The 144,179-nt window shown below is 36.2% G+C and overlaps 2 pseudogenes; both read right to left on the reverse strand.

Moving 5' to 3' along the window:
• Window positions 1-6,994: 6,994 nt before the first annotated feature.
• LOC109674873 (melanoma-associated antigen 11-like) lies at window positions 6,995-64,171 on the reverse strand (annotated as a pseudogene).
• A 10,959-nt stretch (window positions 64,172-75,130) lies between these two features.
• On the reverse strand, window positions 75,131-76,648 carry LOC141419497 (ferritin heavy chain pseudogene; annotated as a pseudogene).
• Between the last annotated feature and the right edge of the window lie 67,531 nt (window positions 76,649-144,179).

Here is a 144,179-nt window from a genome sequence, read left to right on the forward strand (position 1 = left end):
TAAAAATATCCCTGTTTAAAACAGCATAATTTTAAAAATTTTAACTGCTACGTTTTTACCTATTCATCACTATACTGTGTGAAATTTTGATATGTGTATACATTGTATAATGTTCAAATCAAAACTATCTTCTCAAATATTTATCATTTTTATGGTGAAAACATTAAAAATTCTTTCTTCAAGCTTTTAAAAAAATGTTATCTATATTCATTCTACTGTGCAGCAGAACACCAGAACTTATTTCTCCTAACTCTAATTTAGAACCCATAGATCAACATTTCCACAGCCTCTGGTATCCACCATTCCACTCTAATTTGAGATCCACTTCTTTTCGATACTTCCTATGAGTGAGATAATGGAGGAATTGTCTTTTGAGTCTGGCTTATTTCATTTAACATAACGATCTCCAGCTCTATCCATGTTGCTACAAGTGACAAGATTTCATTCTTTTTATGACTAAGTAATATTCCACTGTATACATGTATTTTCATTATCTATTCATCAGTTAAGAGACACTTAAGTTGTTTCCATTTATTAACTGCTGTGAAAAATGTTGCAATGAATGTGGGAGTGCAGATATCTTCAACATACAATTTTCATTTTCTTGGAATATATACTCAATAGTGGGATTGCTGGAGTACATGGTAGTTCTACTTTTAATTTTTTCAGGAACTTCCATGTTATTTTCCTCAATGGTTGTACTAATTTGCATTCCACCAACAGTATGCAGGGATTCTCTTTTCTCTACACAAATTTATTACCTTGCAATTCTAGAGGCTAGAGGTCCAAATGAATCCTATTATGTTAAAATCAGCAGGGTTGGGGCTGGGGGTTTGACTCAGTGGTAAGGGGCTTGCTTAGCATATGTGAGGCCCTGGGTTCCAATACAGAACCACACACACACACACACACACACACACACACACACACTCAGTAGGTTGGTTCCTTCCTGCTTTCCAAGCTGGCAATGTTCCTGGGCTTGTGACTTCATTATTCTACTCTTTGTTCTTAATGGTCATGATTCCAGATTCTCATGTTTTAAATTTCTCACCATTTCCCCCTTAAAAGAACTTTTTGATTAAAGGTAGAGATCACTCATACAATACAGAAAATTTAACATATCTGACTGTCCTTAATCACTTTTCCAGTGATTTAGGATATGGGTATGTTTGGGAGGTCACCAGAGAGTTTCATTCACTGATTAAAAATGTAGAGCCTGGGGCTGGTGGAATGGCTCAAGGAGTAGAGTGTTCTTACCTAGCAAATGTGAAGCTTTGAGTTCAAGCCCTGGCACCACCAAAACAAACAAACAAACAAACAAAATTCTCTAACCTTCAGTGCATTGATGAGGTTATGCTAGTTGGTTGAATTATTAAGCTTCAGGAACTAATAGGAGAGAGTCAAGAATTACTTTCACCTTTTAAAAACATAGATTTAAATGCATAGAAAAGTTTCCCCCATAGTGACTTGTAAACACTTACTCATTACGTTTTAATATAAAGAATAAAAACATAGTAATAAGGAGGAGAGGTACCAAGTATGATCTTGTTATGTATGAGGGATTTGATGGTCCTAATTACTACCGAAAAAATGACAAATTCATTAATAAATAAGTTGTTAGAAAAGAACATTGATTCAGATTACAAACTCATGTTTATTTGTACTACAACTCTGGTTTATGCTAGCTCTATCCTTTTAGGCACAGTTATAAAAACTGATTATTGATGTCTGCAAAAGTACCTCAAAAAGTATATACAAAATAAATGGTATCTTTTTCTCTCAAAAAATGTGGAGCCTGCCCCTGTCTGGGTCTTCTGCCTCCATGAAGGAACCCATAGTTCACTTATTAACTGTACACATTTACCTTCAGAATTCCCCTGGTAAACGATCACTCTGAGTGTCATTGTGAACCTCTCCCCTTAGGGCCCAAACACCATCTTAGAATTAAGGATGTTCTCAATAGAGTGGTGCACAATGTTTCCTATATTTCATTCTATTCATCCCAACCAGATTAATAAACAAGTGTGTGTCATCTCCACTGGATTTCCATGTACCATGTAAATGTACTTTGGGACAACTCTCTATCCCAGATAGGATCTGCAGGAAATGTATGCCAGCACTCAGAACCACAGGACACCTTCCACCTGTGAGGCCAAGAACTCAGATGTCGTAGGAGGCAGTCTAAGGCAGGGACACTATCTGGATCATTTTGCAAATTATGTCTACACCCATCCCAAACCATGAAGGGGTTGAAGTAAATAGTCCTGGACATCCTACCTCCAGTGTCCTAATCCATGCAGCTGATCCACTACCTTTCACTACTCATTGGTATTCTTGGTTTGTCTCAGCTGTTAGTCATCAGTCACTATCCCACCCCATCACATAGTGGGATTCAGAGAGGCTCCACTGAAACCAGGCAATAAAACATCAGCTCCCAGTAGGCATTAGGGGATATTCTATCTCTGGGACATTGGCCAAGGGGCTCTGCACCACTAAAATGGTCAATAGATGCAGCTCACCCAGAATGATACATGGGACAAGCTATGCTCTTCCTAACATAGATAGGGGAATCCTAAGGGAGGACTGGGGGTCTGGTGTGCTTCTGGTCCAATAATCCAATAAATCTTCCCATTTAGGCCTCATTGCAAATTCTAGCTGATGGTGATGATTTCCATAATTCTTATCTCTATTCATGTACTTCCTTCTTCCCCTCTGCTCCCTTTCCCATTGTGTTGAGCTCTGGATCCACAGCTCTGAGTGTCAGACACCTGAGGCTTTTTGAGTTGGTTTTGTATATGTTTCCTCTCATTGATGCTGGCCATTGCTAGACTCTGAATCCTCCCAATACCCTTTGCTAGGGTGTCCTCTTTGTTTTCCTTTCCTGACTCCTGGACATTTTACAGTGTCTTTGAGCCTCAAAGCAAAAGGGGGAGATATCTTGTTGACGTTTCAGAATTTAAAATCATCTGTGATTTTTATGATAAAACAAATTAGTACAGAATTTTTGAAATAAAATTTTGGCATCTATTTTATTAAGTGTTAAGGCCAATATAAGATCAATAGATACACCATTATCCATGTATGTTAAGTGATCAATATATTTTATAGAACATGTATTTATGAAAATGCCTAAAATGATACACACCAGATTCATCATCTGGTGTGGTGATCTCAGAGGGGACTGAATTATAGAAGAATTTTGAAAAGGATCACTTTATGATATATTTATATTTTTAGAATCTTTGCAACAAGGATAAATGCAGTATTTATGCAGCCAAAACATTTAAATAACCTAACAGAAAACAGTAGCTGTGTATAAGTTATAGTAACTGCTAGCTGATAAAACGATGAACTTTGGTATTTGAATGACTGAAGACAATAAAAGATTGTTCTGGTTGTTCTGGTGGGCATGTAAATTTAAGTGTCATTTGGTAGTACGTCTCCAATCTCAGGTGCCCCAAACATCTAGGCTGCTTTCATCTTGTAGTTCCATGATGCGAATGAGGGGCTGCTGTGTTTGCTATTGAAAGGCAGGAGAAGAATGGAAAGGCATACTGGCTGTCAAATGCCTGGATGTGACAAATAGCACCTCTACTCATACTTCAGTGGTAAGGAATAGTCACATGCCCCTTTCCTAATTACAGTGGTCAGTAGTGTTTCCCTGAGATCAGGTAGGAGAGAAGTTGTGGATGGATACTTCTACTTTCAGAAACTGTTACCTAGTAGTGCTTGGCAAAAAGCAACTACTATGGTTTGTTAAGCAACAATGCTTTTTATCTCTAGGAGAAGTTTCTGAGAAGGCCAGGTTTGCCTTGAAATTCTCTGAATTGTTAAGTGCCTACAGATGTGACAGATGTCTTTAAATTGTACACTATATTCCATGTCATTTGAAGAAGATCATGTAAATATGAGCAGAGAGGGTTCACCTTTTTCACTCAGTAGCAGTTTTCTGTACTTCCCTTTGAAATACTCTCCATCCTCTTGGTAGGATGAGAATTTTCTCCCTTCATTTCATTCAGGGGTAAATTATTTACCTCTGGGTCTCTGCTATGTTCATCATGACCACTCATTCCTGAACACTTGAACATTAGTGACACTGAAAGCCAATATTTTCCTGTGGAGCAGGTGCCAGACAGGAAGCAGTGGAAGGACCGTGAATAAAGAATTTTCTTCAAATTTGTTAGAGCACTTGCCCAGCAAGCATGAAGCCCTGAGTTCAAACCCCAGTACCGTCCCCCCAAACCCCAAAACAACAACAGTAACAAAAACAAATTTGTACTAGCATGGCCACCAAGGAACTATTTCTCACTTCCAAGAGGATTCCAGTGTCACACTTAAGAGGGGGATCCAAGTTCTGATCATCCAAAGAAGATCTGTTTATGCATCCAGTTCCCAGTTTCAAATAAGAAGCTCATTAAAAATCCTAGAGCAAGGCTGAAAGAGTGGCTCAAATGGTACGAGTGCCTGCCTAACAGAATGAAGCCCTGAGTTCAAACCCCGGTGTCGTTAAAAAAAAACCAAAAAAACCCAACCAACCAACCAAAAAACAAACAAAAAACAAATCCTAGAGCATAGCCAGGCACCAGTGGCTCATGTTTGTGATACTAACTACTTGGTAGGCTCAGATCAGGAGGATCGTGGTTGGAGGCAGGCCAGTGCAACTAGTTTCTGAGACTCCACCTCTAAAAGAAACAGAGAAAAATGAACTGGAGGTTTGGCTCAAGTGGTAGAGCACCTACTTTGCAAGCATGAAGCCCTGAGTTCAAGTTCTGGTCTCACCCTCCCCACACACAAAAAAGTCCTAGAGCAAATATTCAAATGCCCTCAAAACTACTCCATCTGCCCAAGAGGTGGTAAATTAACGGCCAAGTCAAAGTCTCCTCACATCCCACTGGGAAAGCAAAGAATGTGTTAACTCCCAGGTAGGGATGGCCAGGTGTCTAAACTTACAGTATGGAGTGAACTTTTCTGGCCAATGGGCCAGAGTTATCAGATCAGACTGAGGGTGAGATGTGGGAGAACCAGGGAGTAGCAGCACTCTGTGTCAGGGGGAGGACAGGTGATCCTTTACAGCCTCCAGAGGTGGCAGCAAGGAAGGGCCTGGTGACATAGTGGAAGGCACATGGTAGATGACCATGCAAGAAAGTGCTGAGACTAGACAGAAATGCCTGCACTGGGGCAGAGTCAGGTCTCAAGGAACCAACCACACATAATCCCTAAATTGTGTTTGATTTGCACTGTCACCATTTTTTAGGGCTGCTTTAAGCATGTTGGCCTCCTCCAGGATCTGTTTGTCACCAGAGAGACATTACATAGTGCTAAGAAATGGATTATGGGTTAGAAGGTCACCCTTAGGCTGGGAGAAGTAGGAAAAGCATAGGCTCCTGATGAATTAAGACCCGAGATCTCCTTCCAGCCCTGTCACTTACTAGCCAGTGATCTGGGGAAATTTCCCCAATGCTGTGATTCTCTTGCAATTCATCTGTGAAGTGAGTTCGATAAAACCTGTCCAGTATGACTGATGAAATGCATGTTTTGTATGTAAAATCCCTGCTGCAGTGTCTTATGTATGCCAGAACTTAGTGAATGGCAGTGGCTGTTATTTCTAATGGTATTTGATCCCAATCCTGTCCACCTTGGAATGTTGATCATGAGTTTACTATTCTCTAGGAAATATCAGAGAAAATTCAGCTTCATAGGACATGGAATAGTTTGTCATCTGAAATGAAATTTCATGAATAAAATTCAGGAAATATTCCCTCTTAAAGGTCACATTGCAAAATTGGGGTGTGAAGGACTCTTCTTTGTTGGGAAGCTCTTTCCTTTACTCCCAGCTACTTTTTCATCCAAACACATATTTTCTTATTTTTAATGGGTTTTATTATTCTGTTTTCATGTATACATCCTTTATCCCTATTCACCTCCCTTCCACCTTGATCACCCTCTTCTTTCGTCTGCCTCCTCCTCCTAATTCCCCTCCTCCAAATAGTCCCCATTTAACAATTATGTCATTTTTGGGAGAGTCTAGATTCTGCATATGAGAGAAATCATGGTATTTGTCTTTCTGAGTCTGGTTTATTCCACTTAATATGATGATCTCCAGTTCCATCCATTTTTTTGAAAATGATGTAATTTCATTCCTTTTAAAGGTGAGTAATAATATTCCATTTCCAAATAACTATTTTCATTCATTCCTTCACCACCCCAAATCTAGTGTTTTCTTACAATTGGCTAAATTTTGTTCAAAATAAACCAAATTAAAATGTCATTTTATAGTTAGCTCTGGCTCTTCCAACCAGGCAGATGAGCACTTGGCAAGGAGCCACTAAGGTCTCACTTCACCAGATATTCACCCTTAACTCTTGGGAAATCCTTGCACATGATGGGGATAAATAACCTACCTCTTATGCTGGGTTCAGGTGCACCTCTCATACCTGCCCCAGGAGGAGATTCCTCTCTGCCTTATCTGGCATCCAAAGGGAATTGCTCAGAGCATTTTTCTATTCTCCCAGCCCTAAGTCACACCATACAAGGATCTGGCCTTGGACCACCACATAGCTTTATTACAATTTACTCCCATGAAAAGAATTGCAGTTTCCCCAAGCCCTAAACTGTCTTGGCTCACGGCACTGATACTCAGAAGCTCTCCCCTGGAGTCCTATTTCTTCATCTCTCTTTTACTTGTTCTTGATGTTTTAGAAGAAAGCTATCTTCCCAATATTGCTGCTAGTTCTACTAGACCCTACCATTCCATGGGTAAGGGTTGGACTGGCTGATCCTAGTTTGCTAGTATCTCCACCACTAATCAAAGACCTTCCAAAGAGCAGATGCTCAATAAAGGTCTGAAGAATAAGACAGTCAGGGATTTATATTTGCTAAGATATAATTTCACCTGGATACTAAAATAGCCAAGGAAATCTAGGTCAACTTAGGTTTTTAAAATGTAACAGGGAAGACAAAATAATAAGGCAAGAATTAACTTTTAATTCTTTTATTTCCTTACACCATCTCTTTTACAGCTAAGTCCTTTCCCATTTCCAAGGAAATATTTAATCCAATGCCATGTCATCCTATTCCAGATCACAAAATGCGAGTGGTTTCTCAATTGGTTGTACAATTAAGCAAGACTCACACCTAACTTATATTAACAGCAGTAAATGCATGGCTACTGTCATTCATAACCTTTTATTACGAAGCTAAACCTTCAACTAAAAGGGACATCTGAAAAAATCCAAAGGAAATGAAGGTCAACTCTGAAATCACCCAAATAGAACAGGAGGACAAAAATGGTAGACAGTTTGTTCCCTTCAACCTGCTGTAGTGCTCCACTAAGCAGAAGGCTTATATTTCACTCTAAATATAAAGTGAAAAAGGGGCGTCATTTCATGTGGGGCAGGAGAGGCTACTGAATGTGACCCTGGAGTGTTTGCCCTAGAAGGTCATCTAAGCCCCATTCACCTTTAGTAGCCTCACTTTACCTCATGCTTAAACACCCTCTTTTTCCTCTCTCAAAGCCTCTTCATACAGGAGTGGGAAGGATCTGGGATCACTCCCACTGAACTGGGCCCAGTGTTTCAGGACTTCCATCTTGCTGGTTTCAGCATGGGCTCTTGGGCCCCACAGGAACTCATAGCGAGCAGGATCGCTGTTGGGCACCTGCCGATACTCCAGGTACTGTTCCTGCACAAAATTTTCAGTGACAAGCTTTCTTGAATTCCCATATATGTAGTGCCCCCATCACACTCAGTGTTTCCCAAATGACCTCTTCAGTGGCATGGTTGCCCTCCAAGAAAATGATCCACAGGATGATTATCAGGAGGCCTGTTTTGGGCATGCCCTGTGCATCACTAAGCATCCCATCATATGTGATTCCTGCAGCAGGGACAAGGACATAGGAGTGGTCAGTGGATCCACTTCCTTCACCTCAATGCCAAAGACCAGCTGCATGCACTGACAGGCTCTGCTGAAGACTTCAGGGAAGTAATCCTGGTGACATTCAATGACAAGATTAACCATTTCTTCCTTGGTGGTCAGCTCCTTCATTTGATACTTGAGGAGTAGAAAGGGCACCAAAGCTAGTGCATCATGCAGCAAGGACACAATATCTACCAGGTTGTGTCGTGGGAACAGACCTTCCCTTTCTTGACTTCTGGAGCCCTGACTGAATTGGCTCTCCTGAGTGGAGACCATGGCAGTAGGGGGAGAGGAGGCTCTCTGAGGACTCTGGAGACAATGTGGTGTCCCAGCAGCAGGCACCTCCATTAGGGTGGCTGGGATCAGATTCACTGCTACCTCCTCCCCCTCCTCAGCCATGGGGACCAGCATACCCATCAGGTCTGAAGCCTCTCTTTGGGCTTGAGGGCTTCCCTCAACCTTGGAGTGCTGGCTCTTTTGACCATGAGGCATCATGACTTTCGTTGGGTACAGCAGGCAGGAATAAGGGCAAGAACTCAGTGATGTTCACTCACAGGCCTAAGGGAAAGAAGGAACATGTGAGTGGCCTCAGCTGAGAACTGCACCCTTGGCAGCTCTCACAAGGCCTATTACAGATCTTCTCTTTGGGTGGTGCTCTAGGGCCATCTAAGCTCCTGTTTTCCTGGTAGGCTTGTTCCCTGAGAACCTGAGAGAAGTGAGTCAGCTTCTCAGGGGCAGGCAACTCAGAGCCTGAGGTTGTGAGGCTACCAATAAGGCATGGGAGGTCAGGTAATGAGGGAGTCCTTGTGTTCTAGGAGGGTGGAGCCCTTGGTACACTTTTAGGGTGTGCATCTCACCTTGACTGCTGACCCTTCCTGGTCCTTGTCTGCTCTGTAACCTGAGGGCACTGCCTCAGATCAAGACCTTCACCTTCTGGTCCCCATAGCAGGTATAAGAGGCACTGAGACATCCCTCCCTCCTCTCAGGCTGCAGACTGCCCCCAACCCAGTGGGCTAAACTCTGCAAGATCCTTACTGTTCTGGGGTGTATGGACTCCTCTGTCCTAGCTCTGGGCCTTCAATATTTCCCTGGCAGGGCCTGAACCCCAGTCCTCTGCTGGCCTGAGGACTCCCCAGAGGAGAGTCTGACTTAAGGAAGGTCAAAACACTATTTCTGTGAGACACCAGAAAAGGATATGAGAGGAGGCCTATCTACCCATATGCCCTAGGTTTTCCTGTAGCTAACAGAGGGAAAGGTTGGGGCTGGAGTCCCATGTGTTTGGGTAAGGGGGTTCCCTCTGTCCTTACTCTGATTCTCGGATACCTCCTTCTGCTGGCCAGATGTGGCTCCTCTTCTGTCCTGATGACTCTTCTCACTTCAAGTCTTTACCTCCCTGAGACCTGTGAGACAGAATGAGGTTATAGCTCATCTGAACATCCCTGCAGAGGTTTCCCAAGGCTGACAGAAGAAGCACATTTCAAGGGTCTTCTTTTGTCTAGAATGTCTTCAAGGTATTCATATTTACTTCTCAGTAGGCCCAGGATCTTTCACTCTGTTGACCTATAGATCCTGCTTGTAGGTCAAGGCCACCAACTCCTCACCCCCAATTCTTACTCTACGTAGGAAGCTGGAGGTGGCATCTCTTCTCCACAGAACCTTCCTGGAACCACCCTAGGCTGATAGGTGGAGCAGGTTCTCATGTCCTAGATCAAAGATCTTCTTGGTCCTCCCTCAGGACTCTGCTGAGCAGAGATCACACTCCTCAGACCAAGGCCCACTCCTCTCTGACAACCCAGAAGCAAAAGTAAAGGTGTCTTGCATCTGGTTACTCTGCCAAGAACCTCCCATGGCTGATGGAAGAGTGAAGGGTACATTTGCTTTGGAATGCTGTGTCTCTTCAATAGGGGCAGGGTTGGACCCTGTTTGGGACCTGGGTCCCTCAGTCCTGCATCATAGGTCCTGACCGGACCTGGGCCCTTCCTCTTACTGAGGTGATGTTCTTTCTGCCAAACCTCTATACCCTCTCTCTATATATCCTCTCTCAAAGAAGGATGAAGACGTAGGGATCACATGCCTGGCCACCCTCCTAGGGCTCACAGCAAGGGTGGAGCTGGATCCATCCAAAGTCCTTGCTAGGTCCTCATCTTGAAGTCCAGCAGTATCTGGCTCCTCACTCTGCTCAACTGAGGCCCTGCTCCATCTACCCAACCACTAACCCCTCTCAGACTCAGATATGAAAGTAGGGTATCACCTATCTGGTCATTTTGCATGGAGCCTCCTAGGATTGACAGCAGTGGCAGGCTTCCATTGGGTCACCCTTGTTCTGGAGTCGAAGTTCCTCTGCTTCACAATCTAGACCCTGTCCCCTTCACCAAAGAATGAATCCTGAATTCTTTCTAACCCTGAATTAGGGTACCTGAAATATGGTCACCTGACTGGGCTAAACAGTGCTAATAATAGGATTTGGGGGCCCCTCTGTTCTCTCTCAGGAACCTCTCATTGAGTCATAGCAGAGCTGAAATGCTGCCCTCTACCAGCCTCAGTCTGCATACCTCAGACCAAGGCTTTGACTCCCAGGGTGTTGATGAAAAGGAATGCTGCTGAATTTTTTAAGGATTCTCTACCTATGAGAGCAGGCTTCCTCTGTTCACCCTCAGCTCTTTCTTCTTCCCATCACAGAGCCTATGCCTCTTCCCTCCAAGGATCTCAGACCAAGACTTGATTCCCAGTGTACCATTAGGCAAAAGGAGAAGGTGGGGGAGGGGCTTGCCTGACTGGACTCCACCATGTGCATGGATGACAACAGCAGCAGGGCTGGATTATTTGGGGATCATGTATTTGAGAGGTCACCTGAGGTAGAAGGAGGATAGATTGTTTGGGGACCCTCTGTGGTGGGGTGCTTCCTCTGTCTACCCTCAAGTCTCATCTACCCAACTCAGAGCCCGGGACTCTCCACTTCTCACACCTGCATAACTCAGAAAAAGGCTCTGACTCCCAGGGTACCCTGAGGCAGAAAAAGGAGAGGGGTAGGATGGACTGCACTTGCTGAACTAGATGCACCCCCCCCTCCATGCAGGGAAGACAACTGAGGTGCAGCTGGATTATTTGGGGACCCTCTATCTGTGGGATGGCGTCCTCTGTCCACTGTCAAAGTCTGACCTCCACCACTCACAGTGCCCAGGCAATTCCACTCCACTCCACTCCACAGACCTACGGATTTCAGAATAAGACACAGACTACCACCATCCCAAGAGAAAGAAGACTGTGCTCTCCAGACTAGATGCCCACCTGTGCAAGGATGACAAAAGGGGTACTGTGGGACTATTGTAGATCATTTTATAGGGTCATTCCTCTGCCTACCCTTTGCTGTTGCCTCTGCTTCTCACGGATACCAGATATCTCACCTCCAAGGACCTCAGACCAAGGCTTGACTCCTATGGTTCTCTGGAGCATGAGGAGAGGATAGGGTTACTTGTCTGACTAGATTACCCTGGGTGCAAGTCTGGCAACAGGGTGTAATGGAGTTATAGTGGGTCCCTTTATGGAGGGGGTCCTCCTCTGTCCACCCTCTACTCTCACCTCCATCACTTTTGGAGCCTGGCTTCTACTCTCCAAACACATCAGACCAAGGCTTGACTTCCAGGGTCCCCTGGGGCATATGGAAGAGTATGGACTAATGGTGGGGTTGCTCACTTGACTACTGCCACCCTATGTGAACAGCAGGACAACCAGGGTACATCTGGATTGTTTGGAGACCCTTTATTGGGGGAGGTTTCCTATATTCAACCTGAGGGTCTCACCTGCACTGCTCACAGTGCCCAGGCCGTCCACTGCACAGATCTGAAGACTTCAGAGCAAGATTTTGACTCACAATGTCCTCCAAAGCAGAAGAGGGCGCTCTCCTGAATAGATGCCTATGTACGCAAGGCTGACAAAGGGAAATAGCGAAATTATTGTAGGTCCCCATAAGTTCCTATGTTCCCACTCTGTTCTTATTACCTCTCATGGAGCCTGGGCAAATCCCGTCCAGGCTTGACTGCCAGGGTTCTCTGCGGTATAAGGTGGGGGTGGGGTGACAGGTGTGGCCACTTGCTGACTAGACACCGCAGGGTGGAGGACTTATAAACCCGGGTGAAATTGGATTTCAGGGGGACCCTGCATCGCATTAACTTTATCTGTCCACCCACACAATCTCATCCCCCTCACAGACCCTGGATCTCACCGCTCCGAGGAACTCCAAGGCTTGACTCCCAGGGTCCTCTGGGGCATAGGAGCGGGTGGGGGTTGGGGGCAGAAGGACTGGCAATCTCGTGAGACTGACAACAGCCAGTGATCACCATTATGATAGGGCTCTTTGTGGGAGGTTTTCTTCTATCCACTCTTGGCTCTCACCACAACCTGCAATATGGGGTCTGGCACTTGGGGTGTATTAGGGTAATTTGGGGACTCTCATCACCACCAGGGACTCCTCAAACCCCCTTATAGACTCCAAATCTCCCTCCTCTTAGTACCTCAGGTAAAGGCTCGGCTCCCATGTTCCTCTGGGGCATTAGGAGTGGGGCGCCACGGATGGATGAGTGGGGAGTTTTGCAAGACTAGGCTGTCCAGGGTGTATAGTTAATAACTGGGTTGCAGATGGATTATTTTCAGACTCATTCTGGGGTGGGGGGACTTTGTAAATTCACGGTCTCACCTCCACTCCTCACAGATTCCGGATCCCACCCCTCTGAGGAAAACAGAAATGGGATTGACCAATACAGCCCTCTGGGGCATTAGGAAGAAGTGAGGGCAGAAGGGTACGCTCTGGAGACAAGAAGCTTGCAAGTGCCCCTCTGATAACAGGGTGCACCTGGGTTATTTGGAGCCCTCTTTTGGGGGTGGCTTCAACTATTCTTCAGCGTCTCACGTCCACCCTCACAGACTCCAAATCTCAACTTTAAAGGACTTCAGACCAGAGGTACTTGACTCCCTGCACCCTCTGGGACACAATTAGGGGGGTGGGGATGGAAGTGTAGGGGTGCTTTCCAGACTGGATGCCCTCTGATGTATAGCTGACAGTGGGGGTTAGGTGGATTATTTGCAACCCTCTATTGGCGGTGGGTTCATCTCTCCAACCCCTCTGGCCTCACTTCCACCCTCACAGACTCAGGATAGGAGTCCTTCAAGCACCTCAGGCCAAGTTTTGACCCCCAGGGTCCTCTGGGGCATAATTTGAAGTGACTTTGGATGCATGGCTTATAACAGATGCATGGAAGAGGCAGAGAGAAGGCACAAACACCAGTACAGGGTTTATTGTTTAGGCAGGAGCCCTGTGGGAGGGGGACCCCAGCAAGAAAGCTAGAGCCCATTGCCATACACAGGCTTGGGCTAGATATAGGGGGCTAGTGGAAAAGTACCAGGAAGGCCACTAAGGGATACCATTGCTGGGCAACCAAGAAAGATAAGGTGTGGTTAGGTCATTGTCTACTCAACTGTTTTTGGCACCCATCAGGGGAGATAAAGGTTACAATTGTCCCTTTGTCCGTCTTTGGGGTTGGGTGGGGAGTTTCTAGTAAGCCATCTGCAAGGGAGGAGGGGGTCTGGTCCTTTCATGGCTGTCCTCATTGTTAACCCCAACATAAATCAGCTCTTAAATGAACATGACTTAGTTACCTTAGTAGTTAAAACTCTGACAAAAATCACAGAGAACACAGGTAAATATTTATGGGGACTAAGTGTGGAGGTAGGAAACCTAATGGCCAAGAATCATGGCTCAGATGTTGATAAGGGATCATATCCCAGACTGTTGACATTAACAGATGGCTCTTGACATACAGCAGGAACCCATCAACCTGTAGTCAATGGAGCACCCCCACCCCACTAAAATTACAGGCCAAATCTAACCATTCCAGGCCAAAAATTCCCTCCGCCTGCCATGTGGAAGGAGTAGGACTAATATCTCCACTCTGTTGACTCCAATAAAAACTAGAGGTCTTTACCTCCAGTGTAATGCTCCTTTGTTGGGTTTTTTCCTTTGCTTTACATAAGTAAATCTGTCTCAACCTTCATACCAGTGCAGCAGTACTCCCTGTGCTCAGCTGTCTCCTGCTTCTCTGTGTTTCAGTAAACTCTTGTTGTCTTTACAAATTTGTGGATTAACCTATAACACTAAAAATTTCTGACAGTTATCTTGACAAAACAAAAACCATTTTAAGACAGTTTTTTGTAAATGTTATTAAGAACAATATTTTTAAGATAGTCTTTTTGTTATGAGCTTAGAGAATTAAGTTTTAGTTTAATATTAGTAAATTTTGACCTTACAAAACCTTTAATGTAACTGGATTTTAGTCAACTCAATCATTTACATAAGCATTTATAAGTTCCATCTTTTTATGACAACTTATTCTGTACCTTTATGACAACTTATTTTGCATCCCCTCGGGGAGCTTGTCTTCATCCTTTTTTTTTTTACTTAAAAGTATTTTTTAACCTTTTATTTTTAAAAACCATATTTTTAATACCATATATATAATATCTATATGTTACTTGTTAAAGATAACTCATAAAACCTTTTAACTTAGAACCTTATATTTGTATGAAAAAATCAGAAAGAAATCAACCTTAAAATTATTTTTTGTATAAAAACAATTTATAAAAAGCCCATTTGTTAATAGACCCATGTATTATAAGAAAGAATAAATCCCAGATTTCATTTGTGACAGAATAAAACAGGCTAAGGTCATTTTTAACTACCCAAAGTTTAAGATTCCTGTTGCAGGCCGTGCCCCCCCCTTTTTTTCTTTCTTTTTTTTTCCTCCTTGGGTCTAAGCCAGAGTGTTAACCTCTGAATGCCTGCATCCAAGTGAGACCTTATTGAAATAAATTTGAAAAGCTGTTTTCTTAAAAGTGGCAGTAGAACAAAGCAATAATTTTTTACATTTACTTTATAATAAGAACCATCCTCAAGATGATTACATATTCATGTGTAAAAAGCTTAAGCAGTTTATAACAGAGGTCTTTAAAACAAATACCCTGGTTTTTTGTTACTTTGAATATCACATTAACCTATAATAGCAGTTTAAGAGCCATTTTGAAGATGCTTAGACATACACACATAAACACACACACATAAAAGTTTTATAAATTAAGTATGCCAGAAAAAAATTTCAACTTAAGTGTGCATAAGATAAACTGGAATTCCCAGAGCAAATTAAATTTTGCCAAGTTCTTTAAACAAATTGACATACATATACTCATAAAACTAGAGTGCACTCTCGAAAAAAAAAGAAAAAACTTTTAAATTATACCCAGAGGGCTATCCAGTGGAATGGTAGATGATGCATCTGTTCTCTGTGAGTCTCCCTCTATGGAACTGAATTTTTGTTACCCATCCCTTAACCTGGTTGTGGCTATTTCCAAGGAAAAGCTCAACCCTCCTAACTCTTAGGGGTGTCTCACACATTTTCATATGGCACAGTTCTTCCACCCTGCTCCCTGAACCTGACAGACACAGTTTCACCCCAAAAGGCAGTTACTAGTGGTCTCTGGGAAGTGATCAGTCTCCCCTTCTGCCTTCTGAGGCAGGGCTGAATTCGAACCTGGGTTCTTACCAGTCTGACGAGTGGTGCTCCCCTCCCCTTGCTGGTTCCTACACCTCACCAGGTTCCATTGTGCATCTGAGGCCTTCATCCCAACTTCCCAGGAGGACGAATCCCTCCTCCAGATCAAGCTGTCCTTTGGTGCTTAGTGGGATCTTCTCCTGGCAGTCTGGGGGATGCACTCTGGTGACAAGGGAGGTGACAAATCACCATTTCCACAGTCCCAGCAACGAGCCCCTAAGAAATGTTGCAGGAATCTCAAGCTGAGATAGGGTGCACTGAGGCAGTTTAGAAGGAAGCAACATTTTATTGTGCCAACACAGACTCAGTGGACTAGTGTCCAAAGGCTGAGCCCCAAGAACAAAGAGGTCTCACCTTATGTACCCTTGCATGCAGGTTACAGAAGCAAAAAGCAAAGCTCAACCCACATATGGCTGCATGTGACTTTATTGGCTATTCTATTCCCCCAGTGCAATGTGACCTTCTTCATCTTTCACTCCTTTAAGTTTTACCTCTTTGTTTTGCCATCTCTTCTCCCGCTTAACTATCAGAACACAGCTTGTCTGTTTCTTTTTTGGCCCTCCTCCCTGCTACAATAATACTTCTATTTTATATGTTGAGTCATGACAGAAATAGTGTTTATATCTGGTGGTTATTAATCCTTCATCTTCTTCCATCTGTTTTGGAGGGGGGGAATGAAAGAGGGAGAAAGGATTGCATAAAATCAGATGTTGGATGTGCCTAATATTCTACAGTCTCACCTTTGCTTAGTAAGAGCATTTTTATTAATTACTAGTGCAGATTAAAGATTCTTTTTAGGAAACTCTTTGGTAGAAATTTCCCACAAAACTACAGGCACACTAGTATGTAAATATGCATGTAATATACATAGATATATTAAGCACTGTACTTAGGTGTTTGTTGGCCTAACATAATAATTAGCATTGGCTGTATGAGTATAAAAAATTCAGCTTTCTACAGTATTTTTTAAATGTAAGAGAAATCAGTTTTATTATATTTAGTTCGATTTCTTTGTGCTTACCTCACTTTTTCAAAAATAATTTTGTCTCCATGACTTTAGGGAAATCACTATATTTTAGACTGAAAATGATTTTTGAAATCTTTCCCATGTAGACTTACTAGTCACAATACAGTCATTGCAAAACATCTTGATTTTCAAAAGAATTATTTTAGCCAGAGGATCGTGGTTCAAAGCCAGCCTGGCAAACAGTTCAGGGAACTCTATCTCAAAAAAATCCTATCACTAAAAAAGGGCTGGTGGAATGGTTCAAGGTGTAGGCCCTGAATTATTTTTGAAAACCTTTTTAAAAAGAGTAATTATTTTATTAATATTATAAAATTGACACATGCTCAAAAGTAATTCAAGAACTGGATGAAGATGAAAGGAATTCAAGGGATTAAAAAATCTCATTCCATGTTCCATTTTTCAGCAATAAACATCACCATCATTAGATGAATACAATTTATTACATCTGTATATGAGTGTTTGTAAAAATTTAGGTAGACACACAAAATATTGGGTCATGAAGAAATGGTGTTTTTAATTTCTAGCAGACACTGTTACCTAACACCTATTCAACCTTTATTTCTTTCTGGTGAAAACATTGCCCTTTTTGTGCCCAGACCCAAAGAATGCTAGATCCTAATTTCTCATTCTTTGTAGCTAAAAGTGGTCACATGTTGAAATGTTGGATAATGAAATCCAAGATTATACTGCTCTGAGACTTCTAAAAGTGATTTTTGTCTTCTTGGAAACAAAGATTCAGAGAAGGCCTTTTACCCATAACCCTTATTTTATGCTTGAGGTACTGTTATGTGAACCTGATACTTGGGATTGCAGCACCCCTATGTGACTGCAAAGTGACAAACCTGAGGATTAAAAGTGAATATGATGAGGGTAATAGACAACAAGGATTTAAAAATCACAGTACTTAGTGGTATTGTTGCACTGATCAACAGCTACTGTAACTAACCATGTCCAGACTTCTGGACACTGAATCTGTTGGCATCTTAATCATAGACTCCCCAGCTTCTAGAGCTGTGAATAATAAATTTCTGCTGTTTATAAATTACCCGGTCTAAGGTATTTTGTTATACCATTTGAAAGGACTGAGATACTTCCCTTATTGCCTTTTTGAATTTGCTAGAACTACTCAGACTATTGTATCTTGTTGGTTAATTTCCAGAGTGCTAAAAGTGTTTTCATTTTTGTTTTAAATTTATAGTTGCCTTTTGAAGACAGGATTTGTTGTCTTTCATACTTAGAGATAGACCGAAATTCTGCCTCTAGCCATCTTTTTCTGAATATGTGTCTATAGTCTCTTTATATTCCTCTTTTCCTTCAAATAAATAATTTCATCTGTAATATCTTTTAGGTTATGCAAAATAATTTGCACCAAATATTTCTGTATTCCTTTAGGCAGTAATTGTACATAAATGCTATGTTGATTTTATTATCCGTATTTGACTGGGGCAGACTATGGTGAAGAATAATGGGAGGAAAATGAAGTGAGCTGGCCAGTCTGTTCTCCTATTTAGGCTTTCCTTTCACATCCTTTTTCAAAAAGGGCTTCCCACCTCCTGAAACAAAGTTAGGTGTTGGGCACAAAGTTATTTAGAACAGATGGCTCTCTATAGTAGCATTTTGCATTCCAGACCTTCCTCCATCTTTTGTCCACTTCACACCCTCCCCATTCTCCCTTTCTTAGCAAAAGGCAAGCTTATAAATAAGAGAAAGACTTCTGCCTTGCCAGCATTTATGTTTTCCTTTAGCTCCCCTTCCCTGTGTTTTTGTATTACTGTTATGAGGCTTCTTCAGTGATCTCCTCAACTTTTCCTGTGACCCTAGATCTCAAAGTGCTCTAATCAAAGGGACATTGATTATACCTTTGATTATATTGATCCTTAACTTGGACAAGATCTGAGGTGGCACTGGGACTGTCTGCATTGTTTTAGTCCTGACCTCTTACTATCATGTGGCACTGAGGAAATTTTTGACTGTGTTGTTTACTTTCCAGTTTGTTTTTTACATATTCTTTTGGGGAGATTTGAGGCAGGATATGTAGCAAAAATTCTATTTTATTGTATTCAACCAGAAGTCTTTAAGCACACTCAATTTTGACAGTTGCTTCTTGAACTAGGCACACTGGCATGTTGGGAACATAAAGAACAGAGATGAGGCATAGTTTATCGAAAGAAATATAGTTAGCCATGCAAAAGAAAAAAAATCCATCTAGCTTAAGGGTCATTTGTGGCCATCCTACTAATTATTATCTTGGTCACATAATCCTTATAGAAATGATTTCTCCAATCTAACAAGGAATGCAGAACAGAAAAACAGAGAGCTTTAGTATCAAAAAATATTTTTACAACAACCTAGAGAAGTGGAGAGCATGTGAAACAAAAAAGAAATAGTTAATATAAATTTATATCAATGTTTAAACTAGTTCATTAAATAAACCTAATTTAAAAACCTTAGATTAAGTTTTCCAACCTTTTTTCAGAAGTGCATATACTACTTATATTGCTGGATGCTTAGCCTAAATGTGTAGCTAGGGTTACCACTACTTTCTCAGATGTGGCTTCACAATCATAAGAATTAACCCAGAAGGGATAAAGTATAATAGCTCCAAAGAAATCAGTAGGTTTTAACTCTTTGAATTGCTTCTTTCACTTTAAATTTTTCTACAATGCTTTTAAAAAATAGTTGCCACAGTAACCTCAGTAATCCTCCGTCTGAGAATCATGTTTTCTTTTCCTTCTTTCTTTTTTTTTTTGTACTGTTCCTCTGGCGAATTTATTGTTCCTATAGCACTGAGAGTGAAGGGACGTTGGGGCTAAATGCTGTGATTTTATGTTCTTACTTGGTGATTCCAAGTGAGACTAATGGAAATTATCTTCTAACATGTAGGTTTTTTTTGTTTGTTTTCAGTTTTTTGAGAAAGGACGAGGTGGCCCTTAAGTCACACAGCTGCAGGCTACTAAAACCAAACAGAATACAATCAAAATAAATTCTGACATCAGAGCACAACACTTTTAAGTTCTACTTTGGTCATGCCTATTTATACCCAATTACTTGAAAATCACGCACAAATTGCTAAAACCAATGTTAGTTTCAAAATGTATTTGTAAATAGTTGACTCTGTTCTATTAATTTAAACTGACTTGTATGCATTGGTCTAGACTTTGTTAATAGTAACAATAATAATACATAGACTCCAGAGAGGATTCCCTAACATTCATAGTGGGGCATTTTAAATGAATTTTTAAAAACCTGCGGAATTTCTCATAAGAAGTTTTATCCAGATGCTACTTCATAAATGAATCTCACTCTCATTCTCCTCTTTCTCTCTGTTTCTCTCCTTAAAATGATTATACAGCTGCATATTTGCTCCTCAAAATTTTTATGTTTAAATTTCAGTTAGTTATCTCCAAGGAGTTTAAAACTAAAGCTTTTCTTTATGTAAAGCCTAAGCATGAAGCCCCTGCAATATTTCCTTGCTGGAAATGTGGCTCAAGTGGTAGATCACCTGCTTAGCAAGTACAAGGCCCTGGATTCAAACTTTCCAGTATATCCAGGAAATAAAAAAAAAGAAAATTATAATTATCATTAGATTAGAATGCTTTCAACATTTCATCTAATATTTCCAGAAAGATCCTCCCAGGAATACATACCAACAACTTATTTGTCAAAAAAAAAATTTGCTGGGAACTTGGCTCTACTGGTAGAGTGCTTACCTTACATGTTCAAGGAAGGGCCTGGATTTAGTCCCCAATACCTGAAAAAAAAAAGTTGGACTGGCAGAATGGCTCAAGTTAGAGCACCAGCCTAGAATGTGCAAGGCTCTAAATTCAATCACCAGTACCACAGAAAAGAAAAAGATGCAGTAGACAAAGTATTACAGTGGAATGTACCTGTGTACATTTCTAAAATGGAAAATGTCAGTAAATTGTAAACCATTCAAATAATTGGTTGTTTTGGTGACATGTGGCACACTGTATTTTCCCTTAAAATAGGATTTTTCCCCTCCACTCTTTCTGCACATATACAATTTTGGTGGGAAGAGAAAAATCTACTTCACTTTCCAGTTAAAATAATGCATATTTCTATTCTGACATGATGTCTTTTGAAGAGATAGTGTAGGGATCTTCCCAATTTAACCACAAATAAAATGTAGATTCCAAGCAAACATCTGAACTTAGAAAATTAAAATCATATGTTTCATTCACAAACTTTGTTTTGCAGTGCTATGGATCAAACCCAGGGCCTCAAGCATGCTAGACAACTGTTCTACCACTGAGTGATATACCAAAGCCTTAACTTAAATTTTTTCTATGGATCTTTAATTACATATTTGTAAGTTGATTCACATTTTAGATTGCAGTTTATTATCAATGCGTGGCAAATATCAAATTTGGAAGATATGCTCATTTACACTTAAAATTTAGTTTCAAAGTTCATAGACAGGAGGAAGGGAGGGAAGAGGTGCAGACTATCAAAATAAACATGTTCCATACCAAAATCAATTTAAAAATATTGCAGGGTGGCCCTTGGTAGACACAGGCTTGGCTAATAGGCACCAACTGATCCCCATGACTGCTATGCTTAAGCCTGGTAAACCTGGGAAAGACGTGGTTTTTTAAAATTTTATCCTTGCCCTTTAAGCTCCTAGGAGTTTTAGATGTTGAAAACATTCTCTGTGCACAAGATTTAGTATTATATGGCTCATTAGGATTTATTGTTGCTGGACTTGAACATTTTTTCTTAACAATTTGAATTAGAAGATCATGTGATGTTAGATTTATCTTGATGACTTTAGGGCACTAGAAGGCCTCAACTGTTTACCTTCTCCCAGTGGGTTATTCCCTGCTTACACATCACATCTGAGATTGGAACTTTGAGTATGTTGACAGGTACTGATGAATTAATATAAAACAACATGGATGAATTCCACATATATATTCTTGAGCAAAGTAAGCCAAACCCAAGAGTTCCTACTATATGATGTGGATGAACTTTCATTTTAAACGATATCAGACTTTTCTGATATTCACAAAATTATTTACAAAAATATTATTTGTTCTCCTTAATTTACTATTACTGATGTTGAGAAATATAGATAGGATTTTAAGGATTTTTGTGGTGCTATAGATTGAACCCAGAGCCTTGCACATGCTAGACAAGCACTCTATCATGAAGTTACCCCGTCAGGCCTTTTTAATTTTATTGAGAGACAGGCTCTCACTATGTTAGGTCTCAAATAGGGCCTCAAATTCGTGATTCTCCTGTCTCAGCCTTCTGAGCAGCTAGAATTACATGTGTGAACCACCACACACTGCAGATTTTAAAAATATTTTAATAACATCTCTTACTCTATAATTTTTCTCTTTCACACTTTCCTTCTTTTGGGTAGCACTATAAAATTTCCTATTTCAAGCTTTGCATATTCAAAATTTTAATTAACATAATTATAAAATTTTTATTAATGTAAGTTTTGTATGTACAATTTAGTTTTAATTCATTATTTTTTAGGTTTTACTCAGTTTTAAACATTTATACACAGGAATCAACTAAATACATTGCTAAAATAGGATTATGTAATCAATTATCATTCACTATTTCCTCAAAAAATGACATTTCCTTTATGGTTTTGGTGGAAACAAAGGTAAAATTACCTACTAAGAGATAGCAGCACTCACTAAACAAGTAGTGCTCTATAAAGCTCTGAGCTAATTCACATATTGGAAATTAAAGATAAATATTCCTACTTAAATGGCACTTTCTATTATATTTAGTGTTTACTGTATTTTGCAAGCAACATGAGACATGAGCTTAGATTCTCTGAGTAGGTAAATTGACATTTTTGTATTTTGTTTTTACTTATTTTTTGTGGTGAATGAAATTAGGGTCTTCTGCATCAGTGCTCTACCACTTGAAACACATTCCCAGCCTCTTTTGCTTTGGATTGCTGGGACCACAGGCTTGTGCCACTACATCTGTCTTGTTTTGTTTTGTGGTACTGAAGTTTGAACTCAGGGTCTCCATGCTTGCTAAGCAGGCATTTTATGTGAGCCATGTCCCTAGCCATATTTTTGTTTGTTTTTAGTTTATTTTTGGCAGTACTGGGGTTTGAACTCAAGGCCTTATGGTTGCTAGGCTGGTCCTCTACAACTTGATCCACAACCCTAGCCCTCTGGCTGGTTTTTGACATAGAATCTTGCTAACTTTTTGCCTTGGCTGGGTTCAAACCATGATCATTCTGTCTCTACCTCCCAACTAGCTGGGATTATAGACATCCTATCATGTCTGGACAACTGATGTTTTAATAAAGTGTGTTGCAGCAATATTTTTCTGTGTTGAAAAAATGCTTAGAAGAGAGATTTTAAAATGCTTCAGTAAACAAAGAACATGGGGGTGTGTTATATTCTCAGAAGTACCTTGCTTATCTATTATTTAGCTACTTTTTGCTGGTGTTAATATTTGCTAATTCAATTAGCTATAGATAAGATTTTATAAATTCTTTCTTCTTATTTTAGAATTTAAAAGTTCTATCACGTAGACTGTTTAACACTAGTTTATCTATACAGCAAAAAAAGAGAGAAAATTTATATTGAATGTTTTATTTTGGCAGTACCAGGTTTAAACTCAGGACTTCGCACTTGCTAGACATGTACTCTACCACTTGAGTCATTCTATCAGCACAATATATATGTTTTTTTTTAAAGTTGGTTTACTGCTTTGTTCTTTTCCTCCTACTCCAGTATCTATCTGTCTGTCTGTTTATCTATCTATATATGTATGTATGTGTCTCTCTATCTTTCTGTCACTCTAGATTTTACTGAATTAACTTAATCCATGCATTTAATAAATCCAATGAATCCCAAAATAGATAAATGAAACAATTCATAGACACATTACAAAAAACAAACATAATATATGGAAATAAGCTAGACACATTACAAAAACAAACATAATACATGGAAATAAGCTAGAATAAAATATTGTACTGAAATGAACAGCAGTTGCACTCACAACTGAATTTTTAGCAGTCACTAAAGTTAGAAAAGAGCAGGTTATCACCAAAGTGCTGCAAAAAAAATACTACATATCAAAACCTTTGGAAATGCTTAGATGAAAATTCAGGGCCTTAAATGCATGAGTTTAACAATTAATGAACTACATAGCCAAGTGAATATGATATATGATAGGAGAAATTTCAGTAAAATAACCCTAAATAATTTAGGAGAAAGCCAATAGTAATATTATAATATATTTATAAATATAAAACAAACTTCTAATAGACAGCATGGATAAGCCAAAAATGACTCTCAAATGATTCAAACAAATAAAAAAAATTAAGGAGACTAACAAAATCAAAATGTGAGAAACACAAAATACAAATTGTGGAAATGAAAAAAAGGGTATCTCTACAAAGACTGAAAGTTCTTAGAAAAAGATATTTGAAGAGGTATATGCCATTCAAATCCAAAAACCTAGATTAAATTTGCAAATTGTCAAGAGCAAAGTTATCAAACTATCTCAAGCAGAATTGTAATATATCTTAAATTACGTCAGGGTTCTTTTTTGGGCTTTTTAATCTGTTCCTATTGTTCATTGTTTTAACATAATTATTAAAATATTTTAATTGGATCAGCAATCAGAAGTTTTTCTACACAGAAAACTCCAGAACTAAATACTATCCTTTATAAAATATAAAATATTTAGAATTGAAATAAGGCACATATCTAGTCTCTCTTCCACTTCTTCCTCTTCTTCTTCCTTCTTCCTTTTTCTTTTTTACGTTTTTTGTGATCCTGGCCTCTCAGTTGCTAAGCAGGGCTTCACACTTGCTAAGGCAGGTGCTCTAGTACTCAAGCCAGTATGCCAGCCCTTCAGTCTTCTAATTTTTTTATTACTTTGCTACCAAAGCACAACAAAAATATGGAGAACTAATGTGAGAGCTGGATTTTGGTCATGAGCATACATGTACAATCTTAAGCATGTTTCCTTCAGGAATTCATGAATAAAAATTTATCACAATCATCTTAAAAGAATAACAAATGCATGTCTGGTAAAATTTAATATTCATCAATGAATAAAAGAAAAAGTCCACTAAAGTAGAAACAGAATGGTACTTTCTTAATCTGATAGAGTATAATTATCCAAAAATATAAACCTCATCCTTAATTCTAAAACACTGAAAGCTTTTTCTTTGAGAGCAGGAATTACATAATGATTTCCACTGTTATCACTTATACACAATGTTGTTCTGGGTATTCTAGCCAGTCCAGGAAGAACAGAAGAAGGAAAACCTGGTAAGGAATTGAAAATTAAACAGCTGTTTTCTATAAATGATATGATTGTCTAGGAGCAAAATTCAGTAATCAATTATTATCAATAAAATACCACTTAGAACCCTGTTTGACTTTTATGAAATTTGATATTCTATTTCTCCATTGTACTTGGAATAAAAAGGGACATATGTAGATAAGTGATACTGGAAATATAGTTATTAAGTCTTTTGGACACAAAGATAGTGTAATAAGCAAAGGGAAGAGTGACCAAAAATTACTCTTTTATGTGTGACTGTATGATTCACGACAGACATATTTCCTAAAAGTAGGAAAAAATGGTCATCTCTATAAATGGTGCTGTGAAAATTGGTTTGATGAAATAAAAACAGATGGGAAGCCTACTCCATTTAATAGACAAAATCAATTCCACAGAGATTAGTGCTTTAAATGTAAAATATAAATTAATTAACCTTTTAGCTGGGCACTGGGGACTCACAGCTGTCATCCTAGCTACTCAGAATGCAGGGAGCAGGAGGAGTGCAGTTAGAAGCCAGCCCAGGTAAGATCTTATCTCATAAATACCTAACACATAAAAAAAGAGTGGCGGAGTGACTTAAATGACAGAGCTCCTTCTTAGCAAATGTGAAGCTTTAAGTTCAAACCCTAGTACAGTCAAAAACAAAAACAAAACCCTAAGCTCTTAAACAGTAACATGCAATAACTTTTAGAATTTTTGAAAACTAATTACATCTTAAATAAGACACAGTCACACCAGACATTAGAAAAATGTTTGATATATTTGACAATATTAAAATTCAGACCTTTTGATGATTCATAGATGTAGAAATAGTGAAAAGATAGTCCGCAGAATAGAAATAGTTTCGCTATACATACAACCAGAATTGACTTGTACAAAATACTTCTACAAATTAATTAGAAAAGGGCAGATAACTCGAGAAAAAATGGAGAACACTTAATAAAAGCTAAAAAATCAAATAGCCAATGAAAAAATAAAGACTGGTTACCTTATGGTATGCCAGTAAAATAATAAACCTATAATGCAATATTTATCTCATAAGTAGTCAAAGCAATTAGAATATGGCAAATCGAAGAGATGAAGAGATGGGAATAATGTAGAACAATGGAAACTTGTTTTTTTTTTTTTTCTGTAGTGGGGCTGGGGTTTGAACTCAGGGTTTTGCACTTGCAAAGCAGGCAGAGCAATGGAAATTCTTGTCCTGTGAAATTTGAATTGTAAAAGCATTTTAGAAAATAGTTTGCCTTTATTTAGCAATTTTAAAGTTATGTGTACTGGGTGGCACTGCATTCCTATGCCTAAACATAGGCATTAGAAAAACACACATGTAAGCACCAGGATGTATGTGTAGGCTCACACCTGTAATCCTAGCTACTCAGGAAGCAGAGACTAGGAGGATCACAATTTCAGGTCAGCCTGGACAAAAATTTTTTGAGATCTCATATAAGCCAATAAAAGCTGAGCATTGGAAGAATAAATACAGTTATGGTCCAGGGTGTGAGACTCCCTATTTGAAACATAACTAAAACAAAAACAGCTGGGAGTGTGGTTCAAGTGGAAGAGCACCTGCCTAACAAGTGCAGGGCCCTGAGTTCAAATTCCAGTACTGCCCCAAAAGAATATTCATTATTTTTTATAATAACCCCAAAATGAACTAATGTAAATTTAAAAGAATGAACAAATAATTATAGCATATTCATCTGATAGAACATCATCAGCAATGAAATCAAGCAAATTTGCATTCAGCAAATTTATGTTGAGGGAAACCAAACAAAAGGATATCAATTGTGTGATTTTCTTTATACAACTTTCAAAAATAAATTTAAAAAAAGTATATTTTTAGAAATATCTGATCACAATTTAAAAAGAAACAATAACCCAAGTGCCAGTGGCTCATGCCTGTAATCTTAGCTACTTACCAGGCAGAGATCAGGAGGATCTGATTCAAAACCAGCAAAGGCAAAGAGTGAGAACCTATCTCAAAAATACCCAACACAAAATGGGCTGGTGGAGTGACGCAAGTAGTAGAGAGTCTATCTAGTAAGAATGAGACCCTGAGTTCAAACCCCAGTACCACTAAATAAATAAGTAAATAAATAAAAGTAACAGTGAAGTATGAGATTTGTAAGGGAGCTTTTGGGGAACGGGTCAAATTACATTTGATTCTTCAAGCATTCATGTCTTCTACTTTCTTTATGATTGCCTTATTAATCTATTAAAATACATAAAAACATTAACTAGACCACATAGTGTTTTTTGTGCAGATTTTCAAAGCCTCTGATGACATTCATTTGAATAATACTTGCTATAACAGAAGTAGATTTGTTAGAAATAATGGAGAAATTAGAAAAGGTATTGTTTTTGTTCTAGACAACCTCAGATTTCTTTTTTAGTATTGAACTTGGTTGCAATCAATCAACAATTTCTCTGCCTCCTTACAAAGTTACATTCCGATGATGAAAATATGATTATTGGTATCATCTTCTTTCCTTGGGAAAATATACAAAAAAATGAAAAGAAATGTTTTTCTTTTTTTTTTTGAAAAACATCCGATAGAAGAAGAAACAAGAGGAACTGTTCAAAAAAAGTGGGCAAAATGGGGAAAGGAAGAGGAAATTTGATCATGACATTATTTTGAAATTGCAGAGAGAAGTCAAATGGAAGGGAAAAATTGTGGAGACTTCTAGTTAATTTAAGCAGTGCAACAATGTCATATGTACTTGCATCTTGCAAATAATATGCATCAATGAACAAATTATACATTGAATAGCCCAGATTTCACTAAAAAGCAAATCTTTGGGAAAATGATCACCCAATAAAACAAAGTAGATTTACTGCTTTATATGCTAATAAATCAAGTGTGTGTGTGTGCGTGCGTGTGTATGTGTGTGTGTGCGTGTGTTCTAAGAAAGGAGGTAGGAAACTAAAGACCTTGTGAAGTGAGATAAGCAGCCAAAATTCTGTAGCAATGATATGGAGAACGTAATTTTATGAACAAAGCTGATTAATGTTTAATGTATAGTGTGCTGCACTAATGAAATGCATTTTCATCAGTCTCTTCATCCACAAATCTGTCTCACTCATGGATGGTTTACAAGTCTTTGTGTTCCCTAGTTAAAGTCACTATGACACAGGCCAACCTGTGAAATATAGGTTCATAGTCATTACTTGAACTAAAATTAAATTAAATGTAATATATAATATTAATACAACTACATCATAGTGTGGGTCTTCTTCATAGTATACCTCAGAGAAGTAAATCTACTTTCTCTCCAAGATCTACCCCTTACCATGATGTATATTAGGGCCAGTGCTCCCTGACTACAAAGCATCAAATATTGGGTACTGCACCACATATGAAGATCCTATGAACCATAGGACCCAAAGCCCAAATATTCAATGCAATTCTTCTCAAAGTGAGGTTACTGTACCAGCCAAATTAGCAACCTTTGAGAACTTTAGAAATGGTAATTATGGGACTCCATTCCAGACCTATTAAATTAGAAACTCTGGAAGGATGAAGTAAATCAATCTATGTGGTAATAAATGTCTTCAGGTGATTCTGATGCTCCCTCAAGTTTAATAACAAGTGACCTAAGCTGCCTGCTGGCTAGGAACAGTTATGTTCCTTTGTGATGGCCACACACCTTTGAAAACAGCCAAGCATGAGTAAATGCCCATTCATACTTGTCACATTGTCTTACATATGAAATCATGTCTAGTTAGGCTAAGGTGATTGTGTAACTTAACAATAATAAAGAATTTATATCCTAGAAGGTGACATTTTATTAAAGAAGACTATGGAACTGGTCTGCCAGGGTTTGTGTCCGAGCTCTGGCTATATAGTTATGTTGCCTTGAGCAATTTACTTAACCTCATTGTGTCTTAAGTGTTTTTCATCTACAAATGGGAACAATAATAGAATCTATCATGTAGAATTGTTGTAAGATTAAATAGGTCAGCATACATAATGCTCTTAGAGGAGTACCGTTAATACTAAGGGAATGTATTAGAAAGAGCAGAAAACTGGCATGCAAACACAGATCATATTAGAAATTTGTTGAGAGAACTTAGTACAGTTAACCAGGAAAAAGAAGACTAAGAAAATGCATTGTCTTTACAAAGCTGTGTCATTTCAGAAAAAATATAGGAATATGTAGGAATATTAGGAATTCAGAGTAGACTCACAAGAATGCAATCTTTGTTTCAACATAAGAATACAGTATATAATAAGTAAAAGTATATGTAATATGTCAAAATATCTAAGTGGAATAAAACTCAATAATAAGCTTCGCTGGATGTTATTGTGATTACTGCACTCAACCTCTTTCTTACTGCATTTGTGATGCTACAAACAGAATACAAAGAACAAAATTTTATTTTCTGGGCTGGATTTGTAGCTCATGTAGTGAGAGCCTTCTTTGCAAGTGTGAAGTTCCAAGTTCATACCCAAGTCTCACCAAAATAAATAAATAAATAAATAAACTCTCCTTTATAAGTTATTTTCTTACAGTTCTAGGGACTTAGAATCTAAGATTAAGGCATTAGCATTTGTTGTCTGATGAGAGCCTTTTTGCTCTGTAAGATGGCAAGAGACAGGCAGGCAAGAGAACAAGCTAGCCTTCAAAAAAACAGCAAGATAGACCCTCAGAAGGAGGCTGTGTATAGCTTCACTTTTAAGTTTTAATTGCCTTAATGAAGAAATAGCCCTTAGTCCTAATCACCTCTTAAAGGCTTCACCTCTTAATACTAACATATTGACAACACTTGAATTTTGAATGAGACACTTTCAAACCATAGCATCCTGTTCATCAACCTGTTCTTAAATGCAACTGGGAAAGGCTTTTATATTGGGAATGTGGGGAAGAGCAGCATCAGAAAGTATTGGTCACCTGACTCTTTGGGAATTTCTAAATTCAGTACATTGTTAAGTAAAATACAAGCTTCACTTCATTTACATTTGTGCTTTTGAAAATGTAGGCTGTTTAAAAATAATTCTTTTTATTAAACTCAAAATACCGTGACACCACATTTTCTATACTTAAGTTTTTGGATGCCACGTAGTATGCTCTGGTGGGGTTTTACTGAATTCTCATGAGAGTTAGTAAAGAGCCTTTTTTCTAGCTCCTGAATGGACCTCTGCTGCCAAGACCCCTCAACTTCACTCTTGAGGCCCTAAAACCTCCTCATGATCAGGAGATTGCCCAGAGGGTACCTCCAAAATGCTGCTCCAAAGTTAAGTCTGCTTTTCATTTGTCTAATATGGTTTATCAATCAGCAGAACAGCATCTAGATTCCCACAACCTACTTGGTTTTTCTTTATGGTATATGTTGAGAAACAATAAATGCACATACATTTGGTTATTTATTTGTTCAATGCCAAAAGGGTACCATCCTATTCTGTCATTCATCACTGTAAACCTAGCACCAAGAAGAGATGCCAATACAATGAAGTATATTTAATTAATGGATGAATGAATCACTATATTTTTATTCTAAGTAGAGATTATCACATTTTGAAGAATGTGCTCCATCTAAAATCTGTCAGGAAATTATCAACTAAATTGAATACACAATAGTTTTAGTTTAGGGGGCATTTAAGATCTGTCAAACATGTCTTAATGTCATCATAAAGGATGTAACCATTCAGCTCTGCAAACTACTAACTTTTACATTACTAATGGATTTCGGTAAACATTTATCAGATTATCAATAACTTTAAGTATATGTAATAAATGATTGGGAGCTTTGTAGAATATGGTCTATAAATACTAAGAATCTGAATAACAAAAATAATCTAGGAGTCTAAGATTTGGGGGATATGTTAAAAATAAGTTCAAATTTTGAGGCTATGGAACTGATGTAAAACAATTTTGGACTACTTATATATCATCTAACACTGGTCTTCAATGGGGGTGTCTCTTGGAATTCAACAACAAAGATTTCTGCACCTTTGATTGACAAGACATTATATATTGAAAATATTCTGACAAAAATCATGGTTATCTTCTTTGTATGTGAGGAGGGTTTTAGTTTGTCAAATTAATAGTCTTCATTTTGTTATCCTAAATTTGTGGTTAATCTACCATCATTTCTGCTCAATTATCATCATCATTTTCAAAATGTAAATCCTGTACTTCTTTATCAATTTTAAGATTCTGTCTACTGCTAGTGAACCTCTAGGTATTTTCCTACAAGCAGAAGAGTGCCAGAAAGAGGAGCAGGATGAACACAAGAAAACAGTGTTAAGTCAAGGTAGAAGTAACTGATGTATACATTGAAGATTCTCAGTGAACATTATTAGAGAATACTTATAAAGCTCTTGCTAACGGTGAACATTAAAGTACTCTTCTCTGCTATTATCGTAGTAGTACATAACTCAATAAATGATAGATTTTTCACTTTTCCCTAAATCCTCTTAATATCACTTCTAGACACTTATCTATCAATATACTATTTTTCTATGCCTAATCTAGGAAATGGTTTCCCCACTTTTTGACATGAATAAAATACATTAGATTTGGAAACAGAGTAACCTTGCTTCAGAAATGACTCCACCTAAAGGTAGCCCTGTGATGATTTAAGGTAGGTTATTTAAATTCTCTGAACCTGTTTTTCTCATTTGGAAAATATTGTAATTTTATAGTTTTCAGTAGTTTAGAGTAGTAATGAAATGTACAGAGATCATGAGTAATGAATGCAATTTGCAAAATATAACACACTTTTTAAGTTGTCATTTAATTAAATGAACATTTAACTCTAGAAATTCTCTAGAACAAAAATTTTTTTAAGAAACTTCCCCTGTTACTCTAATCCTTTCTCACATCCTTAGCCAGATATTTTCTCTTTTTTCTGGAAATGAGGGTGATAAAAATTGTTGTGGTCTTAAGGGGTATCAATGCATTAAGGCTACTATCACAACAGCTTGAACAACATTTAGTTCTTCTTTTCAAGAAGTTATTTAGTCCACTTGTAATTAATTAGAATAAACCACAGGAAAAATTTCAAGCCTAAAATTGATGTCTGGTTATCCATTTTAGTGCTGGCTAAATTGGCATTGTCATAGTGGAGAAGGGTGTCTTTTCTATTATAACTGCAATCATTTCAACTCTGTTTTACATTTTTCCTAGGAGGCTAGATTATTTCAAGAATGACAATGAAAATTCATGGACTCAGAGAAACTTGAAATATGAATTTACCCTGGGGAGATTTGACTAGTTAACTGAAATTTAATAGTAATGATATTGAATTATCTCTTATGGACCAATGGAGTATGCTCCATTATATGGCCTAGAGCTACCCCCTACCCCAATTTAGCCCATTATTTCAGTATTGCTTACTAGACTGAACTGGATGAATCAGCAGAATTATATCTCCATAACTTCAAAAATGCCTAAAATTATATGCCCCAGTGTTATTATTTGAATCTTAATTGTCTCACAAAAGCTAATATATTAAAGGCCTGATCCCAAGCAGGTGGTACTATTGGAAGGAGTTGGAAACTTTAGGAGTTGTGGCTTAGTTGGAAGAAACAGGTAACTAGTGATATGTCCATGCCAGTCTCTCTCTCTCTCTCTCTCTCTCTCAACCTTCCTCCCTCCCCTCTCCTTCCCCCTCCCTCTCTCCCTTCCCCATCCCTCCTTCACTTCCTCCTTCCTTCTCTCCCTCTTTCTATCCCTCCCTCTCCCTTTTCCCCTCTCTGTGTTTCTTCTTCCTGGCTGCAATGAGACAAACATCTTTCTTACATCATGATACACTGCCTCACCATAGGCCCAGAAGCCACCAGGCCAAGCAACCATTACAGAAACCTCTGAAACCATGAGAAAAAATAAACATTTTCTCCTTTATGTTGATTTATCGCAGGTATTTTGTCACAGTGGTAGAAAGCTGACTTACATACGTACTCTTTTGAAGTAGAAACATTATGTTCTGATTAGGAGAAAAGCAAGTGGATAGTTAATATAAACCTTTAAAATGAGTCAAACTCCCCAAGTTCTTCTTAACTTTGATAATAACATTTGTGTTTACATTATATCTCTAGTCAAATCCCAGTACTGCCAAAAATTACTTCTCTAATTGTCAGGTCCAGCATGAGAAAGAAAAGTGCATAAAATATTTGGTTAATAAGTTCCCCATTCTGGAAATAATTGATTCTAGGATGCACCTCTTGTTAGTCTGAAAGATCATATATATTATTAGGTCCCTCAAATCACACTGGAGTTCTTGACATATACCAAATACATGACACACATTTATTCAGTGACTGACAATATATCAGAAGACTTTGGTTGAACATTCTGTTAAGAATTAACTTCTAACAGACTACCAAAAATTCCTGTTGATCAAGTAAATTTAACTTTCTTAGACTTACTGCAGTAGAGAGCACCTTGTCAGAAGATTAGCAGTATCTCCAAGTGGGAAATTAGGGAAGGTTATTTATAGTTCTTTGGGGCCTTGGATGAATGATTATTTTTTTGTGTGGAGGTTGATGTTTGAACTCAGGGATTTTCACTTATAAAACAAGCACACTCCTGTTTGAGCCATACTTCCAGTCCATTTTGCTATGGTTATTTTGGAGATTGGGGTCTTGCAAACTATTTGCCCAGGCTGACCTTCAACTGCAATTCTCCTGATCTCAGCCTTCCAAGTAGCTAGACAGATGAATGATATTAAGGTAAGTCTTGCAATGTGGGAAACTGATTGGATGTGGGTAAAATTTATGATATCACAGCTTTCTTTTTGTTGGCATAATGAGGCAAGGGCTTGAAATGAGTATTGATGAGCATGCTCTTAGTCTTCATAAGAGAGCCCTTCATTGGCATTTCTTTGTTCAAGAATTAAGATACTTTTCTTTGGTGTCAGTACAATTTTAAATAGAAAATGAAAGTATTTCTGGGAGTCTTTACTCCCATTTCCTGCATGGGAAACAGAAGTCTCTCTCTCTTTTCTTCCTTCCCCTTGTCTATATTTTATCCTATTATATTAAAATAAATACTTGCTAAAACTTCCACTTGTGAAACTCCTTATTGTGAGACATCTTGAAATGCTTTTCATGGTTGGGGATCTCAAGGACCTGAGATTTTGCATGGAAACTGTAGAAACTGAGAAGCTGTGGGATCCCCCTTGTCTGTATGCTGGTGACATAAGTAGGCAAGCCTGAGCCAGGAGTTGAATCTCACAAATAAAAGAATAACTTGATGTCTCCTGGTACTGATCTTCACAGCTTGTCAACTAAATTCTCTGCCTTCCAAATTTCCCTTATCACCTCCTAAATTTAAGATAGGGAAATGACTTTTTGATTCCCTTTCTAGGTAGGGCCAGTACCCAAACCTAGCAGGAAGTAGCCATAGAAGATTGGACATTCATCCCTCTGCCACCCCTTTTAAGATTAAAAGGGACCAAGTCATTTAGGGGAAAATGAGGCAGAAGAGATAGAGGAGGAGACAGGGAAATTATATCATTTTAATAAATATTTAAAAGGCCATTCCCTGACATTAAAACAAGGAAATAAAAGCTGGAGAGCCAGAGCACCTAGCCCCCTCCCATGTCTGTTAGATGCTAAATTACAGGAACAGGGAGACATAGAGGAGCTACCTGCTTTTGCTTTCCTCTCTGAGATGTTAACAAGCTTGCAAGGATCCTTAGATGGGTGGAGAATAATAGTGTTTTACAAAGGGAAGTATCAAAGCACACTTATTGTCACTGTATTTGGTGTGGGCTAGGATGAATCCCTCCCTGTTTTACTAGCAATCTCAGTCACCCAGACCAATTATTTTTAACCACGTGTATGTGTATTTCCCCAGCCTCCAATATAAGACGAGGAGATGGGGGCCACCATTTTGAGTCTGTACTCTCATTTCCTGCATGGGGAACAGGAAATGTTTCTCTTTCTTTTCCTCTACCCCCATCCTGGTCTATTCTTTATCCTCTTAACAAAATTAAATCCTTGCTAAAACGTCAAAAAAAAAAAAAGAAAAATATTTCTGGTCCAAGTATTATTTAATGTAAGAGTATGAAATAATGTTGATTTTAGTCACCAATTAAAAATTAAACAATTGCTTGCAAACAACTGGAAGCTGAACAGCACATTGTTCAATGATCAGTGGGTCATTGATGAAATAAAAGAGGAAATTAAAAGGTTCCTGGAAATTAATGAAAATGAAAACACTACCTATCAGAACCTATGGGACACAGCAAAGGCAGTCCTAAGAGGAAAGTTTATAGCCATGAGTGCATACATTAAAAGGACAGAAAGATCTCAAATCAATGACCTAATGCTACATCTCAAACTCCTAGAAAAACAAGAACAAGCAAAACCCAAAACAAGCAAAAGGAGAAAAATAATAAAAATGAGGGCCGAAATTAATGAAATAGAAACAAACAAACAAAAAAACCATAAAAAGAATGAACAAAATATGAAGACTTTATATCTAGGGCAAATGCAATAACGTTGTTGGACTTGGGTCATATGCTAAGGGTAGAGCACATACAGGAGGAATGAGGATTGGTAGGAAACCCAAAATTTGAAAGTGTCTGATGTCCCCACTGCAGAGGAGCTAATACAGTAACCTTAAAATGACAGAGGTCAATATGGGAAGGTGACCGGGAAGTAGTGACGAGGTCACCTAGACGTGAGTCAATTCGGGTTCTAATACACTTGTGCATGGAAGCAAAGCCAGGAATCTCTCTATATAGCTATCCTTATCTTAACTAGCAAAAGCACTATGTCTTTCTTATTATTGCTTATGTCTTCTCTTCAACAAAATTGGACAAAAGGGCACAACAAGTTCTGCCTGGAAGCGAGGGTGTGGGGGAGAAAGGGAGGGGGTGGGGGCAGGGGGGAGAAATGGCCCAAACAATGTACGCATAAATGAAGAAATGAATAAACATTAAAAAAGAAGCTGGTTCTTTGAAAAAATAAACAAGATTGACAGACCCCTGGCAAATCTGACTAAAATGAGGAGAGAAAAAGCCCAAATCAGTAAAATCAGAAATGCAAAAGGGGAGATAACAACAAACACTGCAGAAATCCAGGGAATCATCAGAAACTACTTTCAGAACCTATATTCTAATAAATTTGAAAATCTCAAAGAAATGGACAGATTTCTAGATATTTATGACCATCCAAAACTGAACAAAGAGGATATTAACCACCTGAGTAGATCTATAACACAAAATGAAATTGAAGCAGCAATAGAGTCTCCCAAGAAAGAAAAGTCCAGGACCTGATAGATTCTCTGCTGAATTCTATCAGACCTTTAAAGAAGAACTAATACAAACTCTCCTTAAACATTTCCAGGAAATAGAAAGGGAAGGAATATTGCCTAACACATTTTATGAAGCCACTATTACACTCATCTCAAAACCAGACAAAAACACCTCCAAAAAGGAGAACTTTAGGACAATCCTTTTAAGGAACAGCAATGCAAAAATCCTCAACAAAATAATGGCAAAATGAATCCAACAACATATCAGAAAGATCATTCACCATGACAATGTCGGCTTCATCCAAGGGATGCAGGGGTGGTTCAACATACACAAATCTATAAATGCAATAGAGCACATTAATAGAAGCAAAGACAAAATCCACCTGATCATCTCAATAGATGCATAAAAAGCCTTTGATAAGATCCAACACCACTTCATGACAAAAGCTCTAAGAAAACTAAGAATAGAAGGAATGTACCTCAACATTGTAAAGGCTATATGTAACAAACATATAGCCAACATCGTACTGAATGGAGAAAAACTGAAAGCATTTCCCTAAAATCAGGAAGGAGACAAGGGTGCCCACTATCCCCACTCCTATTCAACATAGTCCTGGAATTCCTAGTCAGAGCAATTAGGCAAGAAGAAAATATAAAAGAAATATAAATAGGTAAATAAACTATGAAAATATCCCTATTTGCAGATGATATGATCCTATACTTTAAAGATCCAAAACAATGTAGACACCATAAACTGCTTCAGCAAGGTGGCAGGATACAAAATCAACTTACAAAAATCTTTAGCTTTACTATACACCAATAACGAACAAACTGAGAAAGAATTTATGGAAACAATTCCATTTACAATAGCCTCAAAAAAATCAAATATCTAGGAGTAAACTTAACAAAGGATGTGAATGAACTTTACAAGGAGAACTACAAACCTCTGAAGAGATCGAGGAAGACTACAGAAGATGGAAAGATCTCCCATGGTCATGGATCGGTAGAATCAACATAGTAAAAATATCTACACTACCAAAAGCAAGCTACATGTTTAATGCAATTCCCATCAAAATCCCAATGACATGCATCACAGAGATTGAAAAATCTACTCTGATGTTCATTTGAAAACACAAGAGACCATGAATAGCCAAGGCAATAATCAGCAAAATGAGCAATGCTAGAAGTATCACAATACCCAACTTCAAACTATATTACAAAGCCATAGCAATAAAAACAGCATGGTACTGGCACAAAAACAGATATGAAGACCAGTGGAACAGAATGGAAGACCCAGATATGAAGCCACACAGCTATGCCCACCTTATTTTTGACAAAGGCAGCAAAAAGATATGATGAAGAAAAGACAACAGGAATCAAGAATCTTAACTCTGAAGTTAGTAGAGGAAAGAGCAGGGAATACTCTGTAAGTAAGAGGTATAGCAAGGACTTCCTCAATAGAACCCCAGCAGCTCAGCAACTAAGAGAAAGTATGGACAAGTGTGACTACATAAAATTAAAAAGTTTCCACAAAACAAAAGAAATGGTCTCTAAACTGAAGAGACTACCCATAGAGTGGGAAAAAATATTTGCTAGCTATACATCAGACAAAGGACTGATAACCAGAATATACAGGGAAATTAAAAAACTAAACTATCCCCAAATCAATAAACCAATAAAGAAATGGGCAACTGAATCAAACAGAACTTTTTCAAAAGAAGAAACTCAAATGGCCCAAAAACACATGAAAAAATGCTCACCATCTCTGGCCATAAAGGAAATGCAAATCAAAACTACACTAAGATTCCACCTCACCCCTGTTAGAATAGCTATCATCAAAAACACCACCACCAACAAATGTTGGTGAGGATGTGGGGGAAATGGAACCCTCATGCACTGCTGGTGAGAACACAAGATAGTACAACCACTCTGGAAAACAATATGGATGCTTCTCAAAAATCTAAACATAGATCTACCATATGATCCAGCAATCCCCTTCCTAGGCATATACCCAAAGGAATGCAACTCAGGTTACTCCAGAGGCACCTGCACTTATACCCATGTTTATTGCAGCTCTATTCACAATAGCCAAGTTATGGAAACAGCCAAGATGCCCCACTACTGATGAATGGATTAAGAAAATGTGGTATTTATACACAATGGAATTTTACTCAGCCATGAAGACGAATGAAATCTTAACCATTTGCAAGTAAATGGATGGAACTGGAGAACATGATCTTAAGCAAAGTTAGCCAGGATCGGAAAACCAAAAAGCGTTATGTTCTTCCTCGTATGCGGACTTTAGATCTAAAACAAATGCAGTAATATTATTAGACTTGGGTCACATGCTAAGGGGAGAACACATACAGGAGGACTAGGGAAAGGTAGGAAACCCGAAACTTGAAAGTGTTTGATGTGCCCACTGCAGAGGAGCTAATACAGTAACCTTAAAACAACAGAGGTCAATATGTGGTGGTGACCAGGAAGTAGTGAAGAGGTCAGGTAGAGATGAATCACTTCAGGATATAATACACTTGTGCATGAAAGCAATGCTAGGAATCTCTCTGTATAGCTATCCTTATCTCAACTAGCAAAAATGCTATGTCTTTCTTATTATTGCTTATTTCTACTCTTCAACAAAATTGGAGAAAGTTCTGCCTGGAAGCACGGGGGTTGGGTGGAGAAAGGGAGGGAGTAGGGAGCAGGGGGGAGAAATGGCCCAAGCAATGTATGCACAGATGAATAAATGAATAAATAAAAAAATTAAACAGGGTGAATAAACCTTCATAGAATTACCTAATGACAAAATTATCTTAATGAGAATGGTGACATTATATACTTCTTCAAATAAATTACTGTCTCAATGAAAAGGATTCACTTGCATTATTTTTAGTTTTTTCTCTCTCAAGGTTAATTCTAATGTCTTCCTGAAAGTAATTGAATAGACTGAGAGAACAATCACATCTTTTCTGAGATAGTCAATACTTTGTATCGCTTTTAATTAGGTAATTTTGGCACTAATATCTGTGTATCAGCCTAATTTATTTTTCCACACTTCATGGCACTAGCCAGGAAGAGAAGATTTTGAATTTTTATCTTTCTACTAATTAATATTTCTGGCATGTTAAATGTTGGTAACTTATCATGTGTAGAAAAAACTTTTGCTTTTTGAGTTAATTATTTCAGAGTTTGATTGGGAAATAAAATTTCTCTTTGGCTACATTAGTCCCATGCATATTCTAATTCTCAGTTTTGGTACCTTTTTGTTGCTTCATTAGCTCATGGAATTATGTCTGTAGGAAATTCACAGACTTTTCTTCCCATTCTCCATTATTAGGGGGTTGTATTTTTTTCATTCCTTCACATTTACTCAATGGGGTCTTAGGAGAGATAAAAGGAAAGAGTAAATATTTGGTGTGTCACTTTTAATTAAATACATTTAAAAAATTTTAGACATTAATTTGGATATGACATTTCTTTAAAGTAGCTATTAAGTAATTAAACCTATACTATAAGGTATATTATACATACTAATTGAAAGGAACATAAAATGTTGAAAATAACTCTATCTTGGGAGTTAATCAATTTTTAGTTCCATTTTTGAAGATTCTAGCTATATGAATTCAAAACATCACTAATATATTTGATTTCAATATCTACATCTGTGAAATAGTTTATTCGATATATCCTTCTAATACCTTTCCAATGTTAATATTCTGACGCTTCCATTTAAGACAGGGAATCAAAAGTAACAACATTTGAGTTCACATCGATTTGATTATTTCGTTTATCACCTTTCCAACTCACACCTACAATTAGTGTCCTACAATAAGTGTCTTACAATTCATTTTAATTCAATTCTGCACCAACTACTCAGAGTTAGTGTCAAACTTCACAAGTTAAGGACTTAGTTTCACAAGATTGCCTTCACTTTGGAGGGTAGTCATAATTGTCAAATTTCTAGGTTACCCTTCTTTTATCAAACTTGGGCATAAAATCAGTGGTTCCAACAACCCCCATCCTCAAGCTTCATAATTTGCTAAACAAAGCCACAGAGCTCAGGAAAATGCAATACTTACTACTGTAAAGTATTATAAAGTATACAAATAAACAGGCTACATTAAGAGGTCCTGAAAGATTCCAGCATAGAAAGCACTATCTGCATGTAGTTGGGGTGTGACACCCTCCTGCCATGTGAATATGTTTACCAACTTGGGAGCTCTCCAAACCCTGTCATTTAGGTATTTTTTTCTTAGTAGGACTGGTGTTTGAACTCAGGGCTTTGCACTTGCAAAGCAGGCACTCTACTACTTGAGCCACACCTTCAGTTCATTTTTCTCTGGTTATTTTGGAGGTGGGGGAGGGTCTCAAGAACTATTTGTCCAGGCTGGCTGCAAACCATGATCCTCCCGGTCTTTTAGCCTCCCAAGTAGCTAGGATTAAAGGTATGAGTCACTGGTGCCAATCTCATTTAGGGATTTTAATGTAGGTTTCATTACATAGGCGCGATTGTGGCCAATGGTGATTAACTTAATCTCTAACCCATTTCCCCTCTTTGAGGGGGTGGTAGTTGGGGCTGAAAATTCAAGCTTCTAATGAAAGTATGGTCTTCATGACAAACAGCTTTTATCTTGCAGACATCCAGGGATCCACCAACAGAGCTGCTTCATTAGAAGAAAAGATACTCCCATTGCCTTTATCAGAAAATTTCACAGGTTTTAGGAACTGCATGCCAGAAACTAGAGACAAAGATCAAAAAGTTTTCAAATCTCACACACACACACACACAAACACACACACACTTACTTGAATACATAAATATATGTACAAACATAAGAGTATATGTTGTTGAAATTTAACAAATATTTCTTTCCCTTTAAAAGTTGGTGGAAATGTCTCTTCTTACTTGATTGTCTTGGATTTTTGTTTCTTTATTAAATGAACTTTTTACAAGAAACTGATTAGAACTACTTAAGCAAACAATATTTGTAATACTAAATTGGTTTCATCAGGGGGCAAAACTACTCTCCTGTGGTATATTAGCTACATAGAGAACCTATGTTGACTTTGTAAGTCACCAGGGTACCACTTAGGAAAATTGCGACTTTAATGGATTATTAACTTTTTACATTATATATAAATATATATATGTATATAATAAAAAAAGTGAAACTGAATCCCAATAGAATAAAATAGTTGATGCTGAGCTTAGTTTATAAGCAGGAGATAAGTAATGGCAAAGTTGCTTATGGACACTTTATGTACAGGAATCACAGTAATTTCAGAAATAGCTCACTTATATTTGACAATAAGGAACCAAACATAGAATGAATGGATACACATTTTACCTCTTCTTCCTTCAGAGACTCTTCCAGATATTATTTCCAAAAAAAGATTACAAAGTAATCCTCCTCATAACACTATAAATCACTTCTAAAAATTAAAATTGAAAGACATAAGTATCAATTTCATCTTACATTATTATTCTGAATAAGTTAAAATTCTTCATACCTAATATACTTACAGAGCCAAATCGTCTCAGTGACCTAAACTGCAATCTATAAACAAGAAGTTTGATTTCAAAGTAGAATTAACTATTCCTTACCCACTAAGGGCCCATTTGATCCAGTGAAGAAAAGTTATTATAACCCATGTCACCTAGATTCACCGAATTCTATAAAAAGAAACAGTATATTGTTATACTGACATACAGTATGTTTTTGTTTTACTACTTTAAGTTTATGCATTTTCACTGTCTTCCTTCAAGTAAGCATCCTGCCTAGTGTTTATACACAACCTATTGAGGTGTGAATCCATTAAACTGTGTCCCTTTTAATAAAATGTGAGTTCTATATAGCTCTATCTAATGGGAAATATTTGATGGAATAGTTCTGTTTCTTTTGAGTTTTGTGCTAGCTTTCATGATGTACTTTGCTGCCATAGGCTCAAAGCAACATGGTAATGTGACCTTCATCTGTAACCTCTAGAATCACCACCTCAAATAAACCTTTTTTCTCTTTATAAGTTGAATCCTCAGGTATTTTTCTGATAGTGATGGAAAGCTAGCACATTGTCTAAATTTTTAAATAATAACTATTATGAAATAGATGGAGAGTTAACATATATTCTTAAGACAAATTAGCTAGGAAACTTGAATAATAAACTCCTTAGTTTTTCATTTATTGGAAACAGCTTCACAAGTGGTTTGAAAAATCAACCTTGAGGTAAATGCAATAAACCACTTTATTCCCATTCTTGAATTCAACCATTCTTGAAAAAAATACATTACCTCTTGTTAAACATCACATTAATGAGAAAATCTTATATTAAAGTCTTAGCTCTGGATCAGTAGTCTGTCTTGGACTGCCAAGAGTAATTTTCTTCTCAGAATTCTCATTAATAAATTCAAGCAAGTATGTGTAAGAACTACCTTCTGTTTCAGCTCTGGATTCCCTTTCCCAGATCATTTTTAGTAGCATACATTAGTTTTACAGGTGGAGGGGGATTCATTGTAACATTTCGGAATGTGCTGACATTGTATATTGGTTAAGTTTGCTGTATCTTTCTCCCTCATTCCCCTCCCTTAACTTAAAACAATTACAAAAGGTTTCATTTTTTTTCTCATTGCTTTTGGGTAGCACACCATCGTGGGACCATACAGTGGAGCAAAGTTATTCACCCTTTGGCCAGGATAAAAAGATAGAAAGGAGAAAGGAGAATCTGAGGTCCCACAATCCCCTTTGAGAGCATGCCCTCCATTATTAGAAATTTCCAATTGACCACATGTATTAAATTTTATATCACCTGTCAATAGTACCATGGACTGGTGACAAAACCTTTAACATATGGGCGTTTGGGGAGCATTTACGATCTAAACTCTAGCATTTGTGATTCTCCATCTCAGATATACTTACTTCAACTTTTACTTTTAAAAGAGAGCACATCATTAGTAAGATAGAATTAATCTCCAATAGCAGCCAAAGCAGCACGGATAGAAAATGATGCAAACCAATGGGAATTTCACAGGAATTGCAGAATTAAAGAATAGAGTGCTTCCAAAATGATACCGTCATTATCTTCTTGGACTACAGTCAGAGTTTTGGATTCTCTGCCCCCAGGCCAGTGGACTCAGTGGTGAGGCTCCTTCACTGTTCTAGCCATGGAAGTCATAACAGAAGGGTTTTCAATTGCTTTCTTAGCTCCACTATTACAAAAGTCACTGTAGCAACTTGGGATAGTGTAGGAACCAGCCTTTTGTCATCTGAAGATGAACTTTTTAATATGTCTATGTTTATTTTTGACTTTTGGTTGAGGTAGAGAAATGAAGCTGTAATTTTTCTTAGTGTAAGAGTATATAAATAAGACTATTCTTTTCTGATTTGAAATATTTTCCTACCTCTGGAGGGTATTAATGAATTAGATCACACAATCTCCAAAATTAATGGAGGTCTATTTTAATGGGCTTATAGAGAGTTAAAAGTGCTTCTCTCTATCTTATTATCCCAAAGAACTGCAGAAGATTCAAGTGATTGGGTCTTTAAATGTACCATCATTTTAAAAGAAAAATAAATACTTCTTATAGAAGCTGGGAGCATGTTTATATAATAAGCTAAACTCATGTATTCAAAGTAACATTTTGTATTATTTTGACCAATTTGAAAACACTTATATGACTTTCTTTTTTGTAAGTGTTAAGTATAAGACTAGAAATGCATTTTATATTTTATTACATTTAAATTTGCTTTTTGCATGAGGACACCAATAATTCTGAGTTTCCAAACTTTTTATATTGATTTATTCATCAGCTAAGCAGACATATTCTTGTACCAGTTACGATTGAGAAAAATTTAAAACTATGTGTTCTTAAATCTGACAAAGTTATCATGTAAACAGGAAATATGTTCTGAAATATGGATGTTGATATGATTTCAAAAATCTTTTGCTTACTTGAAGGTACCTGTTTTGTGAATGGCCATCATATACATTCATGAGCTTTGCTCATCTGCCAGCTATCATATGATAGCTGATTATCAATTACACATTCCAGATTGTCTTTATGTACAATTAGTCTGATTAAAAGATCCAAGTACTGTGGGTAACTGAGAATCTACTAAGATCAGAGATAGCAGAAAAGCACAAGTGTTTATGCAAGGTACTAGGATATTTGTTTTGTTTTGTTTAAGACAGAGTTTTACTGTATAACCAAGACTGGTCGCAACTAGAACTCTGACTGCCTGAGCCTTCCAAGTGCTAAGATTACAGGAATGTGCCACCAAGTACAGCTAGGATTTGTTTTGTTTATCAAAAAATAAATGAGAGTAGTTTGCTAATTACTCTCTCAGTTTCAAAACCTGAAAGGATGGTAAAAGGCATAACCAATACAAATACAGAAAGCTTCCAAATTTTTGTGGGAAGGAAATCTTGTCTTGGTTTATTCTAAGTGCAAATAATGGTGCTGAAGAGAGACATTGAAATGTATTAACATTTTGACAAAGTTTGCTTAATGTTGATGTGCTTATTCGTAAGATAATTTTTAAAGCAAGGAGCTTGAGATTCTTTTATTTGGTTGTCTATGAAAATGACAATTGATCTTGAAGTTTATAGTCTTAATAAGGAGTAGTAAAATGGTTACAGTCTGTTGTAATCTGCTCAGAAAGCAGAGATTCAGTATCTCAACAAAACAATTTTCAATACTTTGTGTTAACTTTATTGAGTTCTTAAACAGACCATCAGGTCTCTGTCACAACTATTCTGTCATTATAGTGTAAAAGTGACCATACATAATATATAAGTGGTTAAGCATGGCTGGGTTCAATAATACTTTCTTTGTGAGCACTAATATTTCATACATTTTTCACATGTCACAAAGTATTACCATTATTTTAATATTTTTCAAACATTTAAAAATGTAAAAACCATTCTTAGCTCATGAAATGTGCCCATGAATTCATTTCTAAACCATGGACTATGGTTTACTGATCTTTGTGCTAGATCTTTAAAAAATAACCAAAAGAACAAAGTGTTTTCATTTTTAAAAGGGCTAGATTTCTTATAACATTGTAATCTTTTTCTGTTTATTTAAAAGTATTGTATTGCTTCTTTTATTAAATAGGCAACCAAATATTGCTTCTCAACTTCTCATCATCATATCTTAATCAAGTGCCTAAATATCCTCTGGTACCTGTTTTGATTTTTATCTTCTCAATATCAGACCTTTAATTTTAAAAAAATTAAGATTTCTTTGCACCTGAAAGTCTATTTGACATTTTCCAATGGCTTGCTAGAAAATCTCAAGTATTTCTTTTTTCACTTTATTAGAAAAAAAAATTTTATTTAATGTGCTTCATGTTTATTAATAAACACAATGTTCTTGTAAAAATGTATGAAAAGAACATCCAAAAACTAACAGAAAGTCATTCTTACCTAGATTAATCATTTACATGTAAAATATTTTTAATATAAATACCCAGGGATTTATATCCTTTAAACCTTTTTATAGCAAGGTCCTGGATATTTCTCAACTTTTTTGATGGTACTTGGGTTTTGAACTCAGGACCTTTCCTTTAGATGGTGCTATACCACTTGAGCCATGCCTCCAGCCCTTCAATGTGTTTACTCTTTCTAATATTTAGTTCTTACCCTAACATTTAGTTCTTAAAATATCATGAAATAGTTACATGTTATACACACAAGTAGCTCTTTTCCACTTGGTTACTGTAATAAATTAACTGCAAGCATTTACCCTTATGAGTAAACTTTGCTTTCTTTTGATTTTTCTGAAAGACCCAAAGGTCAGACCTCGTGTCTTCAGAAAAGGACTCTTTCAGATATTGTAAATATTGATATTGACATATTAAAGTTTGGACTCTCAGCTAAAGAATGTTAAATTGGATTATTTTCCTGAGGGGTGGGTAGGGGAGTTGCAAGTGGTGCATAATGCTCACCTGTTCTTTCTGCAGTTTCTCACAAGCAACTTTGGAGCTGGCTGGCAGGGAGAAATAGCCTGATTTTTCCAGTATGGCATGGCGTAGGGAGGGTTTCCCCAGGCTGGTGTCCAGGATGTCACAGAGTTTGATTCTGATTGATGCTCTGTCTTCTGCTTGTTGGGAGAAGAAAAAAAAGAAAAAGAAAAGGGAAAAAGAAAAAATAACTGCTGGGGGTCTTTTATCTCAGGGCCTGAGGCCAGACACACCCTGCTGGCTGTGCCTTGCTGGATTTTTGCAGCTGTTAGGTGCAATTAAAGGCTTACTTAAGGGCCAGTCTTTGAATTTTATGTGCACCTAATGTGATGGTGGTTATTATTTTGGCTAGGAGCAATTAGAATTACCCAAATGTAGCTCCAATGTCTCAAGGAGGTTTCTGAGGACACGGAGCTTGGGATTTCTGATTACCTACCCTAGCCGCCATCTGCCCCGCAACTAAGAAGAAAGGATGGACAAATGGGACTACATGAAATTAAAAAGCTTCTGCGCAACTAAAGAAATGGTTTCTAAACTGAAGAGACCAACCACAGAGAGGGAGAAAATATTTGCTAGCTATACATCAGACAAAGGACTGATAACCAGAATATACAGGGAGCTCTAAAAACTAAACTCCCCTAAAATCAATGAACCAATAAAGAAATGGGAACTGAACTAAATGGAATTTTTCAAAGGAAGAAGTCCAAATGGCCAAAAAACACATGAAAAAATGTTCATTATCCCTGGCCATAAAGGAAATGCAAATCAAAACCACACTAAGATTCCATCTCACTCCTGTTAGAATAGTTAGCATCAAGAACATCACCACTAACAAATGTTGGTGAGGATATGGGGAAAAAGGAACCCTAATACACTGCTGGTTGGAATGTAAGTTAGTACAACCACTTTGGAAAACAATATGGAAGCTTCCTTAAAAACTAAACATAGATCTGCTATATGATCCAGCAATACCACTCCTAGGGATATACCCAAAGGAATGCAATGCAAATTATTGCAAAGGTACCTGCACATCCATGTTTATTGCAGCACTACTCACAATAGCTAAGCTATGGAAACAGAGAAGATGTCCCATTACTGATGAATGGATTAAGAAAATGTGGTATTTATACATAATGGAATTTTACTCAGCCACAAAGAAGAATGAAATTTTGTCATTCGCAAGTAAATGAATGGAACTGGAGAACATCATCTTAAGTAAAGTTAGCCAGACTCAGAAGGCCAAAAATCACATGTTCTCCCTCATATGTAGATTATAGACCTAAAATAAATGCACTAATATTATTAGACATGGGTCACATTCTAAGGGGAGAATGCGCACAGGAAGAATAGGGAAAGGGAAAGAATGTGGTTGATGTGCTCACAGTAGAGGAGCAAATAATCTTAAACTGGCAGAGGCCACTGTGGGAAGAGACCAGGAAGTAGTGAAGAGGTCTGGCAGAGATGAACCAATGTGGATTTCAATACACAAGTGCATGGAAGCAACACTAATAATCTCTCCATATAGCTACCTTTATCTCAAATTAGCAAAAACACTATGTCTTCCTTATTATCTCCTATGTTTTCTCTTCAACAAAATCACAGAACAAGAAGGCAGAACAGGTTCTACCCAGAAGTGGGGATGGGGAGTGGGGGGAGGCGAGGTGTCCAAAACAATGTATACACATGTAAGTAAATGTAAAAATGATAAAATAAACGAAAGAAAAGAGGTTTGGCCCTGCCTCTGTATGCTTTCACCAGGAACCAAGGTCACATGTTGGAAAGAAGTCACCTGGGATGAGCAAGGTGGCATGTTTCCATCCACCATCCTTCCACAAAGACTTGTTGGCATCCACTGTGTGCCAGGCCCTGGACACATACAAGGAGCAAGTCAGTCACTGCTAACATGGAGCACAGTTTGGTGGATCTGGAAAAGCACTGAGCAAATTGTAGTAACAAGGTGTGTGGGTACTCAGAGCCATGGAAGAGCCTCGCCCAGGGTAGCATGCAGCTGAAAACAGAAGGACTAAATTAGGTCATTGTTCCTTCTTATTATGGCTTATACTCTCTCTACAACAAAATTAGAAATAAGGGCAAAATAGTTTCTGCTGGGTATTGAGGGGATGGGGGGGAGAGGGAGGGGGGCGGAGTGGGTGGTAAGGGAGGGGGTGGGGGCAGGGGGGAGAAATGACCCAAGCATTGTATGCACATATGAATAATAAAATAATAATAAAAAAAATTATTTCTTGTTGACCTCAATCAGCAGTTTGCTTACCTAAAGTCATCATCCTCTGAAACAAACAGTGTTCTGGAAAGCCTGTCATATAGTCAAAAATATTTCTAAACAGTACCAACTTAACATTCTTTGTGTGTGTGTGTGTGTGTGTGTGTGTGTGTGTGTGCAGATCATTTATTTTGGAAGGGGTTCACAGAGGAACAGGGTGACTGGGAAGAACAGGGAAGGTGGAGGCCAGTGCAGGGCTGTGTGGGGGCACTGTTACCTGGGGCTAGCTGGACTCAGTTCCTGAGCAGCCCTGGTGTGATTGGCCTGAGACTAGAACATGGGATGCCATTCACAGTCCATGCTGAGTTCCTGCTGCCTTGCCCTCATGCATGAATTGGGTTCCCTGTGGGCTACACTGCCTCCCCATCTTACCCTTCTCCTCACCCCCAATTTGTGTCATTTTTCCACTTCAATACATATGAGCACAGTATTTGTACTATATTCACTCTCCCATACCCTTTCCCTACCTCTGTACCCCTCCCACTGGTATCAATACCCCCAGGCAGGACCTGTTCTGCTCCTCCATTCTCCGATTTTGCATTCACCTTAACTTTGTTCTTGAAATTTTATTCTTGATGAAGTCTCATAATTCAGAAATTAATATTTTTATTCAATTTTTTTTATCTTCGTGGCAATATTTTCATTATTTTAATTAGTCAGTCTTCATTTTAACTCAATTTGGACAAATTAGTTGTACAGTCAAATCATATTGCCATGAAAGTAATAAATAATTTTTGATCAGTTACTAGTGAAACCTGGGGGACGGATTTTCTTGGCCTTGACTTCTTAGTCTCTATAAGAAATTGATAGTCCAATCCCATATTCTTTAATAAAATTTATAAGCAAAATATTTTTGCCTCCACAGATACTAAATGCTGCATAGTCAAGGAAGATTATGTTGTTAACATTTAAGTCTGTTGAATCTGTTAAAATAAACTACATTGAGATTGAGGCCAGCCTTTTTTTTTACTTGATCAATGTTTAGACATTATTCATGTCAAAAGCAGAGGGATTATTTAGAAAATTATTTCAAAAAACCATAAAAAAGAAAACAAAAAATAAAGCAACCATGAATGACATGTGTTTTCAGTGTCATTTTAAGAATTTGCTTGACAAACTCATCTAAGGATTATATAATTTTTTTAATTTACTATGTAATCAGATTCCAGATACTATGAAATTACTTGCTTATTTATACAGTTCTTTCTTTTTTAACAGGTATTATATTGAGAATTTTTGTGTTTATGTTCACCAAGGAAATTGGTCTATACTATTCTTTTTTGTTCTTTCTAGTTTTAGTATCAGGGTAATTCTGGCTTCATAGGATGAGTTTGACAGCATTTCTTCTCTTTCTATTTTATGCAACATTTTGAGGAGCATTGGTGTTAGCTCTTCTTTAAATGTTTGGTAGAATTCAGCAGTGAATCTATCTGGTCCTTGGCTTTTCTTTGTTAGGGGACTCTATTACTGTTTGAATTTCATTGTTTGTTGTAGATTTGCTTATGTATTTTATATCCTCATGGCTTAATTTTGGTAGGTTATATATCTAGAAATTTGTTCATTTCTCCTAGATTTTCCAATTTATTAGAATATAAGTGTTCAAGATGTTTTCTAATGATGCTGTGATTTCATTGGCATTTGTTGTATATTTCCTTTCTTATCTCTAACTTGATTAATTTTGTTCTCTCTTTCTTTTGGTTCACTTAGCTAATGGTTTGGCAATCTTGTTTATCTTTTCAAAGAATCAACTTTGGTTTCTTTGATTCTTTTCCATCTCCATTTTATTAATTTCTGCTCTGATTTTCTTTTCTTTTGGCAGTACTAGGGTTTGAACTCAGGGCCTCAGGCTTGCTAATCAGGTGCTCTACTACTTGTGCCACTTCACCAGTCCCCTTATGTCTTTCCGTCTACTGCTACTGGGTTCAGATTGCTCTTATTTTTCTCAGAGCTTGAATCACAATGTTAGGCAATTTATTTGAGATATTTCTGATTTTTAAATTAGTAAGTTGTGTTTTTATTTTGATTCTAGGAATTTTTTGAATTGCTACTTTATTTCTTCAATGACTCATTGATCACTCAAGAGTGAATATTTCAGTTTCCATGTATTTGAATATTTTCTGTAGTTTCTCTTGTTACTGGTTTTTAGTTTTGTTCTAGCATGGTCTGAAAAAAAATACAGGATAGTATTCAAATTTTCTTGTATTTGTTAAGACTTATGTCCTAAGGTATGATCTGTTTCAGAGAAATTTCAGTGGGCTGCTGAGAAGAATGTGTATTCTGTGGCTGTTGGATAGAGTACTCTGTAGATGTCTGTTAAGTACATTTAATCAATAGTATATTTTAATTCTGAGGTTTCCTTATTGATTTTTTTATCTGGATGATGTATCTATTGGTGAGACAAGTGATCCACTATTATTGCACTATTATTTTCTGTGTTTTTATGTTTACTAATGTTTGCTTATGTAAATGGAAAATGAGACCTGTTGAAACTATTCTTGAATGGGGGGTGAGGTAGGGGAGAATGACAGAGGGGGTGAATTCAACTATGATATATTGTAAGAACTTTTGTAAATGTCACATTGTACCTCCAGTAAAACAATAATAAAAAAAAAAGAAAATGAGTGTGCCAATGTTAAGAACCTATATGTTTACAATTGTTTTCTCCTCCTGCTAAATAGTTTGCTTTATCAATATGAAGTAGCTTCTTTGTCTCTTGTAATTTAGCTTTGTTGTCTCTTTTGTCAGATATGAGCATATCTACTCCAGCTTGCTTTTAGGCTCTATTTGGTAATCTTTTTCCATGTTTGTTTGCCTTTGTGAGTGAGGTGCATTTTTTTTTTTTTTTTGCAGTACTGGAGCTTGAACTGAAGGCCTACACCTTGAGCCATTTTACCAGCCCTTTTATGTGATGGGTTTTTTCGAGATAGGGTCTTACAAACTATTTGTCCAGGCTGGCTTTGAATGGCTTTGAACTGCAATCCTTTTGTTCTCTGCCTCCTGAGTTGCTAGGATTATAAGCTTGGGCCTCCAGTGCCCAGTGATGTTCATTTTTTTGTAGGCAATCTGGTGTTTTAGTCCAATTTGTCAGTCTGTGTCTTTGATTACAGAATTGAGACCATTAACATTCAGAGTAAATTCTGAAAGATATGTAGTAATTTCTTCCATTTTATTGGTTTTGTAGTGTTTGATTCATTTTTACTTATTTACTCATCTGATGAAATTTATTTCTTCTTACATTTAGACTTTCTTGATTTTAATGGTTCCATTTATCTTCCATTTCTGTGTCTAAGATTCCTTTAAGTATTTTTTGTAATGCTGGTTTATAGTCATGAATTGGCTTAGTTTTTGCTTATCCTGAAAGTTTTCATTTCTCCTTTAATTATAAAGGACAGTTTTACTGGATATAGTAATCTAGGCTGGCCATTATTTTTCTTTCAGGGCTTGAAATACATCATTCCATTCTCACCTTGCTTTTAAAGTTTCTGTTGAGAAATCATTATTCTGTTGGATTTGACTCTATATATGACTTGGCAGTTTTCTCTTGCAGATTTCATTATTCTTTTCCTGTTCTGTATGCCTAATGTTTTAACTATACTATGATATGGGGAGTTTCTTTTCTGTTCTTGTCTGTTTGAAATCCTAAAAGCTGCCTATTATCCAGATGACTATTGCTTTTTCAAGATTTGAGATGTTTTCGTCTATTATTACATTGAATATGTTTTCTAGGTCTTTAGCTTGCACCTGTTCTCTTCCTTCTATGCCCAGGATTTGTTGGTTTGGTCCTTTTTTAATGGTGTCTCAGATGTCTTGTTCTATTTGTACTTCTTTTTCTGTCAGTATCTGCATTTTGTAATTCATTTTCCTTCTCATCAAGTCCAAATACACTGTCTTCAATTTTATGCACTCTACTGGAGAGACCTGCAACTGAGTTTTTCATTTGTGTTATTGAGTTTTTCATTCCCAATAATTCAATTTGTTATTTTTTAGAATTTATATATCTTTATTGAATTACTCTTTTGTGTCATGCTTTATTTTCTTTATTTCATTGATCTTTTTGATTGTTCTAGGAATTGATTCAGGTAATTTTTCATGTCTTCTTTAATTTCATTAATCACTCTTACAATCATGGTTTTAATTCTTTGATATTTCATCCACTTCAGTATCATTAATGTTTGTTACTGTGGAGTCGTTTAGTTTGGGTTCAGTCACATTGCCTTGTTCTTTTACATTTTGTATGTTTGTTTGTGTATCTGAAGCCAAGTATTTGGTTCGAAGTTTTAATCACCTCTGGCCTTTCAGGTGAAATATTCTTAATACTCAGGCAGGACAATGTAGTGGCAGGACAATGTAGTCTCAGCACTAGACTGCCCAGAATATGCCAACATGCTAAGGCACTGGACCTTATCCCCAGCACTACTCAGATTGACATAAACTAGCAGGCTGGAGTCTCTTATAGAAGGTCAGTTGTCTACTTCTGGGCTGCACTCACTATAGAAATTTCCCTTCTTTGTGTACTGAAAGATTCTGTTGGCTGCCAGGAGTTTTACAGTCTGTGGGCCAGGCATGTTTTTACTTGCTCCAAAAGCCTTCACCATCCACTCCAGCACCCACAGTTTGTGTCTCCAGGGTTAGTAAGTGTCCAAGCTTCAGGTGACCCCTGAATGTGTCACAAAGGGGAGCTCAAATGGAGCATTGAGTTCTGCAAAGGCTAGGGGAGAAATGAGAAACGTAGTTGCACTGCCTGCTGGTCTCAATGTTTATACACCACATCCAACCATTCATTTTCCTATGAGGAGAAGGAGTCTATAGAAGTCTCATGATTCAGAGTGTATGGGCTTGGGGCTCTCAGTCCCATCTGGGAGCAAACACACACTAGGGGCAATTTTTCAGTGCTTTCAGATGCTGTGCAGCAGATTCCCTCCCTGTGTAGGGTAGGAGGCTATGGAAGTTGCATAACTGAGAGGGCCTGGACTTGGGGCCTCTCACATAGCATAGCTATCACATGCTAGGATGCAGTTGCCAGAGATGAGCCTCATTGCTTTCAGAAATTTCTTAGTAGTTTGCCTTCCTGTGTGGTGAAGGTAGCTATAGAAGTCTTGTCACTCAGCAAGCCTGGGATAGAGGCCCTGAGACTAGTGTGACAGGAAACACATACTAGTACGCATTTTCTGGCATTGGACATCAGTGCTTCCATACCCTGCCCAGCAGTTCACCTGTCTGTTTGAGGAGAGGAGGCTGTGGATATTCATGTGATTCAGAGTGTCTGGGCTCAGACCTCTGCAGACAATATATGTGTCCAAGAAAGCAGGCCCTAGAGGACAAATACTATATCAGTTACAGGCTCGGTGCTTTGTTTCTGCTGAGATTTAGATGATGAGACTTTCTCCTTGCAGGAGAGTGTAGGGTCCTAAATCAGTGTGATCTTTGCTGAAGAGCTCCCCACAGCTTTAGCATCCTTGCAGGACCATATCAGACCCTCTCACTCTACACCACCAACTCTTGTGGCCAGCTTCCCCAAGACACTGGTAGGGTGTCTGAAGATTCCTTGAACATAATCTTCTTGTTTTCAAGTCCTTAAAGTATCTCAGTGTCAGACAATAGACCATTTATCATAATGGCATCTTTCTATAGCCCACCAAGATAAGGGGAGTCTTTATTTTTAATTCTAGTCTTTCACACCAAAGAAGTCACTGTCTCACCAAATCCCTGCACAAGACTCAAAGTTGAAAGGAGGTATGGGCTAGAATTGCCAGGGTGTCACTAGATGTGTCTGTCTTACCTCAAGAATATGTCTTTGGCTTCCCTTTTCCTTACAGGTAATTGGGGATGAGCTTGGAACTTTTTGCTACTCTTCTTTTTTTCCCTCAGTTTCTTTGTGCTTTCCTGTTGTCCTATCACATCTTTCAAGAGTCCCAACTCTCTTTCTCTCTTCAGAATATAGTCTTTCCTGTGTTACCTGACTTTTTCATAAATGGATTTTAAAAGGTGGACATTTTCTAATCTGCCACCACCTTGTCCTGCCTCTATATTTCTTTCTGAAAGAAAAGAAACCTTAATGTCTATGGTTTTATTGTTCTGTAGGACAATAATGAGTTACCATCTACCTGGAAGTCCTATTCTAAAAGTTTTAGATGTATTTCCTGATGAACTTTATGTGTCCTGTTGATCAAATTCTCTTGTAGTCAACTTTACCAACTTACTGGATCCTTTACTAATTAATCAGCTGAATAAAATATTTGATATATGTTTATTTTATACTTGTATAAGTCATACTTTAAACTTTTTTTCTAAAGTAGTAAAGATTGAATCCAGGACCTCATGCTTGCTGAGAAAACACTTTACTACTTGAGCCATGCTCTCAGCCATTTTGTTTTTGAGTTGGTGTCTGGCTAACTTCGTCTGGGTCAGGTTTGAACTTGTGATCCTCCTGCCTCTGCCTCCTGAGTACCTGGGATTGTATCTATGTACCTCTATGCCTAGGTTATACTTTAATTTTTTTCTAAAATACATACTTTAATCCACATAAGATATTCATGTTTACAAAAGTTTGAATTTTATATAATATGACAGTTCATGTGGGTAATCTCATAAGGTTTCACTGTCAGATAATACAAAATAAGGCTGGATGTAGCCTTCTTTTAATGTGAGTTACATTTAAATTTTCTGATGAGCTACTTGGGAAGCTGAGATTGGGAGGATTACAGGCCAGCCCTGGCAAAAAAGTGAGACCCCCCCCATTAAGAAAAAAAGCTGAGTGTGGTGGTGTATGTCTGTTATCTCAGCAATGGTGGGAAGCATAAAATAGGAGGAGTGCAGGTTGGCCTGGACAAAAGGGGAGCCCTTGTCTCCAAAATAATCAGAGCAAAATGGACTGGAGGCATGGTTTAAATGGTAGAGTGGATGCCTATCCAGCACAAAGCCCTGAGTTCAAACCCCAGTACTGTGCATCCCTTTAAAATGGTAATGAGGAAGATGGGCATTCTGAACACAGACTAAATGGTGTTAATATCACAAACCAGGAATTGTCACTAGAAATAACTGATCTTATTTTCTAACTACTTTCAGAAAGGACAGCATAGTAGTAAATCTGCCAAAACCAAAATTGTTTTGGGTAGATATTTTCCAAAGGTCATATTATGAATGCTAATGAAGCTAATGCAATGATTTGAATAGTTATTTCAAGGTGCATTTAGCAACTGATTCAAATCTGGCAGGTCATTTGGAAATGATATTATGTAAAATCAAATTATTTTCCCACAGCTTTATACTGAAAGTTTGCTCCAGCCAAGATAAATCACTAAATAGTCCTGTAATTATGGACTTGAAAAAGTATTTTGGCATCACATCTGGGTGAGAATAAGGTCACTTGGTAGCCTCATCTGAACACTTACACCCTCCCTACCTCAATCTTACTATACTTTCTCCTTAGTGCTTACAAAATAAGCATAATAGATATGCTACATTTTCCCTAATAAAGTATAAGCTTCATGAAGTCAGAAATCTTGGACTGTATTTTTCCCACTATAATCTACTACTTAAAAGTAAATCTGATACTTAGTAAGTTCTCAGTATAAATATGTTAAATGGATTGAATAAAGTGAATATATGATATTATTATATGCTGCAAGGTTTAATTTGCTAATATTTTGTTTGCATTTTTATTAGAGTACTTTGGTCTCCTATTTAAATTTCTTTGTCTGCCATGGGTAGGTTTATCTCTTGAAGTTATACTGTCATGGCTATTGTGGAGTATTCTATTTCCTATTTTTTTATTCCCCAAGAATGTATTTATAAGATTAGTTTTATCTTTTCTTTGCGATTTTGTACCGAAAATCACTTAGTCCTTGTGTTTGCTGCCATTTTACATTTTAAAATACTGATTCAATGTATTTATTGTGGAAATATTTTTGAGTTAATTTTTGTTATTCTCTGGGAAATCAACTATTTTGTATAAGTTTTAAGTTTATTGTGATAAAATTTTTCATGGTGTTTTCTCTACAATCTGAGCCTTATCTTTACTTATATCCTTTCTCTTTTTTGCTCCTTCTTTGGCTGTTTTTTGTTTTGCTTATGTTGGCATTTTTCTTGATTATTTTGAACATCTGCACATTTTATCTATCTTTTTAAAAATAACCAACTTTTGTTGATTCTCCCCATTGTGCATTCGTTTTGAATTTAATAATTCTTGATCTTAACTTTATTATCCCCCTAATGTATCACTTTTGGTTTATTCCATTGCTCATATATTATCCTATTTTGTGAGTTTGAAAATTTCATAATAAAAGTTTCCTATTTGTCAATATTTCTCATATCTACTCTACTAGTTAAGTCTTAACAAATGGGTTCACTTTATTTTTTTGCAAGAATATTTCATAAGTAGTGCTGTCTAAATCATATTATTCTTCCTTTTGAATTTTCTGAATAATAAGTTGATTCTTAAGTAAAAGCTCAAGAGATTAATCATGAAGTATTAAATTTAACAATGAATTTATCAACTTTAATAGATTTTATACATTTCAATAGTCAATCTTCTTTTTGAAGCATACGTTTTTCCATCTTTTGTTAATGAGAATTTCTTCAAGTTACCTCCTTTGTCCTTCTTAGTCTGTGATTTATAGTTTACAACTAGTATTTTAAAAATAGCAGGATGGTCCTGCTCATATTGAATATTTACGTTCTCAGCTTGGAGCCATATACATCCCCAAGGAGCCTTGACAGTTCCTTTTGTGGAAGAAAATATTTGTAAGCCACAACTGGGTGATAAGTTTGATTTTTCTACTTCATTTTCACAGTTTCTGAGGCATGGCAATGGAGCACAAAGAGACATGTATTTATTTTAGAAAGAGAAAAAATTCAAAACTTTATTAATTTTTATCCATTTAAACTTAAATTAAGATTATAGTTTTTATTTTATTTATATCTTTATCTTTTCTTTTACACCGAAAATTCTGGTTCCAAATGATATTGATATATTTATTTGTAGACTTAAATCTACTTTGTATGTAATGGAGTGTGTATGTATATTTATAATAGCTTCAAAATTATGCCTACGTTAAGCCCAATAATAAGACTACTAAATACAACTTAAGGCTTGGTGGTCATTTTTACAAAAAATATTGCATAATGTGAATTAATTGCATATGTAAGTAAAGTTCAAGCCAGGCATCAGTGGTTTATGTCTGTAATGCTAGCTATTTGAAAGGCTGAGATTGGGAAGATCATGATTGGAGGCCAACCTGGGGCAATAGTTTGTGAGACCCCATTTTAAAATAACCAGAGCAAAATGGACTGAAGATGTGACTCAAGCATTAGATTGCCTGCTTGCAAGTGTGAAGCCCTGAGTTCAAACCCAGACCCACACAAAAAGTAGGGTTCAGTGTTATATTTCAATACATGGCTACAACATGTACTGATTAAATTTAGCCTTCCTTTATCCATCCCCTGTTCCCAACATGTAATAATCTAATCACTATTCATGAATATGTAGACTATTTGCATTTTAAAACAATTTGCATTTACTGATATATAAAATATAAAACATAAAATTATATATATTAATGTTGGGCTATGTAATGTTCAATACATATACACATTGCATAATGTTTAAATCAGGAAAACCATATTTACCTCCTCATTTATCATTTCTTTCTGTTGCATTTGTCTCTGTGTCTGATTTTGTGCCACTACCACAATGCTTTGATTACCATAGCTACAGTATTTTGAAATCAGGTACTGGAATGCTTCCAGCTTTGTTTTTTTTTTTTTTTCCTGAGGATTGCTTTGGCCATTCTAGATCATTTTTGGTTTCATATGAACATTTTATTATTTTGATTCCATATGAGCTTTTTTGAAGGATTATGATGTCTTAATTAATATACAATGTGTACATGAATTTTTTCTCAACGTGCTCAAGTAAACATGATCCCTTGGTACTCATTTAAAGATGCACATATAATAATGCGTATTACTACATAGCAATTCATATATATTAATACCTGGTCAAAAGAGCATTATAATAAGGGTCACATGCTCTGGTTCTAAAAGAGACTATGATATTTTCTAATGATATGACTTTGGCTCTGTCATTTAAACCATTTGAACTTTAAGGACATTTTCAATGAAATTGAAATTGGTGACCTATTAGAGTTACTTGCTCTGTGAGGCCTAAGTCAGGTCAGACTTAGGCAGACTAAATCTGGCTTCTAGCTTGTTTAATAAATAAATCCCATTTGTTTACATACTATCTATGGCTATATTCACACTATAAAGGCAGAATTGAGTCACTGCAAAAGAGATCATATGGTCTGCAAAATCTAAAGTATTGTCAATATGGCTCTTAATTGTTTTCATTGAATTTTAAATGCAAAAATGGAGATAACAACAAACACCATGGAAAACCAGGAAATCATCAGAGACTAATTTGAGAGCCTATACTCTAATACGTTTGAAAATCTTGAAGAAATGGACAGTTTCTAGAAACTTACAATCACCCAAAACTGAACCAAGAAGATATTAATCACCTGAATAGATCTATAACACAAAAAGAAATTGAAGCTGCCATCAAGAGTCTCCCAAAACAGAAAAGTCCAGGACCTGATGGATTCACTGCTGAATTTTATTAGACATTTAAAGAAGAACTAATACCAACCATTCTTAAACTGTTCCATGAAATAGAAAGTGAAGGAACACTGCCTAACTCATTCTATGAAGCCAATATTACTCTCATCCCAAAACCAGACAAAGACACCTCCAAAAAGGAGAATTATAGGCTAATTTCCTTAATGAATATCGATGCAAATATCCTTAATAAGATAATGGCAAACTGAATCCAACAATACATCAGAAAGATCATACACCATGACCAAGTCGGCTTCATCCCAGGGATGCAGGGATGGTTCAATATATGCAAATCTATAAATGTAATACAGCACATCAATTGAAGCAAAGACAAAAACCACTTGATCATCTCAATAGATGCAGAAAAAGCCTTTGACAAGTTCCAACACCACTTCATGATAAAAGCTCTAAGAAAACTAGGACTAGAAGGAATGTACCTCAATATTGTAAAGGCTATGTATGACAAACCTACAGCCAACATCATACTTAATGGTGAAAAACTGAAACCATTCCCTCTAAAATCAGGAATAAGACAAGTGTGCCCACTATCCCCACTCCTATTCTGGAATTTCTAGCCAGAGAAATTAGGCAAGAAGAAGAAATAAAAGGAATACAAATAGGTAAAGAAGCTCTCAAAGCATCCTTATTTGTAGACAATATGATCCTATATGTTACAGATCCAAAAAACTCTACCCAAAAATTCTTAGACACCATAAAAAGCTACAGTAAGGTGGCAGGATACAAAATCAACCTACAAAAATCATTAGCATATCTATACACTAACAATGAACCAACTGAGAAGGAATTTATGGAAACAATTCCATTCACAGTAGCCTCAAAAAAAATCAAATACCTACGAATAAATTTAACAAAAGATGTGAATGAACTCTACAAGGAGAATTACAAACTCCTGAAGAGATCGAGGAAGACTACAGAAGATGGAAAGATCTCCCATGCTCATGGATCGGTAGACTCAACATAGTAAAAATGGCTATACTACCGAAAGCAAGCTACATGTTTAATGCAATTTCCATCAAAATCCCAATGACTTTCACCACAGAGATAGAAAAATCTACTCTAAAGTTCATTTGGAAACACAAGAGACCACAAACAGCCAAGGCAATACTCAGCAAAAACAAGCAATGCTGAAGGTATCACAATACCTGACTTCAAACTATATTACAAAGCAATAGCAATAAAAACAGCATTGTACTGGCATAAAAACAGATATGAAGACCAGTGGAACAAAATAGAAGATCCAGGTACGAATCCACACAACTATACCCACCTCGTTTTTGACAAAGATGCCAAAAATATGCAATGGAGAAAAGAGCCTTTTTCACAAATGTTGCTGGGAAAAGTGGTTATCCATATGCCAGAAACTGAAACTAGATCCATGTCTATCACCCTGTACTAGTATCAACTCAAAATGGATAAAGGACGTAAATATCAGACCTGAAACTCTGAAGTTACTACAGGAAGGAGCAGGCAACACTCTGGAACTAATATATATAGGCAAGGACTTCCTCAATAGAACCCCACCAGCTCAGCAACTAAGAAAAAGGAGAGACAAATGGGACTTCATAAAATTAAAAAGCTTCTGCACAACAAAATAAATAGTCTATAAACTGAAGAGACCACCCACAGAGTGGGAGAAAATATTCGCCAGCTATACATCGGACAAGGGACTGATAACTAGACTATACAGGAAACTTAAGAAACTAAACTCTCCTAAAATCAATGAACCAATTAAAAAATGAGCAACTGAACTTAATAGAACTTTCTCAAAAGAAGAAATTCAAATGGCAAAAAAGCACATGAAAAAATGCTCACCATCTCTAGCCATAAAGGAAATGCAAATCAAAACCACACTAAGATTCCACCTCACCTCTGTTAGAATAGCCATCATCAAAAACACCATCAACATCTGTTGGCAAGAATGTGGGGAAAAAGGTACCCTAATCCACTGCTGGTGGGAATGCAAGCTGGTATAACCACTCTGGAGAAAAATTTGGAGACTTCTTAAAAATCTAAACATAGACCTGCCATATGATCCAGCAATCCCAATCCTGGGGAAATACCCAAAGGAATGCAACACAGGTTACTTCAGAGGCACCTGCACACCCATATTTATTGCAGTGTTATTCACAATAGTCAAGTTATGGAAACAACCAAGATGCCCCACTACTGATAAATGGATTGAGAAAATGTGGTACTTGTACACAATGGAATTTTACTCAGCCATGAAGAAGAATGAAATCTTATCATTTGCATGTAAATGGAGAGAACTAGAGAACATCATTCTGAGCTAGGTCAGCCAAGCTCAGAGGACCAAAAATCGTATGTTCTCTCTCATATGTGGACTTTAGATCTAGGACAATGCAGCGGTGTGGTTGTACTGGGACCACATGACAAGGGGAGAGCACATTTTGGTGATATAGAAATAGGTAGAAAACCCAAAACGTGAAAGCATTTGATGTCCCCACTCCAGACAATCTAACACAGAAACCTTAAAGCAACAGAGGTTATCATGAGAAGGGGATCAGAAACCAGGGTAAAGATCAGTTAGAGGTGAATAAACATGGATCATAACACATGTAGATGAAAGCAATGCTAGGAATATTTCTGGATAGCTACCTTAACTCAAAAACACTTTGTCTTCCTTATTATGCTTGTCTCTTTTCTTCAACTACACTAGTGATAACGGCAGAACAGGACCTGCCTGGAACTTAGGGGAGAAGGGGAGAGAGGGTGGGAAGAGGGGCAAGGGGGAGAAATGACCCAAACAATGTATGCACATACATTTATGTGAATAAATGTATAATAAAAAATTTTAATTAATTTTTGATTCATCATATATCAATAAAAGTAGATTTCATTGTGATAACTCCATATATGCATACAGTGTACCTTGAACAAGCTCACCCCTCCATTATATTCCCATTCCCCTTTTCCCTCTTTCCCTCCTTTCATATACAGTTTGGTGAGTTTCGTTATGCTGTTGTCATATGTATATATGTAGTGTACTTCCATCTTCTTCAGCCATCAGTATCCTATCCTTTCTCCCTCCCCCTGATCCCTCCTAGACAGTCACAAATAAACATTTGTTTATTTGTTATTTATGATGTCTCAATATCATCATCATCATCACCATCATCTTATATCTAGTTTCCGCAAATGAGTGAGAATATGTGATGTTTGCCCTACAAGAGAGATACTTCCATACGCATGCTTAATATAGTTTTCTTCCCAGTAGCCAAACTTTTGAATCAGCTGAAGTGCCCCAAAATGAAATTATGTCACTTGCAGGAAAATGGACGGAACTATAGATCATCATGCTGAGTCCATATGAACTTTTTATTATTTTTCTAGTTTTGTGAATAATGTCATTGATATTTGATGGTCAACCAACTGGGAAACTTTGATTAACTCTGGAGGATCACAAGAATACCTAGATTAGTGTGTTCATTTGTCCCAGACTGGACTCCAGAAACAAAAGAGTTGAGTTTATACACTGAGCTATAGAGCTCCACAGTGAGAAGCTTTGGCCTGGTGACTAAGGAAACCTTTCTTAGCTCATATTAAGTTTCAAATTACAATCCTTGATTATATGAAGGAAATAAACTAAATTTGACTGCTATGCTGACATACCATAGGGCTGTGATCACATGGCTAGAACTCGAAGGAGTGGAAAATGGTGCCCAGTTGCCATAAGTACTGAGACTACAAGGCAGGGTTAAAGTCAAGTTTTTACCTTATCAAATCACTACTGTAGCCTGTCCCCTGTTCTAACCATGAAGACTGGTGTTCCCTGTGATAGTCAGCTTCCCATCACTATAAGAAATATTTGAGATAATGAACTAATGAACGGTTAAGACGTATTTTGACTCAGAGTTTTAGAGGTTTCAGTCCATGATTAGCTGTCCCATTGCTTTTGGGCCTTTGATGACACAGCACATCATAGCAAGGATTGTGTGGTGGAGCAAAGCCACTCATCACATGACTGAGAAACAAAAAAGAGAAAGGGGAAGATACTGAGGTCCCATGATGCCTTTGAGTGCAAACCACCAATGACTGAAAGACTTCACAACAGGCTTCACTTCTTGAAAGTTTCTCATCCTCAAAACATTACAACTCTGGCTACTAAGACTTTAACACATAGACTTTTGGGGAACATTCCATATCCAAAATATAGCACTCTTCAAGGATGAATTATACTTAAAAGCACTACAACTTATATGGTAGAATTTTATTGCAAAGTTGGAGGACTTTCTGAAGTATCTCCTCATAGTTTTAGATTTAATGGGCATCAGAAAACATGCACATCCGTTACTGTTTTTTATTTCCATGAGTTTTTTCCAATAAATATGACTCTAGTGTGCATGCTTCTAGACATGTACATCTTATACATGTATGTGTCATACCAAATTTTTGTAATGCCTGGATTGCTTTCTATAATTTCACTTTTCTCTTTATAATATATATAAATGTGTGTGTGTGTGTGTGTGTGTGTGTGTGTGTGTGTGTTCGAGAGAAAGAGTTATTTGTCTCTAGGAATCCATCTTTTTAAAGTGCTTTAAAGTTTTGCTATTTATCTTTTGGGTTCCTCAAGTTTAAATGTTCCTAAGAATAGATTAATATTTTTCTTAATTATGCTATATTTAATATCTCTGCATTACAACCACTTCATTGCATTGCAATTTAATCACTCTTCCAATACGTTGTTTAATACTACTACTCTTTCAAATTAGTTCACTCAAAGGTCACCATACTCCACCAGATTAACTATATAGTGGCTTTTATTAAGTACTCTGTTTTGTTTAGCCTACTTTAGCTATTTATACTTGGTTTACCTACTTGTACTATAAATCTATTTTCCTTGGTTATTAGATGTGTGAGTTAAAATTCTAAAGAGGCAATCACACACAGATCTAGGCACTGTTTTAAATGGAGCTTGCATATCTAATCAAAGTCTCAACTTAATTGACATGAAAATATGGGCATTATATAAAAATGGGACTCACTTGTTCAGTTGAGCTTTTTATTTACTTCGATAGTGTCTTGCTGTTTAAGCCAGGATTATTTCAAACATGCAGTCCTCTTGCCTTTGCCTCCAGAGCAGGTATTCTCCAGCTAGTTGAACAAAGAGAGGTCAAAGAGATTTGAAGTGTGTAAAGGAATTGATGTTTCAATGCTGGTTTAAAGATGGAGGTGTAGAAGCATGAATGCACAGTCTAGGCAGCTGTAAGTTGGTGAAAAAACTCCCTAGCCAGCCAGAAAGGACTATGGACTTTGGTCATAGAGCTACAGCGAACTGAATTCTGCCAGTAACTTGAATGAACTTTGACATGGATTCTTCCCCACAGTCTCCAGTTAAGAAACCAGCATAACTGACACTTCAATTTCATCCTTGTGAGGCCTTGGCCCATATTTCTGACTCTCAGAACTGTGGTATTCTAAAATGATAATGATTATGATGATGATGGTGGTGGGGAATGAGCATAAAGGAGGACTGTCTAGGGGGAATCAGTGAGAGGAGGAGGGATAGAGGAGAGGGCAGTGGAGGTGAGCAGGATCAAAGTATTTTGCACATATATGCACACATGTATATATATAGATAGATAACATAATGAAACCCACTAAATACTGATTGAAAAAAGAGGAAGGAGAGAAGAAGTTTAAGGTAGTATATTAGAGGTGATGAGCTTATTTAATGTTCAGTGTAAACAAATATCAAAATGAAGCCCTCTTATATAATTAATATACACTAATTAAAAAGGACTGTGGTCTAACAAATGGATGTTACTTCAAGCTATTAAATTTGTGGTAATTTCTTACCCAGCAATAGAAAGGAAATACTCTGGACCCTCAATAATCCTGGCTTTCCTATGACCATTATATCTGTTCCATCTTTAAATTATGTTCTGGATTATCTTCTCTTTGTCTGTTTAAGACTTAAATCTTGGGCCTTTTCATAAATCTTCATAACAAGTCAGTGAATCAATCCTATCCAGAACCTCTCTCCTTCTTTTCCTTTAATCCTCACTTTATAAATTTATTAATCTCATTATGGTTTTATATTTAAATAACATTTGCAAATCTTGAGTTTTTCTCACAATTCTTTAGTTTAAAAAAATTATGGATAAATATAAAGAAAACACTATTATATAAACATTTTTTAATTTGATCTTCAAACTTCATTTATATTTTAATTGAAATGATGGAGTTTAGAATTCTTTTTTAGTATGCTCTTATTTCTAGTCTATTTCCATTCTTCATCTACTATGAAATTGATAACATGGAGAGAATAGTAATATTTTAATTTGGATCATTGTGTAATTGTTTCAAGTATATGAATCCCCTTTCCCTAAACGTGAAGGAAATCCCAGAATTTTGAAGGGAGACTTTGCATATTATATTTACCCTTCCCCCCAAAAGAGAAAGCACATATCTGAGAACTTTGAGTATGTATAAGGTAAGTTTTCTAACTGATGAAATACAATGAGAACTACAAATGGGGATTCTGAATAAAAGGAGAGAATGAAATGGGTTCACAATAATTACCTGCATATTGTCTTGAAATTTTTCTTATATATCTATGAAAAATTATATATACATATATATTACTGGGGTTTGAACTCAGGACTTTGAGCTTGCAAGGCAAGTGCTCTGCTGCTTGATCCATACCTACAGCCATTTATGCTCTGGTTATTTGGAGACATGGTTTGTTTTTTGTCTAGGTTGACCTACACTCCCATCCTCCTATTTTAAAGCTTCCAGCTATTGCTGAGATGACAGGCATGATACCATGTCCAGATTTTTTGTATTGAGAAGGCGTCTTACAAACTTTTTGCCCAGGTTGCCTGGAAGTCTTATTTTCCTGATCTCAGTCTCCCAGGTATCTTGGAATGACAGATGTTTATCACTGCACCCAATTATTGGTTGAAATGGAGTCTTGTGAACTTTTTATCTAGGTTGGACTTGAATTGCAATCTTCCTTGTCTCAGCTTTCCAAGTAGCTAAGATTACACGGTTTTAAGTCACCAGTGCCTGGCTCCATTTATATTTTAACTCAGCAATACCAATGTCATGGTACTACTACAGAGAAAGAAGGGGATCATACTGTGTTTGCTTGCCTTTCTTAACATAAAATACATAAATCTCTGTCCAGCATCTCCTGTATATATCTATTCTAACTGTTAATATACATTTTCTTTGTGGCCTTATTAAAAGGTTTTTCAAAGCAGGAATCTTGGTGTGTTTTGACAAAGACAGCACGGGTTATATTTGATAAATACTCAATAATCAGCACCTGAAGATTCATGTCAGGACTGGCAGATCATGACCATTTGACTTTCTCTAGTGTCCATATCAGCCTTGTGCACAGAAGGGATACAATAAGCCCTTTCTTATGACAGATAAGAATACTACTAGGTTTATGGGCTGGAAAAACCTGAGGTTATATTTAGCCACTGTACTTCTCTTTTGTCCCAAATCTGAATTTATTAATGATTAGTTCTTCATGCTAGTATAATCAGTAGGACTAAAGAGGTCATATGGAAATCACAGGACAAAGATGTGACAGATATAGAAACAGTAGGAAATGATCAATGATATACCCTCTGGGCTACAGGTTACAAAAATTGCATGTGAAAGAATAGATTTTCCTATGCTCTGGATGTATTGTCAAAGAATAAAGTACTAAAAATGCACCTTTTAAATGTTCTCATTTGTCTTTTCTAGATATCTCAATTGCATCCTTTTGCAAAAGCCAAAAATCATAACCAGATTAAATATTAAAAATCCCTACACAAAGAGTTCCTGATAAAATGTTATGAGTGTCTTTAAGGCTTTTCAGAACACTTTAATACAAGGTATGTGAAAAAAATTTAATAACTATAGAAATGTGCTGATTATGGATAATAGTGATAACATAATACTAACTACTGTTTATTTAAGATTTTCTATATGCTAGGCACACTGTGAAATAGTTCCTATGAATTAATCCAGCATTTAAAAAAGTGTAAGCAGGCAAATAATGAGGAAGAGGAAAGACTTGTCAAACGTCATATAGCAAATATATGGTAGTAATGGGTGTTTATTTATTTATTTTGCAGTAGTGGAGTTTGAACTCAGGACCTACACCTTGGGCCACTCCACTAGCCCTTTTTTGTGATTTTTTTTGAGATAAGGCCTTGTGAACTACTTGCCTGGACTGACTTTGAACCACAATCCTCCTGATCTCTACCTCCTGAGTAGCTAGGATTACAGGTGTGAGCCACTGGTGCCTGTCTGAAGTGGGTGTCTTTAAATCAAATTTTATAAGCTTTGTTGCATACTGCCTCTCAAAAAGAGTTACAATTGATTTTGAAAATAATCCAAATCGGAGGCCTTTAAGGTTTACATATTGTTTGATACTATTTCACTAGTGCTATACTAACAATTACTGTTCCAATAATGGACATGTTTATATGAACAACGTTATTATGCATTCACCTTCTTTGTTTTATGTCAAATGATGTTTATGGATGCATTCTTGGAGGATAATGTTAGGAAAATTTAAGAAAGTCGCATCCCTTTATCTGACTATAAATGAAGCTGAGAAAGCTTGAGGGACTTGGTATGAAAAAAAACTTTTCTAGATAAAAATATTTTCAAGCACAAATTGCGTACATAAATAAAATTTAGCTTAACTCTAATTTAAAAAATCTCTTGATATTTAAAGTAGTAAATACAAGTTCAGAAGTTTTCCTCTTTACAATTTTGATGGTTTTTCTTTGTCTCTATATTTCATCTACTAATTTGAATGTCATTTTAATGGAGGCAATTATTTTCTTTTATAGTGTTTATACTGATATCTTCTACCTGGCATTTAAATAGGTAACATGTCTAAGGAGGGTAAATAGAAATATTACTATGCTTCTTATGATATATTTCATATGTGATAAAATGAAGAGTTTTAAAAGAACTTGCACGTTTTATCTAAATTTTTATAGTTCTCATAACTAGTGGATTTTGGAGATAATGTATAAGTTTCAGAGAGCAAACATTTGTGGAAAGTTTTTGGGAAAATATATAATACATAATATTAAATGTTGTGGTAGAACTCTGTGAAGAGATCTTGAAACAGATAATGTTAGCCAAAATGGACTATTTCGGTTTTCTTTGTTGAATGGCTCTTCACAGGTTTTGTTGCAAGGCAGGGAGAAGTTTTAGAGTTTGGACCTGGAACTAGATATACTTACTAGAGGCAAAATTGCTGATGAGATGGGGAAGTCCAACCACTTAGGAAAAGTTGATTATCTTGAAAAAAAGGTAAGGAATTGATCTTGAGATGAACGTACATTCCTAGAATGGTGACAACGTAGAATGGTAGGAATAACCACTTGAACTTGAGTATTGATTACAATCATGACCTTCATTTTCTACAAAACTTGGATTATTTCTAAAACTGAGACAAGGTATACATGTTGGCATTAGTGGTTATAAGCAAGATAATTGTGCTACATGTTTAAAAAGTCTTTGGGGCATAATAAACCTAATAAACTTTTACTTTAGGACTCGTATTTAAGGTAAGCAAAAGTATAATTCACTTTGGTTTTCACTGAGTTTGTTTTAACCAATCATTTTTCCTATTAGAAGCACATGCAGGTTAGAAGGAAAACATGATTTGAAAGAGCTACATCTTGACAAACCAAATTGGAGAAACTATAAAGAAGAAAGATACAAAAAATCCTTAAAGCCATATTGAAACATCTTTCAAAATTATGATCTGGCTCATAAAAGTATCAATTATTTGATCCATCTGGTAGTTTACTGCTTTAAGGAAAATATTTGTCAGTTTTTTACTCAGGAATTTGGCTAAGGGAAGGGATATTTTACTTTTACTTCAAATTTGTTCACCTTCTAGCTTGAAAAATTCTTTGAGCCATTGATTTATTATTTCCTAATCAACAGTAAAGGAAATGATATTTCTTAGGAATACCAGTGTGATTCCCTATTTAAGGAAAATTGTTAATGTAATATAGTAATCAAAAAATTAAATGATAAAATCATGATCACATATCTGCTTTTCCATCACACCCACATTTAAAGATTCTAATAATATCAGTTAAAAACAACTTTGAATATAAAGTCCAATGCTAAATACCTATAATTTCACAAATATTGACCCATTCTTCAAACTCTAATAATGATTTCAGATACCTAAGTGGACTTTAGGTTCTAATTTATATTTTATATTAATTGTATTAGTTCCAACAAAAATGAGATAAGCAAGTATCTCATTTTTAATCATGAAAAACAATGATATGTTATATATTTTGTAGCCTTAATACAAAAAACCAACTTATTTAGCTTGATAAGCATAGGCAGATGTAAAAAAAAACGGCAATGAATGTAGAATACTGAAAAAATAAATCAGTCATATTTGGGGATTTCCCACAACTGTGGAATAAAATGCTGACACAGTGCTGAGGATGTATTGCTGGAACCATCTTAACAGTTGTATGCATGTGTCCTTCCTTTTACCACTCAGAGACAGAGAACTGCTATTGTTTGGCCATGGTAGCACAATCATTTCACATGCTGGCACATGCTGTTTTCTTTTATTTTTTTTTCTTTTTAGAGACAAGATTTCACCATGCTGTCCAGGCTGTCCTTGAATTCTTGATCTTACTGCCTCAACATCCTGAGTGGTGGGATAAAACTCCTACAAGGTGTGTACATCCCTGCTCAGTTTGGCATCTAGACTTTTATATTTTGATAGGATTAATAACCCAAATGAAACATACATAGTTTTTCTCCAAGTGACTTTATGGTAACATTAGAAGGCAATTGAGGCCCAATCCTGAGCTCCTTGGGCCACTAGCCCTTTTTTGTGATGTTCTTTTTTGAGATAGGGCCTTGTGAACTACTTGCCTGGACTGGCTTTGAACCATGATCCTCCTGATCTCTTCTCCCTGAGTAGCTAGGATTACAGGTGTGAGCCACTGGCACCTGTCTGAAGTGGGTGTTTTTGCCTCAAATTTTATAAGCTTTGTTGCATACTGCCTCTCAAAAAGAGATACAATTGTCAGTAAGACAGTAGAATTCTATTCTTCACAGTTTCCCGTGTGCAGAAATATCAAATTGAACAATTGAGCTGAAAAATTCATTAAAAAGGAAACCACATGAGGGATTATAGCAACTGGTATAATACAGAAATGAGAAAAGACACAATTAAGAGTGTAGAAAGGATGGTTTTACATTAGTCATGTCACCCCTTCTTAATTCCAGGCAACATGTTGTGGATAGTGATATACTCCATGTGGAAGAAGGAGAGGATAGGGTAAAAGGACTTAGTTTCAGACTCTAACCCTAGGCCTGCCCCAGTATAATACCAGTGCTCCAAACTCCAAGATAGTACCTGCTGACTGGGCCTCCAAGTCTACCCTGGTGTCAATTTAATCCTGCAGTCCCTGCTTAATGGACTTGGTCTCTGGACCATTCCACTTCCAGGCCAACTTCAGTGGCCCCATGCTCTGGACTACCATCAGTGCTGAGCTGGTCCTCACAGCCACATATATCAGGACTGCTCCATCATCAGGCTGACTTCTGCAATCTTTATCAAGTGAGTATATGTGGGTACAGATTCCTTGCTGGCCCTTGCAGAAACAGGCTCCAGACTCATCAAGGACCAGGGTATTTTTGCTTCCCCAGGTTCTAGGCCTACGTGATAGGACTGAGTCTCCAAGCCCACTCCAACATTAGGCAGTCTTAGAGTCTAGGCTAGTCCAACACTCTCAGACTCTGGATTTGCATTGGCACTATGCTGATTTCAAAAGCTCCAGACAAGCCTCAGCATCCAGTGAATCTAGGATTCATGCTAAACTCTGTTTACCCAGGGAACATCAAACAATTTAAATGCAGGGCAGGTGGAGTAGAAGTATACAACATTTTTATGTGATGAAAATTAATTTTTTATCAGTTTAAAATATCCTGTTATAACTATAAGATGTTTTTGTATCTTATTAACCACAAAGCAAAAGCCTATCATAGGCATAAAAAAGATAAAATATAAGAAATTGAAGCATACCACTAGAGAAAAATGTCTTACAATGGGAGACAGCAATAGGGGAAAAAATAACAAAACATTCAGAAAAAATGTAACAAAATTTCAGTACTTACTCCTAACATATCAATGATTATATTGTATGTAAGTGAATTAAATTCTCTAATCAAAGGACAGAATGGTGAGATGACTAAGTAAACAAGATCCAACTATATGCTGCCTACAAAAGACTCATTTCATCTGTGAGGATATACATAGACTAAAAATAAAGGAATGGAAAGGATTTTTCCATGCATATGGAAACCAAAGGAGAATAGGAGTAGCTATAGTTATAGAAAATAATATAGAATTTAAGCAAAAATTATAAAAAGAGACAAGTCAGGTCATTATAAAATGATCAAGGAGTCAATTCATCAGGCTAATATAATACTTGTAAGTATATATGCACACAACATTGGAGCACCTAAATCTATAAAGCAAATATTAATAGATCTGTAGGACCATAAAGATTGTAGTAATAGAGAATTTGAAAACTCCAGTTCAGCAATTGACAGTCATGCAGACAGATAATTGACAAGGAAACACTGAACCTGAAATATGCTCCAAGAGCTGGGTGCTGGAAACTCATAACTATAATCCTAGCTAATTGGGAGGCTGAAATTGGGAGGATCATGGTTTGAGGCCAGCCTGGGCAAATAGTTCCCCAAACCCCATCTCCAAAATAACCAGAGCAAACTGGAGGTGTGGCTCAAGCAATGGAGTGCTTACTTTGCAAGTGTGAAGCCCTGAGTTCAAACCCCAGTTCCACTAAAAAATATACACTCTAGGCTAAATATACCTAATAGGCATATGGAGAACATCCCATCTAACAGCACCATAACACACATTCTTCAAGTACACCTGAAACATGCTATAGGATAGATCATATGTTAGGCCACAACACAAATCTTAACAAATTTAAGAAGACTGAAATCATATCATATGTCATCTACAACTACAATGATTTAAAACTAGAACTAGTACTCAGTAATGGGAGAAATTTCAGGAAATACACAAATACATGGAAATTAAACAACAAATTATTAAAGACCAAATGAGTCACTGAGGTAATTAACAGGGAGATTAACAAACATCTTGTGATAAATTCAAGTTCAGCTTCTTATTAGCTGTGAGACATTAGGGGACATCATCTCTAAGTGCATTGCCATTTTCTGTAAAATGAGCCTAACACTAGCATCACCCCTTGTGTTACTTTGGGGCAGAAATAAGGCAATTTTTATAAATGTCTTAACTTGACATCTGATACATGGAGTGCTCTCAATAAGTGTAACCTCTTTTTATTAGTGGATGAATGTAGTAATAATGCTGTAAAAGTCTTCAACTAGTTACTGTATTTTTTTCTGATATAAAGAGCTGCTCTTCAGGCTGCCTTAAATTGTTTTTAGATTGCTTTCACTTACAGATTTTTTGAAATTTCACAGTGGAAATAGCTTTTTTCTAGTTTTAAAAACATATAAAAATAAGTTCCTTAGAAGACTCTGGTGTGAAACATACTTTCCTTTGTCTCCAGTCAAAAACGTCATGAGATATGTAAAAATAATGTGTAACCCCCTTATTTGCTAAAAGCTAATATGTTAGTTGTGTTGAATTATTTTCAAACTCTCCCTCTTATTCAGGTAATATCTTTCATTATCAAGAAGAAGAAAGTCCTAACACATTTTTTCTACAGAAAACCATATTGAGATAATTGTTATCAGTAGTAGTTTAGATTTGTTTAGAGTCCACCGTTTTGGCCTATGTGCTTATTCATACCTTGTAAAAATTATCACATTCCTGTTTGTGAAAGTTTGTTGAACAACTACATAGTACTATCTCTTGAATAAAGACAAAGTGGAAAGTGATAAATGAAAATACTCCCTGGCTACATTTATTGATTTAATTGGTTGTTAAAATAATCTCAAATTTGTACTTTACTCTTAGAAAATTTACAAAATATGTTTGAGTTAACTGGGACAAGTCCATGTTTTATTTGAGTCCCCAGTACCAACTGATTTATTAAGAACAAATGCTTGTTGAATTGAATTAAGCAGCCAAATAGCAGACAAAAGTTGTGCTTAATAAGATGGGCCAGGCTGAAACACTGTTTCTTGTTGAGAAGCTTTCTTTAATAATCTTGTTTTTTCAAGCATAATACTATAATCATTTATTATAATGACTATATAATTGAGAAAATAATAAGTTTTGTATTATGTTGATTTCTTACTGAGAATAAAATAGATACCTTATCAAATTTAGTGGAGTCATGAGAATTGATATCTGAGAGTAGATGTGGAAACACATTTAAATTAAAAAATCTGCAAGTGTTCACAGTTAGATATTGCTGTGTAGGCACTATTGTTTGGGAATAATTCAGTTTCAATTTATAGAATTACATCATGTATTTTAGGGTTGAAGAGAAGATTGACATGTCTTCTATTGAACCTAAAAAGGAATGTACTATATAGTAGAATGCTCATCCAAAATTAAATAATAAATTAGAAAATGTTGATGATCTCCATTAGAGGAAAGAGATGGAAGTGTAAGATGCTGCACATTGATTATATTACCCATTATACACTTACTTTAGCAAATTTTGTTTTTATTAATGAAAGGCCATGTTGTATGCATTTCTTGTTTTTTTTTAAATCTCATAATCAAATGCCCGAGTTTTGAGGAATTTTGGCATTTAAGGAATTTTGAGAGCGCATATAATTCATTTAAAAAAAATCAGATGTTGATGGGTTTTGACCAAAGGATAGATTACTAAAAAAATTCTGCAATCTAATATGGAAAAGCAAAAAGAATAACTGCTGCTAATGAGATGAATACATAATTACATAGGTAGAGGGACAGAAGAATATAAGCTACTTAGCAGCACGGAACAAAATGTATAATGTTTTATCCCTTTGTAAAATGAACAATGTTTCTATTTTTATTAAAGCTCCCAATTCCAAGAGTAAAAAACAAAAACTGTAAACCAAATAGACAAAAATCTTGTGAATTCAATATATTTCCTACATATATAAATACAAATACATATTATATAATGTTACCATGAATCAATGTTTTTTACTGAAAAACTATCATGATTTTGTAGGACTGCGTGGTAGTGAAATTAGTCTAGAAAGGTTAGTCTGAGGAATTAAATACCTGTATATCATGAAGAGAATATACTTCAGTATGAGAAGGGGTGGCTATGGTAACAGCATTCACTTCTCTGTATTTTCTTTCTTTTTTGTGGTTCTTGGGTTTGATCTCAGGGCCTGAAACTTGTTAGGCAGCCACTCTGCCAGCCCTGTTTTGTGTTGGGTATTTTTCAAGATAGGGTCTCACCAACTATTTGCCCAGGCTGATTTCGAACCGCAGCCTCCTGGGTATCTAGGATTACAGGCATGAGCCACAGGTACCTGGCACTTTTATGTGTTTTCATTGAGATAATTAAAAAAATTCTTTTCACTCCTTCATTTTTTAACCTTTCTGTAAATTCTGTATTTGGAATAAACAGAAAAATGTCATTAACTACCATAGAGAAGCTACTTACTCTCCTTTAAATAATGACAGTAGAGCCTTTTCAAAGCTCAATAATAGTAAGACATATTAGCTTAAGCTCTTTGGTAGCAAATAACAAAAACCTATTCAAATTTGGATACATGAAACCCAAGGGAAGAAATACAACTAAGCTCTGAAAAAACTTAGAAAGCACCTATATTAATTCCAGTAACACAATCACTGAACTGCTTTGAACAAAGTGCATTTTCCTAGGCAAAAATTCAGAGTCTAGTTTGGAGATTGAAAATAAACTTTGCTGCTGGTAGAATGAATACAAAAATTTAAATAAATATATATAAGCAAAATTTATATATATGTGCATATATAAAAATTATTGCTAGATTTGGTGATCTATACCTGTAATCCCAGCACTCATGAGGCTGAGGCAAAAGAACTGTGAATTCAAGACCAGCCTGGGCAGCAAAGAGAGTTCCAGTTCATCCTGGGCTACCTAGAGAGAAAACCTGTGTCAAAAAATTACTTTACTGAAAACAATAGTATTAATTAATGAAATCCTAAAAAAAACACAAGCAGATGTTTATAACATATATAATCAGCACTGGTGACCACAGGAATTCACTCTCTATAGGGGAATCCAAGCTAAGTCTGATTTCCTGTTATCACTGTGGCCCAGAGTAAGCTGGTCAAAAAGGTACTCTGCCATGCTATGTTCCAGGGCTTTCCTCTTACTACTCAAAATCAAGATATTTTAACTTATGCATATCTTAATAAACTTAAAGTTTTCAGGTAAAGTTGAAGATCCCTTCATTTTAATACCTGTTCAATTTCACTCCCCAGCCTTGTGGTTTTCAGATCCTCTAGTGAGCTAAGTAGGTTTTTTGGTATTGGGTCACTTCAATGGAAGATGTACATTTGGAAAGAAACAAAAGTGAAAGTATTGTGAAGGCAACATGCATGCCCCAGTGGTAACTACAGTGAATTACCCTGTGCTTGCAGCCTGCCTGATGGCAGGCTAAGTTCAGTTTCATATCACTGTGACCCAGGGTGACTTGATCAAAGAGGTTCTCTGCCATGTCATTTTCCAGGGTTTCTTGCTTTCTACCTAGAATCAAGAAACTGACATTTGCATATTTTACTAAACTAAAAGTCTTCAAGTAAATTCGAAGATCCCATTCTTTAATTTTTGGAGGGTACTGGGGATTTAACTCATGGACTCACATGCTAGATAGACATCATACCTCTCTCACTGTGCTCATTGTGAGGGGAGGGCCAATCTGTTGTTTTCCAGAGGCTCATAGATTGCCTTCCCTCTCCACCCATAGGAGACCCTGAGCTGCAAGAGGGTGGGGTATGGATATGTGGAGAGTCTCCTGGATACCCATTTTAAATGTGCATGGGGATATGCCCTCATTCTTTAAAGGTGAGAGTTTTGCATACAAGAGTCAAGTGGACACTATGATTTTGCTCACAACCAAATAACTTTACTGGAAACAATAGTGAAGTAAAAAGGAAAAACAAGTGAACATGCTGGAAGGGCAATGTGCATGCCCTATCTGGTGGCTCCAGGGAAGGCCCTGTGGCTATGGGGGCAGTCCCAGCTCAGTCCTTGTCTTTGTCGCCCAGGGTGAGCCTGTCAAAGAGGTACTCGCCCAAGCCTTCTCCCAGTGCCCACATCTTGCCGCAGGTCAGTCAGGTAGCCATACATGTCTTCCAGGGTCTCCACCTGCTGGCACAGATAGTGGTTCCGCAGGAAGTCGCACAGGTGCAGATCGCCTTTGTCGGTGGCTAGCCGATACAGCTCCAGGATGCTCTTGGTCATCTCCAGGTGGAAGGCGCACTCCATGGCCTGGAGGCCACTGAGCCAGTCGTCGCGGTCTGGCTTGGCGACATCACCTAGGCAGATGCGGCCGCCACGCTGGTTCTGCACGAACAGGAGCTTTTCCGCACGGGCCTTCCATTCGTGGGACTGGCGCAGGAAGAAGCGCGCGAAGTTCCCCAGGGCCACGTCGTCGCGGTCGCAGTAGAAGGCCATGGACAGGTAGACGTAGGAGGCGTACAGCTGCAGCTGGATCTGGGCGGTGACTGTAGCTTCGCAGACGGGGTGGTAATTCTGTCGCACTTGGGATGGAGCGGCTGCCATGGCGCGTAGTTTTGAGCACAGCGATTAGGAAAGCAGAGGGAGTGGTGACACTCTGTCTGGAGCAGGCAGCAGTGGCGCTGATGGCAGCCGGACCTTGGTGGGAACCCCGGGGTAGGCACAGAGGCCGCCGAGGAGGGCTGGCTCCTGACCAGGTGGATCTGAGGCTACAGTGAGGTAAGACTCAGCCTGGTCTGAGGCAAAGTGAGGCAAGTCTGAAGCCTTGCTGGAAGTGCTCAATGGCAGCCAGGAAGTGAGGCAGTGAGTGCTCTTTGAGAGATCCGATGAGTAAGGGTCAGGGTCAGGGACATGAGCTTTCAGTTCCTAAAGGAATCCAGGTGGTTCTGCACTGACCACCTGGCCTATATATTTTAAATGTTATTGATGAGTAAAGCATGAACTTTTTGAGTTAATAATTTTGATAGTTTCACTTAGCAAGTTATTTGAATATTGCCTAAATGTGATTATTTCATTACACGTAGTGTTTTTACGATGTTGTTTGTTAATTTAATATCAGAAAGCTTTGAATGGCTGCTCTCCTCTCTGACTTCCATGTCTATACTAATGACATTTCTGAGGGACAGGACAGGGGTCAGGGGTCCAGGACAGGTGTGTCAGTGCTGAGTTCCATCAGTGGCCTGAACAACTTTGCACTGTCTGGTCATTAATGAATTTATAATTGCAGGATAATATTTTAGCATCCAAGCACTTTCTCTTGTCCTTTACTGCACCCTTCCCTCACAGCCTATTTTCATTTTATGAACTTAGTGTTTTTCTTGTAATTCTAAGAATATGAATTTGAATTTTTTGGTAAAGTTATTTTTGTTTCCTATATTATATGTTTTTTCCCTCCAGAATTACTTCTATTCGTACATCATTATTACCTCTTTACTTTCTGCTTCACTAGCAGATTTCTATGAATTGAAGGATGGTGTGCATCAATTAGGGAGTGTTCCTCTCCTTTGAGGATATAGTGGCAAGGAACTTGCAGGTGGGATGGAGACCATCCCAGTTGCCAACATCTGGGTATATCTAACACTGGAAAACTTTAGTGTATCTATCCTCTAGATGATAATATGCTTTGGTTTTGTGACCCTTCTCTGCATTTCTGCTGTTGTCTCGAGTTCTACAGTAACTCAAGTACTTTTCCTGTTCAAATGGGCCACTTTGGTGTGTAGTTTTTGAGATAAAAGGGGTTCAAACACTACTGGTGCTTACTGCCCACTGTACGCAGGGCTGTGAGAGGGTCAAAGCAAGGAAGGAGTAAGAAACCTGCTGTTTGGAATAATTATTTTAATCTCACAGTTGAACTAGGCTCTTCTACAATTCTTTAATTTCATTGACTGTTGTCTCAAGTTACTCTGAATGCGTTCCTTTATCTCTTGCAACTGTTTCAAGTAAAGCAATGTGACAGCATCTGCTTAGGCTAGCTTCCAAAAACTCAAAAAATTTGTTGGATAGTGGGACCCTTACATAAGTGTTGTGTTTGTGTGAGGGTATAGATTTTTTGTGTATTTAACCACTACCATGATTCCATTGTCATTTAAAAATTTTAAAGGTGAAATATTTTTCTGAATAAGTAATATATTTGTTTGTCTCAAATGTTGCACAGCTGTCTTTCTGTAGCCAGCTAGAATAGTTGTTATCACAAAGAGAAAGGATGAGAAAGTAATAATACTCAGGTGGTTAGAAGAAACTTAAAATACATTATCTAGGAGTGTATTCTTCTCAAGTGCACGTGAGCTGTTTAACAAAATAGCCCATATAGTGGGCCGTAACAGAGTCTCAAAAAATCCAAAAAGATTCAAATAATATAAGAAGAAAAAAATCTCAAATAAAAAAATCTAACCTTCTACTCTAAGAAACTGGAAAAAAGAGATATTATATATATATATCTCCTTTTATATTTATATAAAAGAGAAGGCAATGGAAAAGAAAAAGAGAAAAAATAATATCCAAAGCAGACTTCTTGATATTTAAAAAAAGATAAATCTTTAGACAGCATGATTAGGAAAAAAAGAGAGTGACATAATGTAGGAATGAGAGAGAAGACATCTTGACTTTTATGACTAAGTATGATTTATTTATAGCAATAGGGTATATTTTCACTCCTAAAAAGTTGACTTCTCTTGATAAAAAAGAAAAGTGAAAATCATTTTTAGATCAGTAATCAACACTGTCTATTTTCTTCATTAGTGATGTACTATATATTAATTCTGGCATCTGCTTTCTTTTCTCCTCAGGGTTGATGGTGGTAGGCCAATCAATGATCAAATTGCAATGATCATAGAATTTCTAGGATAGTGGAAGTGAGTAGGAGAAAGAGTGACAGAGTGAAGAAGGAAGAGTGGTACATAGTGGCAAAACACCTACTTATTTATGTTTGTCTAGAATTATCCTTAAGTTTGAGTACTTTAAAATAGAAACCAGCAAAATGGAATGGAACAGTTATGATAAAACACTAATATATGGGCTAAGGATATATCTCAGTGGTAGAGCACTTGCCTGGTATGTGCAAGGCTCTGGATTTCATCTCTAGCACCATACAAAACGAATATAAAATCTAGGACTCTGTGGAATTATGATTTTATTTGTTAATTTCATTTTACTTATTAGCACATCCCAGAACTTTATAATATAACCTGTCCTTCAGAGTAATAGAATGAATCTTGGTAGTATTGAAAAAACTTCAACAACTTTAGATAGAACTACTTCTTTATCATCTCTTCTACCTTTTTAGACATTATTCTGGACTTATAAGGAAACCCCATACATTTACATAACTCAAAAATAGCTCCCTTGAAAATGATGTCACTATCAAAGTTAAAAACTGTCTAAGAGTTCAGGTTGCCAGTTCTCGGATAACAGGAAATCTTAGCCCACCTTTAAATTCCTTTTAAATTGTCCCGGTTACATTACAAATTTTCTTCCAGACATCCTGCCTTGTGTTCCAATCACATCATCTACATGGTATATTGCTGCTGACTATTGGACTGGCAATAAAAAGCTATGAGTTTCAGTTCCAGTTAGAAATCATACCATTGGTCATTTTGGCATTCACAATAATGTTGTAAAGATAAAAAAATACCACCTTTATCTATCCCAGTGGGTATCGTGCTAAAACAATAAAATAAAAATGGCCATGTCTGTAATCCCATCTACCTGGAAGGCCAAAGTAGAGGATCAAGAGTTGAAGGCCACCCCAGGCAAAGGTAATAGCAAGACCTTGTTTCAAAAATGAAAATAGTAGGTCATCATGTTAAGTGAAATAAGCCAGACTCAGAAAGACAAATATTGTATGCTTTCTCTCATATGTGGAATTTAGAGTTTACAAAATAAAAAAATGACATGAAAGTAGAAGAGAGACTGTTTGGTCAGGAAAACCAGCAAGAGGGCACAAGATGTGGGTAATAAGGCATTGTGAATATTATTGAAGTACAAAATATGCATGTAGGAAAATAGAATAATGAAACCCAGTAAAAATTATTTAAAAATGGGAGGGGGATAAAATAAGAGTGCATTATATACTTGTATGAAAATATCACCATGAAACTCCTTTGCACAATTAATATACACTAGTGAAATGTTGATGTGAAAAATATAATAAAACCACATTAGAAAACAAAAATAAAAGGAAAAGTGTTGGTATAGCACAAGTACTAGAGTGCTTGCCTAGCATGTGCAAGACCCTGGGTACTGCAGAAAAGTAATAAGAAAGAAGAAGGAGGAGGAGGAGGAGAAGGAAGAGGAGGAGGAGAAGGGAACGAAGGAAGGAAAGAAAGAAAGGAGAAGAAGAAGGAGGAGGAGGAGGAGGATGACAAGGAGGAGGAAGAGGAAGAAGAACAAGAAAGAAGAAGAAAGAAAGCTAAGACCAGTTACCAGCCAGCACCTTATCTGTTTCAGCAACACTGGCGACTATCCCACCAGCAGCTTTTGAAACACTGTCCATTCTCCTGTGCATGTTCTTATCACCTTTCTGGAAAATTGATTGGCTGTAGACATATAGGTTTATTTCTAGGCTTTCTTATCAGTTCTGCTGTCTACGTGTCTTTTTTGATGACAATACCTTGCTGTTTTTGTTACTATAGCATTGTAGTATGTTATGAAATTGGGTAGTATAATGCCTCCAGCTTTGTTGTTTTTGTTTAAAATAGCTTTGAATATTTAGGTTTTTTTGTGGTTCCATGACAATTTTGGATATGTTTTCTACTTCTGTGAAAAATATTGATATTTTGATATGAGTTGTATTGAATCTGTAGATCACTTTAGGTAGCATAGACATTTTAATAATATCAATGCTTCAAATCAATGAACATGGGAAATTAGAGAGGAGTGAAAATTTCCTAGCATATACACACACACACACATATCACAGTGATAGTCATTGTGCAACATATTCAGCAGGATTAAAAACAGACTATTTTATTTCACCCTGCAGGGCACCCGGTTCTGGGTCATCAGGGGACACACAAACCTAGGAAGGCAACCTGCCTGGTGCATATGGCACTCTATGGCAGTCAGTCACATTGGCCCCGGAAACGCATATACAACACTGAGGCTGCTTGTCCTCCAGTGCAAGTGTGCTCACACACACAAATAAAGCTACAAGAGTTGTTTATGTCCGAGGATAAGGAAGGGTTGTGGAAAGAGCATCACATCTCATACATGAAAATACACATGTAATGACTTTTACTTAAATAACCCATATGTCCACCAAGGACCATGAGACGAAAGGGCAACAGAACTTATTACAGCACAATAATTTATAGCAAATGGTCACCAGAGCAGCTCCTTTTGATGATGGAGAACTGAGCTGTTGTGTACAAAGCAAACTTGGTAGGAAAATGTGATGCTTGAGGAACCCCTCACACACACCTCCACCTAAACACACACACATACACGTGCACATTAAACAAGTTATTCAAATACATTATTAAAACAACTGTTCATGTTTTTAGTTTTGATTTTGCAGAGTAATCCAGCTTTCTTGACTCTGTCAGAAAGCAGGATAAGGGTGTCTGGAATTTGCCAAAGGCACACTGCTGCACAGATCAACCAAGAAACAAAAGGTACCACGTTTTAAGTCATTAAAAATGGAATGATCAAGGGCTTCTATGATTTGGGCACTCATGATGTAAAATCAACAGATTGGGAAAAGTAAAACCCAGACAAAATCTTTCTTGCATTTTTGCTAACCCTGTAGCTACAGCGATAATTTTGACATTGTGTTGTGGTGGTTACACAGTCTAAAGGGCCAGGTGTCCACAGGACTGTGGCTTGGGCTCTTGCATGAACAGTACTAACCCAGAGATTCACAGTTAAAATGATCCAAAATGTAGAGGCAACCTAAGTCTAACACAAAAAAGGCCAAACATATCCCAGCTCCCTCAACTGTTTAGCTCCACTAGTGATTTTTTAAATAGATACAGAATGAAAATGCTTACTACAAATTTATTATCCTGTTTGATTTTATACCCTACAGCCTTTTTTACTTCATTTATTAATTCTAATTTTTGGTTGAGTATTTGTGGGTTTTCTATGTATATGATCACGTTACCTGCAAGAAGTGCCAACTTGGCTTCTTTTCCCACTTAGATGCCCTTATTTCTGTTGCTTTTTTGCTCTGGCTAGGACATTAAGCAATATGGTGAATAAAAATGGCATAAGTAGGCATCCTTGTCTTGCTGAAGATCTGAAAAAGAAATCTTTCAGCTTTTCTCCACTCAGTGTTAAGCGAGCACATATTTTTAAATGATTAAAAGTTGTTTTAAATGGCTTATATTATGTTTTGGTACATTCCTTCTATACCTAATTGGTTCAGAATTTTTATCATGAAGTTAAATATGTAAATTAATTCCTATGATTTTACTCCAGACATTTAAAATAAAAATACTGTTTTATGGTTATATGTGTACTAAGGTAATGGTATTTATCAGGTATTTCATCTCTCATCATTAACTTTTAGGGGAGTAGTTAACTATAAAATATATTCAAAATTATATGTCATAACCAAGGGAAATCTAACATTTAAAAGTCTACAGTTCTAAGGGAAATCAGTAAATAAGCAAGAATTGGAAACTCAGATATGAACATGTTTAAATAAAAGCATGCTATTTTTTGCTTTAATGAGTAATATAAAATTAAATACAGATGAGAAAACTTTAGAGCAGATCGTATGTTTTTAAAAGTATGAATATAGTACTATATAATTTAAGATTCTTTGAAATGTGTGGTCAGTATTTGTATTCATCTATTTCTCCAGAGAAACAGAATTAATAAGATTATGTGTGCACAGAAAAGTGGGAGAAAGAAGTGGGAGAGGGAGGGGGGAGGAAGAGGGAGTCGGACAGAGAGAGAGAGAGATTAATTTATTTTAAGGAATTGGCTCACACAATTCTGGAGCCTTATAGTTCCCAAAATCTGCAGTATGCCAGCAGGAGAGCCTATGGTGTAGTTCTGATGTAAAGGCTGGTGGGCTTGAAACCTCAGGATGAGCTGACATTGCAGCTTGTGTCAGAAAGCAGGAATAATCTAATGTCCCAGATCGAAAGCAGTCATGAAACAGTTCTACTTCATTTGAGGGAAGGTCATTCTTTTTATCCAAAGTAGGACTTTAGTTAATTGGGTAAAACTTACATCAGGAAGGGCAATCTACTTTACTCACTTCACCAATTCAAATGTTAATCTTATCCAAAATAACTTCACAGACATACCCAGAATAATGTTTCACATTATTCTGGACACCTGTGGCCTAGTAAAGTAGACTCATAAAATTAGCCACCACAGTATTACTCACAATAAATTTAGAGTGAACAAAAATATTCTGGTACTTTAACCTGTGGAAACTCTATTTTGACTTTCAGTTCTTGTCATCATTAAAAAATGTTACAGAACTAAGAGTTACACAATTGATAATACATGTTAAATTCTGACTTAGTGATGAACTCGTTCGCTTATTCATTTCTACTAAGCACTTATCATATGACAGGTATTTTTATAAGTACTAACATTAAATGTTTTTCTATAAACTCCTCATATTCAAATTATCTTGCAGCTAAGTGCTATTTATGTTCCATATGAACCCTTCTTTAAAAAATTGTGTATATTGGAGCCTCAATGATATATTCACAAGGAAGCTGACTGGAAGTAGTTGGTGTTGGTAGCTTGTCTGTTTCTCCATAAGTGTGATTTGTACATGTATATATGTCTGTATTATGCACGTTTATGGCTACATACATATGAATAAACAAAATCATTCTTTAATAAGAGTAGTAAAAAGTTATGCATCAATCCAAAAATTAGTATTAACTCTCTCTCATGTATTCATTCTATATTATCACACTGTAGAAACTCCCTAAGGTAACTTTTATTATTATCACCTATATTTTACCTATATTTTATAAAGAAATTAGATAGTACATAACATGCTGAGGCACATATCTTGTAAAATTTGTTGTTAGGTTAAGTATACTTGACATTATATCTCCTCTCTCAAGATTTTAAGTATACAATAAATTATTGTTTACTACAGGTACAATTTTGTACAATAGATCGCTATAGAAGTTTTTCTTCCGGCTTGACTTAAATGCTTTGTCTCTGCATTAGTACTGACCATCGCCCTCTCCCCTAGCCCTTGGCAATTGCCTTCTCTTTCTTTCATTCTATGAATTTGACTGTTTTAGAAACCTAATGTAAGTTAAATCAAGAAGACATTTGTCTTTCTGTAACTGGCTTAGTTCACTTAATATAATGGCTTTTAGGTTCATCTGTTTTGGCACATATTTCACAGTTTTCTTCTTATCTAAGGTTGAATAGTATTCCTTTGTATATGTATACTACATATATGTTTTTTATTCACCTGTTGAGGGACATTTAAATTGTTTCCACATCTTTGAAGCCTACAACTTATAAATAGCAGAGAGAAATGCATAATTAGACTCTTATCTACATAGTTTGGAAGGTTGGTAGGACCATTAGCTTCTTTGTGGCAAAATGTGTGTATTTTTAATGATAAATTCTATTTAGTAGGATCTCAAAATATGAATTAAAGGATTAAATGGTCTATTAACAGGTTTAAAAGAAACTTTCTATTATTCATTTATTCACGTGTGTACATTGTTTGGGTCATCTCTCCCCTCTGCCCTCTCTCCCTCCCTCTCCCTACTCCTTGCTTCCAAGCAGACGATGTTCTACCCTTATCTCTAATTTTGTTAAAGTGAAGACATAAGCATAATAAGGAAGACAAAGCATTTTTGCTACTTGAGTTAAGGATAGCTATACAGAGAGATTCCTAGCACTGCTTTCATGTACAAATGTTTTACAACCCAAGTTGATTCATCTGTAACTGATCTTTACACTGGGTCTGATCTCCTTCTCATGTTAGCTTTTAGGTTTCTGTATTAGTTCCCCTGAAGTGGGGACATCAAACGCTTTCATGTTTTGGGTTTTCTATTTATTCCCATATCTCCCGTATGTGCTATTCCCTTGTCATGTGATCCAAGTCCAAACACATTGCTGCATAGTCCGCATATGAGGTAGGACATTCGATTTTTGGTCTTCTGAACATGGCTAACCTTGCTCAGAATGATGTTCTCCAGTTCCATCCATTTGTTTGCAAATGAAAAGATTTCATTCTTCTTCATGGCTGAGTAAAATTCCATTGTGTATAAATACCACATTTTCTTGATCCATTCATCAGTAGTGGGGCATCTTGGTTGTTTCCATAACTTGGCTATTGTGAATAGTGCTGCAATAAACATGGGTGTGCAGGTGCCTGTGGAGTAACCTGTGTTGCATTCCTTTGGGTTATTTCCCCAGGAGTGGTATTGCTGGATCACATGGCAGATCTATGTTTAAATTTTTAAGAAGCCTCCAAAATTTTTCCAGAGTGGTTGCACCAGCTTGCATTCCCACCAGCAGTGTACAAGCGTTCCTTTTTCCCCACATCCTGGCCAACACATGTTGTTGGTGGTGTTTTTGATGATGGCTGTTCTAACAGAGGTGAGGGGGAATCTTAGTGTGGTTTTTATTTGCATTTCCTTTATGGCTAGAGATAGTGAGCATTTTTTCATGTGTTTTTTGGCCATTTGAATTTCTTCTTTTGAGAAAGTTCTGTTTAGTTCAGTGGCCCATTTCTTAATTGGTTCATTGATTTTAGGAGAGTTTAGTTTCTTAAGTTCCCTGTATATTCTTGTTGTCAGTCCTTTGTCTGATGTATAGCTGACACATATTTTTTCCTACTCTTTGGGTGATCTCTTCAGTTAGAGACCATTTCTTTTGTTGTGCAGAAGCTTTTTAATTTTATGAAGTCCCATTTGTCTCTCCTTTTTCTTAGTTGCTGAGATGCTGTTGTTCTATTGAGGAAGTCCTTGCCTATATCTATTGCTTCCAGAGTGTTTCCTGCTCCTTCTTGTACTAACTTCAGAGTTTCGGGTCTTATATTAAGGTTCTTGATCCATTTTGAGTTGATACTAGTACAGGGTGATAGACATGGATCTAGTTTCAGTTTCTTGCAGATGGATAACCACTTTTCCCAGCACCATTTGTTAAAGAGGCTGTCTTTTTTCGATTGTATGTTTTTGGCAACTTTGGAAAAATGAGGTGGGTATAATTGTGGATTCATACTCAGGTCCTCTGTTCTGTTCCACTGGTCTTCATGTCTGTTTTTGTGCCAGTACCATGCTGTTTTTATTGCTATTGCTTTGTAATATAGTATGATGTCAGGTATTGTGATACCTCCAGCATTGCTCTTTTTGCTGAGTATTGCCTTAGTTATTTGTGGTCTCTTGTGTTTCCAAATGACCTATAGGGTAGATTATTGAATCTCTGTGATGAATGTCATTGGGATTTTGATGGGATTTGCATTAATCATGTAGATTGCTTTCAGTAGTATAGCCATTTTTACTATGTTGATTCTACAATCCATGAGCACCAGAGAGCTTTCTATCTTGTGTAGTCTTCCTCGATCTCTTTCTTTAGGGGTTTGTAGTTCTCCTTGGGGAGGTTATTCACATCCTTTGGTAAGTTTACTCCAAGGTATTTGACTTCTTTTTGAGGATATTGTAAAAGGAATTGTTTCCATACATTCTTTCATGGTTGATTCGTTGTTGGTGTATAGAAAAGCTAATGATTTTTGCAGGTTGATTATGCATCCTACCACCTTGCTGTAGCTGTTTATGGTGTCTAGGAGGTTTTGGGTAGAGTTTTTTGGGTCTTTAAGGTATAGGATCATATCATCTGCAAATAGGGATATTTTGACAGTTTCTTTACCTACTTGTATTCCTTTTATATTTTCTTCTTGCCTAGTTGCTCTGACTAGGAATTCCAGGACTATGCTGAATAGGAGTGGGGATAGTGGGCACCCTTATCTTGTTCCTGATTTTAGGGGAAATGGTTTCAGTTTTTCACCATTAAGTATGATGTTGGCTGTAGGTGTGTCATACATAGCCTTTACAAGGTTGAGGTACATTCCTTCTATTCCTAGTTTTCTTAGAGCTTTTATCATGAAGTGGTATTGAATCTTGTCGAAGGCTTTTTATGCATCTATTGAGATGATCAAGTGGTTTTTGTCTTTGCTTCTATTGATGTGCTGTTTTACATTTATGGATTTGAATACTTTGAACCACCCCTGCATCCCTGGGATGAAGCCAACTTGGTCGTGGTGAATGATCTTTCTGCTGTGTTGTTGGATTTGGTTTGCCATTATTGTAATGAGGATTTTGCATTGATGTTCATTAAGAAAATTGGCTTATAGTTCTCATTGTTGGAGGTGTCTTTGTCTGGTTTTGAGATGAGAGTAATTTTAGCATCATAAAATGAGTTAGGCAGTGTTCTTTCCCTTTCTATTTTGTAGAACAGTTTAAGGAGGGTTGGTATTATTTCGTCTTTAAACGTCTGATAGGATTCAGCACTGAATACATCAGGTCCTGGACTTTTCTTTTTTGGGAGTCTCTTGATTTCTGCTTCAATTTCTTTTTGTGTTATAGATCTATTCAGGTGGTTAATATCCTCTTGGTTCAGTTTTGGATGGTCATAAGTTTCTAGAAATCAGTCCATTTCTTCACAATTTTCAAATTTCTTAGCGTATAGACTCTCAAAGTGGTCTCTGATTATTTCCTCAATTTCAGTGGTGTTTGTTGTTATCTCCCCTTTTGCATTTTTGATTGTACTGATTTGGGTTTTTTTCTCTCCTCATTTTATTCAGGTTTTCCAGGGGCATGTCAATCTTACTTATTTTTTCCAAGAACCAGCTTTTGGTTTCATTGATTCTTTGTATGTTTTTTTTTTGTTTGTTTCTATTTCTTTGATTTCAGCCCTTATTTTAATCATTTCTCTCCTTATGCTTGTTTTGGGATTTGCTTGGTCTTGTTTTTCTAGGAGCTTGAGCTGTAGTATTAAATCATTGATTTGAGATCTTTCTGTCCTTTTAATATATTCACTTTTGGCTACAAACTTTCCTCTTAGGACTGCCTTTCCTGTGTCCCATACCTTCTGGTAGGTCATGTTTTCATTTTCATTAGCTTCCAGGAAAGTTTTAATTTCCTGTTTTATTTCATCAATGACCCATTGATCACTGAGGAATGTGTTGTTAAGCTTACAATTGTTTGCATGTTTTTTACTGCTGTTTTTGTTGTTGATTTCTAGTTTTAATGCATTGTGGTTAGATAGAATGCATGAGATTATTTCTGTTTTCTTATGTTTGCTGAGGCTTCTTTGTGCCCTAAGATATGACAAATTTTGGAGAAGGTTCCATGGGCTGCTGAGAAGAATGTGTGTTGTGCAAAATTTGGATGAAATATTCTGTTGATATCAGCTAGGTCCATTTGATCTGTGGTATGATTTAGTTCTAGGATTTCTTTATTGATTTTTTGTTTGGATGACCTATCTATTGGTGATGTGGGGTATTAAGGTCTCCCACCACCACTGTGTTAGAGTTTATATATATTTTTAGGTCCTTCAGAGTATTTTTGATGAAATTGGGTGCATTGACATTGGGTACATATAAGTTGATATTTGTTATTTCCTTTTGGTGTATTTCCCCTTTTATTATTATGGGGTATCCTTCTTTATCTTATTTGATCAATGTAAGTTTGAAGTCTACTTTGTCTGAGATAGGTATTGCTACCCCTGCCTGGTTTGGGGCACCATTGTCTTGGTAAAATCTTCCAGCCTTTCACTTGCAGCCAGTGCTTATTTCTGTTGATGAGGTTGATCTCATGTAGGCAGCAGATTGTTGAATCTTCCTTTTTAATCCAGTTTGCCAATCGGTGTCTTTTGATTGGGGAATTAAGTCCATTCACATTCAGTGTTTTTAATTGATAGGTATGTGGTGATTCCTGTCATGTAGTTGTCTTTGTTGTTTAACAGTTTGATTGGGTGCAGCTGAATCAATGTTACTCTCTGATTCCTTGTCTTTTCTTCTCCTGTGGTTTGGTATTGCCTACCCTTTCATGGTTTTGTTTGCTTTCACTTTCTGTGTGCAGAATTCCTTGGAGAATCTTTTGTAGTAGTGGCCTGGTGATCATATATTGTTTTAGTTTCTGCTTATCATGGAAGACTTTTATTGCTCCATGTATTTTGAATGATAATTTTGCTGGGTAGAGTATCTTAAGATTGAAATTATTTTCATTCAGTGCCCGAAGGCCTCACTCCATGCTCTTCTTGCTTTTAAGGTTTCTGTTGAGAAATCTGCTGTGATTTTGTTGCGTTTACCTTTGTATGTTATTTGTTTTTTCTCTCTTACAGCCTTCCATATTCTTTCTCTAGTATCTGCTTGTTGTTTTAATGATACTATGTTGTGGGGTAGTTCTATTTTGGTCAAGTCTGTTCGATGTTCTGGAGGCTTCCTGTACCCAAATGGGCATAGCTTTCTCTAGATTTGGGAAATTTTCTGTTATTATTTTGTTGAATATATTATGAATTCCTTTTGCTTGCAACTCTTCCCCTTCTTCAATGCCCATGATTCTCAAGTTTGGTCTTTTGATGGAGTCAGTAAATTCTTGCATATTCTTTTCCCAGATCTTGAGTTGTTTTACTAATTATTCTTCAGTTTTTCCTTTAATTGCCATTTCATCTTCAAGTTTTGAGATTCTGTTTTCTGTTTGTTCTATTCTACTGGAATGGCCTTCCATTTCGTTTTGTATTTCTGTTTCATTCTTTTTTCTGAGCTTTTCCATATTATGGGTCACTTCCTCTTTAATGTTGTCAGTTTTTGTCCTTAATTCATTTATCTCTCTGTTTATTGAGTTATCTGTTTCAGTTTGGTGTTTATTTAGGGCTCCTATGATTTCAGTTATTTGTTTTTGTGTTTTCTCATATTCTTTATTTCTGTTGTCTTGGAATTTCTTGAGTGCCTCCTGTATAGTTTGGTTGACCATGTCTAGTAACATCTCTATGAAATTGTCATTAATTACTTGCAGGATTTCTTCTTTCAGAATGTTCTTGTGGGCTTTGCTGGGTTTCTTGGTATAGTTTGTCTTTGTTTTGTTGGAGTCTGTGTCTGGGTATCCATTTTCTTCATTTCCATCTGAATCCTGTACTAATTTATTTTTGGGCTGAGAATGGTTTCTATCCCTTATCCCTTTTTTGTCTTCCCATATTTCCACTAGGTACCATTTCTGACTATGGACTATGTGTAATTTAGTATTAGCTGAGCTACAATAGTAATATTAACAAAATCAAGAAAAAAGGAAAAAAAGAGAAAGAAAAAGAAGAAAAAAAGGGATAGATGGTGGACAATCAAACAGCAAACTAGACAGCCAAACCCTTAAAGACAGACAAAAAAAAAATCACTGGTTCTGGAACAGTAGAGTTACAGTCTTAGTTGTTCTGATGTTATTCCTTTAGCGTCCAGTCCTGTCTGTCTGTGTCTCTTTGATAGGTTTGGAGCTCTCCTGTGGCAAGCCTGCCATGCGGGGACCTGATGGAGTGGTTATCCTGCAAGCCTGTAGAGTCGGGGTGTGGTGGGGCCCGAGGGGCGGGGTGTCTGGTAGGGTGGGGATCTGGTGGTCCCATGTGGGTCAGGGATCTGGTGGTCCCATGTGGAGCTGGGGCCTGGTGTGGCCCAAGGGGTGGGGAGCCTGGCAGAGTGGAGCTTATGGGGTGGGGATTTGGCATGCCCTCTGTTCTTTAGTAGATCATGGTGTGGAGAAGCCTTCCATGAGCTAGGGGTTCAGAGTGCTGAAGTTTTGGTTCTCCCTGTTGCTTTACCTCAGCCAAGTGTGTCTCTTGCATCTTGGCAAAGTCCCTAATTTGTGGAGCTCACACAGTCTGAGGCTGTGTCCCAGTTGCCATATTGGATTCTCCCCTATTAACAGTTTTATTCTCATTATTTCTCCAAACTAAATCAATGAGCAGAAGTGGGTGTTTTGTATATATTTTATATTTATATCTATTGTTTTCTTTGGATGAAAAAGTCAATGACATTCAATGATAACAAAGTATATTATTATTATAAAATTTGTATGCTTAAAGGTATGTTTTTAATACCTGTACAGGTAATAATTTATAAATATTAAGAATAAAAATATAGATTAAAATTAAGAAGTTTTTTTCAGATTATGATCTTTGTCTGAAACACAATCACTTCTTACTTCTTACTGAGAATAGGTATAGTTGCTAGGTCTATAAGCATGACATGCATGATATACACAGAACATCTCAATTTTTGACCACTCTTCTTTGTCGAAATGATTAAGGCACTGTAATTCACATGAAAATTGATAATGTAATTTTTTCTTTCATGTAGTATAAGCCATCCATTGTCTCATCCATGTCCTTACTTATGAACTTATAAAAGTAAAGTGATACTTTACTCTGATGCAGTTTTTTTAAGGAATCATTAACGGTACATGGGGGTTGCATTATGGTAATTCTGTACATGCATGCAGTATAATCTGAATAAATTCACCCACTCCACTTTATTCCTTTATTTGCCCACATCATTCCCCCCATTTTGAACAGTTTTAGGAAGGTTTCATTATGCTATCTTAATATATATACATGTAATATACTTCAAACCTCTTTACCTCTTGGTACCCTCTATTCTCCCCTCTCTCCTCCCACTGATTCCATCCTCCAAGAGACACCTTTTACATTCATGTCCCATTTTCTTCTTCATCATCATCATCATCATCATTATCATCATTATTATTTGTATTTTAGACCTAGGGTCAACATATGAGTGAAAACATGATATTTGGCTTTTTGAGTTGGCATATTTTCCTGAAAATTATCTCTATTCCTGCAAACAACAGGATTTGATTCTTCTTTATCCATTGTTCAGTTGTTGAGCACCTAGGCTAGTTCCACAGCTTAGCAATTGTATGTAATGCTACAATAAACACAGGTAGGCAAGTATCTCTCTTTTATATAGATTTACACTCTTCCAGATATATGCCCAAGAGTGGTATATTAGGGTTATAAGTTATGTCTATTTTTAGCTTTGTTCTTTTGCTGTTTAACTTTATGAGCTTTCTGTATATTTTCGTATTAATCCTTTATTCAATGAATACTTGGCAAAGATTTTTTTTCCATTCTGTGGGTTGTTTCCTTACTCAGTAATTGTTTCCTTTGATGTGCAGAAGCTTTTCAGTTTAAGGCAATTTCATTTTCCAAGTGTTGCACTTATTTCCTGAGCAAGGGCGATTTTTTTCATCTTCTGGTGTCTTCTTAAATTTCTTTGTTCAAAGTTTTATAGTTTTATAATTCTGGCTTCATAGAATGATTTTGGTACCACTCTTTATCTTTCTATTTTGTGCAGTAATAGTATCATTGGTGCTATTTATTTTTTTAAAAGTCTGGTAGAGTTTCTCCCTGAATCAATCATGTATTGGGCTCTTTATTGGGAGATTCATTATTACTGTTTTAATCTTTTTGCTCATTATAGATCTGTTTAAGGGGGTGCTATCCTCTTGGGTCAGTTTAAGCAGGTCTTATGAGTCTAGAAATTTGTCCATTTCTTTTAGATTTTCCAATGTAGTAAAATATATGTTTTTGAAATATTCACAGATGATCTTCTGGATTTCATTGGTGTTAGATATGATATCTCCCTTTCAGCTCTAAAGTTGAGCTGTGTATTTATCCTCCCTTTTATGGTTAGTTTGGCTAAAGGTTTATCAATCTTATTTAGCTTTTTGCTTCATTAATTCTTTATATATTTTAGTTTCAGGTTCATTAATTTCTGCTGTACCTTTCATTATTTGTTTCTTCCTATTTGTTTTGGAATTTACTAGTTCTTGTTTCCCTAAGAGCTTAAGGTGCACTCTTGGGTTACTTATTTGTGATCTCACTGTTCATTTTAATTCATCTGATAATTAATAATGTAATTTTCCTTTCAGGTAGTATAAGCCATCCTTTAAATGTTATTCATTCATATTCTTATTAAACTTGTACTCTATTCTGATGAAGTTTGTAGTCTCATGAACTCAATAACTTCAATAATGGTGGTGTAGGTTCCTATTGATTTCTTTTCTATTTTCTAGTCATTTGTTTAAATGAAATTTTAGTCTTTCCACTAGTAAAATAAGTCAGCTTGACTATAAGGTTGCAAATGGGGCATTGCCAATTTTACATTAGGATGTGCCATCTTGCAGCAATCACACTTAACACAGTTCAAAACACACATATAAATATGTACATGTATGTTTAGGTGGCTCAACTGAACTATAATGAGATCAAGATAACCATTAAATGTTTATAAAAATTTTCTTTTGGATGTAAACATGAGAATGCATTTATGGGATCATCAAATATGACTAGAGAACACTGAGTTAGAATCACATGAACGCCCTATGTATTTAAGTGAATATTTCCTGAGGACCTAGTGCATGTTAAGCTTTGTATTAAGTGCTAAATTATTACAGCAGATACTGAGATTAATCTCATGTTTTTGAGAATCTATTTTAGTTAACATTTGTTGCCAATATATTATTGTGTTCACAATATATATTGTGAATATAAAATGAGTTACTAATGAGTTGACAGTTGATAGAATATATACCAATATATTTAATTTGAAATATTCATATGCATTCAATATTTGATCTAATTTTTACTTATTGTGTCACAGACACAAAAAAGTTCTCAAACCTTTCCCTACATAGCAATAAATTAGATGGAATTATATTAGTTAACTTGAAGACTCAGAATGTCTTTGTTGAAACTGTATTTTATTTCACAAAATTCAAGTACAATTGTTCCACATATACTAGGAAAAAAGAGGCCATTATATTCTTTGTGTTTCTACGCTTTACTACAATATTAATCTGGTGCATTAATAGAGAAATTGTACATTTAATGTGAACATTATTCTTCATAATTGGACATAGAAAATGTTTTCTCATTTTTTAATATTTGAAATTTTTCTTCCACAGTCATATTTCTTTTTCATAAGAATATGATAATGACCTCCACCAGCCAATGTTAAAATAAGATGAAAAACATAATTTACAAATATAAAATTATGTTTTCTGTGCATTATTCACATTTATTACTTTCCCTCAGAGCTTTTCATTCTTCAATTATGCTTGTACATGAAAAATAATATTCTCCTGACTTATTTTCTTGAAGGTGTTTTCAGTTTTCCAAATACCCTTCTGAATATTTTAGGTCAGTTAGACATATTTAGAGAGCTTTGAATTTCTGGGAAATATCTGAGTTTTAGTAGTTTTCTGCCAAAATGATTTTAAACCTCACTCACTTTCATGTGAATTAATGGGTTGGGATATATTCTTTAAGTAGAAAAAGATGATTAACATTTCACTTTTGCTTATGTGGATAGTGCTCCTAAGTTATTATTTTTTGCATGACAAGCAACCTATGAGGTTCATTAATAATCTGTCAGATGCTGTAGGACTCAATTTTCCATTAGTACTCCTTGATTTTTCTCCCGGAAGAAAAGTTCTGATTCTAAAAAAATCATTTTCAGTAATATGAATTTGTACAGCACACACACACACACACACACACAAACACACACACTGGAAGTGTGATTGAATATAAAGACAAAACCTAATGTTACTTTATAGCACATGAATTGAAATTTTGTTGTAGAGTAAGTCATGGTTTCAGAAAGGAAAAAGAGGCCAAAAGCAGCCACTTAACAGGGAAAAGTTTTTAAAGATGGAGATTGAAGAGAAGGGTATATTGAAAAGGATTTTTGATGAGCAACACTCCTAACTTAGATTGTCTGTGTGTGTGGTGACTGGAGTGGAAGGGGAAAGCTATGCTGAGAGTAGCTCTTCTGGCAGGAAATATTTTCTTATACATGCAGCTTCTGAAACATTACTTAATATTCCTCAGATCTTAAATATCAAGGAATAGAAACTCTAACGATAACTGAAATCATGTTACATATCCAAAATAATCTATCTAGAATCACTTTCTTATTTTACCAGGCTTCCATGAAATAGCAGTGTTTTAGTTCCTGTAAATTATTACTTTAATCAAATGTATTCACCACCTATTCTTCAGAGAAATACATAATTTCCCTTATGTGGACCTGCCCCTTAATTTTTTCCTTTCCAATTTAATAAACTCTAATACTTAGAACAAAAGATAATAATTTACAACTGAATGAAATTTCACAGTTCCCAAATCATGAAAATCAATTCTTAAATCACTATCAATTAAAACATATTGATCATCTCAATATAACTACTTCAAATAATAGCTGGTCTATACAGGTAAGAGCTATAAAAAGAAAAAAATTACTTAAATTATTCAGTAGTTACAAATCATAAGACTTTATGCAAAATCAAATTCCATGTCCTTTTCCAACTATTTCCCCTTTAAATACACTGTCTTTTGGAATCCAGTAGACACTCTGGAGAAGGCATTTAAATTCCACCTCTTAGAAGGAAAACTACCTATATGTATTAAATGAATTTTTTTGTAAGAAAGATTTGTACATTCTTACTTATGTAAATATTCATATCTGTAGAGACTTATGGATATTTTATATTCTGCTATAATTTAAGAATTTTAAATTGATTTTATTGCTCAGTCTGTTTCAAATTAGGCCTTTGGGTGCTATTTGATTTTTCTCTATCAGTTCCTTATTTCCTGCATTATTTTGATCTTTCTCAATCAGTTTGTTTATTTTTTTTGCTATTTAATTAATTAATTAATTTTTTTATTGTTTTATTATTCATATGTGCATACAAGGCTTGGGTCATTTCTCCCCCCTGTCCCCCCTTACCACCCACTCCACCCCCTCTCTCTCCCCCCCACCCCCTCAATACCCAGCATAAACTATTTTGTCCTTATCTCTAATTTTGTTGAAGAGAGAGTATAGGCAATAATAGGAAGGAACAAGTGTTCCTGATTGAGATAAGGATAGCTATACAGGGAGTTGACTCACATTAATTTCCTGTACTTGTGTGTTGCCTTCTAGGTTAATTCTTCTTGATTTAACCTTTTCTCTAGTTCCTGGTCCCTTTTTCCTATTGGTCTCATTTGCTTTTAAGGTATCTGCTTTAGTTTCTCTGCGTTAAGGGCAACAAATGCTAGCTAATTTTTCAGGTGTCTTACCTATGTTCACCCCGCCCTTGTGTGCTCTTGCTTTTATCATGTGCTCAACGTCCAATCCCCTTGTTGTGTTTGCCCTTGATCTAATGTCCGCATATGAGGGAGAACATATGATTTTTGGTCTTTTGGGCCAGGCTAACCTCACTCAGAATGATGTTCTCCAATTCCATCCATTTACCAACGAATGATAATATTTCGTTCTTCTTCATGGCTGCATAAAATTCCATTGTGTATAGATACCACATTTTCTGAATCCATTCGTCAGTGGTGGAGCATCTTGGCTGTTTCCATAACTTGGCTATTGTCAGTAGTGCCGCAATAAGCATGGGTGTGCAGGTGCCTCTGGTGTAACCTGTGTCACAGACTTTTGGGTATATCCCCAAGAGTGGTATTGCTGGATCAAATGGTAGCCCTGCCCTGTCCTGTTCTCCTTTCCCTCTTTTTTTTGTGTAGTTTTAATTTTATTTTATTTATTGATTTATTTTTATTCATATGTGCATACAATGTTTGGGTCATTTCTCCCCCCTTCCCCCACCCCTTTCCTTACCCTCCTGCCCTCTCCCTCTCACCCTAACCCTCTTGATACCCGGCAGGAACTATTTTGCCCTTATCTCTAATTTTGTTGTAGAGAGAGTATAAGCAATAATAGGAAGGAACAAGAGTTTTTGCTGGTTGAGATAAGGATAGCTATACAGGGAGTTGACTCACATTAATTTCCTGTGCATATGTGTTACCTTCTAGGTTAATTCTTCTTGATCTAACCTTTTCTCTAGTTCCTGGTCCCCTTCTCCTATTGGCCTCAGTTGCTTTAAGGTATCTTCTTTAGTTTCTCTGCATTGAGGACAACAAATGTTATCTAGTTTTTTAGGTGTCTTACCTATCCTCATATGATAGATCAATGTTTAGCTTTTTAAGTAGCCTCCAAATTTTTTTCCAGAGTGGTTGTACTAGTTTACATTCCCACCAACATTGTAAGAGGGTTCCTTTTTCCCCGCATCCTCGCCAACAGCTGTTGTTGGTGGAGTTGCTAATGATGGCTATACTAACAGGGTCGAGGTGGAATCTTAGTGTGGTTTTAATTTGCATTTCCTTTATTGCTAGAGATGGTGAACATTTGTTCATGTGTTTTTTGGCCATTTGAATTTCTTCTTTTGAGAAAGTTCTGTTTAGTCCACTTGCCCGTTTCTTTATTGGTTCATTAGTTTTGGGAGAATTTAGTTTTTTAAGTTCTCTGTATATTCTGGTTATCAGTCCTTTGTCTGATGTGTAGCTGGCAAATATTTTCTCCCACTCTGTGGGTGTTCTCTTCAGTTTAGAGACCATTTCTTTTGTTGAGCAGAAAGTTTTCAGTTTTATGAACTCCCATTTATTTATGCTACCTCTTAGTTGCTGTGCTGCTGGGGTTCCATTGAGAAAGTTCTTACCTATACCTACTAATTCCAGAGTATTTCCTACTCTTTCCTGTATTAACTTTAGAGCTTGGGGTCTGATATTAAGATCTTTGATCCATTCTGAGTTAATATTGGTATAGGGTGATGGATCTAGTTTCAGTTTTTTCAGACTGCTAACCAGTTTTCCCAGCAGTTTTTGTTGAAGAGGCTGTCTTTTCTCCATCGTATATTTTTAGCGCCTTTGTCAAAGACAAGTTGGTTATAGTTGTGTGGCTTCATATCCGGGTCCTCTATTCTGTTCCACTGGTCTTCATGTCAGTTTTTGTGTCAATACCATGCTGTTTTTATTGTTATTGCTTTGTAATATAGTTTGAAGTCTGGTATCATGATACCTCCAGCATTGTTCTTTTGACTGAGTATTGCCTTGGCTATTCGTGGCCTCTTGTGTTTCCATATAAATTTCACGGTAGATATTTCAATCTCTTTAATGAATGTCATTGGAATTTTGATGGGAATTGCATTAAGCCTGTAGATTACTTTTGGGAGTATAGACATTTTTACTATGTTGATTCTACCAATCCATGAGCATGGGAGATCTCCCCACTTTCTATAGTCTTCCTCAATCTCTTTCTTCAGAAGTGTATAGTTTTGCTTGTAGAGGTCTTTCACATCTTTTGTTAGGTTTACACCTAGGTATTTGATTTTTTTTTTGAGGCTATTGTAAATGGAATTGTTTTCATACATTCTTTTTCAGTTTGCTCATTGTTAGTGTATAGAAATGCTAATGATTTTTCTACGTTGATTTTATATCCTGCTACCTTGCTATAGCTATCGATGATGTCTAGGACCTTCTGAGTTGAGTTTTTTGGGTCTTTAAGGTATAAGATAATGTCATCTGCAAATAGAGATATTTTGACAGTTTCTTTACCTATTTGTATTCCTTTTATTCCTTCTTCTTGTCTAATTGCTGTGGCTAGGAATTCCAGTACTATGTTGAATAGGAGTGGAGATAGTGGGCATCCTTGTCTTGTTCCTGATTTTAGAGGGAATGGTTTCAGTTTTTTTCTGTTAAGTATAACGCTGGCTGTAGGTTTGTCATATATAGCTTTTATAATGTTGAGGTACTTTCCTTCTATTCCTAGTTTTCTTAGAGCTTTTATCATGAAATGGTGTTGGATCTTATCAAAGGCTTTTTCTGCATCTATTGAGATGATCAAGTGGTTTTTGTCTTTGCTTCTGCTAATGTGGTTTATTACATTTTTTGATTTTCATATGTTGAACCACCCCTGCATTCCAGAGATGAAGCCTAGTTGGTCATGGTGAATGATCTTTTTGATGTGTTGTTGAATTTGGTTTGCCATTATTTTATTGAGGATTTTTGCATCAATGTTCATTAAGGAGATTGGCCTATAGTTCTCGTTTTTGGACATGTCTTTGCCTGGTTTTGGGATAAGTGTAATACTGGCTTCATAAAATGTGTTTGGCAGTTTTCCTTCCCTTTCTATTTTGTGGAACAGTTTAAGGAGGGTTGGTATCAGCTCTTCTTTAAAGGTCTGATAGAATTCAGCAGAGAATCCATCAGGTCCTGGACTTTTCTTTTTGGGAGACTCTTGATTGCTGCTTCAATTTCATTTTGTATTATGCATCATTTCAGGTGATTAATTTCCTCTTGGTTCAGTTTTGGATGATCATATGTGTCTAGAAATCTGTCCATTTCTTTAAGATTTTCAAATTTATTTGAATATAGGTTCTCGAAGTAGTCTCTAATGATTTCCTGGACTTCCATGGTGTTTGTTGTTATCTCCTCTTTTGCATTCTTGATTGTACTAATTTGGGTTTTTTCTCTCCTCATTTTAGTCAGGTTTGCCAGGGGTCTATCTATCTTGTTTATTTTTTCAAAGAACCAATTTTTGTTTCATTAATTATTTGTATGGTTTTTTTTTGTTGTTTCTATTTCATTGATTTAAGCTCTTATTTTTATTATTTCTCTCCTTCTATTTGTTTTGGGATTTCCTTGTTCTTGTTTTTCTAGGAGTTTGAGATGTATCATTAGGTCATTGATTTGGGATCTTTCAGTGTTTTTGATACATGCACTCATGGCTATAAACTTTCCTTTCAGGACTGCCTTAGCTGTGTCCCATAGGTTCTGGTAGGTTGTGTTTTCATTTTTATTGACTTGCAGGAACTTTTTAATTTCCTCTCTTATTTCATTGATGATCCATTGTTCATTAAGTAATGAGTTATTTAGTTTCCTGCTGTTTGCATGTTTTTTGTCTTTACTTTTGTTGTTAAGTTCTACTTTTACTGCATTGTGATCAGATAGTACGCACGGTATAATTTCTATTTTCTTATATTTGCTGAGACTTGCTTTGTGCCCTAGGATATGATCTATTTTGGAGAAGGTTCCATGGGCTGCTAAGAAGAATGTATATTGTGTAGAAGTTGGATGAAATGTTCTGTAGACATCAAGTAGGTCCATTTGATCTATTGTGTATTTTAGATCTAGGATTTCTTTAATGATTTTTTGTTTGGATGTCCTATCTATTGATGACAATGGGGTGTTAAAGTCTCCCACAACCATTGTGTTGGCATTTATATATGCTTTTAGGTCTTTCAGGGAATGTTTGATGAAATTGGGTGCGTTGACATTGGGTGCATACAGGTTGATGATTATTATTTCCTTTAGGCTTATTTCCCTTTTTTTATTATGGAATGTCCTTCTTTATCTCATTTGATCAATGTAGGTTTAAAGTCTACTTTGTTAGAGATAAGTATTGTTACTCCTGCATGTTTTCGGGGGTCACTGGCTTGGTAAATCTTCTTCCTGCCTTTCATCCTAAGCCTATGCTTATTTCTGTCAGTGAGATGGGTCTCCTGTAAGCAACAAATTGTTGGATCTTCCCTTTTAATCCATTTCTTCAAGCGGTGCCTTTTGATGGGTGAATTAAGTCCATTAACATTAAGCATTAGTACTGATAGGTATGTGGTGATTCCTGTCATTTAGTTATCTTAGTTGTTTGAAGGTTTGATTGTGTGTACCTCAGTTGAAGTTACTCTCTACTGTCTTGCTTTTTCTTTTCCTGTGGTTTGGTGCTGCCTGTCTTTTCATGGTTAAGTTAGCTTTCACTTTCTGTGTGCAGAATCCCTTGAAGAATCTTTTGTAGTGGTGGCTTTGTGGTCACATATTGTTTTAGTTTCTGCTTATCATGGAAGACTTTTATTGCACCATCTATTTTGAATGATAGTTTTGCTGGGTAGAGTATCCTGGGGTTGAAGTTATTTTCATTCAGTGCCCGGAAGATCTCACCCCATGCTCTTCTTGCTTTTAATGTTTCTGTTGAGAAGTCTGCTGTGATTTTGATGGGTTTACCTTTGTATGTTATTTGTTTTTTCTCTCTTACAGCCTTCAATATTCTTTCCCTAGTTTCTGAACTTGTTGTTTTGATGACGATATGTCGTGGGGCAGTTCTATTTTGATCTGGTCTGTTTGGTGTCCTGAAGGCCTCTTGCATCTGTATGGGAATATCTTTCTGTAGATTTGGGAAATTTTCCATTATTATTTTGTTGAATATATTATGCATTCCCTTTTCTTGCACCTCTTTTCCTTCTTCGATGCCCATGATTCTCAAGTTTGGTCTTTTGATGGAGTCAGTGAGTTCTTGCATTTTCTTTTTACAGGTCTTGTGTTGTTTAATTAATAGTTCTTTGGTTTTCCTTTAATTACCATTTCATCTTCAAGATCTGAGATTCTGTCTTCTATTTGTTCTATTCTGCTGGATTGGCCTTCCATTTTGTTTTGCAGTTCTGTTTCATTCTTTTTTCTGAGGTTTTCTATATCCTGGGTGGTTTCCTGTTTTATGTTGTCTATTTTTGTCCTGAGTTCATTTATCTGTTTATTCTTCATGTTCTCTGTTCCACTTTGGTGTTTATGCAGTGCTTCTATGGTTTCCTTTATTTCTTCTTTTGCTTTTTCAAATTCTCTATTTTTGTCACCTTGGAATTTCTTGAGTGTCTCCTGTACATTTTGGTTGACCCTATCCAGTATCATGTCTATAAATTCTCATTGAGTACCTGTAGTATGTCTTCTTTTAAATTATTCTTGTGGGCTTCATTGGGTCCTTTGGCATAGTTTATCTTCATTTTGTTGGAGTCTGGATCTGAGTATCTGTTTTCTTCATTCCCCTCTGGTTCTTGTACTAATTTTTTGCTGTGTGGCAACTGGTTTCCCTGTTTTTTCTGTCTTCCCGTCATTGTCTTTGGTGTTGTTACTGTCCCTGTACTGTGTGCAATTAAGTATTTTCTAGCTTGTAATAACAACAATGGTGATATTTAGAATGGAAGGGTGAGCAGTGGTGGAAAGCAAGAAGTTAAAGAAAAGGGAAAAACAAACAGACAAGAAGGAGAAAGCAGAACAAGGAATCACACAAGAAAGTTTCAAATGTATAAACAGGGAGCGTTAGTGTACTAATTGACCATAAGCTGAACAGGCATTAGAGAGACAGAGAGAGGATTAAAAATAAAAAATAAAAAAAAAGATAAGAATAAAAATTAAAAGTAAGTAAATGAAAGAAATATATATATATATAAATAAAATAAAATGAAAAATAGAAAATAAAAAAAACCCCAAAAAACCAAAAAACCTCCAAGTTCAAATGCAATGAAGTTTCAGTCTTAATAATTTGGGTGTCCGTCTCAGTCTCCAATCCTGGAGATGGTGCCTCGGATGTTGCTCTGTAGTTGTGTCATCAAAGGGGACGCAGAAAGTAGAACAAAACTACACACACACACACAAAAACCCCACCTAGTGTCCCAAATTCAAATGTAATACAGTTTCAGTAAGTTTTACAGCATGCAGGTGCAATTTGGTTGTTCTCTCATCTAATTTAGGGAGAAAAAGAGAAAAAAACCAAAAGAGTCTGGAGACAGTTCTGAGAATGGTATCTGCAGCTGTGGCTTGCCTGCCCACTGCTGTCAGCCTGCTGTTGCTGGAGGCGTTATTTATGCAGATCTCTGGGGTGAGCTTAGCACTCATCTGGCCCTGCAGGCTTTGTTTACTCAGAGTTCTCCTGTGCATGAGCCTCTGCTACAAGCTTTCCCCTTTCCAAGCACACTGGGGAAGATGACACTACACCAGCATTCTCAGGCCTGCGTGTTTATTTACAGTTAATGTGGGAAGTGCGTCTTCCCTCCTCTCCTGTGAAGTTTTCCTCCCTCTGCCACTCTCACAAGCTTTCCCGCTCCTGGTTGCTGGGCCCACGCCTCCGCTCCCGCTGGAGCCTCTCCTGCCTGCCTGGCTTGTTTATTTACAGTCCCAGGAAGATTTCCCTTCCCCCAATCTTTGACGCTCAGTGCGCCCCAACCTCTTTCCCGCGTGTCTTTATTGTTCTTATTGCTTATTATTCAGTTTCTCTTTTTTCCCCGGGTGGAGGTCAGTCTGTCCAGGGGGCTATGCTGCTCTGGCCCAGGGTTGTCTGTGGGAGTACTGCCATACCACAAAGCTCACCTTGTCCACATCTTCCCAAGCTGTCTGGGCATGGGTGACTGGTGGCCCGGGGGCCCTCCTTGTTTCTCTGTTTAACGTGAAGTGGAGTTTCTCTGTGCCAGCTGGAGGTGTGGAGGGGTCAAAGTTTTGCCTCTTCTCGGTGATTTTGCCTGCAAAGTGTGTCTCCAGCATCTCTCCAAGATTTCACTATAGGAGGCTTGCTTTCTGCTTCCTCCCTCTAGCCACCATCTTGGAATCCTCAGTTTGTTTATTGAATACTTTCTTTTTGCTGGCATTATATAATGCCACAGGATCATTTTGTATTTTCATGGTCCCTGTCCTAGAGTGAGTTCTTTCTTCAAGGATGAGTATTTTTGACTTCTTCTTGTTTTTTTGTGGGGGGGGACTTGATATTTAAAAACCAAGATATGGGCATTGGATGTACTTATTGCTACTTGGGTGTCATTGTATGCAATCTCTCAGCAAATGTGGTTATGAAATATGTGTATGTATGCATACTAGCCAATATGTACAGACAGCTTTAATATTTCTTTAGCTATGTATGTTTAAGCATTTCTAATTACTGCATATTATAAAAATTCCTTTGCTTTTGTTTTTGAGTTGTTTATTTTCTTATCATTTTTAGAGTTCTTTAGGTATACAACATTTTTTCCTCAAAATGCACACCCATTTTAGGAAAATGAATATTCATATAATGCCCACTCATTTTAGATAAGTGAATATTCATATAAACTTTCTATCTAGAATATAGTTAAAGGGAATTGTTGAAGCATTGGTTCATGAATTTACCATACTTTCCATGGAATTTTAAAAACAAGTTAAAACATGTGTATCCAAATTCTGTCTCCAATTGCAAATCATGAAATCTGCCAAATACCTTGAGGTTTTAAGGTACATTGTGATAATCAGTAAATGAAAATATTTGAGAGCTATAAGTGGATCTATATGATTTTTTCTTTAATCATGAAATATAGCTTATTTTAATTTTCTGATTATAGAAAAGTATATGAAATACTAATATTTTACTACATGTTTTTTCTGTGTCAGACACCATTCAAATTCATGTTATACAGGTTACCTTTGTTAGAGTCAGTCTTACTGTGTAGTATAGGCTGGCCTCAAACTCTTAATTTCTAAACACACTGCTTTAATTTTTATTTACAATATTAATGTATTTCAAGACAAATAAATGTATTTGTCTTACTTGCTTAAAGTAAGTCATAATTACAGATAAAATTCTTTCATTGAATGTATTTCTGAGGATATTGACTTAATCTTTTAAAGGTTTGTTTCTCAATACAAGAAAATGGGAATGATATATATTCATCAGTGTTTAATTACAATTTGTTCTTCAGGATTTTGAAACAAACTTTCTATAGCTTTGTTACAATGATAGTTTGAAATTTGCTTATGTTTTTCCTAGGTGATTAGGATGATTTAAATGAGGGGAATTGAAGGACAATCATTACTGAAAGACTTGACTAGTTAATTTCCCTTTTCTACCTTACCACTACCAGGGGAAAAGCAGTCAGTCATGAACTATCTGTATAGTGAGTAACTGTTGGCAGGATCTAAAACAAGCACTGTGAAATATTATTTCTAGTATATCAACAGTAGGCCATATCATAGAAATAGTTTCATGAAAATAGAACCAATCAGCCAGTGAGCTATATTGTATATTGCCTGTTTTGTGCCCATAGTTGAGCAGTCAATTTTTTCATCCAATAATATCAAGACAGTCTCAATAATATTCTAAATATTTTCAATTTGAAGTTGGAATTGTGTTTATTTTAATGGATTTAACTCACATATTTATGTATTCATGCTCCTGTATATGCAAATGGTGAATTAGCATGAATTAGATAATGGAATTTTATTAACTTTATTATTTTTCCTCTTTATATCCAGGAGTACATAAGTAAGACTCTTGTAAATAATATTTTGAAAACATTAGTAAGATGTCTTTACTTAAAAATTGTAAGGAAAATAAAAATATAAATGAAATGTTCCTGTTATCTTCTGTCATTGTGTATTACAGAACACCAATTTCATATTCACATTAAAAAGACATATTGCTGATGTTGATCATTAACTAAGAAAATGAGCCATAAAGGATACATTATGCTAAGAACAATTAAATGAGACACATTCCCAAGATACTTGCCTATTGAAACAACCTATAACAAAAATATTTAATGTAGCATGCTGTCATGTTATAAATTATTATTCTGAGAAGATAAAAGGCAATACCTGTATTTGAGAAGTAAACATGCATCTAAATTGAGTGAATTCATGTATCTGGAAATTGAAGTCTTTTTTTTATGTTAATTTTAGTTCTAGTGAATATTATAGCACTTAAGAAAAGTTATAAATAACTATATGATATAGTAACAAACTTTGGAATTCAGATAACTTGTGGTCACTATTCTCAGTGTGCCATTTCTCATGTAAAGTACATAAATACAGAATGAATACTCCTTCTTAGGAGTCAGTGAAAACATGGGATTCTGTGTCAAATAGTTCTCACTCGAAAGCTTGTCTCCAGTTCTTCTAAAGTGTGTGAACTAGCACATACTAAGTGATTCACTCATCAGGAAAATGGTATTAATAATATGAGATGATAAAATTATTAAGTGATGCATTTAAGTTGATGATAATATTACCCTTAGCTCATTGTTGATAAACAATATGTGATAGCTATTATTTTAAAAAGTAGACTACCCTTAAGAAAGTAATCAATGCATTATGCAAAAGCTTAATTTTTAAAACTTTGCACTCTACTATTTCTGGAAGACAAGTATAATAAATTTTCTGTTCCCTGTTCTGCTTTTTTCTAAATTTTTACCTAGTCACTGAAATCTTGCTTTTATTATTTCTGTTGAAAGTAGCAATGTGTAGTGCAAAATATAAATGGCTTTTGGAATCAATAAATCCTAATGATTTCTCTGGTAAAGGGACTCAACTTCAAAAAGTAGTTTATAAAGGCTCATACATTTATATAGCCTTTAAACTTTTCTTCTATTATTGTACAAATTGCCATTTAATTTTAAGAGTATCTGTCTTATCTCTCTAACAAAAAAGAAATCTTATATATGTTTATGTGTTTCCATTATAGTGTTCTTTCCTGGAGGCTAGATAATAATAGTGTAATGAATGGTAGATTATATAGAATTACTTTAAACTGCTGAATACAGATCCACTAATACAAACAATATAATTGCACTGTGAAAAGTATGATAATCTACATGCCAAATTTCATTTTATAAGAAAAGGAAATGATGGAAATATTGCAAATATGCAATACATAGTGGATTTGGATGACTTTTGTAACTTAATTACTTTGACAAGGATGCAAAGCATACACAATAGGGAAAGGATAGTCTTTTTCAACAAAGGATTTTGAAAGTACTGGATATCCACAAGTAAAAGAAGTTAAGTAGGACCCTGATCTTACAGCATATGCAAAAATCAGCAAAAGGGCTGGTGGAGTGATTCAAGTGGTAGAACACCTACCTAGCAAACATGAGGCCTTGAGATCAAACCCCAGTACCATCAAACAAGCAAACAAACAAAAAATGAGCTCAAAATGGATTTAAGATTCAAATGTGATACCTGGAACTGTAAAACTCATAGTAGAAAGGCAAAGGTGAAAAGCTTCATGACTCCAGACTGACAATGATTTCTTGTATATAATCTTAAAAGCATAAGCAACCAAACCAAAAATGTTATTTAAAAATTAATAGATTAAAGAAATTTGTAATCTAGAGCTCACACCTGAATTATGAACTTAGGTACTAGTAAGTAATCCTATTAATCCTTTTCCTCTGGTGTTTAGAGAGCTGCTATACTATCCTGCCCTGCTCCATGCCCACAATAATGCTTGCTTTGAACGTTATGTATCAAACATGCTAATTACATTAGAATCAGAACTCTTTTATTTTGCTGGGATTGAGGTTTGAATTCAGGTATTTGTGCTTGAAAAGCAGGTGCTGTGGCACCTGAGCCACACCTCCTTTCTAGAATTAGTACTGTTTCTGTAGGTGTATTGAGAAATAATACCTATCACCTGTGTTGTAGGGATTATGTCATCATAAGGAAATTTTCAGTTTTCCTTATATATAAAAGGGTCAGCTCCAAAGAGATAATATAACTGCATCTGTCTTCACTCTGTTAAATGATCTAACCCTGTATTTTCTCTGGCTAAGTATTCTATTTTTTTTTAATTAACATGTTTTAGTTGTACATATTAATGGGTTTAAGTGTGAGATTTCAACACATGTGTACAGTATGCATTTATGAAGTACAGTCTCAATTTATCTCCTACTCCCACTTTTCAACCTCTAGTAATCACTTTTCTACATTTTCACTTTTTTAAGACTCCACATAAGAGAAAGAACATGTGGTACTTGTCTTACTGTGTATGGCTTATTTTGCTTAACATCCTCCAGTTCCATCCATTTTGCTGCAAATGATAAAATTGTACTCTTCTTTAGGGCTGAATAATACTCTCTTGAATATATACATATACCACATATACTTTATTCATCCACTGTTGAGCACCTGGATTGATTCTATACCTTGGTTATTGTGGATAGTACTGCAGTAAACATGGGTATGCATGTATCCGTCTGGATACCTGCAAACTCATTTCATTTCCTTTGGATATATACACAGAAGTGGGTTAGCTCTATCATGTGGTAGATATACTGTTAGTTTTTTTGAGAATGTCATTTATCTTTTGATCATTCAGTTTCTATTGAGATCATAATTTTGTTGTAAAGAAAAATAATGTACTTCCCATATTATCTTAGGAACAATTTCAATTCTCAGCATTCTCAATGAGGTCTAGTTTTATTTTGAGATAAATGAAGGCAGAGTTAAAAAAGATTTATTGATAGAACAATATAGGTCAGTCCAGTAGTTCTTTGGTCATGTATATTGGGCCTAAACATTGGAGTTAAAGAAATTAATGAAGCTTTGCTTAGGGTTTTCTTAACTATTCTTTATAGACTGGTAATTTAAAACAAAGAGATCTTTCATATTTAGTTCATTACTCAATACCAAGTTATGATGAGCAATGCAGCAAAATTAACTGATGACCAAGACTTGTAAAATCACTACTATCTAGTTCAATTTTCAAAACCTTGAGTGAAGTAAGTATTGTTATTCCCAAGTTTAGATGATGGAACAGATTCTATGAAACACATAAACAAGAACAGTGTAAGAACATGACAACACTGGGATATGAATTAATTTCTGCCTTGCTCTAAAGGCCATGCTTTTAATATTCTTTGATGCAGACTTTGTCAAAGTGAATGTTCTTATAGCAAAATCTTTCAAAAGTTGTATTATTCTTATTAGATGTTATACTCAAATTGATTATACTTATATAATCAATTATATATATATATATATATATATATATATATATATATATATATATATATATACCACAGGGGCAAGAGGAGTCACTCAAGTGGTAGAATGCTTCCTTAGCAAGCATGAAGCCCTGAGTACAACCTCCAGTACTGTCCCCAAAATAATCTTTTCCTGGCTTAAGGTACAGGCTTATGTGGACATGCACATCATGGAATGAGAAACAACAGAAAGCATATGCTGAAGCCTATTTTCCTAGGCTTAATATTTACAGATCTCATTTAAAAACTACACAATGCTTGTTTTTCAATAGGATAGTTACAACCAAAGTTTAGATAGGATGATCTATGTATTTTGTAGAAGCAGGTTGCAATTTGATTCAAAAGTTAAGTGCTGTGCTCTATGGCAAAAAATTCAGTGAACGAAAAATAACTAAGAAAGTATAACTTTTCCCCACTTAAAATATTGAACAATAGGGTTGCTATTTCATTATCTTCATTATTTTTCACTTATTCCATGCATTGTCAACGTCTTTGTAATTCAAATATTAGTAAATGAACAAATCATACATTTTTTTCTTCTTTAAGGACATAATTTTTATTATGTATTCAAATATTAGTAAATGAACAAATCATACATTTTTTTCTTCTTTAAGGACATAATTTTTATTATGTACACTAAAGATTCCTAAAATTACTCTAATGATAGATTGAAGAGAGGGTAATATCCTTATAATATCTGCTTAAATGATAAAAGACCTTGACCTCATGGCTTGGGGTTTTACTGGCTATACATTTGGTTTATGCAGTTGATACTCTTCGAGAGCTGAATTTATCTCCACTCCTACCACACAACTGATAAATATGTTGCTGCTATGCCAATCAAGATGAGAAAACAAGGTTTAACCAGTTCCAGAAAAGGAAAATATGTTTTATGTTGCCTTTTCTAGAAGCCTTGATGCATGTTTTTGTCCAGTTTTGATGATCAGAGCCAATATTTTCAAGGTGAATATTTCAATTTTAATGATCATGCTGAATGTTAACATTGAAATAAGACACAAAGTTAGGAGACTTCAGCTGAATACCTCACACTTTACCTTATTTAGTTATCTATATATTTTTCAATTTTAGAACAGAGATAGTAATAATAGGGGGCTGCTGTATATTATAAACATCAAAAAGGAAATAAATAATACAAACACTAACACAATTATATACCATAATCCAATAAATTCCTTCTTCTAATAAATATGATTTTTAGGTAACGTTGTTTTTGGAAATCTCACTGATGTTAAAACAAATCCAAATAAAATCAAGCACTGCTTCTCTTTATGTTTCTGTTTGAACATATACCCAAATGAATAATTACAGCATGAAGAAGCTCACATAATTTCTCCAGGGAAAGTTTATTTCACTGGAAGTATCCATTACTGATAAAAATGGGAGGTTTTACTAGTGACTATTATTATTTTTAAGTTGACACACAAAACTTGTATACATTTATGAGTTACAGTGTGATAATTTGACACACATATATAATATGTATTCATCAAATTAGGGTAATTAACCTTTCCCTCTCTTTAAACATTCATCATTTCTTTGTTTTGGAAGACTTTAAACTTCTTTTAGTTCATTATAAAATATCTAAAATGCTAACTATAGTCACCCCACTGTAATATAAAACATACCCACACCTATATATATATATATATGTTCCTCCTATCAATTATACATGCTATCTAACCTAGTTCTATCTTCTCTTCCCACCCTCCCTATCCCCTAGTGGTTAATCTATTCTCTGCTTCTGTGAATTCAACATTTTAAATTTATACATACAAATAAGAACATGCAGTATTTGTCTTTCTGTGCCTGTGGTATTTCAATTAACAAAATGATCTCCAGTTCCATCCATGTTGTTGCAAATGATGAGATTAGTGATTTACTTTGCAAATACAAAGTTTCATTTTAAGCAATAGCTAAGTTTGAATGAGATTTAGTCTAAGGGTATTACTATATAAACACCATTAAAAAGTTAACTTTTCTCTTGGATTGTTTCTGTTATGGCTTTTTAGCACCCCTTTTCCCATCCCACTCTTTCCTCCTTTTCTACAAGTGGAAGTTGAGTATCAATTCTGTGATGTTTGTGACAATTAGACACTTACGTAAAGAATCCTTTAATTCTCACCAAATTTGACTCTGATGACATAGTTTCAATTTTATAGATGAGGATTTATATTCCATGAGATGTAAAGTTACATGACCAAAATTTCAAAAAGCAGGTTTGTCTTCTGCTCAAAGAAACTTAACATTGAACCTGTAAGGGTGAATGTTGCAGAACAAACAGAAAGTTTCAATGGACAGCCACAGAAAAGAGATGCTACCAAACCAGACTACATGATATTGATCTTTCTGATTCATGAGTAAAGAGCTATGGGATTTTCCACAATTATGAAGTCATTGGTGACTCAGAGAATATTCAATTAGTTTCTTCAGTAGAAGGTAACTGGAAAGTAATTGTCCTTGTCTAAATCATAAGATCTTAATTAAACTAACATAAAATTGGCCTTAGTGGAGAGAACATTGAAACAGGATCAAATGGCCAGAATTAAGTTCCAACAATAGAAAATATCATGTACAGAGACACAGAGGTAAGAAAAGATACATTAAATAGAGTCTGGAATGCAGAAGTGTGTGTGTGTGTGTGTGTGTGTGTGTGTAGGTATGTTTAGATGAGTCTAGAGAATATATAAGGATGTGAATTTGAACAGGTGTCCATTTTACAAAAGTATACTCAAGGAGAGGAAAGTCCTAGTGGGAAATAATTGTAAAAATACAATAAAATATAGTAATGACATGAGCCTAAAGTTATGGTGATGAATTTAGAGAGATATTCTAGGACTTCACATATAAACTATTTACGATGCTAGACACTTTTTGATTGCTGACACAAAATACCTGACAAATACAAATAAAAGGAGGAAAGATTTATTTTGGTTTTTTGGGGGGTGGTCCATTAATTAATTTATTTATTTATTTTTATTGTTGTACTGGGTGTGTGTACATTGTAGTATTTACAAAGCTTCTTACAATGTATTAAATGTATCATACTTGAATTCACCCACTGAACCTCTCTCCCCCATTCACCCTCCCCTGCTTCCTGGAATCGTTTCAACAGGTATCATTTTTGCATTTACATACATGTGTATACACTGTTTACATCATGTTCATTCTCCCACCCCCTTCCTAGCCACCTCTTCCCTCCCACTGGTGCCAAACCCCCACCCCTGGCAGAACCTGTTCTGCCCTCCTGTTCTCCAATTTTGTAGAGGAAAAACCATAAAAGATAAAGATAAAACAAGAAACATGACATTTTGCTAGTTTGAGATAAAGATAGCTAGATGGGAAGTTTCCTTGTATTGTTCCCATGTGTATGTATATTAGAGCTCCAGTTGATTCGCCTCTTCTAGTCCTCTTCACTCCTCTCTAGTCTGCTTCCCATGATGTGCCCTACCAGTTTAAAATTTCTATATTCATTCCCATACAGTGAGTACATCAACCTCATTTGACTTCTTGGTTACCTTCCCTGGCTCTATCCCACCCTTGTACAGCCTCCCCTTGGTGTGATCTGTGTCCCATAATATTGCTGCATTTGTTTTAGATCTATAATCTGCTTATGAGGGAGAACGTGTGGCTTTTGTCTTTTTGAGCCTGGATAGCTTCAGATAACATGATATATCTCCAATTCCATACACTTACCTGTGAATGACAAAATTTCATTCTTCTTTGTGGCTGAGTAAAATTCCATTGCTTATAAATACCACATTTTTCTTAATCCATTTTCAGTAGTGGGTCATCTTGGCTGTTTCCATAGCTTAGCTATTGTGAATAGTGCTGCAATAAACATGGGTGTGCAGGTGCCTTTGTTGTAACCTTGACTCACCTTCCTTTCAGTATATCCCTAGGAGTGGTATTGCTGGATCATATGTCAGATCTATTTCTAGTTTTTAAGGAGACTCCATACTGTTTTCCATAGTGGTTGTACTAGCTTACATTCCCACCAGCAGTGTGTGAGGGTTCCTTTTTCCCCTGAACCCTCGCCAACATTTGGTGGTGGTGGTGTTCTTGATAGTTGCTATTGTAACAGGAGTGAGATAGAATCTTAGTGTAGTTTTGATTTGCATTTCCTTTATGGCCAGGGATGTGTTTTTGAACCTTTTGTATTTCTTCCTTTGAAAAAGTTCTATTCAGTTCACTTGCCCATTTCTTCATTGGCTCATTGATTTTGGGGGAGTTTAGAATTTTGAGCCCCCTGTATATCCTGATTATCAGTCCCCTGTCTGATGTATAGCTAATGAAGATTTTCTCCCATTCTGTGGGTGGCCTCTTCAATTTAGAGACCATTTTTTTGTTGTACAGAAGCTTTTTAATTTCATGTATACCATTTGTCCTTCTTTTCTCTTAGTTGCTGGGCTGCTGGAGTTCTACTGATGAAGTCCTTGCCTCTACCTATTGCTTCCAGTGTATTCCCTGCTTTTTCCTGTACTAGGTTCAGTATGTCAGGTCTGATTTTAAGGTCCTTAATCTACTTTCAGTTGATACTTCTACAGGGTGACATATATGGATCAAGTTTCAGTTTTCTGCAGGCAAATATCCAGTTTTCCCAACAACATTTGTTCTAGAGGCTATCTTTTCTTCATCATATGTTTTTGGCACCTTTGTCAAAAATTAGGTGGATGTAACTATGTGGGTTCATATCAGGGTCCTCTATTCTGTTCCCCACTAGTCTTCACATCTGTTTTTGTGCCAGTACCATGCTGTTTTTATTGCTATGGTTCTGTAGTATAGTTTGAAGTCAGGTATTGTGATACCTCTAGCATTGCTGTTTTTGCTCAGTATTGCCTTGGCTATTTGTGGTCTTTTGTGTTTCCAAATGAACTTTAGGGTTGATTTTTCAATCTCTGTCATGAATGTCACTGGAATTTTTATGGGAATTGTGTTGAACATGTAGATTGCTTTTGTAGTATAGCCATTTTTACCATGTTGATTCTGCCAATCCATGAGCATGGGAGATCTTTCCACCTTCTGTAATCTTTGATGTCTTCCTTCAATGGTTTGTAGTTTTCCTTGTAGAGGTCATTTACATCCTTTGTTAAGTTTATTCCAAGGTATTTGATTTTTTTTGAGGCTATTATGAATGGAATTGTTTTCCTATATTCTTCCTCAATTTGTTCGTTGTTGGTGTATAGAAAGGCTGCTGGTTTTTGTAAGTTGATTTCATATCCTGCTAATTTGCTGAAGCTGTATATGGTGTCTAGGAATTTTTTGGTGGTGTTTTTTTGGGGTTTTTTGGGTATAACAGCATGTCATCTGAGAATAAGGATAGTTTGACTTCTTTTTTACCTATTTGTATTCCCTTTATCTCTTATTTCTGCCTTATTGCTCTGGCTAGTAATTCTAAGACTATGTTGAGTAAGAGTGGAAAGAGTGGGCACCTTTGTCTTACTCCTGAGTTTAGGGAAAATGGTTTCAGTTTTTCCCTGTTAAGTGTGATGTTGGCTATAGGCTGATCATATATAGCTTTTATTATGTTGAGGTACATTCCTTCTATTCCTAGTTTCATCAGAGCTTTTATCATAAAATGATGTTGAATTTTATTGAAGGCTTTTTCTACATATACTGAGTTGATCAGGTGGTTTTTTCTTTGCTTCTATTAATATGCTGTATTACATTTAATGATATGCATATGTTAAACCACCCCTGCATCCCTGGGATGAAGCCGACTTGGTCACGGTGAATGATCTTTCTGAGATATTATTGGATATGGTTGCCATTATTTTATTGGGAATTTTTGCATAAATATTTATTAAGGAGATTGGGCAGTAGTTCTCTTGTTTGGATGTGTCCTTGTCTGTTTTTAAGATGAGTGTAATGCTGGATTCATAGAGTGAGTTAGGCTGTGTTCCATCCCTTTCTATTTTATGAAAATGTTAAAGGAGTGTTGGTATAAGTTCTTCTTTGAAGGTCTGGTAGAGTTCAGTGGAGAATTCATCAGGTCCTGGAGACTTTTCCTTCTGGGGAGACTCTTTATTGCTGCTTCATTTTCATTGTGTGTTATAGATTTGTTTAGGTGGTTAATATCCTCTTGGTTTTGGATGGTCCTATGTATCTAGAAATTTGTCCATTTCTTCTAGATTTTCCAATTTATTTAAATATAGGTCTTCTTCTTGTTGTAGTCTGCTGGAGTGGCTTTCCTCTGTATTTTTTATTTGACTTAAGGAACCCTTTATTTCCAGGGTTTCTGTTTGATTCTTTTTTCTGTGTTTTTCCATGTCTTTGTTAAATTACTCTTTCATATCTTGTTTTGTCTTTTTGATTTCATATACCTCTTTTTTTAGTAGTCTCCTTTGTTTCACTTTGGAGTTTGTCAAAGTCATCTCTGAGTTCATTTAGCTGTTTCTGCGTGTTCTCAAGTTTTTTATTGGTAGTGTCTTGATATTTCTTGACTGCATCTTGTACTTTTTGGTTAACTATGTCTTGTAGCTTCTCCATGAGTTTCTCAGTGATCTCTTCCATAGTTTCCTTTTTGAGAGGTTTTTCTGTGGGCACCACTGAGTTCATTAGTGATATTTAGCATTGTTTTGTTGGGGTCAGGAACTGGGTATTCATTTTCTTCATTTCCCACTAAATCCTCTATTGAATTGCTGGTCTTTTGGGGGGTAGGATTTCCTGGCCTCTTTCTCCCCATGCTTCTATGATGTGCTGTGCCTCTATGTTGTTGAGTGACTAATTGACGATTTTAGTCACCTGTTAACTTCCCCTTTACTCAATTACTGTGCTATGATTGGCTTAGTCTTTAGCTAGGTTGATGTGCTATTTCTATTCCCTGCTTAGCCTGTATAAATTAACAATAACAAATTCACTGGTTTGATGATGGGCCAGTTATTTACACAATATGTAGTGAGACTCTTGTTGATATTATGTATAAGCTGTAGAGATTGGGGGATAATGGTTGTTTGGGCACAGGTGGATAATTAGTTATTGAAAGAGCTGGTGCTGGAGGAAGGGACAGGGAAGGGCGATGGGGTGGGGGGAGGGGTGCAAATCATGGGGGTTTTAGGGTACCAAGACCCCAGTGTGTATTAAGGTGTATTTCAGTCATTGTGGAAGAGGGTGCTATTGTCAGGGTTACTGAAGGATAGGAAGGATGGGGTAATGTGTAAAGTTGGTATAGTAGACTATTCAATGGGTAGTGCATTTTGAGGAGATTGAGGTAATAGGGGGAGAGAGAGGGGTAGGAGAGGAAGGTGCAGAGGGGTAAAGGAAGTGGGAGAAGATGGAAAGAGATGAGAAAGAAAAAATTGGGGTAGAAAAAAGATAGTGGGGCAATAGAGGGCTGAGCAAGTTAATGTTAGGACAGAATAGAGAAAGGGAGTTAGGCAACAGTAAAATCAAAGAAAAAAATGAAGAAATATAAAAAATATTTAAATAGAATAAAAATAAAGTAAAACAAAAATTATATATATATATATATATATATATATATATATATATATATAGTCAGTTCAATTAATGTTCTTGACTCTTTCTCTTAATTTCAGGTTGAGGTGGTGACACTTTTTTTTTATAGGGGCTTTGGCCAATACTGTCCCTTCTTATGGTTGGTATTTTGGGTTGAGTGGCAATGAGTGTTGCTCTTCCCTATCAGACAGCTTTGGGGGAGCTCAGCTCTGGGTGTTTGAGCCCAGGCTTCCTTAGTGTGGTGGGACCTCTGGAGCCGGCAGGTTCTCAGAAGTACTCCAGTGAAGGGTTGGTAAATGGGCAGTCACCAGCCCTTTTCACTCACAGGGTAAGCCTGTGAGTTAGAAATGAGCTTTTCTTTTGATGAGACTGTCAGTTTGAGCTTGCATCTTGTTTCTCCAAGGCATTGCAGTGACTGACTTTTCCAACAAGGGCTGCTGAGTTGTTTCACCTCCACATGGGTTTTTTTTCAGTTTCTTGTTCTGCCCTCTCCTCCCCGTCCAGGCAAAGGGGAAACATTCCCTCCATGTATTTGGCCACCAGTTTTGTCCAGAGGGAACACAATCAGCTCCCTCATTGTGCTAGAATATGAGGTTCCCTCCCAAACAGTGTGTTGTGCTCACCTTGTGGGTTACCAGACTTGCTTGGTTGAAAAGGGATCAGCTACAGGGCAACACAGGCAGGCAACAGACAGAGAAGTTTTGTGTCCACTTGTGTTTGGCAGTCCTGGTCTTCCCAGATGCTTGCAGCAGCTCTCTGCATTGTGAGGGTCTCTCCATTGTGTTATAGCTGGTGAGGTTGAAGACAATCTAAGGTGGAGCGAGATCTGTGCAGGCAGGTGGCAGTTGGAGGTTTTGTGTCTGCATGTATTATGGTGGGTCCAGGTACTCCCAGTTGCTTTCAGGTCTTTGCCATTCTCTGTTCTCTGTGTTGTGTTTCAGCTTTACTGACCCAGGCTGGGAATTAAGAGAGAGAGACCCCGTGCTGGGATGTTACGCACTTTAAAAAGTTAGTTTAAGGATCAGTCAAAAATATTATGTGTCCCTCTGTGTTAGCAGTATCTCAGTTGGTAGAAAAAGCAGTATTATCCGATCCTTGCTGCCATGAAAATCTGGAGTAATTGTTTGAAATCATGCAATTCAAGGTTCAAGGACCCATCAGCTATCCACTATCTTTATTCCTTCCTCTAAAAGATTTATTTTGGATCACAGTTTCAGAGGTTTCAGTTCATGTGGCAGACTCTGTTGTTTCTGGGTCATGTTGAGGGAAAACATCATCCCCAAAGGGCATGGTGGAAGAAAACTGCTCATCTCATGGCAGCCAAAAAGCTGAGTCAGGGCAAGGAACTGGGAACAAGATACGCTTCCTCCAGCACATACCCCTGGTAAACTACTTCCACCAACTGAGTTTCACTTCCTACTCTCCATCACCTCCTAATAATAACATCATATTATGAATCTGTCAGTAGATTAATCCATTGATTAGGTCAGAGCCCTCACAATCAAACTGCCTCTCAATAGCACCACAAGTCAGGGACTATCTCTTAACCATGAACCTTCAGTGGTGTGTGTGTGTGTGATTTCTAATCCAAATCATAACAACAATATAGAAGTGAATTAGCTCTTCAGGAAAGCAATGCCCACAGACAAGCCTAATTACAAACAGAATTTGCACATAGATATCTGTCCCTTCTGAACTAAGGTAAAACATATACAGATATTCCCATTGTCAGATGGATTATTTCATTACTGGAAGCCAAAATCTGCACTACATATTTCTCCAGATACAAACTTACCTCTTTCATACAGATTTTCCTATTATTTTGGAAAAGAAGTCAAATAATTTCTTATTTTAATTTAAGAGTGAATTTTAAATTGCTACTCCTGAAATATAAAGTATAATTTGCAGTCAAATAGGTATATATAGATATTTGATGTTGCTGTATATCTTTGCTCAGATGTATTTTGCACATGAGATTTGCCCAGGACTTGAAAAGCTACCTGCTGTTCTGCATCTGTTTATGTGATTTTCAATCAGTCTTTCATAGAGGACTTTTACGAATATGGTGAACAATTCTATATATTGAACTGGGAGACTTGATAAAGCTGCATAACTCAAGTTTCACCTATAAATTTTTTGTTGTATTTGGGATACATTGTGATATTTACAAAAGTGTTTACAATATCTCTTAGTTAAAACCACCTTGTCCATTATTCTCCTTCATCCTCCCTACCCCCGTTCTTTGAATCATTCCAACTGGTCTCATTATTCCATTTTCATACATGAATACACAATATTTTCATTCACCTATAATTTTAATGAGTAGTTTTCAGATTGATTTTGAGAGTTTGATGTAATCTTTAAGTGGAATATCACAATTTCATTATTAGGGTTAATACTATTTTGGCTGTAGATTTCAAGTTTTGGTTACCAAAATGTCATAATTATTTTATTTAAATTTTAATTTAAGAGGAGATACACACGTTTTTATTCAGCACAATTACAGTATTTTGAGATTCAGCACATGTTATGACTGAAACTAGTAGATCTTATTATTTATGACTTTTTTCAGACAGGGTCTTGCTTTATAACCCTGCTTGGCCTCAAACTCATTATGTGACCCAGGCTGGTCTCAAATTCATGATCCTTCTGTGTCAGTCTCCCAAGTACTGGTAATAATAGGCATGCACTACCATACCTGGCAGGTAGACGATTTATTTTTTAAGAGTAAATTCTACTTGTATTTATGGTTTTATGTATTTTTATAAATAATTGGTATAACAATATAATATTCACAATAGTACACAATATGACAAAAGTATATGTGAACATTGATTTCAGAGTTAACAAAGTTTCTAAAATATTGATGAGACCAAAGCAGAAGTTGCAAAATATTTACAAGCTTTTGGTGTTAAATTTACAAATGTTGCTCATCAAAGCAACATTCACTATAAATTCCATGATGGAACATTCATTATAAATTCTGGTTCATGTTAAAATGACAGTAAGAAGCACAATTAAAAATGAGCTTGGTTATTCATTAATTTATTAAAGACACATTTTTAGTAGGCAATGTGCTGAATCCTCAAACATTTGCAATGAAAATACAAATACAAGCTAAGAATAGAAGAACATGCTTGTAATCTCAGTACTTTGGAGGCCAAGGCAAGAAGGGAATTATGAGTTTGAGGTAAGTCTGGGTACACGGGGAGACACTGTCTCAAAAAGATGATATATACACAATGTTCATTATAATGCAATTCTCATCTTTTTGTCAGAACAAATCATTTGTTCCTATGAATTGTTTCAAAGGTTTTATGCAGAGTTCATCCTTGAAGTACATTCTTTCTGAGTGGTGAGTGAGCCAGATTAAGATTGCAAGACAATCAAATAGAATTAAATGTATCAATACCATTACAGTGATGAAGAAAAGGTGTTAACTTTGTGTAGGTCTAGAGATCATTGTTTCTGAGTGTGTATTTGAGATTATTATTATCTTCAATATGAAGCACATGCAGATCATTTCCACTATAAGGCCTAGGAGAAAGTAGCATTATTTGGATGGAATAAACAAAGATAGTAATGTACCTAAAGTAAATATACAGTTGTAAGAAATTTTTGCAATTCAAACACTTTGAAAGGTTATTATGGCATGATTTTGTCATACAGAACATATATTTTTTCCATATGGGGAAACATAGATTCAACAGAAATCACACATACCCATTATTACAATTAGCAAGTGAAATATAATGAATAAACATCATATATTCCAAGTAATGCTTCTAAAGCACACTTTACTCTTTAATAACAGAGATTACTACTATATGAGAATCAAGATCTTCCAATTATCTTTCATATGCTGGCCATGGAAGTCAATATTAGTAGGTACAATATAAATATTGGGAAAAATCTGCTGAGGTTGTAAAATACCTCCCAAGGCCATATCTCTGAGAAATGATTGTTAATCTAGAATGCTTATTCCTATTCTCAACTGTACCATTTTCATCTAAAAGTAATAGGGAGTATGCTAATATTATGTCTTTAAGGGCATTCTTACCATAAATTTTCTTTTCTATACCAACATTCTGTAAGTATATTTTGATAATTTATAATCTCACAATAATTTTCAATATCAGATTATATTCTACAAGTTTCTGATTTTTCTTTTTTATCAACATGACATTTTAAATTATTTTCCTGTGTTCTTGGCTTCTAGTGTTACCTCTTCCTCTTTTGACATATATCAGATATTTGCATATGATTATGTTTTGGTTAGTCATCTGCTTTTCTAAGCTTTCTAACTTTAGTTTTCATTGTTTAATATTTCTTCATAAATCACTTCAGGCATTCATCATTCTTATTCATCTTTTAATTTCAATTTCATCTAATTTGGCTCTTAACTTTTTTTGGGGGGATGATATTGGAGTTTGAACTCAAGGCTTCGTTTTTGCTGGGTAGGCACTCTACTGCTTGAACCACACCTCCAGCCTTTTTACTCTTGTTATTTTAGAGATAGAGTCCATCTTGGACCATGATCCTCCTATTCTATGCTTTCTGTATTTTCTGATACGACAGGCACATGCTACCATATCCAGCTTTTTCTCCATTGAGATGGGGGTCTCAAAAATGTTTTTGCCTTGGTGCACCTGAAACCTCGATCCTCCCAATCTTTGTCTCCTTCACAGCTTGGGATGACAGATGCATGCTACCCTGCCTAGTTATTGATTGAGATGGTGTATTGTCTCTTTTTGACCAGTCTGTCCTTGAACTACAGTCCTCCAAATCCCAGCCTCCCAAGTAGTAAGATTTTATGTGTCCAGCTTATCCTTAATTTTCACTATGGAAACATTCAAAGTTTGTTGCTAAAATAACAACAAAACTCTTACTTCTACAACAATCAAATAAAAAGTATATGGCAGTATTTTTACATGTATTTTGGGATTTGCAAAAAGAAATTAGTTTATACATTGTAAGAACCTTTGTAAATGCCGCAATGTACCCCCACCCAGCACAACAATAAAGTAAAAAGAAACAAGATGCTGTGTTTTTTGAAGTGCAACTTTGTAAGCAAAATGAATAGCCATTAGAACATTGTAAATGTAATGAAATAATCACAGATCAAAACTTCATGAAGTTTAGAAATTAAAGAATTAAAATCTTGTCATCTTGCTGGATGCAACAGAAATTGCAAATATCCATTCGTGGGAGGATCATGGTTCAAGGCCAGCATCGGCACAAAGTTAGGAGACTCCATTTCAATCAATAAACTGGAGCTGGGAGGCCATAGGTAGGCAAATCATAGTTTAGACTGGGCCTGGGTAAAAAATGCAAGACCCTACCTGAAAAAATAAAGCAAACAAAAGACTGGGGTGTGGCTCAAATAGTAGAGTGCCTGCCTAGGAAGTGTAAGACCCTGAGTTCAAATCCCAGTACTTCCAAAAAAAAAGGAGAAAAAATCTTGAGCTCATATTTTGACTATCATGAGAGACACAGGCTATTTTGTGTGACAATGCAATATTGTATATAAGCAAAAATACCAAGATTTCTCAAAGGAGAAACATCTTTTGTCTATTCAGAAATCTGATACATGTGACTTTGCTTACAGTTACCTAGGTCATATTTTCAATCTGTTTCATCAGAAAAATTCTCATGTCCTCTCTTTCTTCTAGCATTTCCCCTTCATACTCTACACTGATATACTAATGTGTAATGTTGTTCTCATTCTTAGTAACAGATATATTTTGATATAACTTACATACCATACAATTGACCTATTTCAAGTGAATAATTCAATTGATATATTCACATAATTGTACAACCATCACCACAATTTTTTAGAAAAAAATCACCACCCTAAATAGTAACACCATACCTGTTATTTCCTTTTTCACTCTCCACAACACCCTCAACCACTGATGACCACAAGTCTACATTGTTCAGATTTGTGTATTCTGGAAATTTCATATAAATGGGATCATTGAATATGTGGTCTTTTATGACTGGTTTCTTTCACTTAGAATCATGTTTTTAAGGCTTACACATGTTGTGGCATTTTCTTTTATTGCTAAGCAATATTTTATTGTATAGACGTATCATATTTCATTTATTCATTCATCAGTGGAAAGACATTTGAGTTGTTTCCAATTTTCATGACAATTTGATGCTGTGAACATTTGTTATTTTTTCTATAACATGCATTTTCATTTCTCTTGGGTGTATACCTAGAAGTGGAATTGCTGGGTCATGTGGTAGTTCCATATTTAACATTTAGAGGGAATGTGAGATTATGTTTCAAAACAGCCACATGATTTTACATTCCTAAAAGTAGTCTTTTAATTTTTCTATATCTTTGCCAATATTTGCTATGTCTTTTTTATGCTATCCATACTGGTGTGTGAAATAGTATCTCATAGAGTTTCAATTTTTATTTCCCTGATGGCTAATGATATCAAGCAGTTTTCATATGCTTATTGACCTATCTTTGGAGAAATGTTTGTTTGATCTTTTTTCCCATTTCTAATTGTGTTATGTATCTATTTACTATTAATTCATAAATGTTCTTCAAGCATTTTTGATACAAGCCAGTTTTCAGTTATGTAATTCACATGTTTTCTATTCTGTATGGGGCTCCTCATGTGGGACTTCCATTCAATAAGTGAGTTGAACAAGTGCCACTGAAATCACACTATTCATATCCTGTTGTGCCTAGGGTAGAGCCTTTGACCTATGGGTAGGGATTTAAGTTTTTTAAAAATAGTTTTTGCCAGTTATAATTGTTTTGCTATGGAATGGGTTCACTTTTCACGTTAAATTTTCATAAGTAATAGTGTAAGAATAATCTTAAAATTCTGACCATGTTATTTCTTTTATTGAACAAAATTGTTTCTTATTACTGTATATACTACCAATTGCCATTTCACATGCATGGCAATATGCCATCTTTCTTCCAAGCCCTGTTTTCCATTCTGCCCCATGATAATCCTGGGCAGAAAATGATTTACTATATCCTCGAAACACTTTCACCTTTTGCAGTTTAGGACTTGAAAAATAATCTTTCTATATTGCTCTTACCCCATGCCTGCCTGTGAACAAGTTCTCAGTCATTGAGGGACCTTTCAAATGTTACTTTCTCCTGGTTCAATCCTTTCACAGGCTCAGGAGGCAAAGGAAGTATTTAAATCATCTACTTATGCATAGCAACTTGAAATTCTTCTACAATACTTATTCCATTAAACTTTGCACTAGAGTCATTTTATAAATACTTTCCTAGCATATTATCCCATGGGCCCTTTTTAGGCAAAATTTCTTACTATTTTTTTTGTGGGAATGGGGTTTGAACTTAGGACTTTACACTTGCAAGACAGGTACTTTACCACTTGAGCCATGGCTTCATGGCTTTTTGCTCTGTTTATTTTGGAGATGGGATCTCATGAACTATTTGTCCAGGCTGGTCTTGGGCCTTGAACCTTGATCCACCTCTCAGCCTCCAAAGTAGCTAGGATTATAGGCGTGACCCAGTGGTACCCAGCTAATATTTCTAACTTTTTATTGGTACATTACCATAATACTTAACAATGACCCTGTTATATATGAGAGTCTTATTTTTTTTTTTTGTTGAATCCAAGTGCATATGCATTGCCTCAAAGTAATATGCAGTTTTGTGTCCCATGGAGAATTCTAAAGCATAAAACATTAATTATGGATTATTTAAATTTGTTTCTCATTAATTTTTCTACTGGGCCATTGGAATAGCATTATTTCATTTTCTTTCTTTTTTGGTGGTACTGGGGTTTGGACCCAGGTCCTTGTGCTTGCTAGGCAGACACTCTACCACTTGAGCCTTGCCACCAGTCCTTTTTTTGAATAGGGTCTCACTTTTATTCTTCAGCTGGCTTAGACTGTTATGCTCCTATTTGTGCTTCTCAAGTAGCTGGGATGACAGGCATGCACCACCATCTACAGCTTATTATTGGTGAATATGGGGTCTTGCTAACTGGCAGGACTAGCCATGAACTGTGATCCTTTTGATCTCTGCTTCCTGAGTAGGTAGGATTACAAGAGTCAGCCACCGCACCTGATTTTATTTCATTTTCTAATTAGCAAAGAAAGCAACATGAACAATGCTGTCCTTTTGGTCTTTGCTATGACTGCAGCAGTATCATAGATTACATTGATTTACTGCTAAGTTATATGGAGGTGTGTAGACTAGTCTATGTATTGTTCTCACTACTCACAATATTGTTTCTGTTTGCAATGAATTCACTTACTTAAGAGGAAAATAAACTACTTTTCTTTGAGGAGCTTTAATAGATCATATTTACTTTTATTTTGCTTGAAGTTAGTACTTGTGAAAAACTAAAATTTCCAAACAATGAGTCACATTAATAAACACTGGTTTGTACTGATTTGATAATTTTGGAATATGAAATACAGTTTTAAAATGTTATGAGCATTCATAATCATTTGGAGATTTTCTGCCAGAGGTATTTGGAAATGTGAAATTGAAAACAGATGAGATTTAGATCTTAAATTTGTCATGAGATAGCATTGGATTCATGTTTTTTCAATAGAAGACATAATGGACATTTTGAGTGTACAATTTTTGCAAAATCCATACAGACTAGTTTTCTGATGTGTACATTTTGTTCTGTGGTAAGGCCTGATTAAATTGAAATTTACATTGTATTTTGTTCTAGCTTTTTAAAAATTCTTGTTTTGTTTTGCTTGTTTTGTTTTATCCATCTGTTAGTATATATTGATGAAGAATTATGATAGTGATTTTAAATATAAACACATACACACAAACACAAATAAAGGAAAATAGCAATAACCTTAAAGGATTTTTCTAATACTTTCCCAAAATATTTTCTCTGTTTCAACCTAAATCTGTGCTTGAGCAAAATTCATCAAATAAGATGCAGCAGTTCCCCAAGACTGGATCATATTTTTGTCTAAATTGATGTCTTATGACAAAATTTTATGTCTATATTCTCTAGAATGCATTTTAAAATTAGTATTTGGTTATAGTTAATTAGTTTTTTCTTTATTCATTAGTTTTAAAAGTAAGTAAAAATAACTTTATAAATTTACTTGATTAAAGTGAAAATAATGCGTATTATATATGGAACCTATATAAAAATTAATTGCTTTCTAAAAGAATTTGCAGTAAAATATGTTTAGAATCACTGACAGAGTACTAACAAGTTCAATTTTAATTTTTGTATTTGTATGTGTATTTGCATGATTTTTTATGGAGAATAAGAAGTTATGAAAAATTGGTGGAGTTGCTCCCTTTAAAACCATAGCATCTCATTTGAGGGGCTTGCAGCCTCTGCAACCCACTAATTTTCTCGATTACTATGACAGATTTGTCTGATTAGATGCTTTTTTCTTTTTTCTTTTTACTGCTCCACTTATGTTCTTCCTGAAACTTGGTAACTTTGACAGGATGAAGTTCACATTGTTATAAACATTTATTCAACTAAAATAAAATTATCTTCAGAGTCATTGTTACAGTGCCATTAATCAGTCACACAAATATCAAACTGTATTTTTATTCATTAGTCAACTTAGTAAATAAATATTTTGGGTGTTCAGTTTGTACCTTGTGATGTCAATCAGTGTCAACAAACCATTCTTTGCCTCATGATTTTTTATAGTAAGTGTAACAAGATAGAAAAAATAATAATAACAGGTAAAAAAAGGGAGTAGTACAGATACTCTTGGTATCTCATATGATACAGAGATGTTGAGAGAAATTTTGGAGATGGTAATATGGATCTCATCTTGAAATAGGAATTAATTTATTAATCAGGGATATTACATTGGTATGCACTTGACTATTGGGAGAGTATTTGAAATGCATAGGAAAGAATGCAAAACATTCCAGAGCATATGATATTTTCAGGAAGTGTAAAGAAAGTCAATGAAAGGAAGGTTGGAAAGAACAAAAAGTACTAGAATTTGAGTGTTGGCTAATAGCAGAGATTCCAAAGTCATACTGCCTTCATTGAAATTCAGGTTCTACCCATTGTTAGCTGCTAAGTACCTCAGATTTATAACCGTGTAGTTGATATAACAATACATTTTTTCCTCATAAAATTTTTGTAAAGATTAAATTAGTTTTCCAGTAGTTTCTGTCATGTGGCAAATGCCTTATGAATGTTATTTGTTCTTATTTTCTGCTGAAGGTACTGAATGGAAAATGCCATGTTTAGATTTTATTTAAACAATGTCCTTGTAGAATAATTGAGAAGAATGGATAGAGAGATACATAACTGTCCTGAGCAATGTCAGACAAGTATAATATTTTGTGTTAGATACTTTGCATGTAACTGCTATTTTGATAGATGTGTCTATGGCAAAGATGGAATAGGTGTAGTCTGGGGCTGACTCAGTACCTGGATTATTCAGAGAAGGAAAATGTGTTCTTAAAAACTGGATATGTTGTGGTTCTGCTTACAGAAATAAGAAACAGGTAGGATCAGGTTTTCCATTTTAACACCTTGACATATTTGCTTACAGTTCATAGTAATGGAATTATTTGCTAAGTAGTTGAAAATTGCAGTCTGAAGCTTAAGAGCTAATTGTGAGAAGGGTATTTACATTTAGGAGGAATCATCATGAGTGTCCTAACAAGAGCAAGCATTTTTTGAGAAAGCCATTTATTGAAATATAGTTTACAAAAATATAAATCATAACCATACAGCTCAATGAATTAGAAAACTTAATTGCATATATAAGGCACATTAATTCTAGCATGAGAATGGCATTTTAGTACAAGAGACCACCTATAAACCAAATGTACTTAAAAATAACTGGAGTTCTTTACTTGTGTTTATGAAACATTGGCAAAAATATATGTAGTATAGTGAAAGCCTTATTTAAATGCAATTTTCTTTCCCATTCACAAAATGATAGCTTGTATAATTCAAACTGTTCAATAGCTCCCTAATTTTCTCTGCCATCATCTCTAAAATGTCTGTCAAAAATCTATTCTTTGCACAATAATGTATTTCTATTATCTGTGTACTTCTTCCACTTTTCCCAAATCACTGTGCACCAGAACTCAAGAAAACTAGTCTGTGGATAACCAAATTCTTCCTGAGACTTTTTGGCAACAGAAACAGTAATAAAGAGATGCTGCTGGAATGGCTAAAGTGGTAAGAACACCTGTCTAGCAAGTGTGAGGCCCTGAGGTCAAACCCCAGTGCCCTACCTCCAAAAACAAAAAAAGTAAAGAGTAGCCAGAACTCCTTTTTTGGAAGATAGGAGAGAAGAAAGATTGGAAACAGTTACAGAAGAATATTTCTTTTTTTACTAGCATATATTAGTTGTATAGTGGTTTTTATTTTAACATTTATAGATGTGCTTAAAATGTATCTTTATTACATTCACATCCTCCATCATTCTCCCTCATCTGCTCTCCCCACTTCTTAAAACAATTTCAGTAGGTTTCATTGTTCTATTTTCATACAGGTATACAAAAAACATGAACCATATTTTCCATCCTCCATCCTCTCCATTCACCGTCCCTCCTCCCTCTGGTATCCATCCCTGGACAGGACCTTTTTTATCTTCCTGTCCTTCATTTCAGAACATTTCTTTTCCAAATACACATATATACTTGAAAAGTTTTGAGAGTGTCTGAAAATCCTTCAAAGAAAGAAAAGATAAAGAAGGAACATCTGGAAAAAAGCCATAGAAATCAAAGGAGAAAGGTCTTTCATGGAAATGGAGATGACCAACAATACGGTGGGTTTCAATGGTAATGTACAAGATAGCCTTCAATTGATTTGAGAAGTTGGGAGTTTTTATTGATATTAGTGATTGTTTTCTTAGTGGAATGATTAAAGATTATTTTCTTAGTAGAATGATTAGAGAAGGAGCTAAATTCCAGTGGGTTAAGAAATGCATAGGGATTAAGAAGTAGGAAATTCAAATTATTTTCCAAAAAAATTAAGGTATAAGATACATGAAGGGAATGGTAATATTGCCGGTGATGAGAGTGGCAGGGTGGGGTGATGAATAGATGGATAATTTTTTTTAAAATTTAAATGGTTTAAATGGTTATTTTCTTCAATGCTGAGGATGAGAAAATTAGTAGAGAGGGAGAAAATAATGGTATGTGAGTCAGATGAAGCAAGGTCCTTGAGGAAAATGATAATAAACAGAATCTAGAATACAGGTGGAAAGATAATCAGTCAAGTGGAAGATTACTTCCTTTAGTACAATAGGAAGGACAAGGGGATGTAACTGAAGACAAATTAGGGATGGGTCAGAGAAATGAGGAATGCCTACAGTTGTTTCTTTTTGATAAAATATCTGTTCTAAACCAAGTATGTTGTTTCCATGAGGAGTAGCTCAAGGTCGTGCTCTGATACTTTCTTACTACTTTATGTAACACCTTTGAATGGAGGCAGATAATCAATTCTTTAGAAAGAATAAACTTTTCTTACTTTGTAAGTATATTAAAATATTAGTTCATCCAAGGTGGTTGTCTTTCTCTCACTCAAATGTCTAGAGTATTAATCAAACCAATGTGCTATTCTGGTAGATAAGCCTATTGTGTTTATTTACCTTTTCTTCTTCCCCTTCTTTTCACATAGCTAGAACATTAAAAATAAGCAAGTTTGAATTTGGACACCTACTGTGTCATCCACATGCCTGCTTACCTGTTCTCCCTTGAGTGCTAGCTCAGTCTTCTTCCAAAGAGATCTTCAAAGAGATCTCCAGTGCCACGTGTAAGTCATGACTGCTATTATATTTGTGTTTCTCAAAACAGGCCATTTAAAAAAGAACAAGTGACTTTCAGCATTTATAATTGCATGTATTTGGTGTCATTATGGTTTTTTTTTTTTTTCTAATAATAATCTGTAAGTATTGGAAAGATAAGAGCAAAGTATTTTTTATTTAAGAATGCATATTTAGCCCATAGCATGAAACCAGTCATATTTTAAACTCATGTTAAAAATTTGGTTCATAAGTTATTTATTTATTTAGCTGGTACTGGGTTTGACCTTAGGGCCTCATGCTTGCCAGGCAGGTGCTCTACCATTTGAGCTGCTCTGTGAGCCCCTGACTTTGGTTACTTTTAACACAGGGTGTCTCCAATGATCCCTGGATATTCTCCCAATGAAGGCTGCCCTTGGCTACCGCTGGTGTAGTGAGAATGGAGTCACTACTCTGGACCTGCAAGGTAGGTTTTTGTGTGGCATCTGGAATTAGATTTGGGAAGGGTTCCCCCCATTTTCAGGACTGAGAGAGAAGGCTGTTCACTGTGCTTAAACTTTGTGTGCAAACAGTGTGGTTTCTGTGAAACATGTGCTTTCTTACTAGGACTCTAGACTTTAAGTAAGTTGAGGCAGGGTGTGCCCACATGATGGATCCCCAATAATGCCTGAGGAACTGAATTTCTAACCAGCTTTCCTGATAGATGACATGTTATTCCTCGTGACATGATGCTAGAGGAACAAGGATATTTGTGGGAATATATTGGGAGAGGACTCTTGGAAGCTTGTCCCTGATGTCCAGTGGACTTGGCTCCACCCGAGTTTTCCCTTTGCTGATTTTACTCTGTGTTCTCTTACTGTGAGGAATCCTAGCTAGCCATTACTGTGATCTTGGGCTGCATCCTGTGAGTCCTTCTTGTCCTGAATCATCCAGTCTGGGCATGGTTTTGCGGATCCCCTGGCACACAGAAATGTTCCTTCCCTTGGGCATTTTAGAATACATTGTGTAAAATTGGTGTTCATTCTTCACATGTGCGCTAGACAGAATGCTCCAGTGACACTATGGGTACCTGAAGCATTCTTTGTCCAAGTCCTTTAAAATTTCTAATCCATTTGCTTTAATAGTTATTGGACTATTCAGGTGGTAAATACCATATTGGTTAAGATTAGGTAGTGCATGGTTTCAAGGAATTGTCCCATTTCATCTGAGTTGTCATATTTTCATTCATAGGGTTCTTCCGAGAATTTCTTCATTTTCCTTTCAATGTTGCAGGATCTGCAGTAAGATTTTCTGAGTTATTTGTGTCATTAGGTGACTTGTGTCTTTTTTCTCTCTTTCTTTTAATCTTAGTTAATCTTGCTATAGGTTTATCAATTGTATTGATCTCTTCATAGAAGCAGCATTATGCTTGTTTTCATAGTTTCAGTCTTCTTCATTCGGCTCTTCATTATTTCCTTCCTTCTTCTGGCTTTGAACTTATTTTACATTTCTTCTTCTGTTCTCTTAAGGTAGAAGCTTATGTGAGTGATTTGACACCTTTCCTATTTTGTGCTGTAAATTCTATCAGCACAACTGTATCTCCCAAATTTGATAGGTGGTATTTTCATTTTTATTCAGTTCATTGTATTTTAAATTTTTTTTCAATTTAGATTCTTTTTGAGTATGTATTAATGAGAAGTGTTTTGTCTAGTTTCTAAATGTTTCTAGGTTTTTGTTGTTGAGTTTGTAACTAATTTCTGGTTTGATTCCATTATGTCAGACAACATGTTCTATAATTTTTTTACATTCATTGAGGATTGTTTTTTGACCCAGCAGATAGACTATATTGGTTGGTGTTTCTTGTGTATTTGAAAAGGATGTGAGTTATGCTATTTTTGGTAGAAGGTCCTTTAAATTAGGCGCTATTACTTCAGGGTACAGTGGAATCTGTAATTTTGCTCATATTGTGTATAGTGATTCATTTGCTAAGAGGAGCATATTGAAGTCTCCAGGTATAATTGTGGATTTGTTTGTTTCTCTTTCAAGTCTACCTGATTTTACTTCATGTATTTTGAAGCTGTGTTTATTTGTGCATATGCATTTAGGATTTCTATTTCTTCCTAGTGAATTGACACGTATTCCCTCTCAGTCCCTGGTAATTTTATATTTACTCTGGGGTTGATCTGATACTAATATATAGCTGCTCTGCTTTTTAAAATTAAGGTTTGTATAGTATACTATTTTTTTCCTTTTATTCCATTGCTACTTGTATTATTGTATTTTTTGTTTCTTTTATTCATATGTGCATACAATGTTTGGGTCATTTCTCCCCCCTTCCCTGCCCCCTCCCTTTCCCTCGCCCTCTCGCTCTCCCTCCCTACCCCCTCGCTACCAGGAAGAAACTATTTTGCCCTTATCTATAGTTTTGTTGAAGAGAGAGTATAAGCAATAATAGGAAGGACCAAGGGTTTTTTGCTAGTTGAGATAAGGATAGCTATACAGGGAGTTTACTCGCATTGCTTTCCTGTACATATGTGTTACATTCTAAATTAATTCTTCTCAAACTAACCTTTTCTCTAGTTCCTGGCTCCCTTCTCCTATTGTTACTGTATTTGAAGAGAGGTTCTTTTAGACATGTTACAGAGTTTTTAAGAATTTATTTTGTGAATATCTTTTGCTTCATTTCTTTAGACCAAGTAACATAAATTTAATTGTGGGACTTAAGCCTAACATTTTAATATTTGCTTTCTGTTTTCTGTTTCTCATTCCTGTATTCCTGTTCTTTCCCAAGTATAGAGTGTTTGAACATTTTTTAGAATTTCATTTTGACCCACTTAGTGTATTTTGAACCCATTTTGTGTAGATTTCTTAATGCTTGTTCTAGGTATTAAAATATTTACATGAACTTATCAGTCTGTGGTTGTCAGGATTTTACCACTTCTAGTAAAGTTTAGAAACCTTAATTTCATCTTTGTCTTTTTACACTCCTATTTTTCAAATTTAAATTTCCTATTTTTTCTACATAGATTAACCCAACACAAGATGGTATCATAAGTTTGACTCAACAATTCTACAAGATTTTTAAAAAATGCGTGAGGAATAGCACAGTCTATGACATTTATCCTGATTTTTACATATTTCAACATTCCTTTCCTTTCTAAATTTGCAAGTCTCTTTCAGGTATTATTTCCTTCTTGTTTGAATAGCTCCTTTTAGCCATTCATTATTGGAACATCTGCTCAAGAAGCTTTTATACATTTTCTATTATCTGAGAATTTGTTTATGTCCTCTTCATTCTGGCAGAATATTTTCCCTGAACATGAGATTCAGAGTTGGTAGTTACTTTATTTCATTACTTAAAAATGCATCATTTCTACCAGGCATGGTGGTTCATACCTATAATCCTAGCTACTTGGGAAGCAGAGATTGGGAGATTCGAGGCTTGGGGCCAGACCAGCAAAAAGTTCAAAAGACTCCACCTTAACCAATCATTGAGCATATGTGCCTATCAATCTCAGCTATGCAGAAGGTGTTAATAGAAGAATCATAGTTGGTGCCAGTCTGGACCCAAATACAAGACCCTATCAAGAAATAACCAAAGCAAAAAGGGCTAGGGGTAGGGGTTGATGAAGTGGCTTAAGTGGAAGAGAACCTGCCTAGCAAGTGTAAGGCCCTGAGTTCAAACCCCAGTGCCACTAAAAAAAAAAAAGAGAGAGAAAAGGGCTAGGGTGTGGCTAGAGTAGTAGATCACCTGTTTAGCAACCAAGAGTTCCTGAGTTCTACCCTCAGTACCCATAATAACAATGATGAAAGAAAAGAAAAATGTGCCATTTCCTTCTGGGATTTCTCTCATGTTTTTTTCCTTTCTCTTATGTTTTCTTCTAAAAAACATTGCAGTATAGCTTTATAACTAAAATTAAGTACTTATAATTAAAAGGGAGCAGGGTTAAGGGAATATTTTAGAGGGTGTTATTGTATGCATCTATGGCATTATCCTAATGAAACACCATTGTACTATTAATGTACCCTAATAAAAATAGTAAAAAAAGTAAGTCCATGATTTATAAGATAGAATGGTTAAATCTGTTTGTACTTTCTAAAGCTTTTTATCAACAAGAATTAGTTGTAAGAAAGGGTTTCATTGTGATATTAACATACTTGCATACAATGTATTTTGATCAATTTGCCCCATCCAAATTTCTTTTACTTATAACTCTTCCCTCCTAGCTGCTTTTAAACAGTTTTCAATGTGATTTGTATTGCCATTTTCTCTTTTTAAAGAATTTTTATTAGCATACATGCATATATTAGTAGCTTAGGGTGGTTTAATTGTGACCTTTCCACATATGATTACAATGTACCTTCGTTAGGTTCATCAACACCGTGATTTCTCTCATCCCCCTCCCCCTACATAAAATGATTTCACCATTCCCACTACAACTAGTACCTACTCCCTATCAGAACCTGTTTTATATTCCTGTTTTTCAATTTTTAAGTGTATATTTATTGCCCACAAGGGTTTTGGCATGGTCTTTTACCCATAAATACATTGTACATTAATGAGATTACCTTCCTCTATTACTCCCCCTTATCCTTTCCACTCTACCCCCATTATTCAACAGCTTTTAGTGTGTTTTATTATGCCATCTTCCTATACAAATGCAATGTGTTTTGATATTATTCACTCTCTGTTATTCTCTTTTCCTCTCCCTCCTCCTGCTAGTCCCTTAAAATCATCCCAGTATTACAAAAATGTCTATATATTGTATTTGTGTATATGTTTCTTATGGATCATCTTCCACATATCAGAGAAAATATGTGACTTATGTCTTTCTGAATCTGACTTACTTCACTTAAATGATGATCTCCAATTCCATCCATTTATCTATAAATTACATAATTTTATTCTTCTCTGTGGGTGAATAGCTACTGTGTATTATCACATTTTCTTAATCCATTCCTCAGTTATAAGGCAGCTGGGCTGTTTCCATAGACTGGCTCTTGTTAATTCTGTTGCAAAAAAAACAGGTGTACAAGTGGCAGTATTACATATCCTTTGGATATATGCCCAAGAGTAGTACCACTGTATCATATGGTAGTTCTATTTTTAGTTTTATGAGAAACTTCCATACCGCTTTCCATAGTGGTTGTACTAATTTACATTCCCACCAACAGTGTATGAAGGTTGCTGTTTCCCTACATCTTTGTCACCATTTGTTCTTGTTTGTGTTCTTTATGATAGCCATTCTGTCTGGAGTGAGGTGAAATCTCAATGGAGTTTTGATTTGCATTTGCATTATGGCCAGGGATGTTGAACATTTCTTCATATATTTATTGGCCATTTATACTTCTTCCTTTGAAAATTGTCAGTTCAGTTCACTAGCCCATTTCTTCATTGGGTTGTTGGTTCATTGAGAGTTTAGTTTTTTGAGCTCCAATAAATTCTGACTATTAATCCCTTGTCAGATGTGTAGCTGGCAAAGGCTGTCTTCCATTCTGTAGGCTGAGTCTTCAGTCTAGTGACTGTTTCCTTTGCTTTGCAGAAGCTTTATAGTTTCATGCAGTCACATTTATCAATCCTGTATCTCAGTTGCCGAGCTATTGAAATTCTATTCAGGAAGTTCTTGCTTATGCCTATGTGTTCCAGTGTTTCCACTTTTCTTTCCTGTAGTGGTTTTGAAAACTTCAGGCCTACATTGAGATGCTTTATCCTCTTTGAATTGATATTAGTAAAGGGTGAAAGATAAGGAATTAATGTCTGTCATCTACATGCAGATATCTAGTTTTCCAAAGTGGATATCCAGTTCTCCCAGCACCATTTGTTGAAGAGGCTGTTTTCTCTGCAATATATGTCTTGGGTTCCACGGTCAAAAATCAGATAGCTGTAGCTGCATGGATTTAAGTCTGGGTCATCTAGTTTGTCTCATTGATTTTCCTGTCTATTTTTCTATGAGTACCATGCTGTTTTTATTTCTAAGGCTCTACAATTATAGTTTGAAGTCAGGTATTGTGATACCTCTAGCCTTGCTCTTTTTGCTCAGGATTGCTTTGCCTACTCAAGATCTTTTCTGCTTCTCTCAGATTTTTAATATTGATATTTTTGTCTCAGAGAAGAATGTCATTGGAAATTTGGTGGGCATTGCATCAATATATTGATTGCTTTTGGAAGTTTAGCCATTTTCACAATATTGATTCTGCCAATCTATGAGCAAGGGAGATCTTTCCATCTTCTGATGTCTCTTTGATTTCTTTCTTCAGTGATATATAGTTTTCATTGTAGAGGTCATCCACATCCTTTATTAAATTTATTCCTAAGAATTTTTTGAGGATATTGTAAATGGGATTGTTTCCCTGATTTCACTCTCTATTGTTAGTATATAGTAAAGCTACTGACTTTTGTATATTAATTTTGTATTCTGCTACTGTTCTAAAACTGTTTATGATGTCTAAGAGTTTTTGGTGGAGTTTTTAGAGACTTTTAGAGGTACATATCACCAGCAAATGTGAATAATTTGATTTCTTCCTTCCCAATTTGAATCCCTTTTCTTTCTTTTTTTTTTCCTTTATTGTTGTGATGGGTGGCGGTACATTGTAGCATTTATACAGGTTCTTATAATGTATCAAATATATCATACATGAATTCACCTACTCAACCATTCTCCTTCAAACCCCCCTACCCCAATTCCTTGAGTAGTTTCAACAGGTATTTTTTGCATCTACTTACATGTGTACACATTTTTTGTACCATATTCACCCTCCTATCCCCTTTCCCAAACACCTCCCCCCTCCCATTAGAGCCAGCCCTCCCCCCTGGGCAAGATTTGTTCCTCCCTCCTGTTCTCTGCTTTTATCGGAGAAAAAAGAGTAGAGATAAAATGAAAAACACGATGTGTTAGCTTGAGATAAGGGTTGCTACACAGTGAGTTTCTTTGTGATATTTCCATGTATGTATTTATTATAATCCAAACTGGTTTATTTCCAAATGAATTTTTCTTCATTTTATCTTAGTCCTTTTTTTGTGGTAGTTTCAGTCAGTTTAAGATTTTTATATTCATTCTTGTATTGTAGGTATATCAACCTTATTCAAGTTCTTAGTTTCCCTACCCCTCTCATGCATGACCTCCCTTTAGTGTGACCAGTGTTTCATAATATTGTGAAATTTGTATTTGGTCTATATCCCATAAATGAGAGAACATGTGGCTTTTGGCCTTCTGAGCCTGGATAACTTCACTTAAGATGATGTTCTCCTATTCCATTCATTTACCTGGGAATGACAAAATTTCATTCTTCTTTGTGACTGAGTAAAATTCCATTGTATATGAATACCACATTTTCTTAATCTATTTGTCAGTAGTTAGGTATCTAGGTTGTTTCCATAACTTGGCTATTGTGAATAGTGCTGCAATAAACATGGGTATACAGGTGCTTTTGTTGTAAGCTGATGCACAGTCCTTCACATATATCCGTAGGAGTGGTGCTCCTGGATCTTATGGCAGGTCTATGCTTAGTTTTTTAAGGAGCCTATGTAATGTTTTCCATAAGTGGTTGTACTAGCTTACATTCCCACTAGCAGTGTATGCGGATTCCCTTTTTCCCGAATCCTTGCCAACATTTGTTGTTGTTTATGTTCTTGATGCTACCTACTCTCACAAGAGTAAGGTGGGATCTTAATGTGTTTTCTTTTTATAGACCGATCTCTTTAATGAACATAGATGCAAAAATTCTCAATAAAATATTTACTAACTGAATTCAACAGCACATTAAAAAGATCATACATACATGAGTGTTCATCAAGAAAATGTGGTATATGTACACAATGGAGTCACCCTCAGGCATAAGGAATAATGACATGTGGTTTGAAGGTAAATGGATACAAGTAGAGGACACCATGCCAAGAGAAGCAAGCCAGGCTCTGAAAGACAACGGCTGCATGTTCTCTGCCATACGTGGAAGATAGACCCAAAAGACAACTATACACACAAAAACAAGCATGATCATGCAGAAACTCACATGTGGAACACATTTGCAATAGTGGAACCACTCTACAGAACCTGGGGAAAGAGGGAAAGGAAAAGAGAATGATAGAGCATCAGCAATAGTGTAAAACATAATATCTGTGAAGGCAGAGGACACAAGAACGTGCCCTGAAAGCTGTTGAAAAATGGGGTGGGGGGGGGGTAAAAGGATAAAGGAGAACAATGGAAGGGGTTGAATGGGCCAAAGCAAAGCACACCCACAGTGGGGACACACCAAGAACATCAACTTAAATGCTCTTTGAACATGAACTAAAATATTAATAACAAAAGACAGAACTGCAAAATATGCACAGTGTGTGAGGGGGAAGGTACTAGTGGGAGGGGGAAGGGTAAAAGAAGGAGATCAAGGTGAGGGTACATGGTCGATGGACTTCACACACTCACACAAAACAGAACAAAGAAACCTCTTGCAATTGCACCAAGTGAGGTGGGAAGAGGTTTGAGGGGGAGGGATGATGGGGGTAATCCAACCAATGTACAATATAAGCCTAACTGGAACCATCACCATGAATCTCCCTGTATATAATGAGTATATCCTAATAATTTTTTTATAAAAAAAATCATATACCATGATCAAATTGGTTTCATTCCAGGAATGCAAGGATGGTTCAAACATATGTAAATCAATGAATGTAATACAACACATAAACAGAATAAAGGACAAAAATCACATGATCATCTATCTCAATGTAGAAAATGCCTTTGAGAAAATACAACATTCTTTTATGATGAAGCTCTGAAGAAACTAGGAATAGAAAGAATGTTCATTATTAGTATATATAAAAGCCACTGATTTTTTTCTTAATGTGGTTTTGATTTGCATTTCCTTTATGGCCAGGGATGGTGAGCATTTTTTCATATATTTTTTAGCCATTTGGACTTTTTCATTTGAAAAGACTCTGTTTAGTTCATTTGCTATTTCTTCATTGGGTCATTGATTTTTAGGGGGAAGTTCAGTTTTTTGAGCTCCCTGTATATACTGGTTCTCAAACTTGTCAAATGTATAGCTGGCAAAGATTTTCTCCCATTCTGTGGGCAGTCTCTTCAATTTAGAGACCATTTCTTGGGGCTGGTGGAGTGGCTCAAGTGGTAAAGTGCCTGCCTAGAAACCATTTCTTTTGTGTGCAGAAACTTTTTAATTTCATGTAGTTCCATTTGTCAATCCTTTCTCTTAGTTGCTGAGTCATTTGAGTTCTACTGAGGAAGTCATTGCCTATGCCCATTGCCTCCAGTGTATTCCCTGCTCTTTCCTGTACTAGCTTCAAGGTTTCAGGTTTTGTAGTAAGGTCTTTAGTCTACTTTTAGTTGATACTTGTACAGGGTGGTGAACATGGATATAGTTTCAGTTTTCTGTAGGCAGATATCCAGTTTTTCCAGCAAAATTTGTTGAAACATCTGTCTTTTTTCCATTGTATGTTTTTGGCACCTTTGTCAAAAATTGTGTGGGCATAGCTGCGTGGATTTATATCCATGTCTTCCATTCTGTTCCACTGGTCTTCTTTTCTCTTTTTGTGCCAATACTATGCTGATTTTATTGCTATGGTTCTGAAGTATAGTTTAAAGATGGGTACCGTGATACCTCTAGCATTGCTCTTTTTGCTCAGTATTGCCTTGGCTATCATGGTCTTTTGTAATTACAGATGAATTTTAGGGTTGATTTTTTAATCTCTGTGATGAATGTCATTGGGAATTCAGTTGAACATGTAGATTGCTTTTGGTAGTATAGTCATTTTTACTATGTTGATTCTAGCAATCCATGAGCATGGGAGATCTTTCTATCTTCTGTAGTTTTCTTCAATTTATTTCTTTAAGGGTTTGTAGTTTTCCTAGTAGAGGTCATTCACATGATCTCTACAAGTTTATTTCCAGGTGTTTGATTTTTTTCCTTATTTCCAGGTGTTTGATTTTTTTGAGGCTATTATAAGTCGACTTGTTTCCTATACTCTTTTTAATCTGTTTGCTGTTGTTGTATAGAAAGGCTACTGATTTCTGTAAGTTGATTTTGTGTACTGCTATGTTGCTGAGGCTGCTTATGGTGTCTTGGAGTTTTTTTGGGGGGATATTTTAGGTGTAAGATCATGTCGTCTGTGAACAGGGATAGTTTGACTACCTCTTTACCTATTTGTATTCCTTTTATTTATTCTTCCTGCCTTATTGCTCTGGTTAGGAATTCCAAGACTATGGTGAATAGGAATGGAGAGAGTGGGCACCCTTGTCTCATTCCTGACTTTAGAAGAAATGGTTTCAGTTTTCCCCACTAAGTATGATGTTGGCTATATGTGATAGAAGGGTATTAAAGTTGCCCACTACCACTCTGTTGGGGTCTATATGCTTTAGTATATGTTTAATGAAGTTGGGTGCACTAACATTGGGTGCACATAAGTTGATAATTGTTATTTCCTCTTGATGTATTGCTCCTTTTATTAGTATAAAGTGACCTTTGTCTTTTTTGATTAATGTAAGCTTGAAGTCTACGTCATCTGATATAAGTATTGCTAATCCTGCCTGTTTTTGGAGGCTATTAGCTTGGAAAATCTTCCAGCCTTTCACCATAAACCAGTGCTTGTTTCTGTCAATAAGGTGAGTCTCTTGTAAACAACAGATTGTCGGGTTTCCCTTCTTAGTCCAGTTTGCCAAAAGGTATTTTTTGATGGAGGAGTTGAGTCCATTAACATTCAATGATAATACTGAGAGGTATGTGGTGATTCCTGCAAGTTAGTTGTTTTGTTGTTTAAGGAGTTCAGTGTGTACAGCTCATTCAATGCTATTCTTTCAGTGCGTGTCTGTTCTCATGAGCTTTAGTACTTGTTCTTATTTTGTAGTTATGCTTATTTTCATCTTCTGTGTGTAGAATTCCTTTCCAAATCTTCTGTGGTGTTAGCTTTGTGGTCATATATTGTTTTACATGGATACTTTTATTCCTCCATCAATTTTGACTGAATAGTTTTGCTGGGTAGAGTATCGTGGGACTGAAATTGTTTTCTTTCAGTGCTTGCAAAACACCACTCCATGCCCTTCTGGTTTTTAAGGTTTCTGTTGAGAAATCTGCTGTTATTTTGATGGGTTTACCTTTATATATTATTTGCTTTTTCTCTCTTATAACCTTGAATATTCTTTCTTTTTTTCTCTGTGCTAGTTATTTTAATTACAATATGCCACAGATAGGTTCTATTTTGGTCAAATCTGCTTGGTGTTCTGGAGGCTTCCTGTACCTGAATGGGCAACTCTTTCTCAAGATTTGGGAAATTTCTGCTATTATTTTGTTAGTTATATTACGTACTGCTTTGGCTTGCACCTCTTCTCCTTCTTTGATGATTTGCAGGTTTTGTCTTTTGTCAGAGTCACTGAGTTCTTGTGTGTTCCTTTTGCAGATGTTGAGTCTTTTGTCTAAGACTTCTGTTTTTTCTTTAAAATCTATTTTGTCTTTAAGCCCTGAGATTCTCTCTTCCACTTGTTCTAGTCTGCTTAAGTGGCTTTCCACTATGTTTTTGTTTTTTTACTTAAGGAACTTTTTATTTCAACGATTTCTTTTTGATTCTTTTCTCTGAGGTTTTCCATATCTTTGTTAAGCTCCTATTTCATATCTTGTGCTGTCTTCTTTATTTCATATATATATATATATCTTTTTTTATGGTCTCTGTTGTTTCACTATGGAGTTTGTTGAAGCCCTCACTGAGTTCATTCAGTTGTTTCTGTGTATTCAGAAAAAGGGAAGGAAACCCAAAATTTGAATGTGGTTGATATGCTCACTGTATAAGGAATGAACATAGTAATCTTAAACTGGGAGAGGCCACTATGGGAAGGAGACTAGGAAGTAGTGAAGAGGTCTGGTAGAGGTGAATCAATTTGGGTTGCAATACACATATGCATGGAAACAACACAAGGAATCCCCTTGTATAGCTATCTTTATCTCAAGCTAGCAAAAACACCATATTTTTCTCATTATATTTTATGTTTCTCCGTGAGTATCTCAATGAGGTCACTCATGATTTCCTCTTTGAGAGATTTTTTATGGACATAATTGAGCTCATTGGTCATATTTATCATCATTCTGTTGTGGTTAGGAACTGGGTATTCATTTTCTTCATTTCCCACTAAATCCTCAATGAGTTGTTGGTCTTTGAGGGGTGGAATTTCCTTGCCTTCTTCTTCTCTCCATGCTTCCATTTTGTGCTGTGCTCCTATGTTATTGATTGTCTAGTTGGACCAATCAACCATTATCTTTCACTTGACTTAATTACTGTGTTATGACCAGCTTCGTCATAAGCTAGGTTGATGTGCTATTTCTGTCACTGAACTGGAGTGTACATTAGCAATAATAAATTCACAAGTTCAATGCCAGACCTGTTGTTTACATATTATATAGAAAACCCCTTGGTGGTAATATCTACTTGCCATGGGAATTGGGGGGTAATGGTTGTTTGGATAGAGATAGATACTTGGGTTATTTGAAAATGTGGTACTAACAGGGGATAGAAAAGGGGGAATAGGGTGAGGGGAGACGAGGTTTGGAACTATACAGTTTTCAGGCTCTTGTGTGTGTTAGGATTTAGTTCATTTATTGTCATGGAGGGGCTTTTGTTAGGGATTGCAGAGGGATAGGAGTGTGTTGGGTTGGTACAGTAGACTGATCAACAGGTGGTAAGTGTGGAGCAGGGAGGTGTGAGCAGTAGTTGGTTCCTTGTGTCAACAAGGCAGGTTGAAATTAAGGTCTGTGATTGCTCACTAATGGGTTCTCCAAGGTGGTGAGAGATGTTGTTGTTTTTGCCAGCTGGCAGCTGTGTTGCTCATCACTCACAACTCTGGCTGGTCAACTCTTCCCCAACAAAGTGGGGCAATTCAGTTTTGTGCACTGCCCACAGTTACCCAAGTATGCTATCATTAATAATTCAAGGAAAAATAAAACTTTCCACGAATAAAAGGAGCTTAAGCAACTTATCACCACTAAACTATCACTCCAGAAAATATTCAATGGAATCCTATACATAGAAGATGAAAATACACATTGTGATGAAAGTATGGGAGTAAATAAATCTCATCAGATGAGTAAATAAGCAAATGAAGACTGGGAAAGAGTCAAGTACTAATAATGAAACAAAATGGTAGGAGTTACTACATACCTTTTCATATTAACACTGAATGTTAATTGTCTCAATTCCCCAATCAAATATGAAGATTGGCAAGTTGGGTTAAAAGCAAGATCCAACAATTTATTTCATACAAGAATCATATCTCACTGACAAAAAGAAACATTTGCTTAGGGTGAAAGGAAGGAAGATTTACAAGAAAATGGACCTCAAAAACAGTAAAGATTAGGTAAACTCAAACCTTAATTAGTAAGAAGAGACAAACAACTCCTGCATATTAATAAGTGGAAAAACACATAAGATTAGCTCAGTGATCTGCCATGCCCCTCCCCCCTCACACACTGGGAGGTTGGCTTCTTGCCTTATCCTTACTCTCAGTGTTTGTTTGTTGCCCCGACCCTGCTCACAGAGTTTGGGTCCTTCCCCCACCCCCACTCACTGAATTTTGTTCAGTGTTCCTCCCAGCCATCACTGAAAGTGGTAAATTATATTCACTGTTCATGTTGTTCAGTTTTGTTCAGGGAGGGCTGCAATTTGGCACAAGCTGGGCTGGATTGTGTTCCCTGGAGGGCGTGTAGTGTGTGGTGCTTACCTGTTGAGTTTGCAGATTCACATGAGCAAATTTGGATCCAGGCTGGTGGGGAGAAATAGGGGCAGGCAGCTTTTGCCAAGGCAGATGCTCACTGGGACTGGGTCCAGGGCAGTGGGACATATGTAGGCTTTCCATAGGTTAGGATTCTAGTATGTTGCAGAGTGCAGTTCCGTTTGATCCTCTGTCTTCTGCTTTTTGCAAAAAAAGAAAAGAAAAGAAAAAAAGAGAAACAAACAGGTCTGGGCTTTTCCCAAAGTAGACATGCCCTAGTGGCTGTGTTGTGCCAGGATTTCCCTTGCTGTTAGGTGCAATTAAAAGTTTAAAAGTTGTTTGAAGGGTCAGTCCTTGAATTTTATGTGTACCCTATGTGTTCATGGTTATTTAGTTGGCTAAAAGAGAATCAGAATTTCCCAAATGTAGCTAAATCGACTCCAAGTAGTTTCTGAAATTGTGGAACTAAAGAATTCTGATTCTCTCTCCTGTTCACCATCTTGGATCTCCCTTTTATTTTTTTCTCCTGCCTTATTGACCTGGCTGTGAATTCTAAATCTATATTAAATAAGAGTGGGAAGAGTGGATACCCTGTCTCATTCTTAACTTTAGGAGAAATAGTTCCAGTTTTTCCTATTTAGTGCGATGTTGGCTACAGGTTTGTCATATATGCCCTTTATTATGTTGAAGTATATTCTTTCACTAGTTTCTTCAGAGCTTTTATCATAAAATGATGTTGAATAGCATTTCAGTATATATTCAGATGATCATTTGTATGTCTTGATTTTCTTTATATGCTATATTACACTTATTGATTTACTTATGTTGCACTATCACTATTTCCCTGAAATGAAACTGACATGATTATGGTATATAATATTTTTCATGTGTTCCTGAATTTTGTTTGCATATACTTAACTGAGAATTTTGCATATATATTCATTAAAGGATTGGCCTATAATTCTCTCTTTTAGTTGTGTTATTGTATGGTTTTTGAATGAGTGTCATACTGGCTTCATAGATTTTGTTTTGTAGTATTTCTGTTCTATTTCATGGAAAAGTTTCAGGAGTATTTGTATTAGTTCTTCTTTAAATGTATGGTAGAATTTGGCAGTAAATCTAGCAGATCCTGCACTTTCCTTTTTTGGAAGACTCTATTAGTGCATCAATGTTATTGCTGGCTACATATCTATTTAGGGTGTTTATATCTTCTTGATTCAGTTTTGATTGGTCAAATGTATTTAGAAATTCATCTATTTCTTCTAGATATTACAGTTTATTTGAACACAGGTTTTTGAAGTATGCACTGATGATACTCTGGATTTCATTGTAGTTTGTTGTGATATCTGCTTTTTTGTGTCTAATTTTATTAATTTGGGTCTTTTCTATCCTCCTTCTAGTCAGATTGGCTAAGAATTTATAAATATTATTTATCTTTTCAAAAAACAAACTTTTTATGTCATGGATTCTCTGTATAACTTTTTGGTCCCTATTTCATTAATTTTGTCCCAAATTTTTGTTATTTCATTCCATCTGTTTATTATTAGTTTAGCTTGCTCTTCTTTTTCCAGGACTCTGGGCACAACAATAAATTTTTTACTTGAGATATCTTTCTTTTTTTAATGTAGGTACTCATAGCTATAAACTTTCCTCTTAGCACTTTCTTTGCTATATCCCAAAATGTTCTCCAAAGTTGTGTTTTCATTTTCATTACAGTGTAGGAATGTTTTTGTTTCTACCTTCCATTTCTTCACACCCACTTTGTCATTTAACAAAGTTTTGTTCAGTCTCCTTGTATTT

The sequence above is a fragment of the Castor canadensis genome, chromosome X (assembly GCF_047511655.1).
Source record: "Castor canadensis chromosome X, mCasCan1.hap1v2, whole genome shotgun sequence".
In the NCBI taxonomy this organism is placed as follows: Eukaryota; Metazoa; Chordata; class Mammalia; order Rodentia; family Castoridae; genus Castor; species Castor canadensis.